Here is a 144,179-nt window from a genome sequence, read left to right as displayed (position 1 = left end):
CCCACCCACCCTTATGTTCTTATGTTGGATTGACATAATATGATTGATGGGCAGCAGACTAGACAAGGTTATAAAGTTGGTAATATTATGACATCAACAATATTATTAGGACAACAATTGAAATATAGACAGTATTTATTAGGCTGCCAATTCAAATGTAGACAGTATTATCCCTAACTCTAACCCTGTCCCTATCCCTAAACCTATCCCTAACCCTGTCCCTAGACCTGACCTTAACCATATCCCTAGCCCTATAATAATACTGTCCACATTTGAATAGTCTACCTAATCATACTGTCCACCATGTGAATTGGCGACCTAATAATACTGTTGACACCTGAATTGTCGACTGTTACACAAGGCCAAAATGTAAAACTGTGTAAGATGGAATTGTCCACAGATCTCCAAATTGACTTCTTTTCCTCACAGTATGTAAAAGGACTGTCTGACGTGTATATTTGTATGCTATTGTTAAAATCCTTCACCATTCTCTGGATGTTGATAGTAGGATCAGTTGGAGTTATGGCAGAGGTGTCATGTTTTTTTTATTACGGTAATAGTAAGCTGGATTTCAGCTTGCAGCTCCCTGAGCTGAAATCCAGTGAGAAAACTACCGTAGTAACGGTATTTACGCGCACTATTGCCGTAATAACGGTAATAGTGCGCGCGCCGTGAGATTTTTGGCGTTTTCGCCAACAATTGAATATGCCTCTTAGTGCTTAGATACATGAGCATTCTTTCCTTTTTTCCCTTACTGTCATCATCATCATCATCACCATTTATTCATATAAAGCCACCAATTCTGCAGCGTTGTATAAAGAATATTTGTCACTCACATGAGTCCCTGCTCCATTAACTCTTAAAGTCTAAATTCCCTAACAAACAAATACAGACACGTTAATTTTGTTAGTTCCCTGACATTTGAATTGTCCTCATTCCTGGAACCACCACTCTTCAGCTGCTATAGTTTGGAGACTGAACAGCATATACCAGCAAAGGAAAGTACATGGCTTATGGCAAGTTTATTAATTGAGGCAATTTTGGTGACTTTTCACCAGAGATGGCCACACCATTGCTACACTATTTGCACAACATTGATTTTGTTAGAAATGTTGTTATGCTGCTATCTGAACAAAATGTAGATATTTCTTAAACAGATAGCGCTTTCTTTTGGCATCATGGTTGAGTGTTCTCTTTGCTGTGTAATGCCTGCTCTGTCATTAGTCACACCTCCCAAAGACAGAATGTAGGATCACAGCATTATGACCCAGAGGGGACACAATTGAACAGTTGCTTAGCAACATAAGACTTCTATGAGCTGAGCATAAGTGTAGTGTGTGGTAGGCAGAAACTCAGAACAGAGGGAAAGAGGCCCTGGGATCTCCCCAGCAAATTTGGGAGCAGGTCTGTGGCCTGCTACCACAAGGGGTCAAAGTACATCATAACTGATAGACTATGAGTGAAATAGGACAGATTTGAAGGAGCAAGTACCTCAGAGCATGGCTGCATATAAAGAGGGGAATGAGTGCCCAAGTTCAGAGAGTCAGTAGAACTGTACATAACAAATAAGAAGATCTCGTGAGAGTAAAAAATGGAAGACCCCAATAAAGAAGGGGGGTTGCTGTCAAAGCAGCATGGAGCCAATTAATAGTGGCAGCATTGAGGATTTGCCATATAGAGTACCACACTTAGAGAGGGGAGAGCATGTAAAGAGACCCTATGGAGAGGGTTGCTGAAAGACGTAGTATTAATGTGACCCAGAGGGGTAGTCAGGACACCACAGAGGATGCTATAGCCCAAGGGGTTAGTGAAGAGGCTACAAAAGGACCCTAGTGTGAGAGTCAGGTCTACCAAATAAGGCTGAGAGTGCACCAGAGAGGTAGGGTGTCAAAATCGAATGAGTGTGAGAATCCCAGGATGGGCAGAGAGAGCACTGCAAGCATATGTTATAGCCTAAGGGATAAGGCCCCCACAGAGAAGGGGCAACTAACTGTACTGGAGTGAGAAAGGAGAAGTGAATATTTATTTTAGTGTTATTTGCAACTCAAATATTGTGCTGGAGTAAAGAGGATTGTAAAGAGTTTACTTTTATACAGTTTGGCACCCAAATCATTGAGACATCTGTTTGCACTACACCCTAAGTTACCAAGCTTGTGTCCCAACACTTTACAGAGATATTGCTGAAAATATGCATGTATGAGGACCCTCTGGTCATTTATGCCCTTGCCAGAGAGCTAGCAATGGCAGAATAAGAGGGCAGGTGAGGGGAGGAATTATTTACTATGAGGCCCCTTAGCCCACACATGGTGACAAGGGGTTGCAGCTACTTTAATTCAAACCATTAAATATTTCACAAATTGTATTCAGAAACTACAAACGTACATGAAAGCTCAAATTTGTGTACATTTTTAGAGGTTTGATCAAGGTTGATGGACCATAATAGCTGTTCTGGGTTTTATAGCACCTAGTGTTTCTTTCTCCACCAGGAAAAGCCTAGTGATAATGTTATGGTCATCACAGTGGTTTCAGACAACCCAGGAATTTGTACTTATGATACAGATGCAGAGTGGGACATATGGAAGCGTATCTTGCATGAAATCATGCTCAGATAGCAAGTGAACACAATGGCACCAATGCAGACCAATGAGTATTTGACACTTATGAACCATTACTACTGAAAAACAAAGCTACATATTCCTACCTCCCTGGTCCAGTGGGGATCTGTGCTCCACTGGCAGTTTTGAGATGCCCACTCCAGCTCCCATTCTTGGGCATCGGATCTCTGGGGAGCTGGAACTGGTGCAGGTCCCTGGTGATCCATTGGGCCCAGGAGCAGCCCAGGTCCAACGATGGCCAAAGGGACCATGCCCAAAGTTGATCCACCCCGGCAGCCAGCTTGCAGTGGCTGCCAGAGGATCTTGCAGTTCATCTTCCTGAAGGACCCAGCAGGCTGAGCTGCATATTAGAGCTCAGAGAACTTCAGGTAGCGGCAGCTGGGGACTCTGCCATAGGATCTAACACAGAACAACCAGCAGTAGCTAAGAAAACTGATGAACTGGCCAAGACTGCTGGGAGAGGCAGTCTTTTAAAGGCCAGAAACAGATGACAAGCATCCCGGAATAATAAGCTTAACTCCTGCAAGTAGGAGAATAGTTCAAAAAGAACAGTGACCCCTTTGGTGGTACAGAGGTACTGCAGGTGTCAGAGTCTATTATAGTCCCTTGCAGGCAGGTGCTGCAGAAGGCAAAGCAGCATCCCCATGAATGGTGCTGCAGTGCTGCCGAAGGCAGATTGAGACAGGAATCGCCTCATAAGGTTGGATTCCAGACACCAAAACACAAGGGGATTTAGGATTGGTCAAAAATATCATGGTCCAGAATTGGACATGTAGCTGAAAAGCATTTATCTAAAATGATTAAAATCCAAAGGGTGGAATTTGTACAAAAACTGCACCTGATGGAAGTTGAGACCCAGAAGACCCTCTTTTCTTCTTCTTACCTTTATTTTTATGTAACTTTTTGGGAATAAATGTGCAAATTGGATAGGACACAAAGGCAATTCCTGGATCGGGGTAACCGGACATAAAGATGATTACATAGGAGAAACGTTGGAGGTTGGTTTGGCAAGTAATGGAACAAATTCTTCAACCACAGCATCAGTAAAATATTGTATTACAATGCCTTCCCTCTAGAGTTGGTCAAAAAAAGAGTACTTGCTTACGTTGGTTATTGATGAGATCTGACACGGAGGGAGGTGGTAGGGCATCTGAAACAGGAAAGGAATCGGTAGTCTTGGCAACATTAGATGAAGGGGCAGCAGGAGGGTGGGAGTCGCCCACTGGGACAGCAGGGCAGAACAGATTGAACTTGAACAGAGTATATAGTTGAGGCTCAGACTGAGGATAAGTCTCTGGCGACTTGGACTGAGCATATTTGAGAGAAGGTCTGGATTGGCTACACTTGACTGAAGGCCCGGATTGGGAAATAACTCAGAAGATGGCCTGGACTGGGCACATCCCTTTGCAGATGGCCTGGATAGGGCACATGACTCGGAAGGCCCGGACTGGGCACACGGCTTTCGAAGGCTCAGGTTGAGCACCTAAATCAGTTGAGTACACATGGCAAAAGTCCTGGACTGGGCACACATGGCAGAAGGCCCGGACTGAGCACACTTGCAGAAGGCCTGGACTGGGCACACGACTTGAAAGGCTCAAGTTGAGCACATGACTTGGAAGGCTCGGGTTTCGGGTTCAGAACACGACTTGAAAGGCTCAGGTTGAGCACAAAGCTTTGTCACGAAATCTGAAGAATTTTAGTGAGTCCTGTATACCTGCAGATGACAGATGCTCGAACTGGGGCGCGGTGTCTAACAGTAGGTGTTTTTCACCATGACCCTAGGAGGGGCCGTGGGCTTAGACACACCTATTACTGCAGGTCGCGGTTCCCAGAACAATAATGCAGGAATATAGGTGGAGCCAGATATGGAAGGAATATGACAATAACAGGTAAAGTTCACTGAAGACAATAACAATGAGGAAGTTAGTTGAAATGTTGAGTAGAGCAATCCAATGGAAACGGTATCGATGAAGAAGCAGCAGAACCACTGATACAGTGACAGTTCAATAGAAACAAATGTGATGAAGAACAAGCTGATCCATTTAGATGGTAACTCAGAGCAACAGCAGATGAATTACTGATACAGCGGCAGTTCAATAGAAACAAATGTGATGAAGAACAAGCTGATCCTTTTAGATGGTAACCCAGAGCAACTGCAGATGAGTTACTGGTACAGCAGCAGTTCAATAGACACAAATATGTTGAAGAACTAGTTGATCCCGTTAAGTGATAACTCAGGTCTACGGTAGAATAGCTGATATGGCAACGGTTCAGTAGAAACGGAAATAATAACAGAGTTAGCTGATCCGTTTAAATGATAACTCAAACAACCACAGTTGAATTGCAGCAATAGTTCAGTAGAAACAGCAATAATGAAAGGCTTGGTTGATCCATTTAAGTGGTAACACAGGTGACAGCAATTGAGTACTGATACAGCCACAGTTCAGTGAAACAGCAATAATGTAGACTTAGCTAATCCGTTTAAACAGTAACTCAGGTAACAGTAGTTGATATACTGATACAACACAGTTCAGTAGAAACAGCAATAATGAAGACTTAGCTGATCTATTTAGCTGGTAGTTCAATGCAGCAGGTGAAAGAGGTTCCTAGTGAAGTTAGGAGTTGCAATAGTAAAACGGAGAAGTCCAATGAATGAAGCTGTAGATGAGACACTGAATGCAGCAGTAGAGACCTGATAAGGCGAGAGTTCCAATGAAGGCACCAAAGATTAAACACAGCAGATCTTGAAGCAATGATGCACAGCAACCATGGGTAAGTCACACGAGGAGAGCCCAATCCTGACAAGAGTAAGTAACTTGAAGAACAGGATCCAGAAAGCAGGAACTGGGAGGCTTAAATAGTGCTCCAAATGCATCAAGGCCAATAGGAGTGAGTGGGAGGTAATGAGAGAATAATGATTGACACATGTGTAGAATAGAATCAGATGGAAACTAAGACTAAAACACTGGATCCAATATACCGTGGTCACCGTTTATGAGACAGAGGTAACAACGCCGGTACTCGTCCATGGGGTCGGTGTGTGACAAACTTGAAAGGCTTGGGTTGAGCACGTATATCAAGCCTGGACTGGGCTGGGGACACTTGGAGTGGACTGGGCACACTTGGCAGCTGGCCCGGACTAGGCACATGACTTGGAAAGCTCGGGTTTAGAACATCACTTGGAGACTCGGGTTGAGCACATGCCTTGCAAAATGGCTTGGAGTGGGCAAACGACTCTGCAGAAAGCCCGGACTGGGCACACAACTTGGCAGAAGGCCTGGACTGGGCTGAAGGGGCAGCACTGTCTTTGGAGCAGGCTGGAGGAACGAAACTCTCTGTGGAGCAGTCTGGACAGACACATACCTCTCTGGAGCATGCTGGAGGGACAGAGCTGCTTTGGAGCAGGCTGGAGGGACAGGGTCCCCTCTGGTCCTAGCTGGAGGGACAGGTCTCCCTCTGGAGCTGACTGAATGGACAGGGCCCCAACTGGAGCTGGCTGGATGAACAGGGTCCCAACTGGAGCTGGCTGGGTGGACAGTGTCCCCACTGATGCTGGCTGGAGGGACAGGGCTCCCTCTGGAGCTGGATGGATGGACAGGGCCCCAACTGGAGCTGGATGGATGGACAGTGCCCCCACTGGAGCTGGAGGGAGTGACAGCCCCCCCTCTGCAGCTAGCTGAAGGAACATGGCTCCCTCTGTAGCTGGCTAGAGGGACAGGTGCCCCTCTGGAGTTGACTGGAGTGACAGGAACCTCTCTAGAGCTGGCTGGACTGGAGAGATGACTTAGAACGAGGTTTAGAAAGCAATCCCCACATGAATTTGTTTTCTGAGACCAGTGAGATCCTGGGACAGTTGGGAGATTCTTCGCAGTGGGCACTGCACCAAAAACTCGCTGAGCTAGCACAGTAAAGGCATAGATGGTTTACCCTTCTGTGTGTGTGTGCATTCCTCCTCAAACAAAGAGGATGTGAGTGGCCTGCTGGTTTGGGATCTTTAGTGGTAGAGACCCCAGGCATTGAAACAGGTGCAGCACAAATAGTCTCCTTATAACAAGGTACAGTCTCAGGAGGATGTACTGCAGTACTTCAGCAAGGACCACTTAGAAAGGAGACGGGAAGCTGTAGAATGTCCACCTGGAGCATTTGGATTTGTAGGCTTTCTGACATGGTTTTAGGAATATCAAACACAGTGTTCAAACCAACAAGCTAGGAATTCCCTGAACAAGACAGAAGACATGCAATGGCAGGCTCAATTTATGGCCAATATATACTGTCAGGATTCCTAGCAAGAATACCACGGAGACAGGTGATAAGCATCCCGGAGTAATGAGCTTAACTCCTGCAGGTAGGAGAATTGTCCAAATACAACAGTGGCCCCTTTGGTGATACAGAGGTACTGCAGGGGTCAGGTTCATATAATATATTCCCTTGCAGACAGGAGCTGCAGAAGGCAAAATTATCATCCCCATGGAGGGTGCTGCAGCGCATCCAGAGGCAGATTGTGACATTTTAGTATCGGATCATCTTGTAAGGTATTCTATGTTCTATGGTTCCAGTTCTAGCATCTGTTGGGACCCTGCTTATAAACTATGCTTAAGACTGACCCCAGGAGCCATAACCTGCGTGATGCACGTCGCAAGGACCATACCTCCTTAAGGGGGCCTCTGGTGAACACGCAATCATGTTAGACTCCACTCCCTGGGTGTGGGTAGTGCCAACTTAAGCTAGTTTCAGGAGCCCTTCTCCAGAGAGTCTTGATATTATGCTCTGGACCTATTGAGATCTACTGTAGCATTTGGTTGAATGAGATTCAAAAAATCTGTCCAGACTCAGTTAATACAATGTTTGAAAGACTTAGCTGCACGTCTGGATCAGTTTCAAAGCACTTTAGCTACTTTGGCTCCAGCAGCCTCTGCTGTACCTCCTGCTCCTGCACCTCAAGCACTGCCCTTCTGGAGGGTCCTCTAAATTACGCATTCCTACTCCAGATCAGTATAATAGTGACCCCAAGACTTGATGCAGTTTCCTAAATCAGTGTACAATTCAATTTGAATTATGCCCAGCAAATTTTCCTTCAGAAAAGCCAAAATGGCTTATATCATTTCACTTTTCACTGGGCAAGTGTAGGAACATAATGACCCTTTTTCTCATAACAGCATTCAGTTGTTAGAATATTTTTAGAATAATTTAGATAAACATTGACTGTTCTCTTTTGCAGCCCCCAGGCATTTTGTGCCCTAGTCAAGGGTCCCATATTTTTTGACAGTATTTGGTGCAGTTCCGCACTCTTGCATCAGAACTATAATGGAACAATGAGGTGTTAGTGTCTATTTTCTGGCAAGGTCTTTCTGACCAGTTTAAAGACAACTCGCCTCTCGTGAATTACTGTCCTTGGTTGAGAACTTAATCTCCCTGTGTAACAGAATCAACATCACCGTCAAACAGCATTTAAATTAGCTCCACTTTTCCATTCTCCTTTCCAGTTTTAAGAGTGTCATAGAAGGATCAAAAATAATTTGTGCTGATATTGCACAGAATCCAGCCATTTTATTGCTAGTTGTCCCAAGCATTTGTGAACCTTCAACTTATAACCAGTTCAGGGGTGGATAGGTTAAGCGTAATGAGTCTCTCTCCTACAGTTCCAAAAACAATCTTTCTATTTTGGTGACCATTTAGTATGCTTCAAGTTCTATATCTTTAATGGTGCTGTTTGACTCTTGTGCTGTGGGGAAATTCGTTGCTCATGACTTGGCTTCCAATTAGCGCTCCCTATGCATCCAATCCAATTTTTTTAGTTGCAATTAATGGCAATAGAATGCCTGGAGCTACTTTATTTCTGTACGGTTCCACTGACTCTGCAAGTGGGAGCATTACACATTTAGACCATCTCATTTCTTTTTTTTCCACTGGCTTCAGCTTCATTAATCCGTATTGTATTGGTGGTCACTGTTAAGACAACTGCTTAAGAAGAGTTTTCCCTCTTAGCTGCTCTTCCATGATGTATTCAACTATCCTTTCTCAGTATGCTGAATTCTGGGATGTTTTTAGTAAGGAACAATCTAAAGAACTTCTTCCTCACAAAGATTGGTCTCTCTCATCAATTTACTCCCCGGCAAACTGCCGCCACATGTTCGCGTTTATCCTCTTTCGGAGCCCGACACTCTAGCTATGACTAACTACATCCAAAAAAATCTTCAGAGGACTCATTTAGAAATCTTCTCCAGCAGGAGCATGCCTCTTAATAAAAAGAAAGGAACTTTCCAACAAAATTATTAAACCACTCCACACTCAAAACTGGCCTGAGCCAGTGGTCACATTATTTTCCTCAACTGACTGAAGCTGAGTTGCTCAAGAACCTAGCTTCCTCTATTCATCTCCTGTCAGCTGCCACATACGTTGAGATGTTTCTTAATATTTTCCATAGAGGTTACCTCTTACCCCACTGCAGATGTACTATAGGTATTTCCGAAGACACTACTTTCCCCAAGTGTGGAGAATCCCAGACAGACCTGTTTCACTGCTTTTGGACATGTCCTGTCATTCGGGGCTTCTGGAGATTAGCAATGGCAGAACTGGTAAACTATTTGCCGTTTACGACTGAATGGGTGATCCCCGCCCAGGCTTACGCTTTTTCATTCTACAAATGGATTGGCTGGAAGCATCCCTCCAAAAGGAAAAACAGACTGGCAAGTTTTTTGAGACATAGGAAAGCTACATTAATACCCGCTCTTCTTCCCTACAGGAGCAGCTCCAGGAGTGCTTCTGACAAACGCTATGGTAAGGAACTAGGGTGTTTCTACAGGATTTCCCAATTCATGTTTGAGGATCGTGACACCACTTTCTCTTTCTGGTCATCCTATGCCTTGGGGTCCTCCTTTTACATGCATTTTTCTTTGTTGACCTCAAACATGCATGAAATACACCATTGCTCCCTTATATGTTGTGATGTGTTTTTCCTGTCTGCTGCATACTGTGGCTCAGGGCCTTTGGGACTTTCTGATATCTAGACCATGGTGAATGGGAATCGATGGTGTATTATGATGTTGCTTCACTCAATGTTTTGATTTATTCCCATTATGATGTTTCTGTTCTCATCTCTCTGTACTAGTTCAACTTGTTTGTTATGCATTCTGAACTTCTTCAATAAAAAACTGAGCCCTCACAGCGTTTGAAACATGGTGTCTAGCAGATGGCTGTCTTCCCCACCTGCTCTCTAAAATCTACAAACTACTTGTAGAAAACCTGTTTAGCTCCTTACCCAAATTCACCACTGCTTGGCAGCAAAATCTGGGAGAGCAGGTCCGTGAAGCAGACTGGTTAGCCATTTTTGAGACCACACATGCTTGTTCTGCTAGTGTCTCTATAATAGAAACTCATTACAAGGTTCTAACAAGATGGTATAGGTGCCCAGTCCAACTAGCAAACTTTTACCAGGGTGTTTCTGACTCCTGTTGGAGATGCCAGAATTCCCGGGGCACTACTATGCATTTCTGGTGGTATTGTGAGACACTCAGACCTTTCTGGTCCAAGGTCATGGAGGTCTCTGCTGAAATATTAGATGTGGTTCCCGATAGTCCCGCCTTCTGGCTTCTCAACAAGATCGACGTCCCAATTTCCAGGTTTAAAAAAAACACCGTCCCGGAGTGGTTCCAGAGATTGGAGTTTTATAGAGTTATGGATGAGCTTTTACTCTCATCTGCTGATAAATGTACTGAATATTACTCCATTTGGAGCCCATGGCTCGAATTCCAGGACTCCGATAAATGTAATCATTTAAACAAACCAGTTCTCTCACCTACTCTCCTTACTAGGACTTGAATTGTTTATTTACACAATCTGTACTAGGAAACATTGCCCCCCCTTCCCTTCCTTTATCCCCATCTCTGCCTTTTCCTTTTTCTCTTTTCCTCCTTCTTCTATTATAACATTTATTTGAATGTGTTTATTACGGCATTTTGTATTAATGAGGTGGGTTTGTTACCCACTTATCTGTTCTCGTGAATCTCTGTTGAAACTGTCTTAAAAACTTCAATAAAGATAAATATTATAGAAAAAACTTTGATTAAAAAAAGAAGAAAGGATGGTGGTCTCAAATCATGTATCAAATATCTGGATTCAATTCCATAACCATTAAAAACTGCTATCTTCTTCCCAACATCACAGAATTGTTTAACTGCACTAAAAGAGCCTGCATATTTACTAAACTTGATCTTCACTATTTAATCTGCATCTGAAGAGGTGACGAATAGAAGGCCACTTATAACACACATTATGGCCACTATGAATATCTAGTGAAGCACTTTGTTTTCTGTAACGCTCCTGTGGTTTTTAAAAATTTCATTAGATTTTCCTGGAATTTTTTGTATCGCTGGTAGTATATCTGAGCAATATACTAATGTTCTCTGTGTTCACATAGTTCTCACATCCTGAGGTACTCCCATCGTCAGAAACATCAGTTCTTCTGCAAGCTTGAGAAAGGGAGTATGTCATTTTTATGGTACATTGTTTCTGGAACTGGTTTGCAGGTGGACTCAGTGAAGTTTCAGGCTATCATCAATTGGCCACAGTCCACAGGACTAACACTCATAGACCCGCGAGTTTTAGGCTTTGCAAATTATTATTGGTAATTTTCCCAAGGGCATTCCACTCCAGTGACAACACACTATATATTATCTGATTGATTTATATCAACAGGAATTTAATATTTAGAGAACAGTCAAAGGATATGAATAACTTACAGAATGACCTATAGCTATACTTGTAATTATAGAAGATGTTATGACTCGCCGGGCTCTCTGTCAGAGTAACTAAATAGATAGCTAGATAGATAGCTAGATAGATAGTTAGGGATAGGTAGGTAGGTAGTTAGATACATTTAGATAGCCACTGGATGTTTAGATAAGTAGTTAGTTTAGTTCTTGGATAGATTAGATAGATTGGTTTAGGTAGATTAGATAGGCAGATAGATTAACTAGATAGATTAGATAGGTATTAGATAGGGTCAGTTCTCTGTCAGAATCTGCCCTCAATTCATGCTGTCTTTTCTATGTAATGCCTCACCTGGCCAGTCTGTGTCTCTTAGCTCACTCACCTGGCTTCCTCATTATCACCTGCAGCCTATTAGTTCTGCTCTCCTTAAATAGCTGGCTAATACTCTGCATGATTGACGGTAATTGTTTACCTTAGTGCTCCTGATCCCTTGTGTTTTCCCTGTTACCTGTTCCTGTCGTTTTCTGCTGGCTTGTTGTATCCCCGTGTACCAGACCGTTTCCGTTCATGTCAACTCTTCATTGGATTTCCCTGTGTACCGACTCGGCTCTGCTTTTACTCCCCTCCTGTGTGATTACCCGTGTGCCAGACCTGTTTCAGTTCCTGACTATTCTCTGTTAGATTCCCCATGTATGGACCCTGCTATTCCCTTGATGATTCTACAATCTTCCTTTGGCTCTGGACTCAACCTTCCCACAGGTACTATTGACTGTTTACTAATATCGTGTGCCTATATTGTAGTTACCCCTGGCAACCGCCTAGGAACTGTTTTCCTCCAATCTCCGGACTCTCAACGGTACTGTGCGTTGTATTAACCCTTGGCTACTGCCTACGTTCAGTTTCTCATCTTTACCTATCAATGGAAGTTCCGTTCCTTTCCGGACAAGCACCGGTACAGAAGTCGCTGTGTATCAGGGGACTTCTCTATCAACTGTTCCTTCATTATTCCAGTGGCCACGAGTAATATATCAGTCTTGACACCATCCAATCGGTGTCTCACCGGACTCCCTCCTGCACTTCCTACTCTATGGCCTCGGTAACTCTACTCCTGGGTTCTCCCCAGCCAGTGCACGTCTCACGACCCTCTGTTTGTCTGCAGCCAAGTCTGTTCCCACCACTGGGGGCTACAGTGAATACCAGACGTTCGGCGCAGACTCCAGTTTTTGCTGTACTGGCTGAGGGGTTCCTAACATAAGAGCATACATATTGGTTACAAAACTATTGTTACAGAATATATATTTTAAGCCAAGTAATTAATACCAAAAGTATCGTTCTAAGAGTTATATCAATAAATCAGGATATAATTTAGCACATTCTTGCTCTCAATTATCAAATAGTACTTGCTAATGTCGTTGTACATTAAGATTTATAATTTTTAAACTGATCATAAGAATATAAATTAGGAGATGCCTAGACATTACTGCTGTACACAATTAGTAAATCAAGAGAAGGGGATATTTATTAAAATATCCTTTCTTCCGTTGATACTTTCACCCCAAAGAGGGGGTAAAATAACCACTGCAATCAGTATAGATTTTAATCCCTATTTTATTTCCTTTCACTATCTACGAGCTTTTAATTATTTTGTCTAGCATTGGATTTGTTAGTACATTCTTTTAATCAAATCTAGTAAAATTGATTTTTTAATTATCTCTTAACATCCAGTGTCCTTATTGAGAATATGCAATCGTTTTATTTTCCTCTTCTCTTACATACATAGCATTTTATGAATGCAAGGTAACAATTTCCCTGATATAATATAACAATATGAACAATATACAATACGAGGGACAGGAAAAGTGTCTGTGCAGTTGTATTTTCCTACCTTTCTATATTATGAAAAAATCCCATAATCAAGGCACCCGTCAGAAGGTGCCTCAACTCAGTGAGGGTCATAATGATGGCCAGCAACTCCCAGTTTCCCACGTTGAAGTTGACCTTGGTGGAGGTGACTATCTTTAAAAAGAAGATGCCGGGGTGAAAGGCAACCTTTACTTCAGTCTAGGAGAACATGGCTTCTGCTCCACTCTTGGATGTGTACAGGAATGAATGAGATCGGTATAGTAGAGGATGGGCGAAGACATAGAGAGGTATTTCAATGTATCAAAAAAATGTTGTAGTTCAGGAGTTCATATGTTCTTAGGAGTTCTCTGTTTAGTCAAGGCGGTAATAGAGCTAACAACTTTTGAGAAATTGCAGATAAAACATCTGCAGTAAATCCTAAACCCCACAAACCTCTGGATTGCCTCGATCCCTCGGGGCACTGGCCAATTGAGCCTAGCAGAGAGAGATCTTCTCTGGTTCCATTCCTATGCCCAGCAGAGGGCAGAGGGCTGATAATATGACCCAGGAAGTTCACATTTGACTGTGTGTAGGAACACTTCTCTGTTTTAGTAAATAGCCAGTTATCCAGGAGCCTCTGCAATAACACTCTCCTGTGGTCATGATGTCTCCAGATTTTCCCTAAAGAGGGAATTCACATATGCTTGAAAGATGGCTGGGGCATTGCACAGGCCAAATCGCGTGACCCAGTATTTGTAGTGCCCAGGCAGCAGGTCAATTGGGCAGTACAATTCTCTGTCTGTTTTTTGTCGAAGACCCTGCTAAAACTTGGTACTCCTCAGATAGTCATTCTGGTTTAGACTTAGTGTCAGACATTGCACTAGTTAAACCTGCATTATGGTCTGTTCTCACCTGTTTCCCTCTTTCTGCATTCTCTTGCTGGGCTGAACTGAGCATGCACACACCTGGGGGTAAATGTATCAAGCGGAGAGTTTTCCAGCGGGTTTGAAAAAACAATCAGATTCTAGCTATCATTTATTTAGTGCAGTCTACAAAATGAAAGCTATAATCTGATTGGTTGCTATAGGCAACATCTCCACTTTTCAAACCCGCCGGAAAACTCTCAGCTTGATACATTTACCCCCTGATCTGCTCATTACTTCTTGCACTCTCTTGATTGGCTAATTGCCTGCCAGCTCTGCCTATTTATAGCACCTGCTTTTTTACCAAGTTGCCAGATCTTCAGGTCTCTCCTGCAGGTTAGATGTGTCCCTGTACTGGCTCCTGTATCTCTGCTTTATTTTTTGTGTTCCTGACTCAAAGGCGCTTCCTAGTTCTACAGGATTCACCAGCAGCCACCGCTGCAGAACCTCTTTGCTCAAGTGTTCCTGGTACAAAGGCGCTACCAAGCACCACAGGATTTATCAGTAGCCGCCGCCGCAAAACCTCTTTGCTCGTGTTCCTGATACAAAGGCGCTTCCAAGCACCACAGGATTCATCAGCAACTGCCGTTGCAGAACCTGTTTCTACTGTATTCTGGCTTATAGGCTCTGCCTAGATCCACTGGACTTCTTCAGTAACGACTACTGCAGAACATCCTCTTTTGTCCCCCTGTTCCTCAATATTTTAGTCTCTCTTACAGGTTTCGACCCTTTGCCCTCTGAGAGGACCACGACCTGCGGTTAGGGAGCCGCCAAGACCATACTCCCTTGCGGGAGCCTCTGGTGAAACCCTCCCTCTCCGGTAGACTCCGCACCTCAAAGAGGGTAGTGCTAAACCGGGCAAACTATTCGAGCACTCCTAGACCTCCATATCGTGACACTTAGTTTCCTCTCTTTGGGTAGTAGCACATATCATGGCTGCTTTCACTGGTTGTAGGCAAGTGGTGTGGCATGTCTTCTCCCACTCCTGTATCTGTTTAGTCTTCCAAACGATCACTGGATTATGAGTGTAACCCAGGATGACTGGGATCTTCAGGGTCTGGATAATGCTAAATGACATCCTCTCCCAGTGGCTGGAAGCAACACACATTAACGATGCTGATGTTATGAGTCATCTATCCACAGCTTCCATAGCCACGGGCATAATCTTCAGAACCAAGAGTAGTTCCATCTTGAAGTTAAATACTGTCTGTTTTTCATGTAGCACACACATATCAACTTTAAATTTCAATGTACACATAAGCTATCAAGTATTTGTGTGCTACATGAAAAAACAGACAGTATTTAACTTATGTGCAAAATAGAAAACTAGTTTGCACCCCTTGCATTGTAACATGGTTTTGTCCAGGAGACTACTTACTCAATTTATTTACTTAACTTTCCTTAATGAATAAAGCCCTTAGTTCTTATCTATATATCACAGGATTACAGCAGATAATAGGCATTGTGCAGGGTCTTGTAGAAATAATGGTATTTATTGTAACCCTTTCCATGCCTGTTACATTTCATTCCATTGTGTAGAAGTAATGGTCACACAGGAGTTCACAATGGTAGACACTGAATACAGCAACATGTGCTATTTATATAGAGCTATAACCAGTCTCCACGCCTGATATGCATTCAAATAAGCACATAAAATACTGCACCAATCCTAGTGGATGTTTGAGCAGGGTGGTCAACCTGGGATAGAGAGTAGACAGCACTGAACCAACAAATCAGGACTCTATTTGACTGGGCCAATTGACACGGACTTTATGGTCATATCCAATTAATTTCTCTCCTGGCTTTGCAAGAAAACAGACCTCTTCCCATGTAATCCAGGAGAACTTTCAACACAGGTATATTACATTTAACATTTACCCTCAAGAGCATAGCTCTGGCCACATGGACCAATGCATTATCCACAATTAGGATTTAACCACAATTTAATGATGATTTAATAATGTTGTTCCCAAACAACTAAATTTTTCATAATTGGAACAGTTTCCCTATTATCTACCACCCACAAAATGATGCCCCCCTCCACCTCCCAACCGTGTTAGCAATGGAATGTGGTTGTCAAAGTGATACCTTGTCCCTGATCCTAGCTCAGGTCATATGGTAATTTTACATGGAATTTCCTGTTTCGGAATGTTACACAAACCAGATACCTCCAAAATGGCAGTACCTTCACATACTTACTGCATTACAATGCAAAAATATACACCAGGTGTGCTGCACCCATCATACAATAATTTACCTCTTACAATTTTGTGTGAGGGGAGGTGCATCCAGTCACAGTGATATGTATGCATTCATTTGAGGTACAAAGCAAAACAGCAGATTTGAGAACTTCAGATCAATTAACTGCAAATTTCAATCTGCATTGCAAGAAGCCACTCTAAACAAAAGCGATGAGATGAGAATTTCACAGAGCAAAATATTCATTTAGTTTGCAGTGCATAAACCGCTCACTACACGTAAGAATGCATATGTCTGAGTTCAGTGGTGCAGAGCACAGGCAATGGACTACTGAGCAGTGGAAGAAGGTTATATTGTCAGATGAATCAACTGTGGAATCACAAACTAATGGTTTCTACAGTCCTCTGTTCTTATTTCCAACAGTCAAGGGTTCTGGTTGTTCCATAATGTTGTGGCGTGCATTTTCCTTACATGTTGCAGTACTCAGTGACCATCTTCACCTAAAGTTGCAGAATTTCTTTCTTGAAGGGGGGTCACTGATGATGACATCCACAGAGTATGTGTGATTTTATCCTTAGGTAATGACCTTCTCAGTCACAGATCTGAACACAGTGGAGCATTTATAGAGTACTATTGTGGAAGAATTGTGCTGCATCCACCCTACACAAATCATGGACAAAAGGGCAGGTTCCATCCTCACATTCACAGGCATGGAGGCCCATGGTATGATAGCCGGTCGCCTCCATTGTAAGACAGTCATAGACATAGCTCTCCAAGGCTGCATTCAGGGAGGAGTGGACTCCATTATGCAGACCCGACTTACACTGGAATTTTTGTATTGCTTGATCTTTTACAGTCTCCTCTGCTGGAAAGACTTCTCCCCTTATCAGGACTTTGCTCATGACTAAAGAGACCATAAGGTAGCAGCCATTGAAGCATCTGCAGTTGCAGATGCTGATGTTGTGGCTCTCCTGTCCCATGCCTTATCAGCAAAGAATCCTAACAACAGCTTCTTTAAAGAGGTTTCCTACTGTTAATCTCCCCTCTCCGGGAAATACACTGCTTAGACACATGTTCACTCCTATGTCTGAGTAAAGCTGGGTATTCACTACAGGTTTTTCACCCGATTATCGTGCCAATCAAATGGTAAACGACCATTAAGTTCGATATTGCATTAGTGTGATGCTCCAAAGATCATGTTTTATCATTTCAAAGCACATTGTATCATTTGATATTATTTTATAAATAGACTAATAATTTCTATAAATAATGGAACGATGTCAAGCAAATTCTGAACTGCGTACCCACTCACGACCAGCAGCGTAGGAAGATCTGTATGGTGTTTTGTGATGAAACTAGTTTGTTAACACCTTAACCAGCCTGTCCCTCGTTTCCCTGGTTTTGTTCTCCAGCTCACCAGAGTACAACTGCAGTGTCTAATTACATGTGAATAAGGGGACATTGTTGCTCATTGTAAATATGTATATTGGTTATTGTATATTGTTTATATTGCAGTAAAGCTGTTATTCATTGTTCTAAAAGTGAAGACAGGTGGGTTATGGGTAAGGATGAGATTTCTGGATACAGGAGAGGGGACTGTAGCTACATTCATTCTCCCCTTCATTTCTCTATAGGAAGTAAGGAACAGCTGTGGACCCTGTGATATCACAAAGTGGTGGAAGGGGTTAATTTTAGGAAGGGCCGACTGATATCTTATACCTGAAGTTGGGGAAGGCCAATTAGTATCCATTGTCCTCCAAAGGACTAGTCCAAACATCTTGTCTGCAACCCAGCAGGGAAGCTTCTAAAGAAGCACAGCTCATCTCATCTCCCCCCTCCAACTGCCTGATCCAGCACCAACCAATTTTTAAGAGGGAGATAGACAGGGGTTTGCCCAGGGAGGGGAAAACACTCTGGAAATTTGACCCTGCATATACGGAACCACTCCAGGGGAGCGGGGGGGTTTATTCTGTGATTTGATTCCTGGAATGTGCAAGATCTGGTGTTGAGTTGCCAATCTCTACCAGTAAACAACATCTTCAGATCCTTTGGTCTTCATGTCAGGACAGCCAGGTGACTGTAACTCCTTAAGTTAGTGCACTAAGGGACAGATGATGTGGTAAACCTAGCTTGTATTTATTTACAGATTTTAAATAATATTCTAGTGTTGTTTTTATTACAATAAATGTACTATTGTACTTTTCTAACTGCATTTGTCTGAGTGACTATAAGAACCCTAGAAGGTATGGGATAGGCTTCCCAGGCATAGTAAGGCACCCGTGGGTGGACAGCTAGTGTGAAGTGAGTAGATTTGGGTCAGATAAACCTTTTATCTTCACACATTTACAGAGTCACACATTTTCAGCAGATGGTTACGACAGATAAAGAGCACATATCTGAAGGTAAATTTTGTAAAACATGTATAGTATGTACACATGAATCAGCATGCTGATCGGGACTTTCAGTCGTTGGTAGAATTTTCTGTAGTGTGTACTCAGCCTAATACTGGCTGGTCCCCAGTTGGTGATTTCCAGTCCTTGCAGTTGCTAGTGTTGATAGATGCTTAAGGCATATCCTAGTTTACAGACTATAATGACATCAGAATATTAAACAGTTGTTTGATGTTAGATTTATATAAGGGTCAAAATACCACTTAATATTCCTGGGCCATACTTAGCCTACAAAATTTTCATGTAAATCTAGAGGGATGAGGGGGTCAGGTTGGGAAATTCAGCGGTTTCAAAGTAGTAAAGTGATTTTGGGCACACTTGAGATTGAGAACAATGCCCCCAAAACTGTCAAGAGGAAGTCCAAAGCTGTCTTAGCCATAGTGATTTAATCAGTTTTTAAAGAGTAAATTTTAGTCAGAAAAATATTGACTGCAATATGACTGGCAAAGTGATAAGCAGAGTGACCTAGTAAGAGCTAGTTTTAGTAAAGGCTGAAATTATAGTTATTGCTGCAATAGAAAAGAGGTGAGCATAGAAGACTAGAGTGTGAACAGATACAGGAGTCACCAAACACAAAATTAAACTTTATCCCAGATCAGCATTTGTCTGGCCTAAGAGCTCAAAATCTGATATACCAACGGAAGCCATCTGAATGAGGACAAAGCCACAGACATGTCACATCCAACATCCACATATCTCTGAGTCAGGGTTGGTGGCACTCTCTCACTCTCTGAAAATAGGGACCCAATTGTCGTAATCTGTAACATCTTGCCTAGACATATATACTATAAATATCTTTAGTCAGTATCGGACTGGGGCATAAAATGCTCACGAAGGGAATCAACATCAACATTTATTTATATAGTGCCAGTTTCTTTACAACTGGGAACAAAGACAGTAATAAATCAATACTAGGTAAAACATACAGACAGAGACGTAAGAGGTTTTTTTTTTTTTTTTTAAACTCTTTATTTGTAGAGGAAACAACAGGAACAGTACAGATAACATTTTGGACAAGAAAAATCTTAATAATCAAAGTGTTTCCTCTGAGTTTTATACTTTTATATCGGTGGGGGAAAGAGAAGGGAAGGGAGGGTGGGGGGTAGAAAGGCACAAATATTGTCAACAATATAACTAATAAACCAATAGGCACGCAAACTTGGAACATTGCTAGGAAAAGCTAGGGCACACAGTTACAATGACTGCACGAGAGAGGGGTAGCATACAGACATTACTCACCATCCGCGCACCAATTCCAGCCTGGGGGGTCCAGAGGCGGCCCAAGAGCTATGTTCCATCTGCAGGAGGAGGAGCCGTACTGGAAAGGCAGCTACGGCTTTCTAGAAAGTACCACGGGGCCCACACCTTATCAAAGTTATATGATTTATCATGAAGGTAGCACGTTATACTTTCCATGCTTGCGACATGTCCTATGTACGACCGTAACTCCTGCATAGAGGGAGCCCTAGGGTCTTTCCAGTGCTTTGCTATTAGGGATTTAGCGGCTGCCAGAAAATGAGAGATAAGCTTGTTAGAGGGCGCGCTCTCATCAGGTATAGGGCGAGAGAGAAGGAATGACCAGGGATCCTTACTTATCTGTTGTTCTGACACAGAGTTTATGAGTGTAAGAACCATGTTCCAGAAAGGAACTATGCGAGGGCAGGTCCACCATATGTGTAGCATCGTACCTCTCTGGCCACATTCCCGCCAGCAGCTCGGAGTGGCCGTAGGAAACATTCGAGACAACTTATCAGGAGTATAGTACCACCTATAGTACACTTTATAGGCAGTTTCCTTAATTAATGTAGAGATCGAGCTCTTGGCAATCCCCTCCCTGACCTCCTCCCAGCATAAGTCGTCTGGAGGAGGACCCAAGTCATTTTCCCATTCCCGCTCATGACGGCCTGGAGTATCGAAGGTATAATCTATGAGCCAATTATTGATCTGGGAGATCATCCCCTTAGTGAGAGGTGAATGTAAACACATGTACTCGAAGGAGGTCGGGGCCCGAAGAGCCTCCTGGGGGGGCAAAGACATGGCGTAGTGTCGAACCTGGAAGTACTCAAAAAAGAGCGGACATAACGGTTCAAATTTATGATGAAGTTCAGACATAGAAGCCCAAGTTTGATTAACCACCAAGTCCGAGACCACCCGTAATCCCGCCTTTATCCAGTTTTTAAATTGTTGGGTTGAGTTGCCAGGGGGGAAGTGTGGGTTGCCCCAAAGGGGAGTCAGAGGTGAAATAGGGGAGGACAATTTATATTTGACCCGACATGAGTCCCAGAGGGATAAGCAGAATTTAAGAGATTGGAGAGAGGAAGCTGCTGGTGGCCTATCTATATTAGCCAAACCCCAGAGTGATGCCATGGAGGGGACCCAAACATAGTGGGTCTCCAGGTCCACCCAGGCTATGGACTGATAAGGCGCATAAGTTACCGCCACCTGGGTCAAGTGGGATGCCAAATAATAAAATTTAATGTCTGGAAATCCCCTGCCTCCTCGGGCCCTGGGCTTCTTAAGCACTGCTATCGAAATTCTAGGGGGCTTGGCACGCCATATAAACTTTAGAAAGGAGGAATGCAAATCCCTAAACACAGAGTCGGGAACCCTCACTGGAAGAGTCTGGAAAAGATACAGAAGCTTAGGGTCCAAGTTCATCTTAATAGCAATAATCCTCCCCAGCCACGATATGATGTAGCTCTTCCAAGTCTCTAAGTCCTGTTTGATTTTTGACAGAAGGGGGGGGAAATTTTCCAGATACAATTTCTCATAGGATGAGGTGATATAAACTCCAAGATATTTGATTTTATTGACCTGCCAGCGTAGTGCAAAATTAGTCTGTAAACTGGACCTAAGGGAAGGGGAAGCATGGAGGAGCATGGCCTCGGATTTAACAAAATTAATTTTATAGCCAGACAGGAGGCCATATTTATCCATAAGTTTATATAGGGCGGGTAAAGACTCCTGAGGATTTGTCAGAGAAAGAAGTATGTCATCCGCGAAGAGAGATACCTTGAATTCCCGCGGTCCCACTGTCACACCTGAGATTGACGTCGACTGTCTGATCATCGCCGCCAAGGGTTCTATCACTAGGGCAAAAATTAAGGGCGAAAGGGGGCAGCCCTGCCTCGTCCCGTTGGAGAGGGAAAGAGGGTCGGAAAGAGACCCATTAACCAGAACCCTAGCTGAGGGAGAGTTATAGAGGGCCGATACCCCGGTCAGGAATTCAGCTGTGAAGCCGTACGCCTTCAAAGCTAGGGTCATGAAATCCCAAGAGATTCGATCGAACGCCTTCTCGGCATCCAGTGAGAGCATTATGGCCGGGAGGCGCCTTTGATTGATGATTTGAACAAGGTCGATCGCGCGGCGAGTATTATCCCTCGCCTGGCGACCCGGGATGAAACCCACTTGATCATAATGGATTAGACCCGGAAGGACTCCATTCAGACGGGTAGCCAGGATCTTTGCATATAACTTAATGTCGACATTGAGAAGGGAAATGGGACGGTAGCTTGCACAGTCGCTAGGGTCTTTTCCCTCCTTATGTATAACTACAATACGCGCCTCTAACATTGATTTCGGGAAAGGTTCGCCATGTAAGACCGCATTGAACAGGGAGCGGAGGTGAGGAACCAAGGTCTGGGAGAATCTTTTATAGTAGGCTGCTGAAAAGCCATCAGGTCCTGGGGCCTTGGAGGTCTTTTGGGCCTTGATAACTGCCAGTATTTCCTCCGAAGTAATCTCCTCATTTAGTTGTTGGATTAGGCTGCTGGAAAGGGTAGGGAGGTTTGCTTGCCTCAAGAAAGCTGCTATTGTATCCGCAGGAGGGGCTCTCCCGGGATTCTGAGCATCCAGGTTATACAGTGAAGAATAAAATTTCTGAAACTCTCGCCCTATCTGGTCGGGACGGTAAATAGGTAAGCCGGAGGGAGACTTCACGGCCATGACGTTGTTTTGAGATCTCTGGGCCCTCAGGCGGGACGCTAGTATTCTGTCAGCTTTATCTCCCTTTTCGTAGAACGTCTGCCTCAGCCGTTTCAAGGCCGAGGCAGTGGATTCAGAGAGAAGGAGGTTCAGATCAGATCTCACCTTTAGAAGTTTGGTCAATACCTCTTCATTGGGGGAGAGTTTATGCTGTCTCTCCAGAGTCTGGAGTTGAATAGTTAATGACGCACGGTTAGAGGTGGCCAGCTTTTTACGGCGCGAGGCCATGCTGATAAGGTGGCCTCGAACCACTGCCTTATGGGCTTCCCAGAGGGTCATGGGGGAAGTATCAGGAAGGTCATTAAAGAGAAAATACTCATCAAGAAGGGTCCGGAGCTCTAGAATAAGTGACTGATCATGGAGAATGGAGTCATTAATACGCCACGAGGCGGGGCGAGGACGGGGTACTATGTCTGATAGGTCAGCTAATATAGGAGAGTGGTCAGACCAAACCATCGGGTGTATGTGAGCCGCCCTGAGTTTTAAAGACAAATCGTGGCTGAGGAAGACCATGTCTATTCGTGAGTAGGTACCATGAACCGGGGAGTAAAATGTGTAATCTCGGGATGAGGGTTCCCTGAGCCTCCAAGAGTCAAAGAGGAGATGATGGGAAAGAAGGGATACCAAAGCCTTAGATTTACGAGACTCCGAGCTGCTGACGGGGGGGAGCAAAGTGGACGATCTATCTATGGTATCATCTACTACAACATTAAAGTCCCCTGCCATAATCACTTCTCCCTGGCGTACCTGAGAGAGCAAAGAGTCTAGGGCAGCCAGGAATGAACGCTGGTTTTGATTTGGGCCATATACATTAACTAGGGTGCATATAGTATTATTGAGTTTGCCCACTAGGATTAGAAATCGACCTTCAGGGTCAGAATGAGATGACAAAAGCTCAAAGGTTACGTGGGATGCAATAAGTGTAGCTACTCCTCGCTTTTTTTGTCTGGGGTCACAAGCATGGAAAGCAGAAGGGTACCGTTTAGATTTCAGTTCTGGATGTAAGTGACGGGTAAAATGTGTTTCCTGAAGAAAAACTATATCTGCTCTATGTTGTTTAAGTGTAAGATAGAGTGTTGTACGCTTTTGTGGGCTGTTCAAACCTTTAACGTTCAATGAGAAGATCCTAAGAGCCATCGGGAGGTGAAGACAGGGCCGCCTCGGGTCCCCCAGCGAGGACCGGTTGCACTACAAAAGAAAAAAAGAACAGTCCCAAGTTAACACAAATGCAATAAAGACAAAAAGTATGTAGAAGTGCCTGAGGTAAAAAAGGAAAGGAAGGAAAGGTGGAGGAAAAGAGGGAGGAAGGGTAGTGGGCAGGGCCAGCGTGCGAGGGCACACCTGGTCCATGATGCCGGCCAGGAAAGATACGGGGCAGTGCCAGTGGCACAAAAGGGCCGGGCGAGGGCAGTATACCCATTATGGGAACGTGGCCAGGGATACGAACACCTACAGGGCCTGGGAAACCAGCCGTGAAGTGTGGACGCCCACATTACCTCCCAGCCAGGGTCATGGAAGCAATATAGCAAGCTAGGTGGAACGGGAATGTCGTGAGGGAAGGAGATCAAATTCACTACTCACAATCAGTGAAGCAGCCAAACATAGATAAGGAAAATGATCCTAGGGCAATAGATGAGTAGCATATTGAAACAGTTAGAGAACAAAACAATAAAGTAATCACACAGAAAGTTAGTAAGAAAACAGATTAACTCAACATCTGGAGCCAGTGGCCCCTACTTTCTTCTAGTCTACATGAGAGGGACCGAAAACCAGCGATCAGTCATGTAGAGAGAAGGAACATGAAACAGGATAGTTTCTGAAACAAATAGGAAAACAAGGAAATACAGTGAGCATTTATCAAGGCGGGGGGACAGCAACAGATGGTTTAGCGGTTTTCGTCACAGTCGTCCACTCTTTAGTTGGAAGCTTTCGGGAGGCCGATGTGGATCCCATAGAGCTGGGCTGCGATCCCGAAGCTACCGGATGGGAAAGAGAAGTCGGGGCCGGGAGACCCAGAGTCCCAAGGAGCTGGACCGCTTCCACCATTGAGCGAGCAGAATGAAGCTTGTTCTGATGCCAGACCAGGAGGCGGAAAGGGAAGCCCCATCGATAGCGAATGTTATTGTCCCTGAGAATAGATGTCACCGGCTTCAGTTCACGCCTCTTGAGGAGCGTAAGTGGAGCAATGTCCTGGAAAATTTGCAAGGAGGCATCCTCAAATGAAATTGAGTCAGTCTTACGAGATTCCCGCAGTATCGCTTCCTTAGTAGTATAATAGTGACAACGGAGGATGACATCCCGGGGTTGAGAGGACTCTTGAGAGCGAGGGCGAAGAGCTCTGTGGGCTCTGTCCAGGAGAAGCTGATCCTCTGGGGTAGCAGGAGCTAGGCCAGCAAAGAGTCTTTTAAGATATTGGTCTAGGAGGGATTGATCCACTTCCTCAGGGATACCTCTGATGCGTAGGTTGTTACGCCTGGCCCTGTTCTCTTGATCTTCTTGTTGTTCCTGCATGTGAAGCATGTCTTGCTTCAATTGTTGGATGTCAGTCACCGTGTCCCTGTGGGAAGAGGCAGCTTCATCCATTTTAGTTTCCAGGAGGTCTGTCCTATTCCCTAGATCCTGGACCTCCGCCCTTAGTGAGCCGATAGCTTTTTGAACTTCTGTTTGAACCGCCTGCACTGATTTCCTTGTCTCCTTAACCTCCCGAAACAAGGATTGTAGATCCTTGCGAGTCAATGGCGAGGAATCAGAGTCGTCAGAGTCGGAGTGAGCTTCACGATGTGGAGAAGAGGTGCTTGGGGTCTTTGTCTCTGAAAACCCAAATTTCTTGAGGCCCTGAGAGAGATCCGGACCACCCGCCTTCCTGCCACCCTTCGGCATTGTGTACTCAGGGGGTCAGTCGCCAATAGATCAACCAGAAAGGGCTGTTGTGAAAGTTTCTGTGTTTAGATTAGAGAAGAAGACATCCCCATGACTTTCCAAGCGAGAACCCTGGCACGGGGGCCATGCGGAGTGTCGTAGCTTACTCCATGTCGCGGTTTATATTAAAGCAGAACAATGTCCAGCCAGGTAGCAGTCCAGACCTCTTTGATTACGAATATGAGGAAAGATGACCGAGGAATGCTGCGACTTGAATGGAGCAATTACCCAGAGACAGGAAGAAAATGCTGTCCTGGAGATAGACCCTCTTTGCGAAGAATCTCCGGGGAGAATGTTGGGAGATAAAAGAGGGCTGATATTATGGCTTCTATTTAACTCCTGCAGCTTCAGAGCCACTGTATGTAGATAGAGATCTGCAGCTTTGGTAATAGAAATTGCAGTACCAGCAATCAGCCACTGGAGGGCAGCAGAGTAATATTGGACTCAGCTTGCGACCAGCTCTGTGTAAATGAGATTGGACCAAGATTGTAAGGCAGGTGCAACACACAGGGGAGCGTTCAGCACACTTCACAGGAGATCCAGAGCCCCTGCTGCCTGTCAGATGTGGAAGCCTGCTGAAGGGTGCTGCCTCCAACCAGGTAAGATCAGTTGCTCCCTGTAGAGCTTGGCCAGGGGGGAAATGCCAGGGAATCCGTGGGACTATTTCTGATGTTTAGGCACCAGGTCTGGGAGTCCACTTACCCCAGAGGAGGGATGGGTTGAATCTCCCTAGCGCCGCCTTGTCCTGTCCCCACCGGAAGTAGCGCGCCGACGGGGCAGCAGTCACCCAGTCCCGAGGCCTCCGGACCGGAAGTAGGCCCTTCCTCCTTCAGGCCACGTCGGGATCAGCTTCTGGGGTGTCTCCCAGGGTCCAGGAGCAGAGCGGGCAGTGGGACAGGTGGTAGCGGTCCTCCCCCAGGCAGCCTGAGATCGTCCGCAGCGGCAGTTCCCCCCACGGGGGTGAAAGACAGACCGGAGGTCCCTCCGGCAGCCACAGAGACTCCCCCGCCTCCCAGATGGAATAAGGGAGAGCGGGGATTTGAGTTTGGGGCAAAACCTGCCCGCATAGTATGGCGTCCTGGCCACGCCCCCGACGTAAGAGGTTTTAAGCTTAGAATTTATAGGAAAATGGGAGTTTGATACATGAGGTTAAGTGCTACATAATGCATATTGGTCCAACCAGATTGCAAAGGTTTCAATTTTCAGCTTAGTGCTTAGTGTGCTATATGATCCCAGTCACACAGATATGTTGGCCAGAAGGTCAGAGGATTGTCAGTTGTCTTGTGTGAACTGTGTAAAGGGTACCCTAGAGAAGTTAAGAGGGTGGTTGTTAAAGGATTTTTACCTCCTTTTATGGGTTTTAATCTCCTTAATATTCTGGAAAATGTATGTATGACCATTTAATACCGTTATATATGACTATTACCGTCAACCAACTCCTTGCAAAGGTACTTCTAAATTAACCTAAGGAACATCATTCTTATATTCCCTTATAGCCACAGGCTTCAAGAATAACCACAGCAAGATATAACTTCATTTAAAAGGGGCATATTCAATTACAATTCTGGTCCGCGGGATTGCGCCTGAACGGGCCACAAACTTAATCCACATTACCGCAATAAAGTGGATTTTCGTTCGCATCCCATAGGGTTGCGTACGAAAATCTGCGTTATTGCGGTACTGTAATACCGGCAATAACGTGCACTTTCCGCAGTAATGTGCGTTACTGCGGATCGGAACCCTAATTGAATATGCCCCAAAGTGTGTTGTATTATATTATAGAACAATAAACAGCGTAACAATATTTTACACAAAATATAGATTTTGGTGCCATATATCATTAATTTCCTGTTCTATAAATATATAAGTAATTGTGTGTGTGTGTGTGAGTGTATGTGTGTGAATATATTGTGTGTGAATGTATTGTGTGTGCTGCAGTGGGAGGAGGGGGAAAACCCATCTGACCTGGGGGTAGGGAGACCAAATACACACACTCCATTCATCTCACTCAACGTCAAACGGCCATTTTTATCACATGGTATTACAACCACATACTAGATCCATCTGCTCTACTTTCCCTTTAAACCAACAATCTAATAAAACGTTATATTTAACAATCTGATCACTTCCTGAATAATCCATCACGTTCTATACATATACACTAAACTGCATAAAGCAAACGATGTCCATTCAAAAACTCCATTACAGCATTAAACCAACACAGAATCACAGAACTATGTATAATACCAATGCTTCCATGACTCCGTTACAGCATTAAACCAACACAGAATCACACAGGACTATGTATAACACCAATGCTTCCATGACCAAAACTTAACCAACACAGAACCATGTATAACACAAACGTCTCCATTTATATCAACAATCTATCCCAAACACAACAGGAATTCCAAGAATTGTACAATTATTGCAAGTCATGAAACAAACACTGAACCACAGAACTATGTATAACATAAATGCTTTAATTTAAACCAACAATCTATCCCAACAAGGCATGCATTTATGTAACACTGTCCATACAAAACCAAAATCTTTCCAATCACATTTACCATCTGTATTCAAACTTTCATATCACTTACGACAAATGATCATTCATTCTCATGTATTAAGACTCACTCATTCACCTTTCATTCCATTCAAACTCCATTCTAGTCAGGGCCTATGTAGGGCTTGCTCAGGCTAGCAGCAGCTCCCCAAAATGTAAAATGTAAAAACCTTTCTTGTGGGTGGAGACTATCTTTTACAGCAACCAGGCTGCAGTCTTTCATATGTTAATTTGACCAACTGTTCAAAACCTGTTCAAGTATTTACAACCCATAGTCCCAGGTGGGGGGAGGATTTTTGTTCCCAATCAGTGTGCTAATTCAATTGTGGCTGAATCTGTTATATACTATAAAATGAAACATAAATAATAATTATTAATGTACGCTTCATCAGTGGTTGAAGAATTGTATAAGCTTGCCTGAAGAGGTAGGCTTAAACGATGTGAAAGGATGTTTTGTAGACTAGAGGAAAGTCTTATTTTGCAAGAGAGGGGATTCCAAAAAAAGTGGGTGCAGCCTGATAAAAGTCCTGTAACTGAGAATTGAAGCAGGTAATGAATGTGGATGAGATGCAGATCTTGTGGAGAATGGAGGTGGAGTTGGAAGATTGTTTGAGACAAGTTAAGAGATGTGGGTTTGTGAAATTTTGTTAATGGCCTTGCATCATAGTAGAAGTATTTTATATGAGATTCGGTAATAAACAGGCAAACAAGGTAGAGACTGACAGAGTGGATCAGCAGAGGAAGAACGATCTGCAAGGAAAATCAATCTAGCCGCTACATGCAAAATAGATTTTATGGATGAGAGTCTGATTCAGGGAAGACCAGTAAGGATGGTATTGCAATAGCCAATGTGGGTGATGATGAGCGCAAGCATTAAAGTTTTTGCAGTACCTTGTGTGAGGTATATGCATATTCTGGATATATATTTTATATATATATTTTAGATATATTTAACAGAATCTAGATATAAACTGGATGTGGGAAACAAAGGATAGTTCTGAGTCAAAGATCACACCTAGTCAAGAGCTTGTGGGGTAGGGTTTCTTGTCATGTTGTCAACAGAGATAGAAATGTCAGCTAGGTAGGTAACTTCTGTTGGCTGGTGGGAATTATGAAATGGCAGTCAGTAACGCAGGCCAACACAGATAGTGAGAGTTCAGAGAGGATAGAGATGAAAATGATATCCAAAGGAGCTTATTAGTTTTCCAAGAGTAGTGGTGTAGATAGAGAAGAGCAGAGTACATATGACTGAGCCTTATGGTACTCCAACTTATAAAGGAAGTTGGTAGGAAGTTGATCCAGAGAAACTACCACTGAAAGAATGATTAGATAGGTAGATTGGGAGCCAGGATAGAACAGTGTCCTGAAGACCTAGGGATTCTAGCATTTAAATGAGAAAAGAGTATCAAATGCTGCAGAGAGATCCAGGGGAATTAAAAGTGAGTAATGGCCCTTAGATTTAGCAGTGATCAAATCATTGACAACTTTTTCAGCACAGAATCTGTGGAGTGTTAGAAACCAAAGCCTGACTGAAGACGGTCTAATAGATTGTTTGAGAAAAGAGTGTGAGGCAAGTGTAGGCATTTCTTGAGAAGCTTGGAGGGGAATGGGAGTTGAGGGATGTTAGAGAGTTTGGGTCTGAATTTTGTTTTTTTCAGAATAGCAATCACTGCATGCCTGAATACTAACGGAAAGATACCAGTAGAAAGAGAAAGATAACAAACTTTAGTTAAGGTTGGGATGAGCACATGAGACAAGGATCAACTGATTTCTGATGGTACAGGATCAAGAGTACAGGTACTAGAGTAGGAAGATAAGAAGAGCGCAGAGACTTCATCTTCTTCATTTGTGGGAACAAATTAAGAGAAGGTGCCAGGAAGGAATCAAGATGTTTTTTGTTGAGGAATATACCATTTCAAGTCAGATCTTATCAATCTTGGAAGCAAGATCTTGGGCACTGATAGTAATAAGATGGTTTGGGGAGGGAGGGTTGATCAAAGATTTTAATGTAAATGTGGAGAGAAGGTGCTGGAGAGGTGAAAATCTGTTGAGTTAAGATTTCTGTGTGTATGAGGAGGCTTGGTAGAGTTTGACAGTAGAGTTAAAGTACTGGTGTAGAGCTTGTAGCTGATAATATGAGACAAGAGCAGAAAGGAGTACTGTGTAGGTTGGCCACGCTTCCTCCACTGGTTGTCTGTCGCCTCTTTAGAGAAATTAGGGTCTGGCTGGCAAATTGTAGTCTGGGGGGGCTAGCCTCAGCTAAGCAGTCTAATAGGAACATTTTAATGGAAAAAAAAATGCAGGTAGCCCAGTGGCCGAGCCCACAATGGGACAGGTCTGGGGGGGACAGACGCTCCCTTGCCCCTGAGAGACGTGCCATTGGTTAGTGGTGGCTCTTTCTTTTAAGAGGCAGATACTATTGGTTATTCTGGTGGCCTCTTTATGCCTCAGTTTGAAGTAGAAGAAAACACTGGTTAAACTAAAATTCTCCAAATGGTATTTTTGAGTTAACCACATGATAGTAATTCTGTTATTTGCCATGTAAAAATATATAGATGGAATGGGCTAAAATGGCTTCAAGCTAACATATCAAAGTAACCTCTATGGCAAAAGAACAGCATAAAATAAACAGGATGCTATAGGTACTGCAGACGAGTCCCTGGAAACGTTAGATAGAGGCTGCTATAGTTACAGGTAGTTCATGCCTGCGAGTTCAGGAGACACAAGACAAACGAAATGTAGTTGAACTCTGTAGTCTGACGTCTTCGACAGTGTGCAGCTTGGCTGCATGGTAAATTTAAATATTTTATCAGAAGGAGTGTCTAGAGGAGGCAGCGCTACACATTGGGTATACACTAAAAAGGAGGAGGCTCAGGAAACGAGCTTCACTACATTCAGTCTATGAGCAACTGGAAAGCTCAGAGCAATTCATTACTATAAATCAGCGGAGCAGTGTGCGGGGGTCCAGCCATATATTATAAATATACGAAACACTCCTATCTATCACTATTCATCCCGGCGAAAAGAAATATGGCGTTTGTAAGCGATGGTACAGAAAACGACGTGGATGAGGTATATTCTGAATGAGTGTGTGTATAATCCAACCTCTTGAAACAGCGCTTTTATCCAGAAAGGAAGGTCTGAGCAGTGAAGCTCCATATATGAATGTGTGGTCCTTTAATATATTTTGCATGAGATCCAACCTCTCGGAACAGTGCTTTTATGCAGAAAGGGAGGTCTGAGCAATGGAGCTAGATAGATATAGATATGTGTGGTCCATTAACACATATTTTTCCAGAGGGAGAGTTACATTTTATTGTTCACTGGCAGCATATAACTAACTTTGGAAGGTGTATTCAGATAATTGTGCAAGAGCTGTCATAATAAAACCTCACCGGACACTTCCTCCCACACCTCTCGGATATAGAGCCGGTCGGGGCAAAGTGTAGAGCTACACCTATTAAATTCACATTGTAGCTGTATGATTAACAGGTGGCTGTTCTCCATAGAGGAGCTTTATGAGCAAGGTGTGAGCGATTCAGGTTTATAAATGGAGGATGGAAAATACTCATCATTAGACGCTGGTTTTTATATAGAATCGCCATTTAGCATTTTGCAGTTTTTATAAAATTGAGGTGAAAGATCGTAGTTTACTAGAAAATTTTGAATTTTTTTTTATATATCTACTTACTGAGCATTAAGTGTAAAGGGGTAGACAAGATTGCTACTTTCTGTAATCTGGCAAATGATCGGCTACTTGTAGCTTATCTACAGTCTACTGCTGCCTGAGCCTCAGGTGCACAATGATACCTACTAGGTTTATGGAAATTTTTTCCATAAACCTAGAGGGAAGTCTATGATGTACATGTGTGTTCATTGCACAGCAACAGGAGGCACGTGATCCATGTTGTGTATTTAACGTCAGTTGCTTCGGAGGATATTTATATTTAGATCTGGGAAAGGAGCTGCTGCAAACCATTCAGTTAAAATAAAGTATTCACAAGGGACAGTGTCAAACAGCCCAGCATGTTGTTTTTATGTTTGGAGATAATGGTTCTTAAATATAATGTTTAATCATTTTGGAGCAGTCTATCTTTTTGTTCTCGCTTGACTGGACATATTGGAGATCTGATCATTTGAGGCCATTGCATACTGAGACCTTAGAGGGTAAATGTACCAAGATGAGAGTTTTTAGGCGGGTTTGAAAAGCCAATCAGATTCTAGCTATCATTTATTTAGTACATTCTACAAAATGATAGCTAGGATCTGATTGGTTGCTATAGGCAACATCTCCACTTTTCAAACCGCCAGAGAATTCTCAGCTTGATACATTTACCCCTAAACTGCTTTAGGTCCGCTAATGTATGTTCCCAATTTGCCATTACATTGTGGGTAACTATTTGTCTTGATTTGCAACTTAATCTGTGATATATTTTAAATATCCTTATGACACTTGCATGTACCAACATTTTTACCCCAACATAAAAACAACAAACTTAAGGTCAAATAAATGAATGTGTATAAAGAGCAGTGGTGCTCAACCTCCATTGTGGCTGATATCCTAAGTATTCATGGGGTATATTGATTAATGAACGCATTTTGAACAGAATCCCTTTCAATTGTTATCACAAAGATAAGGATTGAAATATCGTGTTCATTAAAAATCTTCAACAGAACGGCAATCACGAAAAACTGCTGTTCCTACGAAGTTGAAAACGTATCCTTTTCACTGCCTCTTCTCTACCGACTATGAGTGCGATCCCCAGCAGCCTTGAAACCCCATGAGTGCATGCGCCATCCGAAAGGCTCAGGCATGCGCACAAATAAATCTGAGGAAGCGATGCTGCATCATATGATCCCTCTACACATGTGCTGTTCAGCTCTGCTCTTTTTATCAGAGCTGAAAAATAACACTGTAATGTACGCCAGCCTGAGTTGGTGTACATTAACGTGAACAAGGTCAGATTTTCAGAACTTGTCTATGTGGACTGCTCTATTCCACAATTTAACATCTATGGGGACTGCTCTGCAGATCTGTAACAATTATGTAACGTGTACAACAATGCAGAATGTAGGTATAAATATGGAGTACTTGCCTTACTCTAGATCAGCGCCGGCCGGTGGTGCGGAGTCTAACGAACCCCCTGGTGTTCACCAAGAACCGTTGCAAGGCGGGATGGGCTTTGCTGCGGAGGATCGCAGGTCGCGGTCCACTGGTCTGCCTCTAGAGGTAAGGATAGGAGGTTGCCCACGATACACTGGAACTGGATGGTAGTATCAGGATAGACGAGGTCTGGTACACTGGATAAAGATAATGCGTGGTACAACAAGCCTGGGTCTGGTACACTGGAGTGGAGATATATACGTAGTCAGCAAGCCTGGGTCTGGTACACTTGGAGCGGCGATATATACGTAGTCCGCAAGCCTGGGTCTGGTACACTTTGAGCGGAGATATATACGTAGTCAGCAGGCCTGGATCTGGTACACTTGGAGCGAAGATAATCTGAGCAGTCAGCAAGGAGAACTGGTACACGGAGAATCACAAGGAATCACCAAGTCAGGGAACATAGGAAGATGCTCTGATGCTGCCCAGGCGTCAGAGCAGGTCTTTAGTAGTTTAGCAAGTTTGAATTCCCCGCCCCGACTGTCACGTGACAGCGCTGCCGCGACCCGGAAGAGAGAGAGGATCGCGGTGCTGGAGCGAGGACAGGTGAGTTGTAACAAGATCAAAGATAAATGCAAAACTGCAGGTAGTATAGATATCTCCTGCGTTGCACTGTTAATAAATGGGAATGATACTTAAAAGATTTCTTCTGCCATAACCTATTTAACATTTCTTAATGCAGACCCCATAGATTAATATGGGCACAGCTAAATTGTGCAATGTAGTTTTTCGCAGCAAGGTAATCCAAATCAGAATGGTGTTACCTGTCATTTTCTAAGGGATCCCGCTGAAGCATCTCTAGCTTTGCAGAATCCCTTACGGCATGCGTATAGCACTTTCTCCTTTCTGCCGGTAACTAGTTAAAACAGTTCGTGGAGGAGGGAGGACTTTTCCGGAGCTTCCAGAGCAGCCATGGCGTGGTACATTTCAGAGATTTGCAGCATGCATATTGATTGACACTGCATATTTTTAATACATAAACCCAATAGTAATTCCAGTATTCACTATGGATGCTGAGTGTACTCTTGATGTGTTCTGCTTAGGGATTTATAAGTCCTAATCAAAGCCATGGCAAAATGGAACACGGATACATAAAGAGCCATGTGTGTGCAGTCTTATTTGCTATATTTTCATCAGTTATATGTTCATCCAGTGTTTACTCTAGTATTAATGATCCCTAAACCTGATGATATGAATTCTGCATTTAAATAACATTCAGGCTTAAGGCTGCATTCCCAGATAGGGTGAAAAAATGACTGTATTATTATCTTTTATTTATAAAATGCTGTAAAAGCTCTGCAGCCCATACATGACATATACAGAAAGCAGTGATCCATAACAGATTACATGAAGAACAAAATGCATAGAACAGACATTATGGATAAACAAAAATACAGATAAGAAGTTAATGCAGATCAAATTATTTATGGGACAGTGAGTGTCAGTGATGGTACTGACCAGGATGCAGTAGGCCTGAGCTGAAGAAAACAGGGTTAGGTAAGCGGGCCAAAAGGGACATAGAGTGATGGAATAGTAGGAGAACACAAGGAGGGCTCTGCTCATGAGAGCTTAGCATCTAAAGAAAAGGGGGAGACACAAATAGTGAGGTATCAATTGGGGGAGTTGGGGTGAAAGCTGAGACCAGTGTTAGAAGAAAGACTGATAGGCTTGAATAAAGAAATTAACACTTGAAGCCTTTGAGAGTATAGGCTAACCTGATAGTGTGTGTGAGATTGTTACATAGCTGGGGAGCAGCCCGGGCAAAGTCCTGGAGGCAGGATTGAGAAGAGGTAATCAATGAAGTAGTGAGGTGGTGGCGGTCATTGGCAGAGCAGAGAGAATGGCAAGGACTGTAGGTAGAGGGCAGGTTGAAAATGTATGGTGGGAGATTTGACTGACAGCTGTGAGTGTGATGTGTTAAGATTCAATTTTGTAGGCCAGGGGAAGCCAGTGTAGCAACTGGCAGAGTGGGACAACAAAGAGAGCGGTGGGAGAGAAAAATAAGGTGGGTGGCAGCATTGAGGAGAATATATATATATATATATATATATATATATATATATATATATATATTGCCACTAATTCCGCAGCGCTATACAGAGAACGCACTCGCATCAGTCCCTGCCCCAATAGAGCTTACAGTCTAAATTCCCTAACACACACACACGGGTCAGTTATAGCTATAGCAGCCAATTAACCTACTAGTATGTTTTTGGATTGTGGGAGGAAATCGGAGCTCCTGGAGGAAACCCACGCAAACACAGGGAGATCATACAAACTCCACACAGATAAGGCCATGGTCAGGAATCAAACTCATGACCCCAGTGCTAACCATTAAACCACCGTGCTGCCCGTGTACACACACACACTGCCAGGCATATAACACTCCCAGCCCCTTGTACTTAACTGCTGCCATCGCTTCTCTCCAAGCTGATAGCTCCGCGCCTGCGCTCTTTAATGACAGACAACCTGGCAGCAGTCTGATTTGTTGCCTGTCTCCATTGGCGACAGAGCTGGTCCAATTAGCTCCAAAAATTAAAGGAAAAAAAAAGTTGGTGGTCTGCAGTGCGGACTCGGGGTGGGGGGCTTGGAATGCCTGGGGCAGGTAAATTAGTAGCTACTCCCCCACCCCTCTCAAGTGGTGTGTGTGTGTGTGTGTGTGTGTGTGTGTGTGTGTGTGTGTGTGTGTGTGTACATAGCTTTAATTGTGCTATGGCGGAGCTACATTTAAAATTTGATTCATATTTGATGTTTTTTTCTAAACTGATGCCTATTTAAAATGATTTGCAATTCTGCCCCTTTAAGAACCATTTGTCATCCCAGCGATGACATAAAAGAGTAATTTACTATTAAAGTCATGTCGAACAGCATGTCCGATAGGAGGCTGCCCTCCAATGACTCTGTAGTAGTAGTGAAAACTCTAAGGTGGCGCTTGTGCATGGGGGCAATTTCATTAATTAAAGAAGGAAGCATGCCGAAGACCCATCCGAGTGAAGCTCTGAAAAGCTAAACTTTCTGAGCAAGTTCCATACTTAAAATAAAAAAAGTTTGGATATGCTACAATGTTTTTCCATTGGGTAAGTGCCTGGCACAAATGAAAAACTTTATCTGAGGTCTAAATTGTCCCCAGATTTTATGATGTAACTGATTATAAATAAGTTACATTATCAATCCCTGTAACTTTTACAGCTATTTTACCACATTAACTACAATTAGATATTATGTGAACAAAGTAAGCATGGTTTTGCTCAAAGTACAATGAATGTGTTTTTCTGATCTTCCTGCTTATGTGATAGTTACAATTAAACACAAGAGGATATATAATATTCTGGGGACAGTTTTGGGAGGAATTTGTGACACCCAGGCCACAGAACAGTTAACACAATTGACTTCTCAGGGCTAATAACATGAAGCTGTTCAGTACGTGCTTTTTGGAGAATGCACAGTAAGGGGGGTATTCAAATGGTAGCGAGTTTTTTTGTTTCTTTTTTCTTTATTTGCATTAAGTCATTTTAACGCTGTTTTTTATATTCTTTCAATTCCATTTTTAACGCTACGTTTTTTTTCATGAAACGGTCCAGTAGAAGGCCTATTGAAAGTATAGGGTGTGCGAGAGGCAGCCGCATTAAAAGCTATTCATTTTTTTTTTTTTTAACGCAGTGGGTTAAACAGGAAAATATGCTGTTTTATCTTGCATCTCTTTGAGGTGTGTTAAAAATAAAAAACCTGTAAAAAGTATTTGAAATCATGTAGTAATATGGAAAAAAAAGTTAAACTTATGTTTATCACTAATGCCTAACCTGTGTAACTTGATTTTCTTGTGGAAAAATAATTAAACAAAATAAACAAAAAAATTAATAAAATCACTAATTAAGTTTAGGTATGGTTTTTGGTAAAAATATGAATGTAATAATGTATTTTGACATGGTATAGATGATTGCATATTAAAAAATACTGTAATGTAGAATTTATCAATGTGTAATGCAATCTAATGTATGGAAATGTATGCAAAACCTTTTTTTTTTTTTTTTGTGTTTTACATGACCGTGTTAAAACTCCCCTTTACTCCCCTAAAATCTCGCAACCACAATTTTTAACACGCGGAGGCAGCGTTCCCTCTTTTTCCATTGAACTGCACGAGTTTTCCGCTGCTTTTTTTTTTTTTTTTTTTTTTTTTTACGCTGCAGGGAAAAAAAACCTTTCTAACAATTGAATACCCCCCTAAGAAGGTAACATGCTGCCAATGTGTTATGCCCCGAAAAAAAGTCTACCACGGGTCTGCTCCTTGAGGAAAGGTTGAATTTATTTTAAAATCTTGATTTATATACAACGTTACCTTCTTTCTTCAGCTAAAACACAAGCCTTATTTGGTGTTCTAGATAGAATGACACAAAGAGGTTAACTTATAATTGAATTAATACATTTTGAATGCACACTTGTGCAGAGAAAATTATTAATAATAACATTTATTGATCTAACACAAGCATATCCATTAGTGCTTTAAATTGAGGATAAACGCAGTAATAAAAAAGGAGTTTGACACATAATTGCACTAATTGCATGTTGATTCTGCCGGATAGCAATGCAAAGAAAGTGGTTAGTGGGGCTCTGGGATATAGTCAGGAGTCAGACTGTTTATGACTATGGAAGTGTAAGTTTCAATGAATTGAGTGTGTAGAGTGGTGGTAATCTGGTAGAATTGCCTAAGAAATTTAAGAAGATGACTCTGGAATTTGAAAAATCTTGCTTAAAGTGGTGAGTTTTCATTTGAAGGTTAGGAGGCTAAATTTAGTCTAGCTGCTGCGTTCACGATAGATTGTTGGGGTGAAATTTTGGTATGGGGAAATGCTGTAAGAGAGGAATTGCAAAAGTCAACGCAGGATATTATGTCCTTGAAATAAAGGTTTTGTAGGCTCTTGTGTGACATGTATACGTGTTCTGAAAATGTTCTTTGATGTATAGAGCAGGATACACAGAATGTGGTTGAGAAAGCACAGTTCTTAGTCAAGGAAGATGCCTAATCAGTGAGCTTTAGGGGTAAGGTATATTTTCAGGTTGTGCAGTACAAAGATATCTGATAGGTAAGTTCTGTTGATTGGTGGGAATATTAACTTGTTGAAGTTTGAAGTGACAAGAGGACATCCAGTCTATGAAATGGCAAAGTGACATTTTGCAACAGGGGCCAACACAGATGGTAAGAAATCCATATAGGAAATGGGATATTGTGTATTCTCCTCATAGAGCTAAAACAGAAATTCAAAGGAGTTTATTATTTGATATGGATAGATTAGAGTGCATAGCCTTGTGCTACTCCAACGGATAGAAGAAGCAGAGAGGAGGTGAATCCAGAGAAAACTAACACTGAAGAAGCTGTTTGAGAAGTATGACAAGAGCCAGGATAGGACAAGGTCTTGAAGACCTAGGGAATGTAGCATTTGTATTGGAAGAGAGGTCAACAGTGTAAAATTATTATCATAGATTTGCAGTATCGTACAGTGGAGAAAACAGTACATACATCAAACAGGGACATACAAGGCAGACAAAATAAATACAGACACGAAAACAAACGGTATGGAGGACCCTGCTCATCAGAGAGCTTACATTCTAAATGGAAGAGGGCATAGCTGAAGCAAGAGGAGCAAATGTGGCTCAGATTGGAGATTGGGACAGTTGTGAGGATGCATTAGTGTTAATAGTGTTATTGATGCAGCAGAGAGGTCCAGAAGAATTATAAGTGCCTTGGTAGTGTTCAAATCATTGACCATCTTAGTCGGTGCAGTCTCTCTGAAGTGTTGGGAAAGAAAGCTTGAGTGAAGAAAGTCCAATAGGTTGTGTGAGTAAATTTAAATGTATGGGTAGCACGGTGGCTAAGTGGTTAGCACATTAGTGAGTTGAAGACAAGGATCACAGTGAACCCATTACCGATTATCAGAATTTGATGCATCATAAAGAACTGTAAACTGTAACAAGATAAAACCACTTGTACAAATTCTGCTGTGTAAAGGTTTCTTTTACAGAATGTGGGAAGGCAAATTCAAAAATTTATTAGACTTTGGGATAATATTATTGCTTGAGCTGTATTTGTGATTAGGATGTGTGCTAGGATTAGGGCTTGCACTGAGATTTTGTTGTAAATTAACACTTGTGGTTGTTTCACAATAAGATTTGATTGTTGGTTGGGCTGTAAAAGGGTTTAACTTTAGACCCATTTTAATTTAATAATTTTTTTTTATTATTTTTTGCTTTACTTTAACAAGGGAATTCTTAAATATTCTGTGTCAAGTTAGCAGTATAGGGGTGATTCAATTTTTAAAAAGGATGGGTTATTTGTCTTTTTAGGTCACCGGAGGGTTGAGAGAGAACCTGTCTTGTATACTCCTAGAAATTTATATTAAACTTGTATTTTAATCATGCCGAATAACAGGATGGGTCCAACTGCCGTTTTAATAACTGTAAAAATCTGTGTTACTTGTACACTTTGTGTCACCCCCTATAAGCATACTAACTGAATTCAGTACATTTCTCGTTCACTTATTTGATTGATATTTGTAATTAAGTCTTATCTCTTGTGAAGACATATCTAGTTTAAGGCTATGTGTCGATTGACAGATAAGCAATTTATTTCTTAAGTCTATATGATTAATGTAAAATGTATTAACATCACTTCTGTATTGCTTAATATTTAAACTATAATTTACTGGTATAAAACAAATGATCTTTTTAAACATGAGAAAACAAATTTATTCAAGGGTCACTAGCCCACAACATTGAAGAAATCAAAATTAATTTTATTCACATTGGTATGTAGAGAAGATAAGATGGCCCTACCTTTCATTTCTCTGCTTTTAGAGATTATGTAACAATGTTTCTCTGCGTATATAATATCTCTGTATATGTACTCGCCCCCACAGTCGTACAAAAGGGGTTTAAAACCATAATCTTATGATGACTTCTGTGGCAGTAAAAATTCCCTCCCCTTTTAAAAGTTCTGCACTGATACCTGTTCTTCTCTGTGGGGCCAATTCAATTCGACTGCGTTATTCGTAGAATAACGTTCCTATGGTAATAGTGCGCAGTATTACCGTTAGTATGGTAATTTTAACGCTGATTTTTGCTCGCAGCCCTCAGGACCACAAGCAAAAATCCAGGTTAAAATGACTGTATTAATGGTAATACTATTTGCGGCTCGCTATTCCTAGAATTAGTGGCCGAATCAAATTAACTCCATGGGGGGTATTCAATTAGTTTTCAGATTCGCGGTAACGTGCCGGAACAGCCGCGAAACGTAATACACGTTACCGCAATAACGTGGATTTTCGTTCGCAGCCCATAGGGTTGCGTACGGAAATCCGCGTTAATGCGGTACCGTAATACCCGCAAGAATGCGCACTTTTCACGGTAACGCGCGTTACCGCGAATCCGAAAGCTAATTGAATATGCCACCATGAGTGTTATCATAATGATGGTAGTATGTCCTTGGTAATTGCTGTTGTATTCACGTGAGAGAAAAAGCTAGTGTGTGTGTGTGGATATTTATCTCATAAAAAATATATAAATTTATTATTGTTAGCATGTGCAAATAAGGAAATGCACCTATCTTTGAAACTTTGACAGCCACTCTTTAATCAGCAGTTACAATGTAGCTGGTTTGGAGGCCCCTTCTTAGAGCAGCTTAAAGTCCTAATATTAATCAGCAGCTTATAAAGCACATGACTATAATCATAGATAATGTGAGGCTAACCCTGTTACATATGTGGTTGTAAAGTTTGAGAAACCACTTCTAACTGATCCAGAAAACAGATGAATTTCTTTCTTGAATAGTTTGACACAACATGCTTACTGTGGTTTGTTGTGCTGGAACAACACAAAAGCCTGTTTTGTGTATTGGAATTAAAGAGATGCTGATTTATGTTTTTTCTTGGTTTTTAAATCCCCAAAATGTGTATTAAGCTTCAGAGCACGTTTTCAAATATCAATTGTTTTTCAGTGTGTGTGTGTGTGTGTGTGTGTGTGTGTGTGTGTGTGTGTGTGTGTGTGTGTGTGTGTGGTACGGGGGAGGATATACTGTCTGTGTCATCACACATACTTTGACAAGACCATTACCCTTTCCATACATGCCCTTTTTCCTGCAGAAAATTGTGACCATTCTGAGAAAATATGGACTTTTCGCAGATATGTTTTCACCGTGTCAGTCAGTGTGTAACTAATAGAGTGAGAGGGTTGGCAGGGGGATAAAATTGCTGTTTGGCGGCAGGATGTAGTGGAACAGTTCTGCACAAGAGGATACAGGTTTATTCATTATTGGCAGTAACATATAATGTAAAGAAGAGGGCAAGTAAAATGTATCTAATACATTTGCAGGAAAGTAAATGTATATTAGAAATCACTGTTTAGGAATATATTTAGTAAAATGTGTACACAGAGTAACAGCCCCTTTTTCTACGTGGACAAGTATGAAGCCAAATTTCACATCAGTCAGTTAGTGTGTAAACTAGGGGTGGGATGGGACTGTAAAGTGGCAGTGGGAATTTTTTTTTGAAAGTAGCCTCATTTAGGCAGGGCCAAATCAACTGTAGGTGAGGCCAACATAATGGTCTGCTTGCCCTGCCTACTTTTATCTCTAGCCACAAAGATGGCAGTGCTGGTTACACACTGCAGAATTTTACAACCAATGTGTTATCTACAACGATTGTACCTACAATTAAAGGTCCGATCGGTTGGTCAATTCATGCGTAAACACATTTAAAAGACTTTTGCACGACCAACCGACCGGGCAGCGATTTTTGGCAGGTATAATGTCATCCCAAAGATTGTGATTTTGTACACACTGAAAAAATATATGGCCTCCCTGCAGTGATACGCCAAATAAACTTAAATAAAGGGCTGAACATCACTGGCAAAAAAAAAAAACTCCCATGTCACTTCAGGAAGTACATAATACTGTAAAGAGAATATGTATTTTCACATGTAAGAATACATGCTGTATACACTTGCATAGAGCAACACACAAATGTCATATGGAGCGTGTAAAACAGGTTTACTGCCACTTTTCCATTAAAAGCACATTATTTCCGTTTCACTGACGTCTTGACATCGCACCATGTGGGAGAGGTAGAGACATCCCTTTACATACACATGCCCAGAAAGAGTCGCTGTTTGAGGAACTATCGGCAGTTGGTCGAGCAATTGGTCATGATTTCCTACACACTACACGAACCGAAGGCAGTTGGGACAAGATTTTTATTTCTACCAACCAATCAAATGAAATGATGATCGGTACTTTGCAATGACTCTCGTTCATCGTGTAAGTATGCACACTAATTCAATATCTGGATGAACGGTTGTTTATCAGGTGATTGGCCCGATATTGGACTAAATACACTGTAGTGTGTACCCAGCCTTGGAGAGGCCAATAAAACACGGTAGGCGAAGTCACAGCAACTGCAGGCAGAACTTGTCACAGTAAGTGGAGATAACTCACAAGTAGGCAAAGCATTGCACTGGTAGGTGGAGCAAATAAATAGGGAGCACACACACTGGTCATGCGTCCTAGGGATGACCATGCAATGCAGAGGGCCACCTAGGGAAGACCATTTTATTATTATTATTAATAACGTAGATTTGTACGGCGCCACAGTGCTCTGCAGCGCCGTACAGTAGGGAGGACCTACATAAAACAGCCCATGTGTAAAACAAGCGCAGACAAAATTAATGGAGACATGAAAAAAAAAGGGTATGGAGGACCGTACCCAATCAATTTCCATATCGTGCAAATTGCTTGTGAATATAGATTGCAAGCGCTTATGACACTATATACAACCGGTGTATGTAAGGAAATAAGCATAAATACAGATTATTTTTTACCATGATTGTGAATATATATTGTCATTAACCAATGAGATGATGGTGGTGTCCCAGGCTTGTCAGGAGCTCTCCAGCTGTGGAGTTACTACAAGTCTGTTGGTAGCATTCTAGTCATGAGCAGAGCTGGGAACCCTTTTGAGGACGCCAGTCTTTCAGCAAGAATGACAGCTGTCTCTGTAAGAGCTACCAATTTAACAGGAAGAGCTATCTGGTTACTAAAGAGAGCTGGCAGAATCTCAGAGGGAACTCCAAATCCAGAGGGGAGGCTTCCATTAACAGAGAGTAAGCTGTCAGTTGATGTGCAAGCTGCCAGAGTTCTAGAGGACACCTGGAACTGTTTCAGGTGCCTGTTGTTACTACTACTTCTATATTGGGGCCTATCAATGCATTTGAGCCATATCTCAAGTTCAAGTGTGTGTAATGCACTTTATACTGTTACCAGTAATGCAGCCTGTCTGAGCTAGAGGTCTGGTCTTGAACTGCCCTAGGATGCAGGGACAACACCCCCCCTCATCTATTGCTGTGTCTTTAAACTACTTGTTACAAAGGGGTACTACCCTTATCATAGACTTCTTATTTATCATAAGCACTATTATAGGGATTACAACCCACATCATTGCATCATCTTCGAGAGAGTCCTATTCCTCATTGTTCGAACTTTTTTTTTTTTAAAACCTGTTTTTCTTCATTATTGTCATAAATATAGTTGTTGTACTGACCACTATGTGCTGATACCTCATATTTTTCTAAATCTGAGAGCGAATTTATGCTCAAATTTTAATTCGTTCTTATTGTGACAGGATGTACCTCCCATGCCACCCTGTCCATTTTTGCTGGGGACTGGCTGAGCTTGCCTTGCCACCATCCCTTTTCTATATACCAAATTGAGTCCCTCTAAACGCAGTAGGAGGGGCTTACTGCTGCCACCACTAGGCTCCTTCGACGACTAGAACTGGTTCCTTCTGGGTAACTTTAGCTGGTGGTGTACCCCCTCGATTGGGCCCCTAGGCTGGTACCCCTGACCTCTTTATTTAGTTCAGGATTGCTGTGGATGGTTCCCCGTGGCTTATCACACTGGCCAGAGCTGCATGAAAGGAAGGTAGCGACCTCCTGTGGTGCATTCAGGCTAAAGCAAGTGTTTGTCACTTCACATGGAAAAGGTCTAATTAGCCTTAATGAGGATTTCCTCTCAAAGCTACATAACAGATTTCCTCAAACAGATGCCTACTGCATCAGAAATCAATACTTCATAAATCAGTACAGTTGTAATACATAGTATCAAAAATCTGTACATTTGCAATGATATACAATGGAGCATTGCACTCCTAATTAAAACAAATATCTACAATAAATTATAAGTGATCCAGCCACACACAATTTTTTTTCCATTCCACCCTTGTCTCTTTAAAAAAAACATTCGGCAGATAAGTGTGTGTGCTAGTAGGTTTAAACGCGAGTGCTGTCAACTTTAATCCCAAGCCAAGTCGAGTGTTTTATGCAAATATTGAAACATTTGACATAACATTGCTACTAGCCTCGTAGTAAAGAGCTTTAATTGTTTATTACATTTACTGCTGATTTAAGTAATTGTAAATACTGGAGTTGCTGATTCTTTCATTTTCAGAAATGTTATTGCTAATTTTCCTACCGCATGTTACTATGAAATGTCATTATTACTATGTTGGTGTTCAAATAGCATTTTTGCAGTAAAATAGTACTATTGTCGTCTTACATGCTATCTACATTTCATGGTTACAGTTATCTCAGCCACTTAGTCCTTGTCATTACTTGCTCTTTGTCACTGGCCTTTTAGTTACCTGGCCATTTAATAGGTGTGTGTGTTTTGTAAATGTATGACCAGCCAGAGCACGAAGAGAGGTCATGGGCTATGCTTGCTGGGAATTTCCTCTTCTCTATTTTGCATTCTAGTTATGTATGTTATGCTGAGTGAACACTTTGGGCCCTACCCCAAATATAAATCTGCCATCACATTTTAAATTTATCTCCCTCTCAAATGCAACATGGTTTTGCCAAGGTTCAAAGTTACTATTTTTTTTGCTTTACTTTCCTTAATGAATCATATAGTTTGTTTTACTCTCGGGAGTTGTCGCTCCACTCTTCCTACACCCACATCTTCAAGGTGTCAGAAGTGGGCAGACATGGTTCATTTGTCTCCACCGCATTAACCCTCTCATATTTGATGCAAACATCGCTGAGACCTGACTCCAGTTCAGAAAGGAATGGACAGTATACTCAGTGGTGGGAGTCAGCCGGTTCTCACCGGTTCGCCAGAACTGATACTTAATTTTAGGCTCTGTTCGGTGAGCCGGTGACTACAGGCGGAGTCCACCCTCTTCGCTGGTGGGGGGAGCAGGCTCTTTTTTTTTTTTTTTTTTTTTAACTCCCCTGCTTGCGCCATCTGCACTCCTCCTCCTCCCTGCTCCGTCCGCACTGAATGTCAGGCGCGACGTCATCACGCCTGATGTTCAGTGAAGAGGGGAGTCTGCAAGCAAGAAAAGAGAAGATAGAAAGGTAAGTGAAGGAACGGAAGGTCATTAGGGCAGAGAACCGGTTGTTAATTTATTTGAATCCCACTACTGAGTGTACCGCATCGATGGGCTATCTGAGAAGTCAAAAAAAGTGGTGGTAGTCCTAATCATGGCTTACTAAAAAAATGACAATACTTGCCACGACTCGAGGATCCCGAAACTCTGATGCCAGACATGCTGACATTGACGACTGTTAGAAAAACTGAAGTGCAACCGTTTAGACGCATGAAGATCCTGGCACCCAGAATGATGTCCGTTTCCACGGTGACAGTGTGATTGCGACTGTTAAAGGGGCGATGCAAGGACGCGCTTGCTGTACAATGTCCTTGACTTCGTAAAAAGCACAGGCACGAATTCAGTAAACCTTGTGGCGTATGGCGGTCAAATCTTTAAAACTATGGGCACAACCACACTAGAGTTCATGTGTGCACCATTACAGTTTCACATCGTGATCGTGACATCAGACCACTATGAGGACTGCCTGTTGGAGTTAAACTGGGCTTGATACACCTGGGAGCAGAAGCCCACATGGTACAGCCAATAATTCCAGAACTCAAGGCATTCAGAGATCTGTTTGACTGTGATACCATTGGTAAACTCCCTGTCATTCACCACATGCAACTGGATGAGTCAATTGTCCCCACAGTCTGTGCACTCCAATGCATCCCCTTTGCCATGAAGGACAAAGTACTTGCTGAACTAGACTGCATGACAAGGTTCTGTATAATTACCCCAATAGAGCAAGCAACACAGTGGGTCTCAGCCATGGTAGCTGCAGTAAAAAAGACAGGTCAGACTATGTGTAGACCCGATGCACTTAAACAAAGCACTGGTGTCCTCGACACCCATTGAGAGCAGTTGAACAAGTTACTGCTGACATGCCGAAGGCAAAAATCTTTAGCACTCTGGATGCTAAATGCGGATTTTGGCAAATTCCTCTGGACAAATAGGTGTTAATGACACCTGATGGTCAATATGCTCTTTTGCATATGGCTTGATCAACGGTAGTGAAGTATTCCAACGATGCATGGAACAGCTGTTTGCAGGATACCTGTGTGAAATTATTGTCGATGATATCCTCATCTGGGGTCGCAACATGCAAGAACACGATGAGCGCCTCAGTCAGGTTTTTGAAAGGATCCGTGCCATAAACCTAAAGCTCAACCCAGATAAATGGAATCTGTTTCGTTTTACTATATATACATTGCCATGGAATTTATGACACACCCAGGCTGGCTTAGTGGTACCCTTGGAGGGGAGAATTGCTGTTATAATGGATTGTTTGGTTTTCTAGTGAATTCCTTTTATTTAAAATGCTGTTTCAAAAATACATGTTGTCTTGGTTACTCTACATGAAATCACCATGGTTTTATTGACCGAAGGTCTGCTGAAACAACTATTCAAAGTTAAATACTGCTATTGGCTAGTTCCTCATCTGGAAGCCCAGAATTTGAGTCTAAGAAAAGTTTTGCAACACTGAGGTCCAATGATGATATTGATCTCTTTGAGCAGGCACTAAAAAGGGCATTGAGAAATGAGAGAGTAAGATCTGGTACAGTGTTGGTTAACCTGTCACACTACAGGTGTTGTGAAACTACAAGTCCCAGCATACCGTTCCAGCAATAAGCTGCTATATATTGGCAAAGCATGCTGGGACTTGTAGTTTCATAAACACCTGGAGTGTCACAGGTTAGCCAACACTGATCTAGTAGATAGCTGGTTTACCCTTAGACCAATGGGAATATTGTCATGGAGCTTCATTCTGATCTGGCAAACCCCAATAAATTATGCCAGCGGAATAATTGCTACACACCTGTTTTCATCTTTGTAGGAGCAAAGGCCAGTCAAGGGATGGGGCTGAGGGAATTATTCAGAGACCTGATTGTGTGACCTGTTGCCAGGTCCATGAATGCTGGGCAGTTTACTGTTTCCGGTAGTTGGAATTCTAGCATATAGTGGACCAGGTTAATTGTTGGAAGAGGCCGAGGAGAATGTAGGTGTCAAGCTATTTATTGTGACTAATCACAGGGGTAGATGGATTATATTTCATGGAATTGGGCTGTAAACTTAAAGCAAGGGATTCCAAGGTAGTTTTTCTGAAACTCTTCCTGTGCCACGTGTTGCACCCGAAAGACAGTGCGAGTTTAGGAAGGTAAATAAGTGACTGAAGTTGATGTAGTAACTTTTTTTTTTTTTTTTTTTTTTTTTCTATTTCAAAAATAGGGCTGGTTTCTCTCTTTATTCTTCCAGAACTTCACAAAAATTTCACATGCTGAAAATCTCATTTGTGCAAAAGTGGAATTGATAATTTTATAAAGAGAGATTGGAAAAACTAGGTTAGTTTACTTTGGGGGAGCGAAGGAGGCATCTATCTCTACGGCAACAGATGATAGAATTGTGTTTCTAAACAGCCTGTTGTATTGCCCTGATTGATTAACTAAATGCTTTATAATGAAATGTAGAGCTGTGACATTCTGAAAGGTCAGTCAAATATAAACTAGCAATCTAATCACTCTGTTTAAATGTTTTTCCATACTGTATTTTTTACCCCCGTTCACCAAATAAACAAATATGGGTTTATAATTTAACTGCTCTCATTCATTGCACTCACACTATACCCACGGGCAGGATAAACACTTTATCAAATCACCCAACTATGAAAGCAACTAGGGAATACACAATCAGTATATATGAGGGTGAATTTTAGTTTATTAATGGGCTATCAATCGAAACCACCCTCTCCACCCCTCAAATGTGTAGGGGCGTATTTTATTCTAGTACATTAATTTGGGAAATCCATTTCTTTCTAGTAGGTGGATTTGGTGCTTCATACTATGTACAATATTCTTGCTGGTGTAAAGTAGAACGTGTGTGTGTGTGTGTGTGTGTGTGTGTGTGTGTGTGTTAGTTAAAACAGAAAACGAATGCAATTTGATCTCATCGGCCCTTGTGTAGATTACAGTTTGGGGATAAATCTTCAGCAATTTGGTAAATCTCTTCTATATTATTTCGCTCTACAGTTTCCTAAAGTACTTCAAGGTATGGCTGGCTACTGGGACAGCTATTGGGAGATGACTGACATTGGGTTTGAAAACCTCTCTGCTAAGCTCGGTATACACCAATGCAATTTCTGTAACTATTTCACCAAAAATTGAAGGTCCCAATGAGCATGTCAATTAATATGTACACACTTTTACCTTTTTAGATCTGTGATCTTCATCTTGTAACCATCTACTGAAAAGACTCTGTACACACTCTACAGTTATCTGCCTACACTGCTGGTCGAGAGTCCATAAAATTTAGTGTGACTATTTTACAAAAAATTATTAATTGGTTTCAGTAATGATATATTTGTTTATTGAAACCAGTTAAGCTAATGTCTACACCACTGTTTCCCAAACCCAGTCCTCAGGGACCCATAACTGTCCATGTTTTCCATATCTCTTTGCAGGAGCAGAGATGTATTCATTACTGACTGATACATTGTAACATATCTACAGGTGGTGCTAATTATTTCACTTGTCACCCAGGTAACCTGCACTGTTAGGGGTCTGTGCGGACTGGGTTTTTGAAACACTGGTCTACACCTTCTTCCCTTAACAAAAGTGCAAGAAACATTATTTGTATTATCCATTTCAGATGGAGCTTACTTCTGCAAAAATGTTTTATTTATTTTAGTTTGACTCTCAGTGCCCTACTGAGAGTCAAATTAAAATAAATAATCGCTCTGAGTGCAAGGCCTGTTGTGAGGCTAAGTAGGTAGTGTTGGAGTATATAATAGTGTTTTGCCGGGGCAACATCTGTTTCCTCTTGATCAAGCTTGATTGACAAACTTTAATTTATAATCCTTTACTTCAGTGGTGGGCAACAGCTGAGCCTTCACCTGCGGTTCCCCAGCTGGCTGCTCCCAATCGTATTCTGTGCGTTGTTAAAGCAGAGAATAAGGCAGTTGCGATACATGACTTTAAAATTCCCTCTGCTTCATCAGGTACAAATGGGTAGAAAACGTTTTTACGGCTCTAATAATGCAGACAAAACTTAGACAGAAGTAAAAATTCAGATTAATATAAGACAGTCAAAGAGGAAATAGTGTCATACCATATAACAGACATACCACATTCCCCACACACTGAATTCCCAGCAGATGTGAATTGCGACGTTCTAAAATGTCTCCAGCACGAATTCAGTTACAGTAGCCAGAGTGAGATTGCCAGTTTTAGAGCAGAAATTTACATTATACAGGCTGCGGGTCTGCCCATTGCCGCTTTAAAACCAGATCCTTTCCCATAATTCTACAATTAACAGGCAAAAACTTCTAAGGGGAGCTGAAAGTATTTATGGTCAACCTTTCACCTGCACACCATGTTGGAGTCCGTTTTGTGGATGAAGTATTTTGTGTAGCCTAGCTATTTACTAGGACTCGGTACCATATGAGTATACACTTATATGGTACAGAGTCCTAGTAAATAGTATGTAATGGTAATAGTATATAGTATGCAAAACTTCATTTGGTCAAACTGCATCTTCCATTGAATCTGGAAAGACATAAACTCTTCTTACACATTAATATTTATGCACAATTACTATTTATTTGCTGAAGAAAACTGACTTTTTCTGAAGACCTGAAAACTTCACTTATTAAGCCCTTGCTTAGGCAGCTGACTGAGGAACTTGGGGGGGGGCAAGATCTGGAAGACCCAGAAAAATATATTTTGACTGCTTGTTAACTGGTGACACATGCAAAGCAGAACCTATATTTTGCTGCAAAGCACCTGGAGAAAGATTTAGTTGGCTACAGTACACCATTTCTAAGGCTGAGGACACACTACAGAATTTTCCGACCAATGTGTTCTCTACAGTGATTGTACAGACTAAAATTAATTTAAAAAAAAAAGTCACGCTAGCATGCCGATTCATGTGTACACACTATACATGTTTTATAAGATTTACCCACAGATCAGTGCTCTTCTGCTGTCATAACCATCTGCTGAAAAGATGACTCTGTAAACTCTATGGAGATTCTGATCGTGAGTGCATACACCCTGCAGGATTGGAACGAGATTTATAGTTCTCCTGAACAATCATGTAAAATGACAATCTGTACTTTGGAACTACTATCGTTCATCGTTCAAGTATACACACTGATGCGATATTGGCCCAAATGATCGTTTAACGCTCGTTCGACCTAATAGTCGGCTGAAAAACTTGTAGTGTATACCAAGCCTAAAACATGGTCTGTATGGAAGCGTTGTTTGAAGGAAACCTTCCCTATGACCTTATCACAAGAGTCAACATTTAAAGTATGCTAAACAACCCTTCAATAAGACGGCAGCCTTTAGAATAGAGTTTTGTGGAATGTAATGTAATAAAAATTGAACTTTGGTCGAAATCACAAAAGACTTTGCTAACATTTACGCATGGGCATACTTGTATTATGCATTGGAGTTTGTTGCAGCCAGTAATGCAAGAACTATTCTAGGTGAAAGGAGAAATAAATTCAACTAAAGATCAAAAAGCCCTAGAATCTAATGTCTAAGAATTAGTAAAAAAAATAAAGCTGAAAAGAAGTCATATATTTCAGGAAGAACATACCTCAAAACCAACCATAAAGTACTTACAGGAATGAAAGATTTAAGTTTTGGAATTTTTTTCACAGTTCCCAGACTCTGGGGAGATCTCAAACATGCAGTGTGTGGAAGAATGCATCTATTTCTAAGCCAAAACAATTCTGCAATGAGGAGTGAGAAATTCCTAAAGCAAGAATAGAACGACTAGCTAAATATGTTTAAATTCTGTGTTTGATGCCAAAGTAGCATTATTAAGTACTCACTAATACGGTGCCCAAACTTTTGCACATGTCCCCCTCATGGTTGGTGATCTGCAGTGGTTTTATTACATTAGATGATATAATACCAGACATTCTGTGAAACATGCAATTTGACTAGGTGTGCCTGCATATTACAGTGCTGATCCTAGCAAATTGATAGTGGTGCAGTCCATAAAATGGAAATGGATGCCTCCATTTTGTGTAGGTGACAGCTCCTCCTCTAACTTATAAAACAGGTAAAACTTCCACCCAATCAAAGACTAAATCAATTCTGGGTAGTGGTTGATGGGATCAAGTGACAGGAAAACGTTTCTGAATTTTCATTGCCATAATTCATTATGGTGAAAAATAACTTTGTCCAGGTTTCAAGATCTGACATGCCTCTAACAGAGGTGGATAATCTTTTGTGCATGATTTAGTACCATCGTCATCATTGTTTGTTTATTTTTAAGGCGCCACAAAACTCTGCAGAGCAAGACAGATTTACAAATCCTGCAAAATACAAATCTCACATAAAACAAAACAAGTACAGACGAGGTTGACGAAGGAGGTGGAGACATGAGACAGAGTAGAGAGGACCCTGCACGTGAGGTCTTACAGTCTAGAGGGAGTGGGCAATGCTGAGACAATAGGAGCCATGGTGAAATGTCTTTCTGGTCCAATGTAGCTATTTGACCAGTTTATTGAATAAGTATTGGAGGGAAGGTTGGGTATACACTTCTACTTGTTTGAAGAATTATTGACAGTTGCATTTAATATTGCAAAATGCATTAATTCTTTTCACTAATATAATCCCTTTATCAGAGTTGGAGTTAGTTGCATGATAATGCATAGCCTTCTGAGATATGTTTCAGGAAAATAGATCCTAATAAGGGAAATAGATTATAATAAGTGTGTCTTGAATTAACAGAAAATACGGGTATCCCTTTTGTTTATATTAAACCTGAAGGATCTCTTTTTATCAGTTATTCAAACTCTTTTCTTTTGTGAATAAGATGTCAAACATTTTGGCATCTGACAGTGAACACCTTGTTTGTAGGAAATGGTTTCAGAAATGCACACATCTATGACACACCTGCACCCCAACATGAAGAAGTTAGATTCCAATTATCTATTTCTGTAGGAAACCTTTTATGTTATCGGCTTTCTTTTGTGGTACTGTTTGTATGCAATTGGAGAATCTTCAAAGACTTCTGATGACTAAAATGCGTTGCCAGAAGGACATATATAAACTTCTTTATTTAGGTGGTCATTGAACCATAAATTACATAAGTTAATAATTTTAACCATTTTTTACCAGGAGGCAAATGTTGTAGCCAGTCGGCCACCTCTGCAGAGATGGGAAATAGCTGCTTCTGTTACTCATAAGGAACACCAGGCGCGGGCTGGCAAATTTCAGCCTGGGGGGCAGCACAGGCGGCCGCATCACATGACACGCGATGCGGTCGCATCACGTGTCATGTGATGCGGGTGCCTGTGCACCGCTGGTAATCAGGTAAAATTGCATCCACGGCCGGCCCAAACAGCGGTTACACTGAGCGGTCTGGGGGGCGCTGCCCCTTGGCCCAGCCCGCCCCTGATGAACACGAAGGGGCAGATTCAATATGGAGCAAGGTGACACGATTGTTTGTAATGTAAATCCTGAAATTAAGATAAATTCGACCTTTGTCCACCCTTTAATATGACTTTGCAACCAACAAAATTCAAGTGCAAAATAGAGGTTTTCTTTTTTTTTTTTTTTTTTTAGGAAAAAGTGAAAATAAACCTATAATACCCTGGTTGCATAAGTGTCCACACCCTTTTATAATGGAGATGTAGCAGTGTGCAGAGGTAACAAATGCAATTCAAAATCAGGTTCAAAGAAACATGGCAAACACCTGCCAGTCATGAAAGTGGTTATGATTAACCAAAAAAATAAAAACTGTTGCTGTAGAATTTCCTTTGTTACTGGGATAGCCAGGTCCTCAATAAGTCCTCAGTACATTTCTGCAAGAGATCACAGGTGTATTAATCAGGAGAAGGGTAGAAAAGTATTTCAAAGGCATTAAATATGCCATTGGAAACTATGGAGACTGTTATCAATAAGTTGAGAAATGTGGCACAGAGACGTTTGCAAGGTCAGGACAACCCTTCAAAGTAAAGACCGGACAAGAAGTAAGCAGGACAGGGAGGCTACCAAAAGGTCTACAGCAACAATAATTGAGCTGCAGCTTTTTCTATCAGGAACTGATCACTTCTGGGATGTGACCACGATCTCCCATATTCTGAACATGTCTGGGGTATGATGACAAGACAGAAGTCATTTGCCCCAAAAGGACATTCACGCCTGTCGTGTTTTTTGTAAAACATAATGAGCCTAAACCATGTGGGGAAATGGCCTGTGATCTGATGAGAAATATGTTGAAATGTTTGGCCTTATTTTTAAAAGACGGTGACATAATCATTATTTGGGACTGCTCGCCACCTCCCTAGGTCTTTCCACAAATGTAGGCATTATTGTAATAGTGATGTGGCTTTCATATCCTAATTGAAGCCTAAAGCATGTGGTTGTTATAACACTAAAGGTGTGTGAGACAATATACATTCTATATAATAGCCCCAGGTGTATGACTTGTAGAGTCAGAGACTGACAAGCTGTCTATTGCTGAATTGTGTTTAATATGAGAGTAGATTGCTAACTTTCACAGTTCTGTTTCCTAGAAAATATGAGTACTTGATTGAGCCCTGCAGCAATAAAAACATGTTTTGCAATGAAAGTATTTTTATTAGTGTTTTATTAGATAAGGTCCTTAAGGAAAAATTGTACTTCAAAAAATTATTTTACATCTAACCTTTTATGGCATGCTTTATATGAAGGACTTTTTTGCTAGTGGTGCAAGACTGGATAGGGCTGGATAATTTTTGATCTGACCTATTCAAACGCTGGATATTACGGCATGACATTTGTGGAGTATGCCTGTCCGCTTCTCTTGTACTGTATGCAAATGCTACTGGCTGTTACATGGTGCTTAACTTGTATGAAAAGTAGAAATTCACAGCACATCAAGCCAGGTGTTTAAGTTTCAGAACACCAGGGCAAGCATGCTTTTTTTTTTTTTTTTTTTAAATACAAGGTGGGGGGTGGGGGGACAAAACAAGCAATTCAAATATATAATCAAGGTATAGCAGATTTAAAGGACTTGAATAGTGTAACACTATCACACAAGCTACATCTAAAAGTAATCGATTACATTGCATTTGAATCTTGAAATAAAACAGATCGTATCCTAAGTGTTATTATGTCAAGTCTGAGGGAAGTAGTGGTAGAAAATGTAACTAGAATGAATGAGATGTGGCAAGATCACATTGAAACAAATATCTACAATAAGTTATTTCTATTAGCTGTGCAGTGCGCCGCTGTATATAATTGCAATTGTACTGATTTTTTTTTTTTGTATTTTTATTTTGGAAATGTAGTGAGATGCCCTGTTGGAAGATGTTTGTTTGTTTGTTTGTTTGTTTGTTTGTTTGTTTATGTAACTTCTGAAAGCGGGTTATCCCCATGTTAATCTCATGCAAATTAGGCCTTTTCATTGACAGTGACCAAGACCTCTGAGTCTGAATGCACAGAAGGGGGTCATTACATTAATTATCATGTCTTGCTAGAAAATAAACAAACTACATGAATAATGCAGCCAGCAAGTAATTTAGGAAATTGCAGATTGATGTAAATTCTGTTGCAGTTTTTAAGATTGCATTTTCTCAAGTCTAGAGAATATTGCATCCTGGGAACTGGGATACATTTTGCCAACGTGTGTCAGAATCTGTATGACAAGAGCCCTGTTATGTTATTAATATACCATCTGAGCTTCTGAAACTAGCATGTAACTGTCCTTGTCAGGACTATTGAGCAATAAAACATCACTGCTTGAAATTCTGACTGAGACGATTACCTGCTGTAGGCTCAGACCAACAGATAAGAGCTTACACTCTAATTCATTCCCTGGCTCTCCTGTGTTGAACCCAGCAACTGTGTCTACCCACTGCCTGCTACCCAGCTGTCCTGATCCATTGTAAGCGGTCATGAGGTACCAGTCAGCCCACAGCAAAGAGGTGCTGCAGCAGCTATACCAGCTAGCCAGAAGTAAACAATTCCAGGTGCCGGTGAAGGAGTCTGGTGGTGGCAGTTGAATCCTCTTGCTTAGGTTTTAGCCATTGCTTTAGGTTTTCTCTGTGGTCCTTGATGCACTTTATTATGCTTTTGTTTCTCTTCTGCCAATGACATCTACTCAAGTATATGACCAAATCCTATATTTCAAAGAGTAGCCTCCATTTTTTTTTTCTTTTCTTTTCTTTTTAATGCAATTACATAGGGCAAGAACAAGTTGCAGCACAGAAGATTTTCAGTGACCGTAATTGCTGCACTCCCCTTTCCAGTGTCCATCAGGGGGGGAAATGTGACACCAGTACATAAATCTAGGATTGCGTTCTTGTACCTTGCTAGACTAGTTTTGTTAGAGTAAAAGTGATTTATTTCCTTGCACACATTACCCAATCTAAGCACCTCTGCTTTGAATATATTTACAAATATATATATATATATATATATATATATATATATATAATGTGTTAACCCGTGCATGATACTCATGCATTCTAGTCAAATCAAGCTACTTAAGGTGTTAAAAAGGTTCTTGTCATGCATTTGGGCCATAGCCCAGGCCTCCTCAGGGGAAGAGCGTTACTTTCCGACGTAAGCGCCCTTTTTTAACGTGGTTTTGTCCACATGTCACCACCTCATCATTTTTCTCCATCACCTCATCCTTCATCTTTATCGCCACATCTATCCAGATGTCTATCCAGACACAGGGATTTCTCTCAGCGATCCTGAGTATCACACTCCTCTCGCTCTGTCACCCCCGGCAACCACAACCACTCCCCACTGTCACCCCCGGCAACCACCAACCACTCCCAACTGTCACTTCTCCTTCAAGAAATATATATATATATATTTTTTTAAATCTTTATAAACACTTTTAACAATTAACAAATTAAATTAACAAATTAAAAACATCTTAGTATACCAAATTTCAGCCCTTTCTGAATTTTTTTTTCCCACACACACTAAGAATTTAGTAGGTCAGTGTATAACTCCGCCCAGCAGGTGGCGCTGCAGCTTGGTTTTATTTTTTCCACACACGCTCTAGGCATTTATATTATAGATATATATAGTATATGTAATATATTTCCCTTGCAAAACTGTTCAGACCTGTGTTCACCAATTCTCTAATTCTACTGAATAACAAATCCTATACTTAAATCCTGTTCTCTGTGACATATATTTTCAAAGTACGGACACTCTGTCTGTAAGTTGCAAAAACAAGGAAAAAATGATATTAAGTCTTAATACAGGCACATCGATATTTGGTAGTGTCATCTTTTACAGCAAAAAATAACTTTACATTTCTTGGGGTATGTATGTACCAGCTTTACATACTGTTCAGGAGTTATTTTGGCTTACACATCCATGCATTGCCAAGACGCACAGTCCCCCCAAAAAGTGGCCACACGGCATAATGCTGCTACCACCACCATACTTAACTGTAAGTATAATGTATTTTTGATTTGTGGGCAGTGATGTGAAAAACAATATGTGCCGCAAATATTATTTTGATCTTGGGCCAAAAAAACTCTACCTTGGTCTCATCTGACCATTTCTTTTCACACTTGTGCTTTTACATAGTGCTTTTTAAATAATAGTTTCTTTTGCGCCACCCTCCCATACAGGCCAATGTTGTGTAAAGTTCTTGATATAATTGACTTGTGTCCCTTTACTTCAGTTTCAGCTACTGAACTCTGTATTTCCTTCAAAGTAATTGTTGCCCTATCTGTGTCTTCCCTCACAAGTTTTCTTGTTTGAGCAGAGTCCTCAGGGACAAACTTTTTTATTTTATGAATAGGCCGCGTCTAGGTGGTTTCACTACCTGATAATTGAACCAACAGCGCCCACTGGGACATCTAATATTTTGGGCTTTGTTTTGTACCATTTTCCCAATTTGTAATAATTTGTGTTTCTGTATCTCTAACTTCTTTGTGATGCTGTTTAGTCTTCTTGTAGCACTTCCACCACATGGGGATTGAATACATATGCAAACATCATATTTCAGGCTTTTTTTTTTTTTATTAAGATGTTTTTGGAACATAAACATGTCACATAAAAAAAAAAATGTTTGTGTTTTGACATATTCTCTGTGGTATTAATATTTCAGTGTAGGACTTCTTGTACTGCATAGTTGCCTACGCTCCCACAGTGTCCAGAAGGCTCCAGAATTTTGTGGACTTCTTTTGGACTCCCGGGAGAGTATTCCATCCTCCTGGATCCTACCTGTTTCCCTATTGAATTGGGGGAGGCCTTGGTGCTTACGCCCAAAAGTAAGCAAATATGTTTAGTAAAATGAGAATTTGTCAAGGACCTGAATCATTTTTCAGGTTGTGTGTTCATTTGTGGTCTCCTGAGGTCAAACTAGTCTCTCAATACATTTTATCCTCCCTTTAAAACTCTGTACAGTAGTAATTCCATTCTAATACCTTGGTCACATTTACAGTTTACTTTTTCCACTATGGAACTTCTAAACTTAATTTACTTGGTTAGAAATGTGTATTCATCTGATCAGTGCCCGTATTTTGATATATTTGGAAAAATGGTTTTAGTTGCCAGATACCTATTATGTGTTCCTAACCACAAATTTTAAACCTGAAACAATTACCTTGTTTAGAAAACAAACAATAGAACACTTTGTGTAGAGAAAATATTCATAAAGAAGATTCATCTGCTGTGGTTTAATGGTTAAGGCAGACAGAAGTGAAACATACCAAGATATTGAGTCGGCCTTCCAGTTTGGATTAACATTCCTCAGGATATTACGTCTACAATGTTGGGTCTGTGCTTGATAATAAAAAATTGTGTGTAAACTTTAAAGGAGTTTGGATTTTATTTTTGCTTAACATAATGTCTCGAATCTAGTGCTGTGTGTGTTTGCACAGATTTATAAAGCAGCACTGTACACTTAGAGATTGGTCCTGTGGATAGATATGTGAATAAGTGCAGAAGTGGCATCATGGGGCAATGAAATTTAAATTATAGCACCACATTCATACTTATATGGGCGCTTTACCTGTACTTTTCAATGGAAAGGTTACATTTATTAAATACATGTATAAGAACTGCACTATATTTTTTTAAGTGTTCAGATTTAAATAATTTTAGAAATGTATTTGAACAACCTTTTCCCAATTCAATGATTTTGAAAGACAGTAGTGTCATCTGAACCTACTTCCCCCTTCTTTAGAATGATAAGAAGTGAAAGCTTGGTTGTTTTTTTTTGGGGGGGGGGGAGGGGGGGGAGATATATGTCAAATTTCTGTGTTTTTGTTTTTTGTTTTTTTCCCCGCTTCTTAGTTTTCACTCCTTTTTTAGATCTTTCTTTATTTCATTCCTTATCACTCTCTTATTTTCTCTTCAATATTTTATATATCCTTTATTTAAGGTCTGACTAGACTGCGGTGTATAAAATTGGTCCTGTGGATGGAAAAATGAGGCAGGGCAGGTTTCGGGGGACAGAGAGAATGGTAGTGCTCTGCTGTGCTCTTGTAAACAAACACTCGCCAGATTCAAACAATCAGGCCATGTTCCCGTAGTCCATCAGTCATACATAGTCTCATGCACTGGGATTCTGAATGTGTCACAAAGAACAAAGGGATTATTACCCATTTATGACTCATCACTTACGTTGCATGGAAATTGACGACCACTCATTCTTCTTTGAATCATGTGAGAGGTCTACAGGAGTGCAGCATAGTGATTGTTGGAGACTTGGATTTTGCAAATAGCAGATCACATGTACATAATAAATTCCATATAATTAACTTCAGTTTAGGATGGAGTTCTTTAAAGGAGTGTTTGGAAGGATGCAGGGATGATAATCTGATGGGGGTAAGCCGTTCCAAACAAATTAAGTTTTGGATGGGTGAGTGAAAAGGTTGTAGGAGGAGGGATTTTACTACAGTGCATGTGTAATGCACTGTGCAATAGAGTATCGTACAGTTTGAGCTGCACAATATCATTGTGATCTGGACCTAATCTGGAAAGGTAATGTGTTGCCCCTTTACGGGACTAGTGGTCACCTGTGAGGCACCTCAGTCCTAGATTTTAATATGCTGTAACAAGAAATATGCAGTCAGGTTTCTGTTTTTTAGCCTTCCTCTTTCCTCAACAGTTTGGGCACATCTGGCATAAACTGCACATTCATGCATACCATTTGAAGTACTACACTTGCAGTTTGTACCATACAATACCTCAGTGCTTCACAAGGTTGCACTTACAAGCCCACATAATCTTCTTACCCAGCAAATCATTGGATGATACACGCATCAATTTTTTCATGTTAGAAAGCTGGTACAGTTCTAGGCACTAATAGATCACATGTCTATAAAACGTGACACTGCTAGCCAGTCGGCTTGGACAAAATTGGCACCAGATGCCTGAGGTTTTAAAAACTCTGACTAACCCAAACAAACACCTTTCTGGCTCACCAATGCAAAGAAGACGTGGAAAAACCATTCTTGCATATTTTTCCAGAATGTCTGGAATGCTCCCGAATTCAGGGAGAGGCGGGATTTATTGATCTGTTTCACATTGTTAAGCCCTGCGAATCGCAGTTGGGGGCAGGCTAAGGTGACTCTATGGTATCACCATGCCCCGTCCCACACTTGCCTGCTGACATCCCCTGTGGGCAAAACACATTTGTGCCTATTGCAGAGCAACACTCTTCTGCATTTTTTTTTTCTTTCCTTATTCTATTTATAGTTGCTTGTGCATACAATTTACTGTCTGTTTGTTTTTTTTTTTTTTTGTTTTTATATTTTATAAATATTTTATTTTTTTCATTTTATTTTCTATTTTATTCATCATTTATCTCTTATTTTTATTTTATTCTTTTATATTTTTTAAAAGGAGGGCGGGCAAGGCACTGTTTGAACCACAGACTGACTGTACCTTGAGTTGAATATCTGTATTGCACGGGGCGCCCCATGCAGCTGCATGTATCCATCGTGCCTTAAGCAAGCACTGTGTGGGCACTATAGATACTCCCTTCCCCCCAACTCCTTGGGTAGCCCCTCTCTCGGGCACTACTTCGCCACCTGTTTTCTTACCTTGTGTCCAGCTGGGGAGGAGATGGCATCTTCTGCTCATCTATTAGGCTCTAGACTGACATCATAGCCCAGCATCAGTCACAGCGTATCATTGACCTGGAGGAGCAACATCCGCCAGATTCATAGCGAAGAAGCTGCCGGCTAATACACCATGTCTGCAGCCAGCTCTCAGTGTGGAGTCATTGCAGAGAAAATAAAACTACTTTTCACATGTCACTCATTCCTTGTTTTAGACGCCCCCTAAACTGATCACCTAGGTTTGCATAGTTGTAACGCCAGCCCTACAAATCAGGCTCTCCTTTTATAGGACTTTTAACTACGGAGACCATATTAACACCAAACTTTACCTATTACACATATTTACATGTTAAGAAGGTACCTCACTATTTGTTTTCCCTATGTCTATTATGTTTTTGACACTGAGAGACAACACTTATGGGAGGACATTACTTTGAGGACGGACTGAATACAAACCCAATTCGATTTAAAGTGATCATAGATGTTTTTTAGGTGGCTAAGTGATTAGCACTTCTGCCTTACAGCACTGGGGTCATGAGTTCAATTCCTGTCCATGGCCTTATCTGTGAGGAGTTTGTATGTTCTCCCCGTGTTTGCGTGGGTTTCCTCCGGGTGCTTCGGTTTCCTCCCACACTCCAAAAACATTCTAGTAGGTTAATTGGCCGCTAACAAATTGACCCTGGTCTGTGTGTGTGTGTGTGTTAGGGAATTTAGACTGTAAGCCCCAATGGAGCAGGGACTGATGTGAATGAGTTCTCTGTACAGCGCTGCGGAATTAGTGGCGCTATATAAATAAATGGTGATGTTGATGATCTTATAGTCCGCTGTCTATGGACAACAACCTCTGGTTGTTGTCCATGGACAGCGGACTATAAGGAGCCAACATATTGATTCATCACCCCCACCATACACTATGAGAACATATTAAGGAGGATCCACGCTGGAGAGACATTGCTCAGCCAATATACACGTTTAGTACATAATTTGCAATTTGTATCAGATTACATGTGGTTCTTTTATCATATTCTGAGATTCGCCTATTCCCATATTATACCGAAGTGACTGTAGCGCTTGATAAGTATATACGTATACTTTATTTTCACTACAAGTTTCCTTAAGAGTGTGGGTTTTTTTTGTCCTTTATCGTGCCTTGTTCTCACTCTAGGAAAAAAATAAATTCTTCTGCTTTGTGGAAGTAAAGAGCTGTGAACGCAGGCAACAAACCCCCATGGTTCTGGAAGTTGGATGGGGTGTTTTCTTTAAAGTCTCTTTATTTCTAAATGTGTAACAAAATGCAAAATGATGCAAGCAGCATAAAACATGGATGCACACAGATCCTGAAGCAGCTGGCTGCTTAAATACACCATTTAAGGCAGTCTGAGAACGCTAGTCTAACAGAATGACACCCTATTTTTCCTTTCGATAAGCAAGGTCCATAAGTTTTGAATACAGAAACATAAGAAACATCCATATTTGTCCACTGTGCAGCTATGCCCCACCTTGTGACAACCATGATAGGAGAAAATAAAAACTTTGATATTGAAATCATCCACTTGTACATTGACACAATAAGCTTATCGGTGGTCACATGAAATCATTAAGTTATTAATTTTAAATAAATTTGAAGACACTTGCTTTCAAATTATGTGAATGATTCATTATACACTGGAATATGCTGCATAATATGCTGGTGTTCATATAACAGAGATAATAGGCCTGAACTGGGTGGCCTCTGTCTGCATAAGTGTCCAATAAAGATACTCTCCAGCAGAGGAGTACCCCACGATAGAAATTTAAGAAAATCTAATGTTTGGAAACTATGGTACAATTCTCTATTTATGAATGCTATAGCTACTTTTAAAATTTTTTGCCAAATGTTGGATGGTATGCATAAATCAATTTGTTTTTACCAACCAGTCGTTCCCTGCGAAAACTGGGTGTGCCAAAATAATATGGAACTGCATGTTGACTTCATGCCATATTTCTTATTACAATGGTCCAAATACAACAATGCAAATATTACAATGTTGTCTGGTTGGGTTGTTATACAATATTATCACTGTGACAAAATATTGGCCTTTGATTCTGACATGTAGAAGCAATGACTCCAGTGTGACTTGTCGATTTGCTTTTTTTTTCTTTTTTTTTTTTTTTTTTAAGGGCTAGGGTTAATACCACCAACAAAATGTCCCATGTCCTGGAGCTGTCTGTGAAATCAATGAAGCGCTTAATGTTCTCTGAGGTCTGATGCCCTACCATGAAATCACTTTTAATCTGGGTAAACAAGCTTCAGAAGGGGACTCGTCTGGGCTGATGTAATTCATAAAAATAAAGTCTATGTTTTTTATGATTATTTTTTGTGTTAAAGTTTTGTGCTAGTCAATGAACGATCCTTCCTGAATGATGATGTAGGCTCTCTAGTAAGTGCAAGGGCACTTTCTTTAAAGTATAAAACCATTGATACATGTGTGTCTTAAAATGTTGACTGTTCCTGAAGTCAGATACACATTTGGCACACTGGTCGCTTTTAGGTTACATTTCACATTAAACACTTGAAACCCCTTGTTTGGAGCCTAGGGGGTATATTTACTAAACTGTGTAGTTTGAAAAAGTGGAGATGTTGCCTATAGCAACCAATCGGATTCTAGCTGTCATTTTGTAGAATGTACTAAATAAATGACAGCTAGAATCTGATTTGTTGCTATAGGAAACATCTCTACTTTTTCAAACCCACAGTTTAGTAAATATATCTCTAAATTTTAATCCATGGAGGAATTGTTTTCCTGTAAGGAATCCTTACATTCAGTGGTGGTAAAATGTTGATTTGTCTAATCGGCTGTAAAATCTAAACTGGCTCTCATGACCAACTTACATCATAAACAGCCTTTGTGATGTCTCTCAGCTTTGAAAGAACATTCACTGATTTTGTATAGAACAGTCATTTGTCAGCTGAGTGTGAGCTGTACACACTGTGTATTGCTTTGACTTGTATGCTGACATGACATCTCAGTCTAAGGAAAGATTATTTTGGCCTAAATGTGCTATAAAAAGGTTACAATTTGTTACATATTTTTGATATGTATGAAAATATATATCAACACCTTCATCTGAAGGGAAATCTCCCAAATTAATAGATTTAAATAGTCCCTTTAAATATTTTGAAAAAAAATGTTAGTGGTTGAGAGATGCAGGAAATGTGTTTGAGACTGGCCAGGGGTATGTGTGGCAGAGGGAGCGTATGGTTTGCTCCCCATGCTCTGTGCCGGTGCACGCACTTCTGTACCCATAAGGACTTTTGACAATGTTGAGAGGTTCCTCCTTTTTTTTTTTTTTCTGTTCTGTAGTAAATTCTGGATTGAGTAAGGCATAAGTGATTGGCAAAATGAGGCCATCTTCTTGAGAGAAGACGCCACCATACTTGTAAACCATTTACTGACATGGGAACCCCCATCTATAATGGAGCCCTGTATCCATGAGCTTCTTGGTGATGTACGGTCTATATTGAAGCTTATCGGGCGTGAAATCCGCAAATTTTTGTATGTGAAACGCATCCACTTCGCTTCATGTTCTTGGGCTCCTTTGAACGCTTCCTTTTGTAGTATAATAGTGAAATAGGATAATAACATCGTGTTGTTTCTCATCTGAAGATGGCTTTCATTTGAGAGCATAATGTGCATGCTAGACTAAAAAAAAAGTAAAGATTAGGGTCCAGGTTGGGCAACAAATATTTCTTTAGGTGCAGGAAATGCCTCTGAAGATGGGTTATATGTTTTGGTATGTTATATATGTGTATGCTATTCCTTCTTGCTTTATTGCCAGTGTCTTCTAAATGCAACTGCACTTAATGTTGTTGCACCTGCTCCAGCTTTTTTACCCTTAATGGTATTGTCCAAGTCTGTCCGATCAGTTGGCTTGTTTCTAGAGAGTCTATCCTGGTGCTTTGCTGTGCAATTTGGTGTTATGTTGGTGATGAATGATGGCGGATCAGCCTGAAATGTAATCTGCATTTTTGTTAAATGCTTGTCCAGGCAGACATGGTAAAGATACTGATATTCAGGGTTTTCTCTGGAAACTTCCAAAGCACCACTGATTTGAAAAGCCTTGAAAAGCTATGTCCGCTTGAGAGAGCCTGCCATGTTGCAGTGCTTCTAAACATGATGCAAATCTGTGGGTGTTTAATGAATCAGGTGGGGGAAAAAAAAAAAAGCTATTTGGTGCCAAATCTGTCAAGAACCAGAGCTTATAACAAGACCGTGCATACATCCCTGTTACAGTAAATTCTAGTTCTGGATAGAGGTTTCTAAAACGTTAAGGCAAAGAAGTTCTCAGCAGTTACATCTCCTTATAGCTTTCTTATTGCTGGTATAGCATAAAGACTCTTCTTGTTAGCGAAGAGGATAACAAAAATGAATAAAACTAAACAAAAATACTGATTTGCAGTGTATTCTCAGAACTGACAAAGGCTGTAAAGGGGGATGCTCAGCTGTTGCACCAAAAGTACTAAAGACAAGTCCCACTCAACCCAGACTGTACTGAATGGGAAACTATTGAAATCAGCACATAAAATGATTTTAGGAATTGTTTGAACTACAGGTGTCTTGAGTTCATCCACTGCAGCCAAACAATTATAAACATATACCGGGTTAATTAAAAACACACTGTTCTACCATCTCAGAATTTGATGGCTATGATCTGGCATGCCTCAAATTGGGACTGTACTGTACATACTGGCAGCAAAAATATAAAAAAGAATGATAATGCTAGATACCTAATTAAAACGTTTAGATGTAACTTGGTGTATAAAAACATCCAGTTGTAAATTAGGTGATGTTTTTAAATTTAAAAACAAACAAAATTTGGTGTCACTTTTGACCAGGAGGTGCTTTTTTTAATCCCATTATTGTAACCTTCCGCCATCTTCAATCTCCCTTGTTAACTACTCTATTTTTATGTTTTGTGTGTTTGCCATGTATCGGACTGTGTTTAGAATTATGTATGTCTGTTTTATGGGAATATGACATGGCAGCTTTTGTTTGAAAACAAATGTGTTGTAGAGTCTATACTGCAATTACCATCTCAAATGAAAACAATCCTCTGATTCCTCTCTTCTGCAGTTATTTATACAGTAGAACCAGGCTTTTTGTGAAGGTTGGTTTCTGTTAGTGCAAGATATTGCCTATGGTGAAATCTGTTCTTTGGTAGATCTGTAACAGTACATTTGCCAGACATGGAAAACAACCGTGGCTGCTTTATAACTACTAGAAAGCAGAAATGCTCTGTTTGTGTGTCAATGTTTTAAACACAGAAATAAAATATAATACATTTTGGTGTTGATATAAGTAATTATGAGCAGAGAAATTACAGTGCATCAGTGTCAGAGCTACCGCTGCTGCAGGGGGCCCAGCGGTGAGTGGGGCCCATAGCCACCTTACACACCTTGCAACGGCTGTAGGTCTGACACTGCCTGTATCTACTATCATCTCAGAGCCTGTGCAGTTAGGACCGGCACAGGGTTTCACTGGAAAAGACCCCGCTTATGTTCAAAAGAGCAATGTTGAGGTTGTGGAAGGATGGACTGCATCGTCCAGCGTTCCTGATAGTCCACATTTTGCTATGGGGCTCATCGATCGCGTACCAAACACGCAGTACCATGTGACGATACCGGGCTTAATGTGTCGCTCTGTGCCGCAGAGATGGCCTGGCCGATACATATACTAGGTTCAATATCGCCCAAGCAAATATCAGGAATAAAAAAAGAAGTTTATTTAGCAAAATGGTAGCACCAAACAGCAATAATAATATTTAAATTATAACATGCAACACACAGCACTACAGTCTGATACAGAAAACATACAAGGTATATAAACTAAAAACATCTCACCAGTTCCCTAGCCAATCTCGGGGGGGGGGGGGGGGGGGGGTGCTGTCAATCCAAAATGTTCCTGGGACACAGAACCTCTCCCTTTTAAGACTACCAGCAAGGCAGCGGTCCTGGGTCACTGTCACTCCACTTTTGTTGAACCTACAGCTCCCAAAGGCCTGGAGTAAAAGGTCATGACAAAGGCAGTACTCCAGGGACAGTTTGTCTCTTCTCTGTCACCTGACAGAGACTAAAGCCTCAACGCCAGCCTGACTTCAGCTATCACTGGGTAGTGAATGCCAATTTTCTGTTTTTATGAGCTATCTTTTAAAGGCAGGAGTAACTTTTTGTGGCGTCCCAGGACCTGTCTAATTGGTCCTTTTCTGTGTTTAACATTTCACAGATAGCAGATGATTCTCTCTTGATACATTTAGGGACTGATATTGCTCTATGGCTACAAAGCAGAGTTTGTTTAAACAGGAGAGATCACATTACATTTTAAATCATACTTACCAACTTTCTTCAGCTCTCTTCCGGGAGCCTGCCAGTGGAGGTGGGCGTGAGGGGGCGCCCCCCCCCCCCAAAAAAAATAAAATAAATAAATTGCGGCATTTTGGCCCTGCCCCCTGTGAAGTAATGACGCAAACGCGTCATTTGACAGTGGGGGGCGGGGCCAAACACAGCGATTCAGCGGGAATCGCGGCGTTTGGGACCTAATTCTTCCTAGTGAAGTGGGCAGAATCCGGGAGATTGACACACTCTCCCGGGAGTCCGGGAGACTCTCGCAAAATGCGGGAGTGTCCGGGAGAGTTGGCAAGTATGTTTTAAATACAAAATGTAGTCCTCTGTAATTAAACAAATAACTCTATCTGTGGACCTTTCCTCTAACTTAACACATGATAGGGAAAAGGTGTGATGTCCAACATTCATGTATGAATGTACAACAATCCTTTTGCCTATGCTGAAACAATAGACTAGTCTCTCAAAATAAGAAAGCCATGCTGCCTGACATATTACCTTTTTAAAAAATACAATATATACAAGTGTAAATACGATTGACAAATATGGGGAACCAGAGGGCTAGAAAAAGTATGTTTTTATAGTCCACACTTTAAGATACCAGGTGCAGACTGTTACTTTTAATACCTTGTTTCCTCACAAGTGCCTACTTGTTTTATGTGAATGTTTTACAATGTTGCCCATGCTACTAATTTAATTTCTGGTGAATTGCTATGTCTCTATTGTAAGGACCCATTAATAGCTAAAGCCATGTAAAGAAGATACGTGATTATCTTCCAGTAGTCCAAGTGTGAAATAGTCTTATTTTCTGCCCTCAGTGGTTTATTTTACCTATAAATTGCTCCTCCATATTAACTACGCTGTTAAACATTGTAGAGTGTTTTTTTTGTTTTTGTTTTTTTTCTAATACAGGTTTTAGTCCCTACTATATTTGTAAGAAAAATATCTAGTTGCATTAAACAATAACTGCTTCTCGTATTCTTTTATATGATCACAAAGATCTACGCTTGCCAGGGCTACACAATTCACACATTTTTATGCATTGATTGAACACATCTTTCAAGAAACATTGTTTCTTTTATTTCTTTCAGGAAAATTTTGAAGATGCATATGAAAGTATACCAGTGTAAGTAATCAACAGTTGTTTTTTTTTTATATCATATTAAACAAAAACATTGTTATAACCATCCTCCTACTCCGTTGTGTGACACTACAATAGATACACTTTTGAAATTTATTATGTGGTGTTTCTCAAGTATTGGGGCATATGCTTAAATTAAATGCAATTATTTTGGACTTTCTCCTAAAAAACTAAAACAAAAACACACCCTGATATCGCACTGTGATATGCGTAATCTACCGATTTGTACCCGTAAATGGTAGCTGCCTTGAAAATTAGTAATGGCTAACAAAGTATTGCATAAAGTAATTTTTTCTGTTTCCTTTACATCATTTGTACTTTATGTGCCAGTTCTCTAGACTATGTTCTCTGCATTGTTGGCTATAACCTTGAGCGTATGTTGAAAACTGTGTGGAATAGCGTCACTATAGACAAGTGTTGTGTAGTGAAGCTGGCAGAACAAATGTGAACACTTTGCAATACTAGAGACGTTTTAGGCAAAGAAATTTGGCACACTTGATAGTATTTACATTGTCTGTGCTCTCGTTTGACAAGTATTACACTCGTACTCCCTGCTATTTTAGGTAAGCCAGTGCTGAGTTCTTGCGTAGACAAATGCAGGTACAGGAGGCATGTGACTGTAACTTTAAGGGTTGGTTCCTTTTTGTTTTTTGTTTTTTTATAGGCGAGTTTTGAAGTTTGTTTTTCAAATAAAAAGGCAGATAAGTAGAAGATAATGGATAATTCCACACAAAGCTGAAAGTTGAGTTAAGTTTTGAGTGGAGTATTCAGCTCGCTCCTGGCTGCTCCCACTTCACCAATGAAATGCTACCTGTTAGAAAAAAGACTAGATCAGAAGGAGCAAGGTGATTTGCAGCAGTATCTGCCGCATTCTTCTTTCTCCTGCCTGGTTTTTGTTTTGGCCTTTTTAATAATTATAAAAAGGAGCGAGCAGAGCAGCAGTGGGCATGTGCAAAATGTCAGGGAACGCACCTGAAGTACAGACCACCAGGTGAGTATTCTTTTGGAACCAGGTTTTAATTGGAAGCTTTTGCTGCTGCTCCTAGGACACAGTGCTTAGGCGTATGATGGGATAAGTAGTTCCACATATACAGTATATTAGTAATAATACAGTATATTAGTATGATCTGCCTGTTTTGGCTCTATGCACAGCCATGATGTTCCTGGATGGGCAGGGAACTCTTGCATTTTACACACGTGTACAGCAAGCTATGCACATAATAATAGATTTATGGCATAGTGTATATAAAAAATTGTATTATCACTTGACCCAAAAAGTCCCAGTCAGTCTTTTGAAGCAAAATTGTAAAAACTGTACAACATAATAAATAAGTAGATTTAACTAGTTTATATGCATTTATTAGATATGATGAACCTTGATTTTCCTGTCTTCTATTCTCCTTGGTATGATGTTAAAACAATCTATGATCTCCGATAAATAATTGTTGAGTCTCATGAGAAATGGTTAGAATGCCATTTCTAAACCATTTGAATGACACCATTGTACAATGAGAGATATTTATAAATTGAGACTATTTGAGGCCTTTTCAGATCTGCCCAGGAGTGGGTGTCCCAGCAAATTCACTGTAAGATTACGTTGTATGATGCTCAGAGATATTGCAAGGAACCCAAAAACTGCATCCAGGGTTCTAAAAGCCCCTGTTAACATGGAAAATGTTAAAGCTCATAACTCTACTATCAAAAAAAGATTGAACAAGTGTGAATTTCCTGGAAAGGTAGCCAGGTGATAGCCCCTTCTATCCCACAAAATCATTGCAGTACAGGATAGGATGCATCAGAATGAAACCCTAAACTTTAAAAATGTACTCTATTTATTATAATTCACGAACATTTATTTATATAGCACCAGCATATTCCATAGTGCATTACAATTGGGAACTAACCTATTAATAAAAAGAGACTGGGTATTACAGACAGAGGGATAAGAGACCCGGCTTGCAAGCTTAAAATCTATAGGACAATACGAGTTTGACACATGAGGGTAAGTGCTACATGTTTAATATTTGCCCAGCCAGATTGCAAACGTAAAAAGTTCTTGGTGGGCTATATCATCCAGTCACACATCAATGTTGGTCAGTCTTGTGTGAACTGTGGAAAAGGGTGGGTACCCTTGGGAAGTTAATAGGATTGTTGCAGAAATGAATAAGCCTTGTCTGAAGAGGGGGGTTTTTAGAGAACACTTGAAGCTTGAAGACTAGCGTATTGAGGAAATTCCACCCAGTGGAAGCACATCCTACTGAATTATAGGGTGTACCAACTTTTTCACATATAGCTTCTTTATGTTGGTTTATTGAATGAATTGTGATAAATAACCCATATCAGATTTTACTCTATCATTAAAGATATTTATCACACTTTAGGACTTTGTGAAAGAGGGAGCACTTTTTTACATGACTCTTCTTCTTTCTTTTTCTTTCTTCCACACTTTCTCACACTTTCACTTTTTCTGTCTGGCTTTATTTTTCCCCTCCCGTCTGTTTGTTTTTCTCTTTCTCTTTTTTTTTTTTCTTCTTCTTTCGTTGTGTCTGTGTATTGTCTCTTTTATTGCATCCTCTCCCTCTCAATCAGTCATCACAGTGCATGTTGTGTATCAAAACAAACTCTACAACCAGTTTGTTCATATGCTTCTTGTTTCATCATATGAGATGACAAGCCTGGGACCTTTCACATTGATTATTTCCTGCTCATTAACATACAGCTTCATAACATATGGATACAATCTGCTTTCGTCACATCACTCACAGAGTGAATGGATTAACCTACATTATCCCTTTTGGTATCTCAGTGTACGAGTACTGCAGATATCTAGGCACCAATATATTGTGTGTGCGCGCTCAGTTTGCCCTGTAGTTGGAGTGATGGATTAGAATTAGGCTGCATCACAGACTGGTGAAATCTCCCAGCATCCCTCCTGAGCAAAGACGAAAGAGCATCATCCAGTGTACCAGCATCGACCTGCTGCTATTTCAGTTGACATTTGTTTCAAATGCTGTGATGGGGATCCCCTGCCAAGCCAGCTGCTACCCTGTGAATTTTACTTATTCATTTCTTCTTCATGACTAATTTATAACTGCCCAATTCGTACCTGGGCATACAAGTATATGGATTTATATATGTATATTTACATAATATACATATCCTGGTGTCAGTGGTTTATATCCCTTTTGGTACAGAGGGAGACCTGAGCAAGCAGGATTCAGCTGCATTGTGAAATCGCTTTTCTTCTTGTAAGTATAGTACTGGATTCTGCATTGCCACAATTGTCATAAATTGAAAATAACTCCTATAATGTACATCTGCCTCTTCACCTTCACATTTCACCTTGGAAATGCCTGGAATGAAATGAATGTAATTACGTTCTAGAAAACCATTGCAGAATGACATGGCTGTTTTTATTTTATTTATTTTTATACTTATGTTTGTCTCTGCTACTCAGGTTACTTGCAGCCTCTCACCCAACACTACATTTCTCATGCTCTGTAATCCTTGACAAAACCTGCCTATGTTATGTGTCATTACATTGTTCTGCTTCTAAAAGAAGTCAGGATGCATCATGCTTTACAAAATTATTTTCACACTACTGTGACTGGGAGGTCATGCAGAGCATCTGCGTCTCCTCCATATACCCTCCCTCTGCTTGCAGCCTCACCAGGGACCTCTTATTATTGTGCATGCATCAACTTGCATAGACTTGCTTACTAGGGGTGGGAGGAAAAATGTGATTTCAATCTGACGTAGCAGAAATCTTCTCTGTAAAAACAGCTGCTGGTTTTTGGTGTCCACCAAAAGGGAATGGAAGATTAGCATCTTTACTAAGAAAAGTAATTATTAAAGAAAGTAAAATTGGCGAATTGCAAAACATTGGTTGATGCAAACTGTCCAGCGTTAACGTTATGCAGTGTTGGGGAGAGGAATATGCCTGGTTTTCTATGTACTGAGTCAGCAGCAGCCACATCTTCACATTCAATATCGTATCTCAGATGTGCCTTTTCTGAATGTGTCTTAATCCTTTTGCTTAATTATATTTGCATTATTTTTCACTTAACCATATTATAAATAAGGATGGATAACATTCATTGTGAGGGAGATGTGATGTGGAGAAGTTACTTGATAATACAGAGAGCATGCGCTGTGGGGAAAGCGGCATGATCTGTGTATGCTGTATCAGATTGCTAGGAGCAGGTAACAGCAGGATAAAACTCAGTGCTCACCAAATTAACCCTTTCCTATGCAGGGGAGGTTTACACCTCACATAGGTGCTCAATTTATTAAATGGCGAAAAATACATATCTCCAGCAAAAATGTATACAAGACACTGGCACGGTAAAGTGGTAAGTTAAGTATCGCTACTCCCAGCCAGTGTCGCCGGGACAGCTGACAGTCTCGGCTGCCTATGTGACTATTTTGTTAAGTGACGGCGATAACACATTAGCGATTTCCCCCCCCCCCAGCCAATCACAGGCAATATATACATGTGTGACCGGGCTATGATCACACAGGTGAACTGAATGCGCAGACTTACACTTGTTCAAAAACTATAAAAAAAATATTAAATGTATATTTATATTAGCCTTGTACCAAATGTGTACAACATAAATCAGGCTTATCTGACTATATCTGGAGAATATTCCCAGTTTCTTTCTGAAGAGAACTCCAAACTTTAAAGCAGAATTAGGCACTCTGTGAAATGTTAAATTTTCATTCAAAATTGAGGATTGGAAACTTAGGACACATATGCTGCAAAAATTTCCTATTTCAAACCCAGGCACCAAAATCAACTTCTGTCACTGCAGTGATATATTTTGAGAATGAAGTAGGGCACCCTGTGTTCAAATCAGAGTTTGGGCGTAAAGGAAAGTACATATGCTGCAAACACATTCAATTCCTCTTTCAGATCCTGGACATTGGTGGTTTTTAATTGTGGTTTGGTGTTATGGCCGCATTAGGCACCTTCTGTTTCTTTTTTATACTCTTCTAGATACTACCTTGATCCACATAGGACCAATAGAATTTGATTGTAATTAGCTGAAGTACCTGGCATTGCTCAGGTTTAAATCTTTAAATTATTAAGTTATCAATGAGTTTGATGTAGCGGTTAATATTTTAAAAATAATTAGCAGCTAAGATGTCATCCAAATCCATTCAGTGGAAGGCGCAGAATAGGCTCCCTGTGTCAAAGTTCTGCCCAACGTACCCCAGCGGGAGAGCCAACCGGGACCCCAAACCCCTAGTATGTTTTCTGGGATCTTTGTGAAGTGTCTGTCCAAATCCATCCAGTGGAAGCCTCAGAACAGGCTATCCGGGTCAAAGTTCTGCCCAACATACAGCAACGTGAGGTCCAACCGAGACCCTACCCCACTAAAACCTGGCCAGGATCCAACTATGCGTTGGTTTCATTCCAATGCATGCAAGGGTGTCCGAATGCATAACCGGACAAACATATCTATTTCATATATAAAAATCATTGGTCTATTTCCTGCTTTTGCCATCCAGAGGTTGCAATATCAGAAGGATTACTGCCACAATCCCTGTTAAATAGGTTTTGCATTGTTTCGCTGGTAATGACCCTTAGATTGGAAGCACCCTATCTCCACCCGAATCACCTTTTCCTTTCAGAGATAGGGCTTTTCTCCATTTGATAAATAGAGCCCTATGAGTGCTAGTTGCAAAAAAGCCAAAGGTCTTATTGCATTTTGCACACTTTATGAAATACAGATTTTTAAATGTAACTCTGTGGCATTAAGCTGCCCTGATTTTATTTATTGTAGTTTGGACTATTTTGATGAACCAGATGTGGGATTAATTGCTGATCTCTTAGCAGTGTATTAACTGCTAGGATAAACCGGGAAACACGAACATAAATCACCAATCATGAAATGTAAATCTGTTACAGCTTCTCTCCTTAAAGAACTCTCTAGTTTAAAGAAATAGTTAGAATTCAGGATTTTGTAAAGGTTCAGTATTAAAATCCTTGAATTTAGTTAAATTTCTAAAACTCTACATCTAAGATATCTTGAAATTATTACTGTTTTAGGAGTGCATTGGACTGTTCAACATATCCTCTGCTTCCCAACATGTGCATTACCCAAGTAACAATCCCTTCAGAATGGGGCATTACTGGCCAATAATGCCCTGGCTGGATGGGTTGCTTTAACCCAGTCAGGTCATTATTGTGTTCTAAAAGGATTATTAATATAATATAAAAAAAAGGAATAAAAAGATTAGTAATTTAGCTTATAATTATTGGCATGCATTTTGTTATATTGATGATTTAACACAATGGCCTATTAAAAGCGTCCAAAAATTTTTTTTCTTTAATCTGTCACTGCCACAATTTACCAATAAAATCTTGCCGAGGCAGCTGAGTGATAATCAGCTGCTGCAATGATACTGGCCCAGAGCAGTAAGGGTTAACTCGCCACTTCACCAGGACAATCTGTCAATACGCGTATGGGCGAGCAGCCTGGCCAGTTCGCACATGTTCAGTGGAATTCTACTCTTAGACTTTTGCTTTCAGGTCCACTTAGTGAAAAGAAATACTGTAGTTTTAAAGAGATTAAAATAATAATAATAATCATTGTAAAACTATTGGGGGGGAAAAAGTTTATTAAAAAGCATTTTTCATTAATTTGCTTTTGTGTTTGCCACCCTGAGATGGAAATAGCAGAACAGTTATTGTGTAACATTTACTGCGGAGTTCCTTGTGGAACAGGCTTCACAAAGCTGTCACCTGGGAAAGAGAGCGAAATGCTGCCAGGGTCTACAGCCAGCAATAGCTGTTCTTTCACCCTCTGATAAATATATATATTGAATAGTAATAATGAACTGTTAACATTACATTTTAGAACTGCTGTTACTATTCTCATTTTTTATTCATCTAGAGTTGTCTGGATGAGGTGGTTTAGAAGATGTGTGTCTGTGCAAAGAGTCATACGTTGACCTTGAGGTCAAATGGCAAGTGTCACTTTGGCATAAGTTGTGCTGTACCTATGGTTGTATCCTCCTATGGTCTAATGGAAAGACAGTATAAGTCTTTATTACATTGTAAACTAATAAGCATTATCATAACTTGTATTTTATCTTGAAACTAATTTGGGAAATATGATCCTTCAGAAGTGGCATTGATGACATGGATGACCTTTATGGTCTTTCAGAATTCCTTCCTCCCTGTAACGTAATGATTTCCTTCTTTTGTGTAACACAACATCAGCATGAAAACGAACAAACACCGATCAAATATCTACTGTACATACAACCTAAGAGCCAAGTGATGACACAGATTTTATGTGTTTGCAAATTATTTTCATAGAACTACAACGTTGCAGAATGGCAGGCAATCAAACTTCTAAACAAAGTACTTATTGAAAACCATTTAGAAGGCTCCACAGCCTATTAGAGCCTGGTAAATAACTCAATTTGCTAAATACATGTCAGTCTCCAAGTGCCTGGAACTTCATCATGTTATTTTAAAGTGTATTTTAAATAGTGTTGGAAATAAGATTACCTTGCTTTATCAACAAGTTGCTTGGTTGACCCAAACGTCAGGTCCTTCATTCAAAAAGGCTTCCCAGATCTTGTATTCTCCCTGCCTCTGCCCCTCATGCTTTTCATATATGTACCCAGTGAATATATCTTGCATTTTCTATCTCCACTCACTTGTTTTAAAGTCACTGTTTGATGCAGTGATACATATGGAGGAGCCAATTACATATTTATAACAAATTGAAAACACTGTATGATTTTAATGTCCCCTTTATAATGTACATATACTCTAAATGAATATACTATTCTAGATTTAATTATTCTATGTGCATCAAGCAGAGATGCAGGATAAACTACTCAATTAAAGTAATATTTACACGGAAACTTATGCAGTTCTGTTTATTGTAAGGTAACAAAAGTACTGTAGCTGTTAGATTTCTATTGGGGTTATTGTAGGCTTTGCAATTTTACCCTAGGGTGTTCCAGCTAGTGATGTAAAGTTTGTTAGACTGACACCATGAGTCTGTGAGTGTCTCACATAATGTATAGCAGACTCAGGCAGTGAAAGTGAAAGATAATCCATACAATAATTAAATTACTTGACTCCATACCAAAATGTTGAAGGACACCCCCTTCAAATGCCTAAAAGAATGACCCAAAATCTCTTCCAATCAGGACACCCATTGCTCAAGAAGGAGCAGTCTTCTTCTAATTCAATACCACTCCAAGAGACAATCAACAACTCCAATTATTGCAGGCTTTTGTAACAGAATGGGAAACCATGGAGCCTGTGTTGATCCTTTTAAGAGACCTTTTTATGCCTCCTGGTTACATAGCAACTGGATATAGGATTTTTCATAAGAGAAGAAAAAAATGAAAATAAACTCCAAATAGAATAGTTGCTTCCAAATGCCAGAGCTGACGGCTTTTAACCTGGGGCAAATACAAGTGGTCTGTGGTATGTCCCCTCTACACTTGTACAATAACATTCTACTGCAGAAACTATGAAAAGGGACTGTAGCAATCCAAGATGAGCAGTCCACAATTCTATTTGGATATTTCCTCTACTGAAGGCATGTGGGCCAATGAACTTCAGTAAACTGCCACACATTTGATATATACAGAGGCTGCACATTGCTGAGGCACTCATTACAACACTGAAGGAAGTCTATCCTTTTCTTAGTACTTACCCTCAGCTATTTAATAATGTTCCTACTCCTCCCTCCCCATTGCAGTATTTGTCTCAGCTGCTCGGCAGGAATAGGTGTCTCATGGTACTGCAAAATTGGTCAGATATTTAAAATTGGTTGTTCTGTAGTGGACAGGGCCACCAAGAGAAATTTTGGGCCCCGGTACAGCAACTTCATGGGGCACCCTATAGTCGACTAGAAAGAAAAGCTATTTGCCAGCGCTTAGCTGCGGCGCACCGCCTAAGGGCTGTGGCCATACCATTGGGGCTGTATATCATTGGGGGTTGCCTAGGAGGTGAAAAGCGCAAGGCAAGGAATAATTTAATATATCCTCATTTGATGATACAATTATTTGGTGCTACAGGGCTCCCGTAGTCTAGGGATACAGCCCTGTAGCACTGTCATTACAGAAATGCCCAGCAGCTTTATTCACATATTCCCCATGTGCCCAGCAACTTTACTCACATGTGCCCCCCCTCTGCCCACATGCTTTAACCACACATGTCCCCTCCCCATCACATCACCCCTTCTTACCTTTTTCTCCACTACACAGGGATGGGAAGATATCCAGCAAGCTCGCTTGTTCTGTGTACCATGCGACTGCAGCAGTCGCATGACCTGCTGATGTCACAGGGACTCTGACCAGGATCCAGCCACTGCATTACGGAGATGGATGCAGACAGGCTGTGCGGTCCCTGCATAGACTGTCAAAGCGCATAGTACTCACTGCGGGGGCATCATTCATTCATAGAATATTGTACTACAAGACTAGACAGCCTATGCAGGTATATGAATGAATGACTCTGCCGCATAGACTGCATTCCTGACAACCCCCACCCCTCCCAGGAAACGAAAAAAAAAAAGCGCAGTAGAAAAAAAAAAATTAGCGAAAGGGAAAAAAGCAAACCAACAAAAAAAAAACATTGGTAATGTGCAATGGGGGCCTGGGCCCCCTGGCACGACCGGGCTCTGGTAATCCGTACCCCTCCCTTATCTCAGCACCCCTGGTGGTGGAATTTAAAGGTAGCAAATCAAATGCTAGCAAAGGTACTTCTAAAGAATACTATATTTGCTCTTGAAGTGTTACAGGACTGTTGGTTTGGAAAAATGACTCTATAAATAGAAGCTATATGGTTATTTACTTACTGATTGCAATCATTGTAGCAAAGAAGGAAGTCAATTAGTTTCTATGCTGACACACTTCTCGAAAAACTGGAGGACTAGAGGGCAAGTGAGTTTCTTGCCAATCCCCCCTGCTTGTTAGACTTCTCCTGCCAGATGATGCGGTATTATTCTCTGTGGCTGAATTTCAGGGGAAAAATTGCATTCTGCCAAAATTCATATTGCATGTCTGTTAAATAGCTCAATATTTTTACATTGCCATTGTATTTTTTGTTTCTTATTTTGTCATGCTGTTTTTTGCTTGTTCTAACCAGATAATCATCTGTTTTTCAACTGAAATGTATGTACTTGACTACATTTTTTTTAATTTAAGTGAGGATTTTGCTTTATTCAAGTACATGGTTGGCATGTCCTAAAAGGTCATTGCTGTAGACTATAACATTTCTTCACTAATCTGCATGAATTGTTCCTTAGGGCCTCCAAGATGGATCTCCGAAATGCACTGAAGGAATGCACAATGGCTCTTAACTTATTTCTAAATAATAAGTTTTCAGAAGCTCTTGAATTATTACGCCCATGGTAAGGTTTTCTGTTTTTTGTTTTGTTTTGGTTTTTTTAAAAAAAAAACGAATGATTTTTCAATTTGTTTTTTTTGCCTTTTGTATCATGCAGGTCATAATAGCTTTGTAATCTCTAAATGAAATGTTTTATTTTGAACTGACACAGATACAAAGGTTTACAAAGTCCAAGTTATTACCACTGACAAAATATAACAGTGATAATGTTTTAGTATCCAAAGTAATAACATTCTATATGTATATAGATAATCATACTTTCAACCAGTAAAATTAATATATATATATATATATATATATATATTTTATTGCCTGAATAATATAGGGAAAGCAAACTCTTAAAGATTGCCATTGGTAAAAACACGGACTTTTCTACTGAATACTAAAACACATGAGCCTTAGGGGTCTATTTAACAAAAAGCTTGTTGGGGTGATTGAAAATCTTCCATCACTGCTATTTATCATTACAAGGTCACTAGGGCTGCTGAGCAATGCTAAGCCCCCAATCAACACTGGCTGGCAGCGGTAAGCAGAGACTTACCTCTTCTCTGGCCAGTAAGGGTCACTTCTATGCATGTGTGACTTGGTATTACTGGGTCATAAACTGATCTGGAAGGTAAATTTTAAAAAAATGCTTTATTAAACATGAATTTATTTCTTAAATAGCTTTCCCATGCAAAACACGGGAAACCTATCACAGGAGGCAGCCTGGCAAATGCAATCATCAGCAATAGCTATTCGGGGCTTGGAAAATGGAGAGAAGCCCTATCTCTGGTGAAAACGCTTATTTTCACCGGATTTAGGGGTCTTCTCCCTATGATAAATAGACCTCTTAGTATTTACACATAAATGTATGTGCTGGGGAAAAAAAATAGGTTGATTTTGGTAAATCCTTATCTGTGCAAATATAACATGTATGGGGTAGTAGGAATTTTCTTTGAAGGAATCGTGCTACTAAGCTTTGATTTGTGCTACATGTATGTTGGGTCTGCCCTGAAAGCATGTAGTAAGCTGCTAATGTGAGGCTACGTAGATAACGGAGAGGCTAGGGAAGTTGTGTGAGGCACAGCAATGGACACTTCTGTCTAAATTCCATTTGACAGGCATAGATTTTTCAAAACACTAATGGCTACGTTTTCCTCAGAAGCCAAACAAAATATGATCTCTTTCAAGCCTTTATAATATGATGATGATGATGATGTTGGTGGATTATTTTTAAATATTAACACTATTTCATAGCAGATTAGCACAAATGTAAATATTTTTTCTTCCCTCCACAGGGCTAGAGATAGCATGTATCATGCTCTTGGATATAGCACCATCTTGGTTATGCAGTCAGCAATGACATTTGAGCCACAAGATATCCAGATGGGAATTGGCACAATGAAAGAGGCTTTACAGACGTGTCAAAGGTACGGTGTTTTGTATTTTTTTGTATTTTTTTTATTTTTTTAAGCTAAAACAATGTATTTAAAAAATATTTGCTGCTGTGGAAATATTGAATGATATGAATATTTTGCTCAGAGTGAAGGTAGACCTTCTTACAATGGTCTTTGTCAATTTAAAATATTGGATCTATGTTTAATAAAACTTAAAGCTAGCATGGCTACATTGTTATATTATAATGTATATACATCAAACATTAGTTAATATAGCTCTAGATTTCAAAAATAAATAACTGCATATTAACTCAGCTTACATCAAATCTAACGGTGGTCACCACTGGACTGGCTTTAATAGCTTTGTTCCAACCAGGGGTGTAGGAACTGAGTGGGCAGTTGCCCCCCCCCGCCCCATGAACTTCTATACAAGAAGCCTTCATGCTACTTTCTGAAATCATGCTATCTGTTCTAAACTTGTGAAACTTTTTTAAATTATAGATGGTCTTAGCATAACAACCAAATGTTCTTTAATATTGATTGCCCTAGTGTAAATTTAATACAGATTGATTTGTTTATTTAAAAAACTCTAAGTGTTCCGTTCATAAACATTTAATAACTAACCTGTATTGATGATGAACAATTGGCTATTCACTTTACGTTTACCCTGAATTTCGTGTGGTGTGTGCAGTAACGAACATGAGATGTAGCATTTTAAATTTATAGCACATACCATAACCAGTGAGGCATAGATTATAGATTTAAAAATATTCCCTATCAAATGAATTAGACTGCCAATGAAATCTGAATGAAAACTAGGTTAATGGCTATGAAAAATGTAAATTTTTTAAGATGAACTACTGAATTTATCTATCTCTCTAACAGCTATTGTAGTAATTGGTAATTAATATTAAAAATATTTACTTAATGTATACATAGCATTTTTGCCAACCCCTGAAACACTAACAAAAATTAATATAGTAATGGGAGTCTTTGTAATATCTACAGTCACTGTTACAACTGTTGTAAGTTGAGATAAATAGCACTATAGTAGCCCTAGGCCTTTTGACCATTCTCCCCCCCCCCCCCCCCCATAGAATTTTTTTTGTTCCTACAGCCCCTGACTCCAGCTTACAGCTGGCTCCAGAGTCAAGACAAACTCCCTCTCCTCCTGCTTCTCGAACCCCTGTTTCAGCTCCAGAGCTTCTGAATAGCAGCAAAATAGCTCTGGAGCCATTATTAGTTTTTAATTAAAAATATGGTTTTTAGGTTTAGCGACCATTATTAAATGTTGTATATTTGATACGATTGTATAACTATTGTTATCTGAATATAAATATTAATATAATTTTTCATTTCACATCCAAATTTTAAACTCGCAGTAAGAGTTGCGTAGCTACAGAAGCTCCAAGCTCTGGAGTTTTGCTCCATTCTCATTTAGGGCCTATTTATTAACATACAGCGTTAAGGCTGATCTTCTATTTATGCTTATTGAAGCCATAGAAAATCAATCATCAATGAAATTAATTTAACACTGTTGAAGCTGAGTGATACTCTGCTGTCTGGCGATACTCTCTGGGATAAATGAAGCTTACCTTATCTTACCAATTTGCTAGGGCAGTGTCCGGGAATAGACAGCTCACGTATGCGCAGTGGAATTGAGAGCCCAGAAAACAGGGGGGAAAAAGGTATTCCTTAAAATAATCCCAATGATTTTATTTAAATAATAAAAAAAAATTAATTGAATTTCTCATGCTACCATCCATCTTTTTTAAAATAGGCTTTCAAGGAAGCTTTCACTGGAGAGACCCTTAGATAGGCATTCTCCCTATCTCCTGCAAAAAGTGATGTGCACTCCCTTCCTTCTCCTCCGTATATTCTGCGTAAGCTCCCTGCTCTGTGCACTGGAGGTCACGTGACACAGAAGTCAGCCATTCCCTCTCGAGAGCAGTCAGCGGGTAGTGGGGAGGGGTACAGTTGCAGGCTCGGAGAGCTGCCTGTTGCCCATCACCTCTGTAATCAGAGTTTTATTTTATTTTTTGCTGCTTTGCGTTACAACACGGCCCACTGCATTGGATACAGTTGTATTCAGAGAGTATGTCTACTTACACCTATATTAATTGAGGTATGCAGCCAGTTTTCACCACATTGGTGGCTTTAAACAAAAGTTTACTATGGTCATAAACTATATGGTGCGCAGCTAAAATACTTCAGACCACCTCCATTTCACCTGCACCTCTAAGAGTCCACTCACCTCTCAGAAGATGGGAGGATTTTTGCAGAGCCAATCCGTCTGCACTTTTTTCTCTCCAGACATGATAGATGTTTTCCATGCTTTTCTGTATGGAGAAGGCTTTTAGATGTCTAAATTGTGCCTTAGTTGCATATAAGCTTCAAACAATGATGTGCAAAACATTCTATTTATTTTTTATCATTAAGAATGTTTTTTGTGATTTTGCTAGGTTCAGGAAGAGAAATTCTGTGGTGGAGTCTTTATCTAATCTAGTGTCAAAACATACAGGGGAACAACTATCTGAAGGTAATGATTCAATTAAATGTCTTTATTGATTTAAAAAATAAAAAAAAGGGTAAATTTCCACAATTTCCTTGCTTTATTCTAATGATTAAACTTGTTATTCTTCCACAAAAAAAATAGTAGTTTTAGCTTAAAAGACTGTAAGAGGCAGGTCCGTTGCAACCCCCTTGCTGCTTCTGCTGCCTACACTAATTCGGAAAAGTAGGTGAAACTCATTTTTGCGGAAATCTATTAATAGTACCCTCCTGCATTTCCTGGCGTCTGAAAGTGGAAGTACTAGGTAGCGAGCATTGCCTGCAATGAGGGAGGAGCAGAGATGTAGTAAAGGTTGAGTCCAGGACAACCACTGGTGCAGCTGTTTTGAGATTATATGGGCTAGATCCACAATGACGAGGGAGACGCAGGTTGCATCTGTCCTATACAGAACTGCCTGGGTTTTTTTTGGTTTTTTTTCCCCCTCAAAATTGTACTTTTTAGTCTCAGTTCAATGTTTTTGACCTCTCCCCTTCTCTCCTAATAGGCACCAGCCCTGCACTGGAAGCCAGAAATTATTTTAATAAAGGAACCTCACATATTCCCCGTTTTAGGGATAATCAGCCTAGGCTGCCTAGTTCTGGGGCTACTAGGTAAATTAAAAGTGGAATAGATGGTTCACTGTGTTTTTGTATTTTTATATAAAAAAGGTTTTTTTTTGTCTTTATAAGCATGGTTGGTCCTGCATTAGTTGGGAAACCTAATATTGAAGACCCACTAATCATTTTATTGAGACAGGACCAATGCTGCCAAGTAAAACAAATGCAAGAATAATAAAAATAAACACCCAAAACCAGGACACCTTGTCATCCCTTACAAAACCAGCCCCAGAGCTTAAGCAGCCTGAGATGGTTATCACTATAATGGGAACCAGCATTGTGGTTTCGACCTGTTACAATGATTAGCTCCAGGCTTGGCACCGTCTCTAATAGATGGGGGGTAGTAGCTCCTATATGTTACCAGTCCTTGTGTAATGAATTAATGTGACCCCCCCCCCCACCCACCCCCGCCCCCCAGGGTTGCAAAAATGCCATCCCTGCGGACTCTTGCTCAATACTAGAAAAGAGGTCTCTTATGCCCCTGTCCACTAAATCCTAAAATGAGGTTGACAGAAACACACCAGTATCTTCATGCCTCTTGTTCAAAGAGCCTTTCTAGAAAATAAATTCTGCTCTTGATTGACAGTCTAGCACAGACTCCCCAAGACCAAGGGGAAAAATAATTACAAAAAACAAGACTAGCACCGGCCATTAGGGTAGAAGGGGGTGGGGCTGCAAATGAGAGGGCCTGCACCTCTATTGTAAATAGCCCAATTAGCCCCGGTGCAGGGACTCTGGCTATGATGGTAAAGGGTCCATTACTTGTATCTGTCACATCCATGTTCCTGGTTTCATAAATAACGGCAAATAACTTAATGACTTTACAATCACTGATTGAAAGAGATGTTGCACCCTCTCAGGTCCCTGTATATTATGCAGACCTTGTTATAAACCCAATAAAAACATTTTGTTTTAGGATTTTATTAGTTGAAATAAGGAGAAGCATATCTAGCTAGAATAACATAGCAACATCATGAGGAGTCTCGATCAGTGATAATACCAAAAAGGAGGGCTGTGTTTATTTAGCTGTTGTATATGCACAAATCAGAACAGTAATCTTAAAAAGAAAAATGTATCCATCCCTCTTCAAATGATCCTCTGGCTGCAGTGCTCAGAAACTAATTTCAGCTAATGTGTTTGTGTGTTTGGTAGCAGATGTTGGATCACATGTTCTTCACATTTTCTGACCCTGTCCTTTGCTGCTCTCCATTTGTTTCTCAGAGGAAATGCACGCTGAGATCTGCTATGCAGAGTGCCTCCTGCAGAAGGCTGCCTTGACGTTTGTGCAGGTAAAGAACAAATGTTAGTCTTCTCTGAATGGACCTAGTCCATTCTTCAGTAAGCACAAGATGGGAAGAATTTGCATCTGTGAAATATATATTTTGGGGTTTTTTTCTGAAAGAATTCCTGCCACACATTTATAGCAATACTGAGCAGAACTGTTATGACTAAAAATAATTTAAAAATCCTAGCATTTAGAATATGTAAAAAATGTATAATTTTGAAATAACGGCCATTAAGCAAAATTACGTTTTTACACTACATTAATATTACAGTGCACACACTAGTTAATTTTAAAATGGTTAAGCATGGACTATCTTTATAGGCCATGTATTTTTGTATTATATGCATTGTGATAACTTTTCTTTGGTAGGATTGCTGGTTATTATCTTTTAATATGATATGTTAATCTGTACTGTTATAATGTACTAGCACTAGGCAGATTTAGAAATGGATTCTGGAATACACAGGATAACCAGTTTCTGTGTCTGATGAATGAGGTCAATGTGTGTTCATGGTTCCTAGTTCAGAAAGTGTCCTTTGTTTGTCTGACATGAAGGAAATAGTATCAGGTATCTATCTGTATCTTGCTGGCAAGGATTCTCCCTGTTTTGTAATAGGGCCGTCAGACAGTGGTGCTCTGAACTATGACACTAATTACTTACTGTACACGTGTATTATTTAAAGATAATGAGATCATGGAGGTTGTCGGACTAGGTGAGTAACGGAATGAATTACTTTGAATAGCCACCAGGTTCAGAATATTGGACATGCCATTATGTTCTATGACCGTACTGTCTCAATGTGGCTGATACAAATTGCAGAAATTATAGTGTTTTATTTCTTGCAGTTAAATATGTTCTGTATATGTAGATCCCTTTTTTAAAATGAATTGTATTTATGAAAAATGAAGGTTTGTTGACAAAAGATCCTACATTAGGTGTTTGGCCTATAATAATTGTAGAAACGGCCTTCATGTTTTTATGTTGGTGAAAAATAATGCAATGGGTTTATTTGCAGGATGAAAACCTGATCAACTTTATCAAAGGTGGGCTCAAAATCAGGACAAGTTACCAAATCTACAAGTATGTATGTTTTGCAAAAAGTAAATTTATTTTTCTCCTTTTCTATTCTCCAAAACTAACTATTGTTGCTCAAACCATGTGTCTTGTTTAGTATATTAACATCAGTTACTTTTTTTGTTTTTGTTGGCAATAGGGAATGCCACCAAGTTCTATTAGGGATGACCCAAGATGACAAGAACTCAAGTGACAATCACAACCAGTTTGAAGGAGGTGTTAAACTAGGCATTGGAGCCTTCAATCTGGTAAGGATAAATAGATCCCTAAATAAGACCCTGCGTTATACAAGATTATCTTGCCTGTTTCAGCCATAGGAAATCTTATATTGGACAATATTTACAATTAATGGTTGTGGGTTCAGCTGAGTGGCGCTCAACTCCCTGGTGATACTGGCTTTGTATGTGGAAGCTTTGCCGAAGGCCACCAGTGATTGCTGTTACCAGCCATAGTCTGGGGGCTTTGATAAATAGGAAAAAAAAAATCACCAGTTCTGGCAAAAACATGAATTTTTGTTGAATATAGTGATTTGCCTATTGACCAATACACCCCTTAGTCTATAATATTTCCTTTGCAAAACTTGTTCATTGCCTAATAATTTTCTGCTCTCTATAACCATGGTGCTGTTCAACATGTTCTGGGACTGTTGGTATATCAAATAGCTTTGCATGTTGGTGATCAGCACTAGATGGGTCCTACAATTACCCACTTGATGGAATAATTATTCTAAAGATAAATTTAAAATGTTATTAACTTTGTTAAAAACTAGTAAAATGTACCAATATGTATAGTTGCAGCATACATCATATTGTCTTTCTACACTGGGCAATTCTGCTGCCACTGCATAACCCTTGCAGTATGATTTCTCCACATGCAATCTTAACCTTAAACCCCAAAACATTGATAAAGTGTACTTGCAATAACATCGCTAACTACATAGCATGCTGTTGAATCATTGTAAATAATGAAGTTTTAGTGAGAACTGCAGTTTATACTAGATGTCATATGGAAGCTAATTACTAGTCCTTTAACACTGCAAATATGTGTTTAATTTAATTTATAATATTCGCTTGGTGTGGCTCAGCAGAACTGTGTCCAACCATGGGTTTAAACCTGGAAGGGTGATGTCTCTTTTAATGGTCTCTAAATTCTTCTACTCTAACAATGAGGTATTTATGGGTAGATATCCAGAGGTGTAGCTACAGATGAGTGCCCAAAACGTATTTATGGCAACGGTCGTAAAAGCTAAAAACCTCTTGGAACCTTTCTTCAAGGTTACATTAAGGTTCTCAATAATATCCAAAAACACACCTATCACAATATTTGTGGTTCTGTGATACATCAGGACATCTCAACTGGGTGACAAGACTGAGCAGCTGGGATAAGTTTGAATGAAGGGAAATAAGGACACAGGAAATATTCTCTCAAATATCATACTTAGAAGAGTCATTCCTGGTATGTACAGTATATGAAGGGAAACTTTTATGACCTGTTGTGTAGAGGTAAACTCATATTTCACAAGAAACTATTGTATTCTATCTCTGTATGTAATTTTGTTTTTTTTAATCTTAAGCATTGTAGATTTATTTTCTATATTAGATTACACTTAATAAGTTCAGGTCTTTGTGTTTGTACAAATTCACATGTCAGACTTGGCTTGGTATTCGAACACTACATAGCTAAAACAGAGGAGAGATCATTTGGTTTATGATAACTCTGATTAAAGCAAGATGTGAGAGATTCGTCTAGATAAAGGGAGAACTGAAAGCTTCTTGACTGAGTGTTAGCTCCTCCCATTTAACCTTGGTGGTGGCATAAATAGTAAGCTAATTTAATGTGTGGGGATGGAAAGGGGGTGTTAATAAAAATCCAACTGGTCTGTTTAAATATGATTAACTGTTTTTCACATACGATTTAGCACTCACCTTGGCCTCTTGACACGTGACACTAGAGATAAGAGGTTCAGATTTGGTATAATCCAACACACTTAATCTGATGCTTGACTCTGATACGAAAAGTTTGAGTAGGAATTGCCCATGCTCCAATGATCTGAAAGTGAGGCAAAATTACTTTGTCATGTGGTCAGACCTTATGAGATTTAGTTGCTGCTAGACGGGATACCCTCTTTGTGGGAGTTGTAGCCAATCTATGCATTATGTTTGACCACTTCTGGGAGTTATATTTGTGCTTTCGATCTGAGATATGCAGTGAACATCGTCGAGCAGTAGAGCAATACCACAGGCTGCAGCAGGTTCTAAAGGGGCGGGCTTCTTTTGGGTCTGCACTTGCACGTTAATACCCTTGGTCCTCCTCTAAGGACAAAGACCACAAATGAAAGATACATGTGACTCTAAATCAAGCCCTGATTTAGAGTCGTCTACCATACTTCTATGTACCACCCACTCTAGAGCAATTTTGACCACAACAATAACAGCAGCAGTGCCCTGGTCCTAACAACACTCGGTGACCAGTATGCTGCACAACATTAACCTCTAACACTAGGCGTAGTGTACTAGCCTAACTGAAATGGCCCAATTCCAAACAGCCAATCAAAATAGCAGCAGACCAGACTGGAGCGGTCTCTCAATGACAGGGCTAACGTCCTACCTGATGCCAGGCTTAATGCCTAATTTGCCCCCACAGGCCTAGTGGCTGAAATTATATTGGTCACAGGCTATGCCTGAGCCTGCTGTGTCCCACAGGCTTCTAAGCCTGAATAATAAATGCACCCAAAGACAGGGAATAAGGGCCCTACAATGAACTAGCAGGTCCAGCGCCCTTGTGCCCAGTAAATGCTACACAGGTCTTGTGCCCAAAAGTGTCAGAAAACAGAGTGCAAGCCTGTAAGAGGTTCTGGCTTGCCCCAGAGTCTTCTATCTTGAGCTCTGCACCACTGCTTCACTGCAAGTATTCTAACTTGATCTCATTGACTTGTCTAATGAACTCCTCTCAGGTCTCTCTCCGCCGTCTGACTTACTGTGCCACACGCAACGGCTGTAAATAAGCTGTGGTGAGGGCAATGGCGTGGAGAACACAGACTGGCTCGACACCAGAATTCAATTGACAGGAGGTGAGCCCTGATTGGCTCGTTGTCCTGTCAACTGATTGGCCGACAGCGAATCTGTTCAAATTCGCTATCAATCAATGCCTGGGGAGGCTGTAAGGAAGAACACAGACTTGCCTGTGCTGGCTTGCTGGTCTGGTAAGTTAATTCTTCTTTTCTTCAACCTCTACACGGGCTCTGCTACAGGGGAAGACTCTGGAACACTAAGTTGAGTAACTGTTGCAAAGTCCTTTCCCATCTGTTTTTCCCCATTATATTCCACTTAAAGTGTTAGTGGCATAGTTATTATAATCCTACATTTATCTACATTAATTTTCATCTGCAATTTCACAACCCAGTTGGCCATTTGTTATCAAAAAATTTTCTGCAATATATTTCACAATATCTTCAAAATAATATATCGACAACTGAAGTCAGGCTCTCAGGTCTAGAATTTATTTCCTGGTTCCGATTTTCCTTTTAAAGAAAGACACTGAACCAATTGTGACAAATTTTAAGAAATGGTGATTTATTAATGACTGAACTTGGTTCCTACATCCTCCAATATTAGCCAACTTAGCATATTTATTGCAGAGTGTCTAATTGGGAAATACCTTTTCCTCTACTCTTTATTTTAACTCTACCCCTTATTCTAATTGTAGCCCAGCTACAGAGACGGAACTAGCAAGCTGTGGGCAGGAGGGAACCCGAGCCCACAGCTTGTGAGTTCCCTGTGCAGTGGGCCCATTATCGCCATGGGCCCCGGTGCACCGCACCTGTTGCACCAATTGTAGTTCTGCCACTGCCCACCTACCTACCTCAGGATCCTGCTCTCCCATGACTCTGTCCCTTTCAACACAGGCCACCACCATTGCCTGGTTAGTGAGCAGCAAACCCTTCTCACATCTTTCTCCCATCTTGCATGTATTCTCTCTCCTGAACAATTTTTCCAGAAGTGCATACATAGCACAAGATGTACACTCGGTAGCATTACCGATCATGGAACACAAGCAGACTGTAAATTCATTACACTAAATCGAGATACTTTCTCTAAAATTAAAACTATTACTATTACTCAGCACTAACTTAGGTTTCTGGTCCGCGGTAATGCGCCGAAAATGGGCTGCAAAGGTGTACCGCAATAACGTGGCTTTTTCGTGTGTACCCTATAGGGTTGCGAAGGAAAATCTGTGTTATTGTGGTATCGTATTACCGTCAATACTGCGCACTTTTCACGATAATGCGCATTACTATGGACCGAAAATCTAATTGTTAATACTCTCTACTGTTGCAACAGTTCGGGGAGTATTCAGAGTGTTGTTAGAGATCTTATAAACTACTTACAACTATAAGGGAATGTTTTAAAATAGAAACCACAACATTTTATAGAAACCTACCACAAAGAAATAAAAATGTAAACGTACTTTGCTGTGTTACTTCCTTGTTTTGAACGATGTCCTTGTGTTAACCTATGCGTGATTGAGAACAAGTTTGCTTCTCAGACAGTCTCCAGGAAAATTTAAAAAAACCTTGTACAGCTCAGAAATCCTTGCTGATCTTGTACTTAAGATGTTGCCTCATTTAGAAGAGGAAAGGTTTTTTTCTATGCAAACCATGTTTCCTGTGTACAAGTTTGAGATTCCCTGCAAAACGAATGGTGAATTTGTGAAATATGGTAGAGCCTCCTAAAGTACAATTTTTGTACAGATACCAGGCAACAAAGGGGTTAATGGGTCTAATTAGCAGTGGACCACAATTTTGCTTTTTTGCTGTATATGTTTTGTGATCTCTCACCACCACAGATAACAACTGCCTTTTTTGTTTCTGCAGATGCTTTCTCTCTTACCGTCAAAGATTCTCAGGCTGCTGGAATTCATTGGATTTTCCGGAAACAGGGTAACCGATTTCATATTTGTTTACTACATTGCAGAACCATACATAGGAAACTAGAACATAATGGATGTATTTTATTAGCCCATTATAGTTCATCCATAAATACTGTGGCCTTAGCTACAAGGTAGGGGAATATTTATAAAAGCCTTAGCCAGGGGTGTTCTCCACCCCCCTTCTAGACTGTGTGAGGAAACACTTGTACACCGACATCTCTCCCTCATCGCTATAATCATGGGCACTCACACCAGGAGCAACTGTGGTGTATTAAATCCTGAGAGGATTAGGTACAGGAGAGGGAGAGTACTTCCAATCTGTACTCTTCTCACGCCCATCGGTCAAAGCACGGTATTGACAGCAGTAAGGCTTGTGGTTTGAAACTGTTACCCTGCACCATTGCAGAGTGGGCTAGTGACTAGTGCCTGGGGAAGTCTCTCATGCCCCTAGAATGTTGCTACCTGAGACAAGGTTCTCGTGTTATGGGAGGAACAGCTCTGACCATATTGCAGGAAGCCGTATATAAACAGCATAGTTTTCATGAAGCATAATTACATGATCCTTATTTATACTTGGTCCAACCTGGCATAGGAAAGCTGTTCAGACATAGCCATTTATTTGGACCCATGGTACTAAGTCACCTCATTTAGTTTCAAGGATAACCTTGAAACAAAAAGTGAATGCTAATGCAAAATGCATTAGCATTCACAGTAATATAAAATGAAAACCCATATTTATAATTGTTTCCATCAAGGCTAAATAAGGTTAGAGATTGTGCTACTGTAAGTCTTTATGAATGAACATAAAGAGAATGCCCTATAATTCTGAATGCCACATATGCACACGTGCAGATGCTATGCATGGCTCTACTAAATAAGTGAATGTAGAAATATTTCTATTCTATTGCTGTCCTCTAAGCCGTGCTTTTCCATAGTTACATGGTAAATACCAGCCTGGTAACAGTTCTTTACTGTGTGTGACAGGAAGTGGGCCTTTTCCAGCTGCAAGAAGGAGCTTCTGGAGCTAGTTTGAGAGCCATCTTGTGTGCCCTCACCCTCCTTTTTTATCATACTTACATCTCGCTGATACTTGGTAAGTGCAAGACTACATGCCAACACTGGGATGACCACCAAGCCACTTCTTTTGGGTTATATGCACATAACTGAACATTGGGCTTTAAAATTATTATTATTATTATTATTACTACTTTTCTGCTCCTAAACCTAAATTCTTGATACATCTTCTACATTTTAAATTAGATTAATGTTAATCTTGTACAATAGATGAAATAGTAGTACTAAACAAAGCACCTGGAACTGTAGTATAAAACCTATAAAGGGATGTATTGCGGACTGCTGCATTGAGAGAAGTTTAAAATGGGAGGGGTGCTTGGTGCCACAGACGACAACCAGTCGTATGCCGACCTCCTATGATACTGAACATTCCGCCCTCATTATAAATGAGGGAGGAATGTAATCCGCATTAGATGAGGGGGAGGGGGGGTACAAGGGTTTGTTTTACTATAAACATTGCATGAAAACGTATATCTTTGTACTAATAGCAGTGTCAGACTGAGTAAATCCATTTATCAAGGATCCACTGTACAGTTGAAAATTATATTTTATACAGCACACATATTGTATATAATAAAGACACATCTACAACATGGAGTTATTTAATTATTTTGTGATGTTCGAGGGCGGTAAAGTTTCCCTTTTCTTGTATTAAACATGATATGCGCCCCCTTCCCGCTATCTGCTGTTGTTTTTCTGCAATGTCAACTCTCCTTCAGTTATTGATTATTGGACATCAAATAAATCGGTAAAGAATATATCATTAAAATGATTTTAACTCCAACCAACTTTTTTTGTGTAGCTACAAAATATTGCTGGTTGTTTGAAGGGAACAATTGCTTTAAAACATCTATATTAGCATAGCATAGGTTCCCCACAATCCTTCTCATAAACTGACCAGAGCTGCTATTGGCTATCTTCGGATCTTTCATATGCTCATAAAGTTAATCATGACTATGCAATTCTATTTCTAGGTACTGGAGAAGGTAATCTACAAGAAGCAGATGCACTTATTGAACCCTACCTCGAGAAATTTCCAAATGTAGGTGGTCTTTTAATGTACTTGGATACATTTGGATATTGTATATAAATAAAATAAACTTTTTTTCATGTGAATACTTCCCTCTTCTCAGGGCGCTCTAATTCTGTTCTATGCCGCTCGGATAGATGTACTTAAAGGAAACTTTGAACAGGTAATACTTCTGTCATTCAACCAACATTACAGTGTGTTTTGCCCCTACAACATTGTCAAAATATACAAGATAGTAACTGCTAATTTTCTTAACTGATTTTAGCAAGTAAAGAGCAGATTTCATAATTAGAACATCTATAGCAAAGCAACCAAATGATAACTCTGGGTTCAAAGCTGAGCTGGGATTTTCACTCTTCACAACCCAAAGGTTTATCAGGCTATGGGTTTGCAACTTTGCCCTTTTTGAAGACTAAATAATTGCCCCCCTCCCTGAAGAAGTCCAGAAATGCTGCCACCCATATGTTTTGGAACACTAGTCTTGGCAGTAAAGGTATGATTGTGTATTACATACCTCCCAACATTTGAGTACCTGGCATCAGGAGGGGCATGGCCATGTTATGAAAGGGGCATGACCACTCCCAGAGGGCTGGCTAGCACTGTGAAGCACTAGGCTGCCCCTCAGAAATCACACTTCTTCTCCAAACACTGCAGCACGGCACCAGTTATGCAGAGTAGCTGCGAACAGAAGACCCGTTCCCACCCACAGGACATACATGTTCCCGGGGTGGGACAGAGCCCTAAAATCATGATTGTCCAATGAAATCGGGACAGTTGGGAGATATGTTAGTATGATACCATTTCCTACACAACATATACAGGTAGACTTTAGTGGACATAATTAATCCTATTATCCCTACCTACTAATAGCTTTTATAGATGCAAAAAATGAAGTGATGACCAGATCTTTCCTATTTTCAATCTGTCCTCTTATTTATTGTGCAGGCGCAGGCAACCTTCCAGCAATGCATTGTTGCTCAGCAAGAATGGAAGCAGATTCACCACCTCTGTTACTGGGAGATGATGTGGTGCTATTCTTTTCAGCAAGACTGGCTGCAGGCATACCGCTACGCTGACCTGCTGTGCAAGGAAAGCAAGTGGTCAAAGGTATGTAAGCTTGTTCTGTATCTTATTGCACAGATGATTTTGTTTTATTGCATACGTGTACTTTCACTATTCAGGGATCTGTACTTTAATCAAAGATTAGAGAGAGGGCAGTTTAACTTTTGTTTTTTCTTTTTCTTTTTTTACTTCATTACCACATTTACCACATTTCCTGTGTGCAGTTTACACCCTCTGCTTTCTTTTATACTGCCTTTCAACATTCTTTTCCAATATAATGCACTGGATATACCTGCATGACCCCTGTCGATATGTTCTTGTTAACAATGTTTCAAATGACACTGACATGTTTATTTGTATGGGAGCTAAAACTGAACTTACACAAGCAGAACTGGTACTTCTATACCCATCTAATGTCCCAGAAAGCTCTGTCAATAATTATAACATCACTACTACAACATGCTCATTACCTAGAGAACACCGTTATCCCAGGACCTGTTGTTAAACAACTCTTGTCTCACATATATGTAAGAATTCTCTGGAGCTACAACTCATTTTTAGCTTATCCCATGACTCTCACCCAGTCTCGCAACCCTTATGCTTTTCAGAAAAGCTTGTTCCTACTCCTCTTCGTTTCCTGTCTTCTACATCATCAAAGATTTTTATAACTAGCAAATTTTCAGTCAGCCTGCAGCTCCACAGTTCATGCCTTGTTTTGTCTCTCTATGGTCTTTTTTTAATTTGTTTGGAATATAACTATTTTATGGACAGAACATTGTTAATGCTTTGTTTGTGGTTTGTAAAATGTTTAGACCACAAATAAAATTGCTAAGTATATTCATGTACAGGGAGCCACAAAAAGCACAGACAGTCGGATATTAACTATAATGTTGTAGGTTTGTTTGTGGTATGGTGTTTAATATATATGGCCTGATACATGTCCGAACGCAACTTGCACTTAAGTTGTGTTTTTAAAAAGAACACTGAACTTCGTTCTGACCATATTCATATCCAAGCATATCCCAAAATAAGTTTCGATTTTGAATCTTGGTGGCATGTACTTCCTAAACAGTGCTTGCCTTACATAGCCACACAGAACAGACTACAGTATACGCACATGTGTATGTACAATAGATGGTTACATCAGAACATGTAAAACTTTTATTTGATCATGAAATAAAATAACAACTCTTAATAGTATAATCCTTTATAAATATTTTCAAATAATATACAATTTGTTTACATTAATATAAATATGCTTTCAAAGTGTACTGTCCATAGTTTCTTGGTTGCATGCACATGTGCTGTGAGAGCTACTGGCCCGAATACATGTAATTTTTAATTCAAAGACTATACTGTGTCAGTCAGTCATCACTATCAGTCAGTATTTACACCTGCCCTGTAGTGGGTGCAAAAGCTACGGATGGAAACAAGCGTACTTGCAACACAGATCATGAAACATCTGTCTCGTCACGCCTTTAATGTATATGACCTACATTAGTCCGTCCCTTCTCTTCCCCCGATCCGCCTCTTAAGGCGTAGGGAGTCATTTCATTTGCGTTCAGACATGAATTACGTGGGAAATTCAGATTTTGTAGAACAGTTCTGAAAATGTTGGTCTACCAACATCTATAGCTCCATATTGGATTTTTTTTTTAGATTTAAAGGAAGCCTTACTGACTTTGACGTATGTGTAAGTTGTGAGAATTTTTCTTTTTGTTTTTGTTTTGTTTTTGTTTTTTACAAGGTTGGGAACGGGGATGACAAGTGATCAGTTATATTTGTATTATTATAAAGCGTGTGCCTCTAATATCAGTCCTTTTTTTTTTTTTTTTCACACCTATTATTATACAGTACATCAATGAATTGTGAGTAATTAGCAAAAGACAAATCCAAATGATAGTTTTTGTTTTATAATATGTTGCAAAAATTAGAATTTGTTTTGCTGTGAATGTTAATAAAGAGTATCTTGTAGTGCATAGAACAATAAAACTGACTTTTTTGTGTGCCATAGAAGATACATGGTTTATAGAATACTGTACATTCAACTGAGATGTTGTCATTATTGTGGGTAGTGAGTGCACAACTGGTTACGTAACACCTACATTTATAGTCCCTTTGCAAGATAAACTGGTTTGAATTTCATTGCACCAAAACCACCAAAGTCAATAATGCTGACCAGTAATTCTTGTGAATCACTGCCACTTTCAGAACAAGTCAGTTGCTATAACGATATGTCTTTTGATATAACTTTGTAGGAGCTGTCCCTTCTAAAACTTTCAGCAATCAGAGCTACATATCTTTCAAATTGTTATTACACCAGAGTGTACTGAAATTAGTTCTCTCCTAAACACACATCCTTCAAATGACAAAGGATGCACTGTACATTTACTATGATTTATACGTTTGCTGTGCATTTATATGAAATAAATTGGCTATGGCAGACCACCAAAACCAGTACACTGTGGTTCTGTTGACGAATTGATCTACTAAAATGTCACGCAGAAAAAAAAAATTGCTGCAAACGAGCTACATCTCTTCCTGGTTGTTTAACTGTGTTTTGTAAACTTTATTTTAAAATAGTTTACGTGTTTTGTTGTTACAACTTGTTTTGTTTAAAATACTAAAATATAAAGGAAAGTAAAAATAAGTTCTGGGTTTTCTGATTGTTGTAGGAAATAAAAATTCTCTTGTACTGTTTAAGAATCTATATTTCTGATTTTAGGCAACCTATGTATTCCAAAAAGCAGCAATTCTCAGCATGCTTCCAGAGGACGCTGTGAAAACCACAGGAGAAGATATAGTTGCATTATTCAGGTGAGAGTTGGTTTCTTTATGTCTTGGCATCTTTTTGGAAATACGATGATCTATACATTTTTTATTCTGCAACAAAGTTTGCTTTTAATAGAACTGGTCTCGGCCATCAAATTATTCACAGTCCAGTCATCCTTCGTACGTAATGCTGAAACCGTATATCAGAAATATCATGGCACATTGTCAGACAAAAATAAATGGTAGAAATCAATAATCATTTTTCAGATGCAGAGCCAAGGACATTGTAGTCTGGCAACTATAATATGTCAGATGTAATTGTTAGGCTGTACTTCGATCGGAGTAAAAGGTTTTGTTATGTAAGAACAGTGTTAAAAAAAAATAAAAAAAAATACAATTACAGTCACCAAGTAGGGTTCAGTATTTAGTTTCTAGAAATTTTGATTGGAGAAATATTTTCTACAAATTGTTCATATTCAATTTTGATTTGAGATAGTTTTATACTGATACTGTAGAACTCCTCCTTGCTCTACACTACACTGTTCATATCGGAGTTCCGATCTCTGGCTGACAGCTGTTTCGGTTCTCACCCTACACGGAACTTGAATTGCGTTTCAAAGTTCAGTCCTGTACAGGAAACAGCACCATTAGCCAATTAACTGAAGCTGCTGTAAGGATAAAGCTTTAACTTATGAGTATCTACTATATAAATGCCTAGTGGCGTGTGTGAAAAAAAAAAAAAACCAAGCTGCAGCGCCACCTGCTGGGAAGAGTTATACACTGACCTATATATTTCTTGAAGGAGAAGTGACAGTTGGGAGTGGTTGGTGGTTGCCGGGGGTGACAGTGGGGCGTTTTTAACACCTTAAGTAGCTTGATGAAGGATGTGGCGATGAAGATGAAGGATGAGGTGATGGAAAAAAATGATGAGGTGGTGACATGTGGACAAAACCATGTTAAAAATCGGCGCTTGCGTCGGGAAGTAACGCTCTTCCCCTGAGGAGGCCTGGGATAGACCCAAATGCATGACAAGAACCTTTTTAACACCTTAAGTAGCTTGATTTGACTAGAATGCATGAGTATCATGCACGGGTTAACTTGTAGTTTATAAATGGCACTAGATCTTGTTCTGCTTTATTAGAATTGGACATTCTTTCCATTTTACATGTCTTTTCAGCACTGACCAGATCCATTCAGAGGGCTTGATTTATCAAGGGACGTAAATGGTGATTTTCTGCATATCATCCACAAAATCACTCTGTATGCCCAAAACTAGACCATACACCACAGCTTGCAGCCACGTTCCATTCATATTTGAACGCCATGGACACTTATTACAGCCTAAAATTTCAGGGAGGGAACTGGGTGGGGAAGGGGAGTTTCCCTGTAGTCAGTGGCCGGGCCGGACTGGGACTAATAATCAGCCCTGGCATTTAAAGCATGCAGGCCCACCTCTGTTCCAGATGATGATGATGATGATGATGATATTAATAATAATGACAGTACTTTTTGGAAAGCTTATTGTATCTTAATAAAAGAATCTATGAAAACATGCTGCTGTGAAACGGAAGTATGCTTGAGGAACAGCCCCCTTACACCTTCTGTGGCTCTCCAGTTTATGTGGAATAACAGTCCCAGCATGCCCCACAATAGATTGGAAGGTATTCAGAGACATCTAGTTCCATAGCAGCTGGATAGCTACAGAGTGTTGGGGTATGTTACTATAGTCCTCTGTGGATTAGCTGGTTGCTGTCTGTTACCCGCCCTGTGCTGACCTTTTCCTGGTATTGCCACCATGGTGACTATGGGAAAGAAGGTTGTTATATGGTGTCTTGTGAGATACAAATGTATTACGCACAGCTTGACTCTCTATTTGCAGCATAGTATCCGACAATTGTATGTACAGGACCACCAAGAGAGATTTGGGGCCCGGGTGCTGTGAACTTTTGAGGCCCTCACCCATAAATGCGTAGGAAACAAACTGTGCAAAAAGTGCATGACTACATTGTGTTGGGGACGTGATCAACATGCGGCGTTGATACATACATTATAATAAAACATTACATTTAATATGCCCTCCCCAGCCATCATGCCAACCCCAACCTCAGGCACATTATGACACCCCAAGCCCACTGTGCTCATCTATGCTTTTGGTGCTGCTGACATCCATCTGGGTGGGAATTTCCTGTAATGTGAACAGGGAAGCTCTTAGTCTCACAACATTTCTTGTGAGACTTAGAGCGCTTCGGCTTGCTCTGCAGGCTGTGTCAGGTCTGGTGGGGGGGCTTTGCTGGCAAATTTTGACCCGGGGAGCAAGACTCGTCGACTCAGCAGCCTATTTCAAAGGGGAAAAAAAGCAGGTGACCCAGCCCATGGTAGCCCACTATGGGACCGACCCAGCCTGCCCCTATTATGTAACATGGTTATCACTTTAGAGAAATGTTAGATAAATACACAGGCAATACTGTATGCACTACTGTTAGGTGCAGCAGTTCTGCCTTCACGAGCAGTACAATGTGAAGCAGGATATACCTTCCAACTATCCTTCCAGTTGGACCAAATCCTGACTAAGCGAGACAGTCACCCAAATTCTTGACTGCTCTATCAGATTCAGGAGAGTTGGCAGACTGTTCTGCTCTCTCCTACCTGTTCTTGTCACTTTCACCACCCGTGGCTGCTGGTCTTTAGTTGCTGCTTGTTTGGATCATGGAATGTTGTGGGCCCTATTTGGAAGAAAATGAGTTTATTAAATTCGGAAAACTCCAACCACTCCTGGCATTAAATTAATAGCACCAACGTTTAATAATTAGGCCTTCCTCCAGCCCCAGAATTAAAATAGTATTCACATTTGACAAATATATCCATTGCCCTCCAAAAAGCCCCAACATTAAATTAATAGGTTTATTTATTATATATATCGAAATACTATTTCCCTCCCTTCAAACGTACCCAACAATAAATTTAAATATCATTTACATTTAATAAATATAATCATTTCCCACAACCACTAAATAATTCATATTCACATTTACAGCACTGGGGTCATGAGTTATCTGTGTGGAGTTTGTATGTTCTCCCCGTGTTTGCGTGGGTTTCCTCCGGGTGCTCCGGTTCCCTCCCACACTCCAAAAACATACTGGTAGGTTAATTGGCTGCTATTAAATTGCCCTTAGTCTCTTTCGGTCTGTGTTTGTGTGTGTGTTTGTGTGTGTGTTTGTGTGTGTGTTTGTGTGTGTTTGTGTGTGTGTGTGTGTGTGTGTGTGTTGGGGGATTTAGACTGTAAGCTCCAATGAGGCAGGGACTGATGTGAGCGAGTTCTCTATACAGCGCTGCGGAATTAGTGGAGCTATATAAATAGATGATGATGATGAAACTCACACCCATATTCAATTACTAGCCCCAAACCACCCCAGCATTAAATTAAAGGTCCAATCACCCCTTCCTAAATTGATAGGCCCCTCCAGTAAATTAAATTGCCCCATCACCTCACAAATAAAATAGCACCCATTAAATAATTAGCCCCGACCTATACTCCGCCATTAAAGTAATAGCCTACCTCCCATATTATATTAAGACCTCCCCCTTTCCTCACGTCTGAGTGCGTGCCCTCCATTGATATTAAGTGCCCCCAAATCATATTATGCCATACAATAAGGCCCCTAAATCGTATTATGCCATACAATAGGGCCCCCAAATCGTATTATGTCACACAATAGGGACCCCAAATTGTATTAAGCCACAAAGTAGGGCCCCAAAATTGTGTTATGCCACACAGTAGGGCCCCCATATTATATTATGCCACACAGTAGAAAATATATGAACATACTTGATTATGGCGTCTAACTTATGTTAGGAGGGAACCGCAGCTGTCAGCCTTTAGAAATGTCGCACCAATCGATACCCGATTCACGTGCGTTTTAAAACAAATCTGGCCCAGAGAGATTTTAAGAGCCCTTCTGGCGCGCACAGCCACTTTGAGGCGATATGTGGCTGGATCACTTATAAATAAATTATTGTATAAATATATTTAAATTATTAGTGGGCAGCACGGTGGCTAAGTGGTTAGCACTTCTGCCTCACAGCACTGAGGTCATGAGTTCGATTCCCGACCATGGCTTTATCTGTGTGGAGTTTGTATGTTCTCCCCGTGTTTGCGTGGGTTTCCTCCAGGTGCTCCGGTTTCCTCCCACACTCCAAAAAACATACTAGTAGGTTAATTGGCTGCTATCAAAATTGGCCCTAGACTCTCTCTCTGTCGTCTGTGTGTGTGTATGTTAGGGAATTTAGACTGTAAGCTCCAATCAGGCAGGGACTGATGTGAATGAGTTCTCTGTACAGCGCTGCGGAATCAGTGGCGCTATATAAATAAATGGTGATGATGATGATGATGATTAGTGCAGTGTGCCAATTTATATCATTTCAAATGTACTGATTTTGATACTGTTATATTTGTGTATTGGGAATGTACTGTAGCTATGGTAGAGGAAATGAGTTTGTCACTTCTGAGATGAAAATAATTAACTTAAATTAGGATTTCCTTTCCTCCTTTCTTACACAAACGCCTGCTTTGGCCTGAAGGCCCGGCAGGGGGTTGTTACCTGTTAGCATGTCTTTCAAGCGAGACAGGAAACCTCCGAACCATATAGTCAGCAAATTTGAGGAAATCAGGTTTGTGTGAAAGTTAAACTTTGCTAGATGCAAGATTAGATTATATCCTGATGTTAAATTATCTAATATGATATGAGACGTTTCGGTGCCTGGATGGATCAGGGTTCTGGGCTGTCCTCTGACAACGTGTGTAAATCTGTATAACAGGAGGACTGTTTGACCATGTAATGTATTATTATACCATCTGTAACTTCTGGAAAGATCGCTAGTACAACGAACTGGTGTGTGTAACTGTCCTTTTTAGGACTTCCTGAGCTAATAAACATCACTGCTTAAGGAACCTGCTTTAACACCTATTTACCTGCTGTAATTCCTGTGACCTACAGATTAGACCCAATCAAATCTGCCACTAGCCTGCAGCTCTGGCAAGTGTGATAGGCCAGGGGGAACCATCCACAGCAACACAGCAACTCTGAACTGAAGGCAAGAGATCAGGTGTACCAGCAAGGGATTACACTAGCATCAAGAGTTACAAAGAAGGACGCGGTTCTAGGTGCTGCTAAGGAGTCTAGTGGTGGCAGAGCATAAGGCCCCTCCTACTGCATTTAGAGGGCACATTTGGGATAAAGAAAAGGGGACGGTGGCAAGGCAAGCCCAGCCGGTCCCCAGCAATACAACAGACAGAGAGACATAGGAGGTCCATCCTGTCACACGATATTGACTCTTCCACCAATATGCCAGTGTTCCCTCTTGTCCACTCTCCTAGTTGAAACTCAAAAGAGAATCTATTTAAAGGACTCCTCTGTTATGCCCATGCTCTCCAGGCAGGACAGGGTGGGTGGTTGGCTTAACTTATGAATAAAAAAAAAAGAATAGATTTGCTTTTTAGGTGACAATGGTATGAAAGTATAAGGGATTCTTTGTCTTCTTCACTGAACAGAAAGCACTTGTATTGTTGCTGACAAAAGAAACATGTGTAATTATGTCTCCATGATTTGTTATTGTGGCTTTGAGTGGCCTATATGAATGGCTTCTTATTTTCAGAGTGTTCTCTCTCTATTCTTTTTTTTTTTTTTTTTTTTTTTATAGGCAAGTAGAAGGTTTGAAACAAAGAATTGCTGGGAAGTCAATCCCAACAGAAAAATTTGCTGTTAGGAAGTCTCGAAGATATGCAGCTGCTAACCCTGTCAAACTGACTCTGCCACTTTTGGTAAGAGTTATACTGTACATGACATATGTTCACTTGTGTGAATTAAGTGGTAACTTGTTCCATTGTATGGCTATTTTATCTGTCAAACAGTAGGCAAAATAATTTAAATTTTCCTGACAGCATGCTAATTCCAGAGGCCCTGAGAAGGAAATCGGGCTAAGGATACTCGCTCCAGTCATTCAAGCCACCCTATCAGCAGAAACCATTGTGCTATTGCACAGACTTATCTGCCCCTGCATTTCATTGCTGCGTTTGTGTTACAATCTAGGGCTGGCTGGGCTGGGGACAAAGGGGCATCTGCCCATATTGGGCTACCTTGGGGTGGGTCACTTGGCTATCTTCATTTTTTGTTTCCATATAAAATGTTCCTAGTAGGCTGCTGAACTGAGTCAGCCAGCCCCTGTTCACATGCTATAAACTAATGCTAAAACTGACTTAGAATGAAAATGCCATAATTGAAGAATTATTTTTATGTCCTGGGTTTCCACGCAGTGCTTTATTTTGTCACTGGGAATCTTCAACCCAGATACCTTATTTCCCTATAATTCAAACCTACTAATGCACTTATAGATTATCAGAGTCTGTTGGACTAAACCGCTACACTTTTTTTTAATGTAGACTGGGAAACTCTAATGGTGGTTAGTGTATTTGAAAGTGTGCAATAATAATTAGCAAACACTAAGACATTTGCCACCTTGATTGTCTAACTTGCACAAGATTGCTTCAAACAAATTGCTGATTTGTTGGTATGAGTGCCTGCAGTTTTATACTTGCTTTGTTTTATCCATACTTGCCTACTTTTGAAGGCAGCTGTCCGGGAGGGGGTCCGTTGAGGGGGTGTGGCCACTCGTGGTGCACCGTTATGCTCTGCCCGCTGTCAATCTTAGGCAATTTTGCCCAATCGCAGCAGGGGGCGGGGCCACAATGTCACATTTAGCCCTGCCCTCAACTACGGAGACAGCTGGATCCGGGATTTTTGCCTGCTCTCTCGGGAGTCTGGGAGAACTCCCAAAAATTCGGGAGTCTCCCGGACATTCCTGGAGAGTAGGCAACTATGGTTTTATCATTATTCCCCACCTAGTGCTGCCTCTTGGTCAGGGATTTGTGCCTCCCACCAGGTGCATGGGTAAAGGCCCGGAGTGCTCTCAGTAGTTGCCCTGGTTGCTTCTCCCTTAATATACAGGGAATTACATCCAGGACTCTGAGATTTCATAGTGTTTGTTTCTCAATCTTCTTATGTTATAGGAAATGATGTATGTATGGAATGGCTTCACAATAGCTGGGAGAAGGTCTGACCTCACAGAAAGTCTGCTGGTTACGATTGAAAAAGCTGAAACTGCTTTGCAAAATGAAAAAAGTAAGTGTAAAGGGTCGTGTTATATTGAAATAACCTAAAGCAGTAGATTTACTCTTGCTGATTGTACACATACACATTTTTCTGTGACGCTTGTCAGTCTCAAGTGTAATTTTGCTCTTAAAATGGAAATAAGTGGCCTGTGCATGTGTATAACTGTGTTTATCATGGATACATAGCCTATTGAGAGAGAGAGAGATGAATTAAATCATTTATATTGACCCTTTCAGGAATCTTACTTGTCTTCTTCTCTAACTGCCATTGTTGGATCACAAATTTGCATTTCTGTGGTTTAGCAGTTCTCTGAGTTCACCTTTAAGTGTATTCTTATTTTACTATAAAAAAAGGTGAATGGATAATGGAAGCTGCATTGATATTATGTACCCACTTCCATAGCCATAGGCTGTACTGCCGTTGGGGTCCTGTCGGTGTAATAAATATATATTGTGTGTGTATATAATGTAATGTTATCTTCTTAATTATGAGACTAGTGGCCAGTTCATTGTGTCACATGTATTGACTGCCACCTTTTTTTTTTTCCCCCCCCCTCTTAATTTTCAGATCCAACTGAATATTTTGGAGATGACCAGTGCCTTGTCCAGTTGCTGAAAGGTCTTTGTTTAAAACATCTGGGTAGATTATTGCAGGCTGAGCTTTGTTTCAATCAAGTAATACAGAGGTATGGCGAGTTACGAAGTGCACTTCCAACATTTTATTTTTATACAACATCTACATTCTGAATTGTCACTGTATAAAGTATAGCATTGGTTCCCAAAAGTTTTGGTGTTCACACCACTAATGTTATGCCTTCCTTATGATAATAAATTATTTTTGTGTTTGACCACCGATATTAAAATATAAACTGTAATCTTTGACAAATGGGAGCACTCTCGTGCTCTCCCACAGTGTCTATTTATGTACGGCAAATGTCTTTTCAAATGACTATTACACTCTTTTGTCTGACATTTCAGCGAAAAGAGGCTTAAATATGACCACTATTTACTCCCGTTTACCTACTATGAGCTGGGACTTCTATACAAAGATCAAGGTTATACAGATAAAGCTATACGGTTCATTGAAACTGCAAAGTAAGTACTATTTTACATACTTTATCCTCTATATGTTTGCCATTAGAAGTAGTAAATGGAGATCTGTCAATATATTTGATTGCAATGGCTAGAAACTTAGCCATTTATATGAAGTTCTATACAAGCCATCTTCAGAACTGTGGGGTAAGGAGGCCTGGGCACTGGGACAGTGCACACACTGGGGGCACTCTAGATGGCTCCTTCTCTCTCAGAAGTGCCCCCTTACATTGCACCCACACTCACTACTTACATTTGCAGGTGGAAAGGTTGAGGCGGCATTCTCTTCTCCAAGGACTGGAAGTGTGGCGCTTAGCTGTAACTTCATAGCCAAGCACCACACTCCCAGTGTAACATTGATATGGAGGAGTAGTAGCCAGTAGTTTAACGTGTAAGAAACTGCTTGGCTGCTTTTTCTCCACTTCAGATTTCAGTGGCCGGTACTCTGTGTGGGTGCATTAAAAACACTGGATGGTTGACATTATGCCGCCTAATGCCTGCACTGTTAAAATATCTGACTAATTCAATCATTCACAAAGAAGAGTTTGATTTGCAAATGGACAACAGGGAAATACCTACATAGCTCTCCACGATCATCATCCTGATTTAGGCTACCAACATCTCAAGTCCCTGTACAAAACATTATGTTATGAGCTCACCTACACGAATGCATAAAGCAATCGATATCACAAACTGACACCTTGCTGCTGTTTTAAGGTTCTTCTGGAAACAGAGTGGATTATTGTGTTTCCAAATCAATAAATACAGAGCCAAAAAATCTGAACTTTACATTTTATTTCTGTAAGACTTATGACCAGACATAGTTTAAAATGGGACAAATTAAGCCACACCGACTGTATAAAACATTTGGATGCGGCCATTCCTATTTGGACCATGCCCTTTTTGAGTACTAAAAAGCAAATTGTTGGTAAGTGTGGTTATTACTAGAAGTGCAGTTTGTCATTGATTCACGTCTGTGACAGGAGGGCATCTTGCTAATAATTTTTTTTCGGTCATTTACAGAAGCAATTATAAAGATTACTCCATGGAATCCAGGTTGCACTTCCGGATTCACGCAGCTCTCAGCAACCTTAAAGGCTCACCACCGACAACCCCTTAGTGACCAAGTAACACTGGACTATTTTTGTAAATGAGCGTTTCAGCTGCTGGAACTTCAGAACAGAATCATGCCATCTGAAGAGGTGGAGATTAAACTAGTTGAATTATAAATTAATTGACTGTTATCCTGTGTGATTTGACCTGTTGTCCGATGTAGCTATTATTTTCTATGGTAATTGTACTATAAAAAAAAAAAATATATATATATATATATACATATTCTACATTCTATACTTTAAAGAAAGCAATTCAGGAAAAACTTATATTTTGCTCCATGAAAGAAAAGATGTGTCCCTTTTTGACTTGAATGAAAATAATTTAAAAACCACAGTAAAGTCTATTACAAACAATATGCCTCTTGCCTGTGTGTTTCTTATATTTAATTGCCATATTCAAATGTTTGCTACTAGATTGTACTTGACAATGTGGAAATATTATGAAGTATGAATTTCAATAAAGTTGCATGTTTTCTAAATGAGCATGGCCAGTGCCCGATTAAGCACTCTGGGGCCTTGGCAAGATACTAATTTGGGCTCCATGGAAGGGGCCCAAAACTAAAAGAAAAACTAAAACAAACAAAACCTAAAAATGGGTAGGAGTAATTCAGGTCCCACTGGCCCCTGAGCTGGAGTTGTGGTTGCCTATTGGATGATGCGGCTCTGAATGGCTACATTTGATCTAAACTTTGCTTCCATGTTGGCAGATATAGGTTTCCACTTTAGAAGATCTGACTTAAGAAGGGCAGTAGTCAAAAATCTGGGGAAAGCATATTGGGGGACATTTCTAAAAATGTACGGTTTATTTGGGTTTCTTTGTTTTTGTTTCTTTTAATAATTCCTTATTCGCTACCTCTACGGATTTCACAAATGTACACCTTTTCTTTGCTATACTTCAATTCAACGTGTGCCACATAATAAAATGAAGATTTTCATTGACAAAAACATGAATGCCCTGAGTGACCGGATCATTTGATTGTTTTGTTGAAATAGAGTTGTTTTAAGCCTATTAGTAATACACTGGAGTTGACTCTAGACTTAAACTAGGTTCAAAATGTAAATCTGTTTAAACATCTTGTCCCTAACATAAATTAAAACTAGCATTATAAATACAGAGAAAATACTTTAAGCGGAACTGAACATAGAAATCACCAGTTTTACAATCTGCAGCAAGTGCTGGCTGACTGGAGACTGCCATGACTATATCTGCAGCATATGTGAAGAGCTAAAGAAATGCCTGTAATAATGAAACTAGGTTCCTATTCTCTTAAAAACAAAAATGATTAATATATTCCACAGCAGAAATATTTAACACATTTTACGTGTTATCAGAGTTAGAAATGTGTTTTGGGCAGGGATAGCTTTTACTGTGAGTCATCAACATCAAAGTAATTCATGGAAACATGATTTCTCTGGATTCAATGTTAGTTCAATATTGTTAGAACTTGGAAAAACTCAGCCTTTTCTTTTTTTTTTTTATTATTAATGGGTTAGGCCTAACACTAGCTTATCTGTTTAAGCTTTTGCTATGTGCACTCTATAGTGTAGTATGTATAGCACTTGCCTTTCCTGAAACTCCAGCCATCTGTGGTAGGCTAGCTACAATGTTAAGGTCGTCCCCCTTCACAGTGTCATCTTGTTGGCATCACTGGATTTGAATAGAGGTGCACAGAGACCTATTTGTGCTACTCTGTTCAAGCCAACAGGTTAGTCAACAAATTGGCCCTTCACTATGTGACAGAGAGTTTACTGCAATATTTTTGTGCGTCAGCTGTAGTATTTTCCGGAGAGATAAGTGCTTGAGATATAGCAAATGCTTATATGTAGTATAGTAGTTTTGTACACTTAAATTCTAAAAATACAAAAGCCCTAAAAAAAACAAACCCACAAAAGTTGAATTTGCTCTTATTATATATATTTATTTTTATTTTTTTTAACTCAAAATTTTATTGCATACAAAAAAAGAACATGAGTGACAAAAACAGAGAACAAAAAGAAGTTTGAGCAGAACATTCAAAATACATGTATCCAGCAATGTCACTCTCATAACAGAAATATGCATTACAATATAACAGGTTAGTGGTGGGCAAGGGAGGGGGAGATAAGTAATTGGACATTAAAGTGGTGTGGGATAGGGGTGGGGGAAAAGGACATGGTCGTCGAATGAGTTAAACTAAGAGAAACGTGCTCTCTCTCAAGAGGGAGCGCTATCAGGTCTGTAAGGTGGCATTTTTAGAAAAGCAATGGGCTAAATTTTATGTGGGGTGGTGTAAAGGGGAGATTATTTTGAGGAAGACAGACTACGAGACTCTAGACATAGAGCCAGGGGGCCCAAACCTGATGGAAATTGTCTTCTTTGTCCCATAGGGATGAGGTGATCTTTTCCATGTTGGCTATAAACCATATATATGATCTTAAAGAAGAGACGTGAGGAGGCTCCACCCGCTTCCATGATTTAGCTATCAGGCATTTTTCGGCCGCCAACACGTGTGAAGCTAGCTTCGCAGAGTGGGTATCAAGGTCCCGTATAGGATAACAGAGGAAGAAGGACCACGGGTTCTTCCTAATAGGGCATTGGAGAAGGGAGGAGAGAAGTCTCGCAACCCTGTCCCAGAAGGAGGAAATGACAGGGCACGACCACCAAATATGTACAAGGGTGCCTCGGTGACCACAGTTTCTCCAGCAGTTGGGAGAAGCTGACTGCTACATCTTTTCGAGCCTATCAGGTGTAAGATACCACCTATAAAATACTTTATACGCATTTTCCTTGATTAATGTGGAGATGGAACTAGAGGCCACATTCAGTCTAATGGTCTCCCAGCAGTCCTCCTCCGGGGGTGGGCCCAGATCCCTCTCCCACTCCCTCTCATGTATATTCCCGGCCGTCACCAATTTCTCTAATAGGAGACTATACAGGGAGGAGATCATACCTCTTCGCCGGGGGGAAGAGAGACAAAGAGATTCAAATTGGGGGGGGGGGCGTACTGTCCGACAGGAGTGACAGGAGGAAATGCCGAACCTGCAAATATTGGTAGAAAGGCAGATGAAAGTTAGGAACTCTAGAGCAGAGAACATCATAGGGTATAGGCCTGCCTCGCTCAAGAAGGCTTCCTGCAAATCTAAATCCCGCCCTGGTCCACAACCTGGAAAAAGATCGGGACATACCCGGGGGGAAGGTGGGGCTATGCCAGAGGGGTATAATATGTAGAAGGTTAGGAAAGACGGAGAGATGGCTCTTGCAGGTCTCCCAGATCCGGGTAGCAAATTCCAGAGTTGGAAAACGTTTAGTTAGAGGCTACAGAATATCAGAAGAAATTCCCCAAAGCCCAGATAGACCAGGTATGGAGAGATAGGCAGCCTCCAAGTCTGCCCATAAGTGAGATGCAGGAGGAGCAAATGAGGAAACAATTGAGCTAAGCTGGGCTGCCCAGTAATAGGCATTACTGAGTTACAACCCCTGAGTTTTTTGAGTGATGCCAAACGGAGCCTGGGAGATCTCTTATTATATATTTTATCTCATCATTGCACCCTACAACCTGCCACCTCCACATCTCTAACCAAACCCCCCCCCCCCCCCCCCAACCCCCTGCTGCATACCCACATCTTCAAACGGTGCTTCTCCACTGGCACATTCCCAACCTCCTTTAAACATGTACCTATATTACCATCATCATCATCATTTATATAGCGCCACTAATTCCGCAGCGCTGTACAGAGAACTCATTCACATCAGTCCCTGCCCCATTGGAGCTTACAGTCTAAATTCCCTAATATAGATACACATTCACACACATAGACATATACATACAGACAGATAGGTAGAGACTAGAGTCAATGTTTGATAGCAGCCAATTAACCTACCAGTATGTTTTTGGAGTGTGGGAGGAAACCGGAGCACCTGGAGGAAACCGACGCAAACACAGGGAGAATATACAAACTCCACACAGATAAGGCCATGGTTTGGAATTCAACTCATGACCCCAGTGCTGCGAAGCACAAGTGCTAACCACTAGGCCACCAGTCCTTAAGAATCTCTGGACCCAGCCCCTCTCTCCAACAACTGCCCCATTTCTGTTTTTCCCTTTGCTTCCAAACTACCTGTGACTTGTGTACAACTACCAATGTCACTTTCCCTTCTCTCGATCCATTCTCTGCTTCTGCTCTCAACATTCCACTGAGAGTTCAGTCACAAAAGTGATCAATGGTCAACTTACAGCAAAGTTGTAGGGCACTTCTATCTACACATGCTCCCGGAACTCTCTGCTTTCTACACTGTTGATCACCATCTTCTACACACCCATCAATCCACTGAACCTTCTGACAGGTCTTTCCTGCTTCACTTCCTACCAATCGAACTGCTCCTTTAGTGTGCACATCCATGCCTCGACTCCCACTATATGTTGGGGGTCCCACAAGGTACTCTTCTTGGCTCTCTGCTTTTTCTCACTATATACCTCTTCTCTTGGGGAACCAATTAGTTCATTCATCCCCCAGTATCGCCTCTATTTTGAGGACACCCAAATCTACCTCATCCACTGACCTCTCACCTTCTGTACTATCCTGTGTAACCTACTATCTCCAAATGGATGTACAAACTCGACTGAAAGCTCAATATGTCCAAAACAGAGGATATCCTCTTCCCTCCTTCGAATATGTCACCATATCTACTCAAATCTCCCTCACGTCGGTGACATCACAAGTTTCTTAGTCTCCCAAACCTGCTGCCTTGGTGTCACATAGACTCTGCCCTTATACCTCGCATCCAATGTCTCTCCCAATCATATCGACTCCACCTTAGAAATATTGCCACAATGTACCCTTTTCTTACCCAATGCTACCTAATCTCTTATCCACTATGTCATCCCCTGCCTTTGCTACTGCAACCTCCTGATATCTAGCATTTCCATCACCAATCTATTCCAGCTTCAATCCATCTTAAATGTTGCAGCATGATTTTCTACACTGACTCCCGGTGTCTTCTAGAATCAAATTCAAATTACTCATCCTTACCTACAAATCCTTCAGCAACACCAAACCTTCATAGGTCTCAAATCTCATCTCAAAATACTCTCCCTCTTACCCTCTTAGATTTACCTCTGACCTCATGTCTTAGGAAAAAAATATTGTTACAGGTAGTGAGAGGTTGTTACCAATGACCATGCCCACTTACGGAATTCCATATCACACGTATAACCTTCAAATCTTTAAACACTTTCTAAAACCCATCACTTAGGTAGGTGTGATGCCTTAAGAGGGCTGCCAGGGAGTCGCAAAAATAAATTAGTTGCTAACGCCAAATTGGTACATTACTTCCCAAAGATGCATACACTCTTTAGATTCAAAGTCCAGGACCCTACCACCACTTCATACTCCTCAACATGTGTCATCTACAGACATGTGAAGAAACACCTATGATTAGCTGTTGTAGATTCACCTGGCATAAAACCAGTCTGGTCTGGGTGAGCAACAGGATATGACTGTCAGGGCACAAAAAGCGTTAACTTTAGCTAGTATATTAACATTAGCAGCTAGCAGGGATGTCAGTCAGGATACAGCAAACCTTTGCAGGCTTTGAGCGTACAATTTAACAGCTCCTCTGACATAGATTGGGGAGCACCTCCTTGGTCAACAGTTGATTAAACGTTTCAAGGAGCTTTGGGCTGTAGAATTATGATTTTTGTACAGCTCTATAGGGAGGCAATAAAGTCATTGGGCTTTACCATTGGGAACAGATGATTGCCAGATCCACCTCCTCTAAAATTATGGGGGTCAAGAAAATCCCTGGAGTCGGAGGCAAAGTTAGCAGGCCAATCTCACCCACATAGGAAGGCAATCTGTCTGAGGTATAATCCACATGTAAAGTATACAGATTTTTATAATGGTTACGGAAGACAGATGCAGTGTCTGCCCTCGCCAAGTAAGCCAGAAAACTGCATACCTTATCACCCTGTGTGAAGAGCATTTTATGCTTAGAGTCTGTCACGAGCCGCGGCGGTACTCACAGCCACCACGGCTCGCTTGCTGTGCCTTCTGGCGTCCCGGCCGTCACCTTGACGACCGAGATGTCACTTCTGGATCCTGGCCAGGGCAACGGTCGGAAGCTTCTTGTCCTGCGCTGTGTCCCGGCAGCGGAGGAGGCCGGGCGCGCATGCGCAGCGGGGTGGAACCTCTGGCTTGATTGGGTAAGCCTTGTACTAGCCTGTGGGCTTATTTATGTGCTGCTACAAATTAATTAGGCAGGCGGCTGTGAGTTATTCAGAGCTAGGCTCTGATTGGTGGGCACTAGTATTTACGGCAGTGAGGTCTGCAGCCTCACTGCCGGTTATAGCTTCTGTTACCAGTCTGCTGACCTGCTCTGCTCCTTGCTCCTGTCCCTTGGATATTATGTTGGATTGCCTGTCTATGACCCCTTGCCTGGATTTGGACCCTGCCTGTGTTTCTTGTGACCCCGACCTCTGGCGTGTTTACCGACCTTCCTGTTTGCTCGTGACCCTTGACCTCGGCTTGTGTATTGGATTCCCTGTCTGCTGCTGGCCCTTGACCCTTGCCTGGACTTCACTCCGCTTTCCTGGGTTCTCCCTAGTCGGTACGCACTTCACGACCCTCTGCTAGTCTGCAGCCCAGTCTGTCCCCACCACTAGGGGCTCCAGTGAACACCTGACTGACAGAGTAGACTCCAGGTTGTGCTGTACCGGCTAGAGAGGTTCCTAACATTATAACCGGCCAAAACAGACATTCCGGATGTCACGAGCCGCGGCGGTACTCACAGCCGACGTGGCTCGCTTCTCGTGCGCCCCAGCGTCCCGGCCGTCACTTTGACGACCGGGACATCATTTCCTCTTCCTGTCCGGCCATCACCAGGGCAACGGCCGGATGCTAGTTCACTAGCGCTGTGTCCCGGCGGTGCTGGTAGCCGGGCGCATGCGCATAGCAGTCAGTCTATAAGGCTGATTAACAGGCATTAGCCTGCAACTGTGTAGGTCAGGGACAAGCCCTGATTGGCCCTACTGGATACTTGTAATTCGTCTGCAGGAGTGTGTTCAACTGCTGATTGGTCTGTGTCTGTATTTAAGGCAATGAGGTCTGCTGCCTCATTGCCGGTTATAGCTTCTGTGCTCCAGTCTGCTGACCTGCTTGTTCCTGTTCTAGTCTTCTGAGACCGCTACTGATTTCCCGTGTATGACCCTTGGCTTTGAATTGGACTTCGCTTGTGTATCCTGTGACCCTGTTTACCGTTTCTGCTATCCGCCTGTGACCCCTGACCTCAGCTTGTTTACTGATACTGTTGTCTGCTGCCGGCCCTTGACCTCTGCGTGGACCTCACCCTGCTTGCCTGGGTTCTCCCCAGCCAGTACACACTTCACGACCCTCTGTCAGTCTGCGGCCCAGTCTGTCCCCACCATCAGGGGCTCCAGTGAACACTTGACTGGCAGAGTAGATTCCGGGTTGTGTTGTGCCGGCTGGAGGTGTTCCTAACACCGGAGACGAAGTTGGGATGGAAGAAAGCGGAACCAAATTGTCTCCTTTCCAAGCCCTAGCGGGTCATGTTGAGACTCTGTACAACATGGTCCGGGGTTTGTCCCAGCGGTTGTCCTCTCAAGAGGAGGACTCCCGGACTACACTGCCCATTTCCAGTTCTGTTGATGAACCCAAGTTAAATTTGCCGGACCGGTTTTCCGGAAATAGAGCCCTGTTCTGGAATTTTAAAGAAAGCTTCAAACTCTATTTTCGGCTGAAACTTCGGTCTTCTGGTTCAGAACAACAGAGAGTTGGAATTGTCATCTCCCTCCTGCAGGGTGACCCCCAGTCCTGGGCTTTCACCCTACCGCAGTCGAGTCTTATCATGCATTAGTTGGAAGCTTTCTTTAACGCATTGGGTCTCCTCTACGATGACTCAGATCGAGTTGCCTCCGCTGAGGCTCATCTGCGGGCCTTAAAGCAAGGCCGGCGTTCGGCAGAAGAATACTGCACTGAATTCCACAGATGGTCGCCTGACAGTGAATGGAATGATCCAGCGTTACGCAGCCAGTTTCGCCTAGGACTGTCAGAGGAGTATAAGGATTCACTTGTGCAGTATCATTCCCCCACCTCATTGGAGAGCCTTATGCAACTCGCTATTAAAATTGACAGGAGAATCAAGGAGAGGAGGACAGAGAAAGAGGCATCTTCTTGTTCATCTGCGTTTATTCCAGCTTCCACGGATGTTGAGAAGCCTACTCAGTCAGGGGCGGTCCGCCTCCCTCCTGAGGAGAGAGATAAGAGATGGTCACAAGGCTTATGTCTGTCACACGCCGCACTCCCACTGTCCCTCGCGGGAGCCGGCGTGTGTAACCGTGGCCTCCCGCTGCTCCCCCGCCTGACCTCTCTGTTTTGTTTCACTTACCTGGGTCCACGCTGCAGCTCTCCTCCAGCGCTGACTCTCTGCTTCCATGTTCGGCGATTACTGTTCTGGGCATGCGCAGAACGTCCTAACCCTTTTCTGTGTTTCTACTGCCCTCTATTGGCTGCCTAATTGGAACTACACTATATAATACCTTCTGACCTGAAATCTGTGCTGGTTCTTTCAGTCAGTCTCTGACAACCGTATTGAATACAGCTCCTGCATCGATTCTAGTTCCCGGGGATTCCTCCTCTGCCTTTCCGAGTTCCCGCACCTCCGGGCTCCTATGCCACAGTATATTCCGCTGTTTCCTCCTGGTGCCTACATTCCTTCATCATCACTTCCACCTCCAGTGGTATCGCGACAGGCTATCCGGTAGATCCGCTCCTAGCAACATCCCTCGGCTCATCTTCTCGCCAGTTGCCAGTAGCAACGCATACTACCTACATCTGTCTACGCTCCCTCTCTCTCGTGGTTCGCTGGGAACTTCCTGGGGGGCCGCGACCTGCAAGTGGAAGTCGAAAAGTCCATATTTCCTTTGCTGAATCACTGGTGAACACCTTTCGCTTGTTAGACTCCGCGCCCCTAGCTGAAGTCACGTCAATTCCAGTGAACTACCAGGATCCAGTTGTCCCTCGTTGGAACGGTGACGATGTCTTTATTGTGGTGATAAAGGCCACTTCTCCTGCTCTTGTCCATACAAACCTGAAAAAGGAGCATGTCTGGGAAAGGTCCACTTAGGTTTGCAAATTGTTTCCCAAAAGAATGCTGTCCTGATTCCCGCACAAGTCACTTTCGGTGCCAGTTCTGTGGCCCTGTCGGCCTTCATTGATAGTGGAGCTGCAGGCAACTTCCTTGTCATCGGGTTTGCCCGTTTTGCCGGGATTCTTATGGTGAAGCTTCGTTCTGCAGTTACAGTTTGTGGCCTAAATGGGAGACCTTTGCCTGGAGGCAAATTGTTTGGGAGACTCCATCACTACAACTGAACATAGGAGCTCTCCATTCAGAGTCCATAACCCTCCTCCTTATTGACTGTCCATCAGTTCCGCTGATTCTGGGTCATCCGTGGCTTTCCCATCATAACCCTGTCGTGGATTGGGCGAAAGGAGAAATTTCCCAGTGGAGCTCTTATTGTACTCAGTCTTGCTTGACTCTGCCTCTGCGAATGATTCAGTCTATTCCGGAGCAACTTCCCTCACAATATCATGAGTACTTGGATGTGTTCTCCAAAAAGGCTGCTGACACTTTACCACCTCATCGAGACTTTGACTGTGCTATCGAGCTTATTCCTGGTTCCAAATTGCCCAAGGGACGCTTGTACTCTCTCTCTGGTCCAGAGACCAAATCCATGCAGGAATATATTGATGAGAATTTGAAGAAAGTTTTTATCAGGCCATCTAAATCTCCAGTGGGTGCTGGATGCTTTTTTGTATCCAAAAAAGATGGAGGACTAAGACCTTGTATTGACTACAGAGGATTAAATCTTATCACAGTCCAGAACACCTATCCCCTTCCTCTCATCTCCATATTATTCAATCAATTAAGAGGTGCTACAGTCTTCACCAAAATCGATCTTCGTGGTGCATACAACCTCATCCGTATCAGAGAAGGAGATGAATGGAAGACGGCGTTCAAGACGCATTCTGGCCACTACAAGTATCTGGTCATGCCGTTTGGTCTTAGTAACGTGCCTGCGGTGTTCCAAGATCTGATTAATGAGGTGCTATGGGAGTTCCTTGATCATTTCGTGGTCGTCTATTTGGATGATATCCTAATATATTCTAGATCATTGTCTTTCCATCGGGGACATTTCAGACAAGTTCTACAGAAATTGCAAGAACACCACTTCTACCCTAAATTAGAAAAATGTGAGTTTGAGGTGCAGAAGGTATCTTTCCTGGGTTATGTAATCTCTTCTGAGGGATTCTCCATGGATCCAACCAAGGTCCAAGCTATCCTGGATTGGGTACAACCGAATAATCTCAAGGCGGTACAGAAATTCCTGGGCTTTGCCAATTATTATAGGAGATTCATTCGCGGCTTTGCTGATATTGTGGCTCCTATTGTCAGCCTGACTCGCAAAGGAATGGTTCCAACTAACTGGTCACCCCAGGCAGTAACCGCATTTGAGACCTTAAAGAAAGCGTTTGTATCGGCTCAGGTCCTTAGACACCCAGATCCTGAAGTACCATTTGTTTGTGAAGTTGATGCCTCCGACATCGGTGCTGGTGCCATCTTATCTTAAAAGGATCCCCATACTCGCCGCCTTCACCCATGTGCCTACTTTTCCCATCAGTTCTCCTCAGCAGAAGCCAACTATGATGTGGGTAACTGGAAACTATTGGCAATCAAATGGGTCTTTGAGGAGTGGCGACATTGGCTAGAAGGCGCTACACATCTGATCTCTGTCATAACTGATAGCAAGAATTTACAATACATACAGTCGGCCAAACGCCTGAACTCCAGACAGGCCCGTTGGTCGCTATTCTTCACCCGTTTCAACTTTGTGATCACCTACCGTCCAGGTTCTAAAAATGTCCGAGGAGATGCTCTGTCCAGAAGCTTCTTGGCACATCATTTTTTCAGTTACTAGTCCTGAGCCTATCGTTCCCTCTTCCATGATCCATGCTGGGCTAACCCAACCACCTGAGCAGCATGTTGCAAAGGTTTCAGAAATTAGCTCTTGACAATACTCTCTTGTGAGGGTTGTGCCAGGAGTAAGGTCCCCAGGAGTCGTCCTGTAGGCCAGTTGCTTCCATTGCCCATTCCTGCAAAACCCTGGACACAGTTGTCTATGGACTTTATAGTTAACCTAACACTCTCTGCAGGACACAACACATTCTGGGTGGTAGTTGACCGCTTCAGCAAGATGTCACACTTCATACCACTACCCAGGCTCCCTTGTGCTCGAGATCTGGCCATTCTGTTCATCCAGCATATATTCCGGCTCCATGGACTTCCTACTGACATCGTTTCCGATCGTGGTTCCCAATTCATAGCACAATTCTGGAAATCTTTTTGTACCCTTCTTGGGATCAAGATTAGCCTCTCGTCTGCATACCACCCTCAGTCGAATGGGCAAACCGAAAGGGTTAACCAGTCCTTAGAACAATTCTTACGATGTTAAACTTCGGAATTTCATGATAACTGGTCCTCCCTGTTGCCCTTGGCAGAATTTGCGTATAATAATTCATGTCACTCATCTACCAAAACCTCTCCATTTTACTGCAATTTTGGTTTTCACCCCAGATCTAATTCCTTGTACTCTCTCAAGTCCGCTGGTATTCCGGAAATTCGTTCCTTGGCCAAGGATCTCAAAGTCATTTGGAAAAAAGTGCAGTCATCATTGAGACAAGCCTCATTTTTTGCAAAAAAAAATTCGGACCGCCACCATACCACCTGCTCCCTCAAAGTGGGGCAGAAAGTGTGGCTGTCTACACGCAATATTAGGTTCAGACAGCCTTGCAAAAAACTGGGGCCTAAATTCATCAGTCCTTTTCTCATTATCAAGAAGATTAATGCTGTAGCCTTCAGATTGAAAATCCCTGGTTCCTTGAGGATCCCCAACACATTCCATTGTTCTCTGCTTAAGCCTGTGTTATACCCGAATCAATTCCAGTCTTCGAGTTCTTCTGTACGGAACACACACAAGTACATCATTCATAAGATCCTAAAAGAGTGCAGGGGGAAGGTGCACTTCCTAGTTCAATGGAGGAATCGTGGTTTAGAGGAGCGGTCCTGGGTCCCACGAAGACGACTTCATGCTTCAAGACATTTGAAGGAATTTTTCAAAAAATTTCCTAGGAAACCTGGGTGTCGGGTTCCTTAACCCCTCCTCAAGAGGGGGGTACTGTCATGAGCCTCGGCGGTACTCACAGCTGCCGCGGTTCGCTTGCTGTGCCTTCACTTCCGCATCCTGGCCGACTGTTGCCAGGGCAACGGTCGGAAACTTCTTGTCCTGCGCTGCGTCCTGGCAGCGGAGGAGGCTGGGTGCGCACACGCAGCAGGGTGGAACCTCTGGCTTGATTGGGTAAGCCTTGTACTAGCCTGTGGGCTAATTTATGTGCTGTTACAAATTAATTAGGCAGGCGGCTCTGAGTGATTCAGAGCTAGGCTCTGATTGGTGGGCACTAGTATTTAAGGCAGTGAGGTCGGCAGCCTCACTGCCGGTTATAGCTTCTGTTACCAGTCTGCTGACCTGCTCTGCTCCTTGCTCCTGTCCCTTGGATATGGTGTTGGATTGCCCGTGTATGACCCATTGCCTGGATTTGGACCCTGCCTGTGTTTCTTGTGATCCCGACCTCTGGCGTGTTTACCGACCCTACTGTTTGCTCGTGACCCTTGACCTTGGCTTGTGTATTGGATTCCCTGTCTGCTGTCGGCCCTTGACCCTTGCCTGGACTTCACTCCGCTTTCCTGGGTTCTCCCTAGTCGGTATGCACTTCACGACCCTCTGCTTGTCTGCAGCCTAGTCTGTTCCCACCACTAGGGGCTCCAGTGAACACCTGACTGGCAGAGTAGACTCCGGGTTGTGCTGCACCGGCTAGAGGGGTTCCTAACAGAGTCATCCATGAAGAAATCCACCTTTTTATTTTTGGGACACAGCCAAAGAATCATATGTGTGGGACAAAATATAAAAGTGATTATAATCTTGGCAATTTTACTAAGTGTCAGATGATCATATAAATCAATAAAGCATATTACCAGCATTCTGCTCACAAGCAAATAATGAAGAGTAGGAATGTTTGCATACATTAAATGTGATCAGAGCAATCTCTATATATCCTCAAAGAAATTGAGAAGAACGGACCAGCTATCTTCTTACTTGCAAGAATACAACAAGAGCATTCACCTCTTGATTATACCCTCATGAGGTGAACATACAGGCATAATGAATGGTCACAAAGTGCCTAAACTTTTAAGGGTATATTCATCAAGATCGGTGACAACCTCGTGAGCTCGAAGAGTGCAAGTCTTGTCAAGTTAAATTTGTAAAGGACAGGGTGTTTGTTAAAGATAGGGGGTTGATGCCTTAATTGTGCATGCTATCTCTGTATTCTGTTTCACGAATGATCTCACTAGTTAATTTACAAAACATTATATGCCAGATGTTACAGCAGTGAATGAGGTTCAGTTTGGGAGGAAGTTCATTGAGCCTCAAAATCAAAAATGATTTTCTGTTTTGCAATCAATATGGTTTCACTAGTTATTTGACCCACCATATGCGATTGGTTGGTGTGACAGGATGAACCGCCTATGCCACCCTGTCTGTTGTGTTACTAGGAACCGGCTGGGTTTACCTTGCCACCATCCCCTTTTCTTTATCCCAAATGTGCTTAAGCTGCTGCCACCACTGGACTCCTTAGCGGTATCAATACTGTGTCCTTCTAGGTAACTGTGGCTGCTAGTGTACCCCCTCACAGGGCACCTGGGCTAGTACCGTTGTTCTCTTCCTGTAGATCAGGGTTGCTGTGGATGGTTTCCCCCCTGGCTTATCACACTGGCCAGAGCTACTGGGTAGCGGGCAAAGCTGTGGTACTAGACACTGGGTTCAAACCTCAGAACAGCGGGAGAACAGCTTAAAGTTGAGTGTAATCTGCAGGTCAAAGGAATTACAGCGGGGAAGTAGTCGTTAAGCAGATTCTTGAAGCAAATTATGTTTATTAGCGCAAGTATCCTAATGAGGACAGGTCACACTGGTGTGTGGTACCAGTGATCAGAAGGTCTGATGGAACAATAATACATGGTCAAACAGAGCTCTTTTTTTATACAGATTCTGACACAATTGTTAGCAGGGGTTAACACCGCACCCTGATCCTAGATGGCTCCGCAAAGTCTGAAAAATCACATTCAATAATTTAACATCAGGATATAATCTAATCTTGCATATAACACAGTTTAACTCTCACACCAACCTGATTTACACAAATGTGCTGTCTATATTTTTAGGAGGCTTCCTGTCTCTCTAACAAGATATGCACATAGGTAACGACCCCCTGCCGGGCTTTCAGGCCAAAGCAGGTGTTTGTCACTTCTGAGATGAAAAGACTTACTTAGCATCTCCTGCTATCAGCAAAACAGACTTCCTCTGACCTGACACAATACATTACAAAATAAATACATTCCCTATACCGAAATACACACAATATAAAAAATATCAGTACATTTCCAATACACAGTATCAAAATTCAGTACATTTGCAATGCTAAAAATTGGCACACTGCGCTAATAATTTAAATATATTATTACAATAAGTTATTTATATATTTCTCTAACCTCATCTCCATACGTACTTCCTGCTGTCCTCTCTGGTCGGCCCATGACCGAAGTCTTACCTGCCTTCTAGTAGCCACATCTCACTCCTGCATCCAAGATTTCTCTTGTGCTGCTCCCACCTCTGGAACAACCTTCCTCACTCTATCAGACTATATGCTAGCCTGTAAAGCTTCAAACATTCCTTGAAAACCAACCTGTTTATCAAACCCTACCATTCCTCCCCTCTTTATTTTCCCTTCACTTATGAGGTATTGCTCACCCTCATTTATCCTCCTCTCATCATGTCACCCACTCTTGTTTCAACCCCACCTGTCTGGTTTCTAGAGCCCTTTACAGTGACCCACCTAGATGTGTCACCCATCTGTCTGTCCCTTTCCCTCTAGTTTGTAAACTTTCAGGGTGGGCCATCTTCTCTCCTGTTCTCTTTTCATTACATATGCCTTCTGCACACTAGCTATGTTTTGCACCTCCTCCCTTGGCTCTGTGCTCCTGGACTCTACACCTCCCTTGTCTATGCACCTCAATCAGTGGTCAGAAGCTGTTTGAGCCACTCATGCACATGGGCACAGGTTTCAGATTGCGCCGAATATACCTCTTGCACCTAGTATGGCTATTCATAACTGTGTCGTGATCTATCACCCCACTGGAGCGCACCAACAATTTCTTGAGAATTTCTTTGCATGGCTCCCTCACTTATCTTCTGATATCCCCACCACCATCCTGGGCAATTTCAACATTCCCATTGCTAATCCATGATCCAGTGCTGCTTCCAAACTACTCTCTCTAACCTTCTCCCTCGATCTCTCCCAGTGGTTTGAATCCTCTACTCATCAGGATGGACATTGCCTTGATCTTGTTTTCTCTAGACTGTGCTTAGTTTCTGATTTCCTTAACATGCCTTTTCCCCTCTGGGATCATCACCTTACCAGATACATGCTCACCCCCACTACTTTAATCTTTATCCTGTCAAACTCTACGAATCCTTCTCATAACGGCAGAAGTCTTAACTCTATTAATCTTCAACAGCTTTCCACCTCTCTCCAACACCTTCTCTCCCCAATCACTATATTCTCCTACCTTATTTTCACTATATCCTAGCAGCCGCTCGCGATCAAGTGGCTCCAGCAAAAATTTGTACTACACGTCGACTTCAATGTCAGCCGTGGCACACTAAAGAAACACAAAATCTTAAAATACTTTCCTGTAAAGCAGAACGTCACTGGCGTAAATCTTGGGGCCCCCCTTATAGTGGAGCACACTAAAAAAAATTTGCGCCACCAGTATCTGTAGGTGTCTTCATACAATTGGGGGCGTGGCAAAGCATCATTAGTGTGTGCCTCACAGGTCAAAATCACTAGGCCCTGAATTTGTTGGAGCGTGACATATGTCCAAGCACTCCTGACTTTTAGGACATCTAGTACCACAGTGTAGTATAAAAAGAATGCAGTCTGTACAGAAAAAGTTCAGTCTTGGCCTGCACCTTACATTGGGCAGAACACTCACCAAAATTTGGCATTGTCCCACTAGAATCACAACATTTCACACACTCCTCTCTCCTACCTGTTCTTCTCACTTTGACTACCTGTGGTTGCAGGTTTCTTTATTTGCGTCTTGTCTGGATCCTGGAATGCTGGGGGCCCTATTTGGAAAATGGGTACATATAGATAATTCCAAGCAGCCCTGGCGTTTAATCAATACCACCCACGATTAATAATTAGGCCTTCCTCCAGCTCCTACATTAAAATAATAGTATTTCCATTTAATAAATAAACCTATTTCCCTCCCCACAAACCGCTCCAGCAATAAATTAATGATATTTACATTTCAGAAATATACCTATTTCCTGCAACCATCACTGCCATTAAATAATTCATTGTCACATTTAATAAAGAGACCTCATCCTCCCCAAACTCACCCTCACCTTCAATAGCCCCCAAACTACCCCATCTTAAATTAATAGTCCCTACTATTACATTGCCCCACCATCACCCCACAAGAAAAATAGCACTCATTATTTAGCCACCACCTACCTCACACACACACACTACATTGCCAAAAGCTCCCTGTGCCATCACACACACATTATTGCTGTGCCTCCTTATGATCACACTGTGTCCCTTCATGATCACACTGCACCCTCCATGCTGCTTTTCTCCCCTTTACCTGGCCCCCATCCATCACCCTGTGCCATGCTGGTTTTGCTCCCCCTTCACACTCTGCCATGCTGCTTTTGCCCCTCTTCACACTCTGCCATGCTGCTTTTGCACCCTTCACACTCTGCCATGCTGCTTTTGCACCCTTCACACTCTGCCATGCTGCTTTTGATCCTCTTCACACTCTCTTATGCTGTCCCCCCCTTCATCACTCAGTGCAATACTGTACCCCCCTCTTTTTCATCACCACACTGTGCCATGGTGCTCCCCCACTCTTTTTCATCACCACACTGTGCCTTTCTCTCTCTCCCCCCTCTTCTTCATCACCAAACTGACTTTCTCTCTCCCCCCCTCTTCTTCATCCCCAAGCTGTGCCTTTCTCTCTCCCCCACCCCTCTTTTTCATCACCAAACTGTGCCTTTTTCTCTCCCCCCTCTTCTTCATCACCAAACTGTTAGGAACTCCCAAGTCAGTACAGTGAAACTCGGGGACTACTCTGAAGGCCAGGTGTTCGCTGGAGCCCCTAGTGGTGGGGACAGACTGGGCTGCAGGCCAACCGAGGGTCGAGTAACGTATACTGACTTAAAGGAGTTCCCAGAAGTGGAGTGATTGGTGGACTGTAGTATAAGAAGAATCCTAGGTCAAAAGGTCACAGGCACAGATGCAATATCCAAGGGCAAGTGAAGGGTCAAACTCAAAGGCAGAGAAGCAAAATCCGAATTCCAGGCAAAAGGTCAAGGTCAGAAGAGAAGGGTCACAGGTCCAATAACAAGCAGGGGTCAAAACACGGGTAGTCAAATCCAAGGTAGCAGGAACCAAAACAGATAGCACAAGCAGGCAGCAGGACTGAGGACAGAACGCTATAACTGGCAGTGAGGCTGCAGACCTCACTGCCTTAAATACCAGTAGTGGCCAATCAGAGCCTAGCTCTGAAATCACATGGGCAGGCTCAATCCTGCCATATTAATCAGCCCACAGGCTTGTGGGCGCTTCTGCGCATGCGCCCGGCTGTTCCCAGCTGCCGGGACGCAGCGCCTCTGTAATTAGCGTCCGGCCGTTGCCCTGGCAACGGTTGGGTAAAGGCAGGAAGTGACGTCCCGGTTGCCATAGCGACGACCGGGACGCCTGCAGGAACTAGGTGAGAGTCGCGACGGTGCCCGCGGCCGCCGCGACTGCTAACAGTACCCCCCCTTGAGGAGGAGTCAAGGAACCCCGACATCCAGGTTTTGTGGGAAACTTATTAAAAAACTCTTTAATGAGCCTTTCAGCATGGAGACGCCTCTGTGGTATCCAACATCTCTCTTCTGGGCCGTAACCCTTCCAGTGGACTAGGAATTGAACTTGGCCTTGAACCGTCCTAGAGTCGAGGATCCTTTCGATGATGTATTCCTGGTCTCCGTTCACAATCAAAGGCCGGGGCCTGTTAGAGGTAGGCTAACTGAATTTGCTGGGAGCCGCAGCTTTCTTTAGAAGAGAACAATGGAATGTTGAGGGTATTTTTAAGGAAGGTGGTAGTCTCAGCCTGAACGCCACTGGATTTATCTTTCTCTCGATTGAAAAGACACCCCTCAACCTGGCAGTAAAAGCAGGTGTTCCGGAATCCCCACAGGAAACAGCAGTAGAGAATTGGATTTCCGATGGAACCCGAAGTTGCAGAAGAACGGGGATGTGTGTATAGTGGAATGGCAAGAATTATTATACGCAAATTCCGCCCAGGGTAAGAGAGAGGACCAGTTATCGTGGAATTTAGACACATACATGCGTAAGAACTGTTCCAAGGCCTGATTGGTTCTTTCTGTCTGACCATTCGACTGAGGGTGATATGTCGAGGACAGACTGATAGTGATCCCAATGGATTTACAAAAAGATCTCCAAAAGTGTGCAATAAACTGGGATCCTCGGTCCGATACAATGTCTTCGGGAAGCCCATGGAGACGAAAGATATGTGTGAGAAACAAGGTGGCCAAGGTCCTGGCATCAGGTTATTTGGGTAAGGATATAAAATGTGCCATCTTACTGAATCGGTCCACCACTACCCAAATGGTGTTATGACCTGTAGATACTGTCAGGTCAACAATAAAATCCATCGAAAGATGAGTCCAAGGCCTGGTTGGAGCAGGTAAGGGTAACAGTAGACCAGAAGGACGATTTCTAGCAGATTTATTTCTGGCACATTCAGGACAGGCACGGACATAAGTCTCCACGTCATCCGATAAGGTAGGCCACCAAAGCCAGCGAGAAAGAATTTCGATAGTCCTACGAATTCCTAGATGACCAGCAGAGCGGTTATTGTGACCTTCTACGAGAACCGATTTCCTAAGGTGCACCGGAACAAATAATTTGTTGGCAGGTGTCTGCACCGGAGCGATTTTCTGGAAGTGACGGATAGTGGCTCCTAAATCCTGGGTGAGTCCGAGATAAATCGTGGTTGAAGGAACAATAGGCAACGGGTCAGGTGACTGAGGATGATGGGCCAAAAAACTTCGGGACAACGAATCGGCTTTAGAATTTTTGGAACCCGGACGAAATGTGATGATGAACCTAAATCTGGTGAAGAATAGGGCCCAGCAAGCCTGCCTGGGATTCAGAGTTTTTGCGGTCTGAATATATTGGAGGTTTTTATGGTCTGTGAAGATGGTAATGGTATGTGCAGCTCCCTCCAACCAATGTCGCCATTCTTCCAATGCCAACTTAATGGCCAATAATTCACAGTTTCCAACTTCATAATTACATTCCGCAGGCAAAAACTTTCTCGAGAAAAATGCACAAGGATGTAACTTTTTACTCTGTGGGTCTTTCTGAGAGAGAATGGCACCAGCACCGACATCCGAAGCGTCCACCTCCACAATAAACGGAAGTCCTGGGTCAGGGTGTCTAAGGACTGGAGCGGAAATGAAGGCATCTTTGAGAGCTGAGAAACTTGCCAGTGCTTCTGCGGACCACTCCACTGGGTTAGCTCCTTTTCGAGTGAGGGCAGTGATAGGAGCCACTAACGAGGAGAATGAGCCAATAAACCTTCGGTAATAATTGGCGAAGCCAAGGAATCTTTGGATCGCCTTCAAGTTAGTAGGTAGGACCCAATCTTGAATTGCCTGCACCTTGGCGGGATCCATAGCGAATCCTGATGAGGAGATGATATAACCCAGGAATGCCACTGTGGACACCTCAAATTCGCATTTCTCCCGTTTTGCGTACAGATGATGTTCTCGTAATCTCAATAAAACCTGGCGGACGTGCTGACGATGCTGAGATAAGGATTCGGAATAAATTAAGATGTCATCCAAATAAACAACAACTGTTTTTCCCAAGAACTCACGTAATACATCGTTAATCAGGTCCTGAAAGACTGCCGGAGCGTTGCACAAACCGAATGGCGTTACGAGATATTCGTAATGTCCCGAGTGGGTATTAAAGGCAGTCTTCCACTCATCCCCTTTCTTGATTCAGATAAGATTGTAGGCCCCTCGGAGGTCAATCTTAGAGAATACAGTAGCTGTTTTTAATTGATCGAACAGAACAGAGATCAAGGGTAACGGATACATGTTCTTAATCGTGATGCTATTTAGTCCACGGAAATCGATGCAAGGCCTCAGGCTGCCATCTTTTTTAGAAACAAAAAAACAACCTGCGCCTACTGGAGACTTAGAAGGGCGGATGAACCCTTTCTCCAGGTTTTCTTTTACGTATAATTCCATGGCCTGTGTTTCAGGAAGGGATAGTGAATATAAACGCCCTTTGGGCAACTTAGAACCGGGTACCAATTCAATTGCGCAGTCGTATTCCCGGTGTGGTGGAAGTGAATCAGCTTTCTTCTTGCAAAAGACATCACTGAAGTCCTGGTAGGGTACCGGCAACAATTCTGGACTAGGCTGTATAACTCTAAGAGGCAGGGTCAAGCAGGACGTAGAGCACCCGGGACTCCAACGGACAATCTCCCCTGTTTTCCAATCAATAAGGGGGTTATGACTGCGAAGTCAGGGATACCCCAATATCAAAGGAGCAGAGGGACAAGAGATAAGATAGAAGGAGAGCTCCTCCTTATGGAGGACTCCTACAGACAACCGAACCATTGGAGTCCTGGCGAGAATCCTTCCCCCAGGCAAGGGGTTACCATCCAAACCACATGTGGTGATGCTTGATCCTAACCTGATATGTGGAATATCAAGTGTCTGAGCCAAATGTATACCCAGAAAATTACCAGCCGCACCACTGTCAAGAAAAGCTTTCAGGTCCATGGATCTCTCACGGGAAGTTAGACGTCCAGGGACTAATAAAGAATTGTCTGAAGAGGTAATCTGAAGACCCAAGCGCACCTCTTCACCTGCACTTAGGAGTTTCCCGGCTTGCTGGGATATGAACAAACTAAGTGGCCTGGTTGACCACAATACATACACAAGCCTAGTGAGCGTCTTCTGGAGCGTTCCTCCGGAGGCAAACGATAAGCGCCCAACTGCATGGGTTCAGAGGAATCGGGCAAAGTGTTATCAAGTTTAGCGAAAACGTCCATAGGAGCAGAGGACTCCCGTTCAGCCTTCCTCTCTCTGATCCGACGATCAATTTTTATAACGAGTTGCATCAAATTCTCCAACGTGTCGGATATCGTATACTGGACCAAAGAATCCTTTATCTGCTCAGTGAGTCCTAAGCGAAATTGACTTCGCAATGCTGGATCGTTCCAGGCGCTATCAGTGGACCATCGTCGAAATTCCGCACAATACTCTTCCGCTGAGCGACGTCCTTGCCTCAGCGTACGGAGATGAGACTCAGCTGAGGCTACCCTATCCGGGTCATCATACAATAGCCCCAGAGCTTGGAAAAAGGCATCCACTGACTGTAAGGCTGGACTTGTGGAAGGCAAGGAGAAGGCCCAAGACTGAGGGTCGCCCTGGAGTAAAGAGATGATGATCCCTACCCTCTGTTGTTCGGAACCAGAGGAACGTGGTTTCAGACGAAAGTACAACTTGCAGCTCTCTTTGAAATTACGGAAGGCTGGCCTGCTTCCAGAGAATCGGTCAGGCAAATTCATCTTAGGCTCCGGTGTGTCACCAGCGGGAACTTGCTGGAGCTGCCGGTCTCTGGAAGCCCCTTCTTGGACTGCCAGGCACTGGGATAAACTCTGCACCACTTGGGAAACCGCTTGTATCTGGTTGGCCAGAATCTGGGCTGGGGACAGATTCGACTCCTCTCCGTCCATGGCCGTATGATACCAATCTTCCTTGGCCGGTTATAATGTTAGGAACTCCCAAGTCAGTACAGTGAAACTCGGGAACTACTCTGAAGGCCAGATGTTCGCTGGAGCCCCTAGTGGTGGGGACAGACTGGGCTGCGGGCCGACCGAGGGTCGAGTAACGTATACTGACTTAAAGGAGTTCCCAGAAGTGGAGTGATTGGTGGACTGTAGTATAAGAAGAATCCTAGGTCAAAAGGTCACAGGCACAGATGCAATATCCAAGGGCAAGCGAAGGGTCAAACTCACAGACAGAGAAGTAAAATCCGAATTCCAGGCAAAAGGTCAAGGTCAGAAGAGAAGGGTCACAGGTCCAATAACAAGCAGGGGTCAAAACACGGGTAGTCAAATCCAAGGTAGCAGGAACCAAAACGGATAGCACAAGCAGGCAGTAGGACTGAGGACAGAACGCTATAACCGGCAGTGAGGCAGCAGACCTCACTGCCTTAAATACCAGTAGTGGCCAATCAGAGCCTAGCTCTGAAATCACATGGGCAGGCTCAATCCTGCCATATTAATCAGCCCACAGGCTTGTGGGCGCTTCTGCGCATGCGCCCGGCTGTTCCCAGCTGCCGGGACGCAGCGCCCCTGTAATTAGCGTCCGACCGTTGCCCTGGCAACGGTCGGGTAAAGGCAGGAAGTGATGTCCCGGTTGCCATAGCGACGACCGGGACACCTGCAGGAACTAGATGAGAGTCGCGGCGGTGCCCGCGGCCACCGCGACTGTTAACACAAACTATGCCTTTCTCTCTCTCCCCCCCCTCTTCTTCATCACCAAACTGTACCTTTCTTTCTCTCCCCCCTCTTCTTCGTCACCAAACTGTGCCTTTCTCGTTCCTTTACTTGCCTTTGTATTGTATTTTTTCATCTTTCTTTTCTTCTCTTCTGTCTTCTGTTCTCTGTTCTCTTCTGTCTTCTATCTTCTGTGCGACACTTCTCTCTCTCCCCCCTATTCTTCATCACCAAACTGTGCCTTTCTCTCTCCCCCTGCCCTCTTCTTCATCACCAAACTGTGCCTTTCTCTCTCCCCCCCTCTTCTTCATCACCAAACTGCCTTTCTCTCCCCCTCTTCTTCATCACCAAACTGTGCCTTTCTCTCTCCCCCTTCTTCTTCATCACCAAACTGTGCCTTTCTCTCTCCCCCACCCTCTTCTTCACCACCAAACTGTGCCTTTCTCTCTCCCCCCTCTTCTTCACCACCAAACTGTGCCTTCCCCCTCCTCCCTTTCATCACACTGTGCCTTTCCTCCATTCCTTTACTTGCCTTTGTATTGCCTTCTTTCATCTTTCTTTTCTTTTCTCTTCTTCTCTTCTGTCTTCTGTTCTCTTCTGTCTTCTTTCTTCTGTGCGGCGCTCCTCACTGAATGTCGGGATTGACGTCACTCCCGACATTCAGTGCAAACGGAGAAGCGAAGATGCCAGCGCCACGGTCATGTGAGTATTTGTATACTCACATGATCGCAGGGCCAGCGTCTACCCCCGCCCCCCCCCCCCCCACCCCCCACCCGTGCAAAAAATGAAAATAAAATAAAAGAAAAGACAAACAGATTAAAAAAATAAAGTTAAAAGAAAAAAAACAAAAAAAAAACAAACCCCATTGGCAGTGAGGGCCCGGGCCGGGCCCCCTGGCATGCTTGGGCACGGGTAAATAGTACCCCCCCTCCTCTCGGTGGCCCTGAAAATGATTTCTTCACATATACTTCTATCTATCACTCCTATTGAAATGCTCTGGACACTGCTAAACAAGCATACTTCCAATCTCTCATCTATGCTCAGGCTTCTAACCCCAAATGCCAGTTTAACACATTTAAATCTCTTCTCAATCCTCCCACCCCAAACCCTCCGTCTACTATCAGTGCCCAGGATCTTGCTTCCTAGATTTATAAGATCAGACTAAAAATGGTATCATCCTCCTCAACAAACAATCAACTAAATTGGATCCCAGCACCCTCTGGTACCCTCTCTTCATTTGATCCCACAAATAAAAAGGAGTTTTCTACACTCTTCTTACCTTCTTACTCTACCTCCTGTCCTCTTGATCTTATACCCTCACAAATTGGTAGATCCCTGTCTCCTGTGCTCATTCCTCCTCTAAATAAAATCTGTAATCTCTCTCTGTACTGGTATCTTCAGGGCCGCCGAGAATAGGGGGGAGCGGGTATATTTTACCTGGGCCCGGGCTTGCCAGGGGGCCCGGGCCAGGCCCTAGGTTCTAATTTTTATTTTTTCCTTTTTTTTTCTATCTTGTGTTTTTTTACGGTTTTTTTTTTTTTTTTCGCGGCTGGGGGGGGGTCGGATCGTTGGTGGGGGGAGCTGGACCAATAAAAAAAAAAAATACTCACGTGACCGCGGCGCCGCGTCCCTCCTCTCCTCTTCTCTATTCACACTAACTGCCGGGCGTGACGTCATCAAGTCACGCCCGTCAGTCAGTGAGGAGCGCCGGACAAGACAAAGCTAGAAGAAAGAAGAGAAGACAGAAGAGAAGAAGAGAAAAAGAAAGAAGCTGACAGGAGGTAAGTAAAGAAACAGAGAGGCAAGGGGAGGAAAGGGACAGTGCTAATAAGAAGGAGGAGTAAAACAACGGGGGAGAGAGGCTGAGAATAAATAAAAAAGGGGAGAGAAACAATAAATAAAAAAGGGGAGAGAAGCACAGAGTTAAAATAAAAAGGGAAGAGAAACAGAATAAATTAAAAAGTGGAGAGAAGCACAGAATAAATAAAAAAAGGGGAGAGAAACAGTATAAATAAAAAAGGGGAGAGAAACATAGAATAAATAAAAAAGTGGAGAGAAGCACAGAATAAATAAAAAAGGGGAGAGAAACAGTATAAATAAAAAAGGGGAGAGAAACATAGAATAAATAAAAAAGTGGAGAGAAGCACAGAATAAATAAAAAAGGGGAGAGAAACAGTATAAATAAAAAAGGGGAGAGAAACATAGAATAAATAAAAAAGTGGAGAGAAGCACAGAATAAATAAAAAAGGGGAGAGAAACAGTATAAATAAAAAAGGGGAGAGAAACATAGAATAAATAAAAAAGTGGAGAGAAGCACAGAATAAATAAAAAAGGGGAGAGAAACAGTATAAATGAAAAAGGGGAGAGAAACATAGAATAAATAAAAAAGTGGAGAGAAGCACAGAATAAATAAAAAAGGGGAGAGAAACAGTATAAATAAAAAAGGGGAGAGAAACATAGAATAAATAAAAAAGTGGAGAGAAGCACAGAATAAATAAAAAAGGGGAGAGAAACAGTATAAATAAAAAAGGGGAGAGAAACATAGAATAAATAAAATAGTGGAGAGAAGCACAGAATAAATAAAAAAGGGGAGAGAAACAGTATAAATAAAAAAGGGGAGAGAAACATAGAATAAATAAAAAAGTGGAGAGAAGCACAGAATAAATAAAAAAGGGGAGAGAAACAGTATAAATAGAAAAGGGGAGAGAAACATAGAATAAATAAAAAAGGGGAGAGAAGCACAGAGTTAAAAAAAAAAGGGGGAGAGGCACATTTATTAGTGGGGACTATTAATTTAAGATGGGGTGGTTTGGGGGCTATTGAATATGGGGGTGAGCTTAGGGAGAATGAGGTCTATTTATTAAATGTGACTATGAATTTATTAATGGCAGTGATGGTTGCGGGAAATAGGTATTGCTGGGGCTGTTTGCAGGAAGGGAAATAGGTTTATTTATTAAATGTGAATACTATTATTTTAATGTTGGGGCTGGAGGAAGGCCTAATTATTAATCGTGGGTGCTATTGATTTAACGCCGGGTCTGTGTTAGGGACTCCCAAGTCAGTACAGTGAAACTTGGGAACTACTCAGAAGGCCAGGTGTTCGCTGGAGCCCCTAGTGGTTGGGACAGATTGGGCTGCGGGCCGACCGAGGGTCGAGTAACGTATATTGACTTAAAGGAGTTCCCAGGAGGGGAGTGATTGGTGGACTGTAGTATAAGAAGAATCCTAGGTCAAAAGGTCACAGGCACAGATGCAATATCCAAGGGCAAGTGAAGGGTCAAACTCACAGGCAGAGAAGCAAAATCCGATTTCCAGGCAAAAGGTCAAGGTCAGAAGAGAAGGGTCACAGGTCCAATAACAAGCAGGGGTCAAAACACGGGTGATCAAATCTAAGGTAGCAGGAACCAAAATGGATAGCACAAGCAGGCAGCAGAACTGAGGACAGAACGCTATAACCGGCAATGAGGCAGCAGGCCTCATTGCACTAAATACTGAAGCAGACCAATGAGAGCCTAGCTCTCTAATTGCCCACAAGCTGTTCTAATTAGCCTTCAGGCTTGCCCCGCTGTTGCGCACGAGCCTGGCTGCTCTGTAATGCTGGGACGCGGCGCTGAACGAGAGAGCTTCTTACCATTGCCATGGCAACGTCTGACGAGCCCCCGAAAGTGACGTCCTGGTCGCCATAGTGACGGCCGGGACGGAGACAGGGGAGTCGCGGCGGCTGGGCACCGCCGCGGCTCGTAACAGGCTGGCTGTAATTTTCTAAATGTAGTCATTTTTTTTCCCAAATAGGTCCTCCAACATTTCAGGATCCGGACAAACCACAACTAAAGAAAGCAGCAGTCACAGGTGGTGAAAGTGAGAAGAACAGGTAGGAGAGAGCAGCACAGTGTGTGAAATGTTGTGATTCTAGTAGGGACAATGGGAATTTTTGGTGAGTGTCGTGCCCAATGTAAGGTGCAGGCCAAGACTGAACTCTTTGTGTACACACTGCATTCTTTGTATACTACACTGTGGTGCTAGATGTCTTAAAAGTCAGGAGTGCTGGGACATATGTGACGCTCTGGTGAATTCAGGATCTAGTGCTAGCCACGCCCCAACGGCGCATTGCCACGCCCCAAATGTATGACCACACCCCCCAAAAATTTTGCACCGGCGTTAGGCTAGCCACGCCCCCAACGGTGCATTGCCACGCCCCTGAATGTATGAGCAAAGGCTAAAAAGGCGGCGCAAAAAAATTTCAGGGCTTACTCGACTATGAGGGGGGCCCCATGAATTTGTTGTTCCCGGGCCCTGAATTCCTCTTGGCAGCCCTGGGTATCTTCCTGTCATTATACAAGCACGCAGTGATTACTTGTGTTCTGAAAAAAACTAAATTCTGACCCAAGCGCTCACTCAAATTACCACTCCATCTCTCAGCTCCCATGCCTCTCCAAGCTTCTAGAGACAATTGCCTACACTCGCCTCACACACTCCCTTTCCACAAACAAGCTGTTGGATCCTTTCCACAAACAACCTATTGGATCCTCTTCAGTCAGTCTTTCGTTCTCAACACTCCACAGAGACTGCATTGACTATGCAGGGGCGCACGCAGGGGGGGTTTCTGGAGACCCAGAAACTCCTCCCCTCCGCTAAAAAATAGCCCTACATAGCGGCACTGTACTATACAGCAGCCGTGGCGCTGTCAAAGAAGCGTCCGCAGCGGACGCTTCTTTGTCAGCGCCACGGCTGCTGTATAGTACAGTGATGCCGAAATGGAGCTGCTGCGCATGCGCGGCAGCTCTCTCGCTTTTTTTTTGGGGGGTGGAGGGGAACCCCCCCTTAAAAATCCTCTGTGCGCCCCTGCTATGGTTGTCAATGATCTGATCACTTGTAAAACTGAAGGCCATTAGTCTCTTCTAATTCTCCTGGATCTCTCTGCTGCATTTCACACCATTGACCACTCTCTTCTCATACAAATGCTACAAATCCTTAGGTCTTCAAGACCCTATCCTATCCTATCCTGGTTCCTACCTTTCTAATTGCTCTTTCACTGTTAATTTCTTTATTATTTCTTTATTATTTAAAGTCCTACTACAGTTATTTATTACTTCATATAATATGTCCCTACAGCTGACTATTGCCAGCATGATGGGTTTTAAAATGTAACCTCCCAAAAATTTTCAGATTCTGCCCCTTTCCACCTTTTTCTCACATCTAGAGATGAGACATTATGAAAACTATTCCACCGCTTATTTGCCCTCATTTGGCTGTGACATTTTGCACGTTTTTGTTGTGGAATTTTGTCCCATCAGTTTTGCTCTATCTGGCTTATCATACCCCAATCACACCACAGAAGAGAATGGCCCAACATCATAGTCACTCCAGCTCTTTTCATACACTATGGGGCATATTCAATTGTTAGCGAGTTTCGAAGTTCGAGCGCGTTAAGTCATTTTTTTGCTATTTTTCCTTATTTTCGAGCGCGGAAACTTCTCCCGCAATTCTAATCTTTTTTTTTTTTTTTTTACCGAAACGGTGTTATCGCGCTCCAACCGTTTGTCAATGTTAAAGTATAGGCTGGATGCGAACCCTCAGCGGAAAAGCTATTCAATTGTTTTTTTAACGCTGAGTGTGAAACAGGCAAATCTGCTGTTTCATCTCGCACCTCCTTGGTCTGCTGAAAGAAATTTTTTTTTTATTAAGTTAAGAAAAATATACATTAAACTGAAAAAATAGGTGTAAAAGTTCATAAAAATAACCTAAAAACTGAGAAGTACTTAAAAAAGTGTAATAATAATTAATAATTTTTGGAAAGTTCCCCCTTTAGAAAATACCATTATTGGTGCATGTATTTAGACTTTTTTTATATCATTATTTTTAAGGGGGTTGGTTGTGCCTGACCTCAGTCAGCTCTCGGTGAAAAGTAGCATGTTATTTTTTTTTTTTCTTAAAACCAAAATAGTTTGCTCCACACTCTATTTAGTCTTAGCCCTAGTGCTGGCAGGCTATTGATGTGTGAGTTAAAATCTTTGAAAAATTTGGCGTAGGGTTCCCCCTAATTTAATTGAACCAGCACTAGGCAAACCAGCCGGGGTGATAGGCACTATATCAGGTGGGGGGAAACGCAGTTTGGGTCCCACGGCCATAATGACTAAACACCCACAGACTGTTCAGCGCTGGCCTGGATTCCCTAGGGAGTGTGGTCCGCTGAAAAATGTAAGCGGGCCACCCCCCTAGGGACACCCAGCCCAGTGCCGATAGCACTAGGGCTCTTCCTACTACCCCTGGGCTGTGGGTAGTAGGGTAATAAATGGGGATTTTGTATGCAAAAAATAAAAATAAATAATAATTTTGATTTGTCGAACTACATGTCCCAGCCAGCCATGTTGGCCTAAATAGTGTGGGCATGCTGCTACTTGTCTAAGTACAAGCACCAGCGTACCCATGGCACCCAGGGCATGTTTGCACTTGTAGAACCACAAGTGCCAACATGCTCTTACACCCACGGCTGGCTGTGATCTGTAGTTCCACAAAGTAAAATGTTAAATAAAAGCACAACACCCTCATTCCAACCACAAATCTATATTAAAAAATAATAAAACCCCAAGAAATACAGTAAACACCCTCATGTACACCATAGATTTTTATTGAAAAAAACCCAAAACAAAATACTCAGTTTTATGATGCTTTACCTACACACACTCATTTACGCAAAGTCCCAAAAATTATTTGTACCTTCGAAGAAATGTCCGGCTTGCCCACTGTGCCACAAATATTTGTACCTTACAAATGTCCATGCTTGGCCAGTGTTCAAGAAATGTTTGTAAATGGCAAAAAAATTACCTCCTTGTAAAATCTTTTAATCTGCTCTCCAGGGAGGGGGGAGGGGGGGGGGCATTGTTGCTTGCAGTGCTGGGGCCCTTCTTGATTGCAGTGTGGGGGCCCATTCTCTTGTGCAGTGCTGGGGCCCTTCTTGATTGCAGTGTGGGGGCCCATTCTCTTGTGCAGTGCTGGGGCCCTTCTTGATTGCAGTGTGGGGGCCCTTATTGATTGCAGTGTGGGGGCCCATTCTCTTGTGCAGTGCTGGGGCCATTCTTGATTGAATTAATTTGCATTAATTTTTTATACTAAAATGACTGCCTTAACCACTCCTCATTTCAAACTCGCTAGGACCAATAATAGAGCGCGAGAGGGTGGATGCAATGTTAACAATTGAATTGAGCGGTTTTATTTTTAAAACGAGCGCTCGAACAGGAAAAAACAAGTGCGGGTTGTTTTTTTTTCCGAGCGCAGGATTTTCACCCATCTAACAATTAAATATGCCCCTATAAATGTCACAAAATGTGCAGTGCAGAGTAGACAAATAATAATTTTCCGGTCTTTGCTTAGGATTCTTCTTGGTGCTCTGCTTTCCTCCCACATTTCAAAAACATGGGTTTATTGGGTTTTGACTAAGTTAGCCTGTATTTGTGTGCTAGGGAATATACAGTGTAAGATAAAATGTGGCAGGACTGATGTGAATGGTTAAATATTCTTTTAAATCGTGCGTGGTAGGTGCTTTATTGATAAAAGTCTATAAACAATAAATAATATAGTAGAATGGTATTCCACGTAACGGTGAAGCAAAAGCATCAACGTAACCAGGCGCCTCTGTGAAACGACCATTTCTACCGTGAAACATGATTAGCACCAAATTTTGTCACAATTCTGCTCATCTCTACTCAAATCCATAATGTTGCATTATTTTGTTCATGTTAATAAAAACATTGGCCACTGGGTGGCACACATGCCATGCAAATCGGTGAAAGGTAAGCAGCCATGAAAACAGCGTTTACTTAATAGGATTTATTCTATTTCTCACAAGCGTGACATTATCTAAGAATATTGAATGTCATGGGAATGGATTCATTTCAAAATACAGACTAGTATATCTCAGCTGTTGTTTTTATAAGGATTGTGGGGAATTTTTAGTGGGAATACATGACATCGCACTGACATTTTCTAGGTATTTCCTCCTTTGCATTGTGCTTATAAAAACATGTTCTGGAGGAGTTATTGACTTTAGCAATGTCTTTCTGCAAATCATTACTGCATTTCCAGGAATCAAGGAATTTAGTACAACATTTTCCACTCAATTAACCAAGTAGGAAGCTGAACTCAGCATTTTCACTGATGTTGGAAATGTAAACAATAGTCTGCTGTGATGTTCTCTAATGAATCACTGATTAAGACCACCTGTCATGCACTATAACAAGAAGAATACACCCACTAGCCTATGGAATTTATTTGAAAGCAGGCAGTTCTTGTGCTTCCCTGTTGCATCTACCAGTCCATGATCACATTGATCTCTAGAATATCCCATACTTGCCCACTCACCTGTAATTTTGCATCCCCAACATTTTTGGAAGAAGAAGATGTCGTTTCAGAAATTTCAAGAGACTTCCGCAACGACAGGCTAATCTTTTTCAAAAAATTGTGGGGATGCAAAATTGTGACAGGGAGAAGCATAAAATGAAATTATTTTTTTTAAAATATTAGAGAATAGTTGTTCTCCAATGTTAAAAGAAAACATGAAAGAAAAATGTAGTAAGGTTTTAATCTTTACATATTCCCATATAAAGGCTATAGATAATGAATCGACCTTGGGAAGGCACTTGAGGATAAGCGAGTGGGAGACACAAGGACGGTGACAGGTACAAGTGCTAAGGCTCCCCCCTTCACAACCTCACCATCAGTAGCACTCGTTCATGTCTCTGTTCTGCTGTGTAGTTCTGATTTTAAGAAAACAAAATTAGTGACAAAGATGTTTGTGACCCTTTTAAATAGCAAAGTGGAGCTGAATTTCGAAAACAGAAATGTAAACACTGATGGTGTGTGTGGAGAAGGGGAGGGGGGTGAAGGAAGTCAGGTTTTAAATTAAAACAATTTCTTCTTTACTTACTGTGTATTAGCATGGCATGGGACATGAGAGGGTGCTGTGAGTGTATTAGCATACTTTCCAACTGTCCCACAAAATGGGAGAGGTTTAACAAAAAGTGGGTGCCATTTTGCCAAAATTTGCCCATTTGATTTGTCCTGATTTTGTGATTTTAAATGTTGGGAGGTATTGCATTAGCCTAGGGCGGCTTATACACTTAATCAGACCCTGGGTGTTGGGGGTAGGTAGAGATGCTTAGCCTCGGTTTTCTGAAAACCGAGCCCACCTGAACTTAAGGGATACAAGTAGGCTTGTGAGCCGGCTCGGTACATTTGCGCGTCCTCCGATCTGAATCGAGGCAAAATGTCATTGTCGTGTTGTCAGATCTCGCGGGTTTTGGATTCCATAAGTATCTCCCTCCCCAGGAGAGCCAGCGCCATTGCTCACACAGAAACAGGGGTAGCAGTGTTCTTGTCACTCTCCAGTTTCAAGCGCCATTGCTCAGTGCCATTGCTCATACAGAAACAGAAGGGGTAGCAGTCACTTGACAAAATTGACTGGAAATGACTGGAAATTAATGTTATTGAGGTAAATAATAATGTAGGAACAAAAAAAAGAGCCAAATTATATGATTTTAGAACAAAAATCGGGATTTTAGAAAAGAAAATAGGGATCCAAAACCCAAAACACACGAGGGTGGTTTTGCAAAACCAAAACACGAAGTTGATCTAGATCCAAAACCAAAACACGGGGGTCAGTGAACATCTCTAGTTATAGGTGTCCAAAACTCTCACTCAATACCAGATGAAGGGGTATTTATCAAATAGAAAAAAATCCCTAAATCCCCCAAAAAGGGTGTTTTCAATGGATTTTGGACATCTCCCTACTTAACAAGTCCACCCTTGCCAGATCTGTGCAGCGATACTTCCGCAGCCTATCTAACATGTCCTCCTATAATAATCTCTATCTCAAGATAGCGATAACAGAGGCTCCCTACAGGAAAAAATACTTTAATAAAGTAAATGGACCACATTGGCTTTGTACACATTGGCGTTTTAAAGCATTTAACTTTTCAAAGCACATTACAGGAACTTTGGCTTTGATAGTCTAAACAATAATGGATCTATAAGCGTACACTTTCTGATATATGTTCCTCTTGCTTTCTGTCAATTTCAATGGTTATGATTCAAAAGTATTAATGCTCAGCAAAATGCAATGGAGTTCTATGGAAACTCTCATTAAATGCACAGTACAATATACTGCAGGAAAGCATTGAGATATATTAATAAACATGCTCTAATCAAAAGCGAGAACAAAGTATAAAATTTTGTCACCATTATCATCATATTAAACTAGAGTTGTTTTTCAATATAAAAACTGTACACTAACATTTCTAACACTGCACAAGTGCTAGCCCTGATTGATTTTCCAAGCAGGCTTTAACTGACAGGACGCATATATAATTATTGTATATATAATATAAGTAGTTTCTCTTCGTAATAGAGGAAGAATAGTTTACGGAAAGGCAAAGTTGGAATCCACCATATCAAAATCGTGTGCTCAATCTTTCTGCTATATTTTTTTTGTTGCCCTGTAATCCAGTAACCTTTTTGACTACTGTGCAGCAATAGTGAGCATACAAATTCTATGCGGAGATGTGACATTCACATTCATATATGAGAAAGCGGTGACATCAGACTACAAGAGGTGGAGATCCAAGATCATTATCACCTTGTTATGAGTTCAGTTTTAACTGAATATTAACTTATAGTGAAGTGGCCCATAAGGTAAAATAGATCTGTCAATCCAGGAACTAAGATGAAGATTGCCATGAGTGCAATTAATATTACTAATTATTATATATTAAGGATAAAAGACAGAATGTATTTACTGGTACAACTGGCCTTAGGCAGTTTCATTAAGCAGAAAAAAAAAAGGAAACTTCAAAAGCAACACCTTGCCTATCCGGCACTAACTAAACACATCATTCTTGACTATCAAAATAAGTAAAAACATAAGAAGTTCCAGCATATATAGTTTATGCACAACAGATATCAGGCTATCTCCTATAGAGACGCTGCAGTCCCTTTCCCCAGGCAGAGCAGAGACCCAGACTGATCACACTGACATCCTTTTTAAACACACTTTACAGGTGCAATCATTAATCAGTCTGCTGTCAGACTGGAAGGTCAGAAGACCCGGACTGGACCTGATAAATGGAGCCCATCCTTCTCTTTCCATTTATACCACAAGGACCCTTACCAGCTTTTCCCTAAAGCTGAACACACTCTTTTAGGAATTTCCTTACCACACAAAACAATCTCCCAGGGTTTTTTAAAATATGTGGGTCAGAAACCTGAGTCAAACATACCTGCCTAAAAACACTATTTCAGTGTTTTTTTGTCACAGTATATATATATGTCAGTCTCCTCTACATAGTATTGGCCATAGTATATCGCACATCCCCCCAAATATGTAGTTGTGCCTCCCCATAATCCCATATTCACCAGCTCCTGCAAAACATTTCCAGACTAGCACACTGCAGAGATGCAAAATGGACTGCCACTTGTATTTACCATTCCAGCCCTGGCAAATCCACCATCCTAAGCAAACAAAAAACTCCTTCACTGCCATAGCCTAACTCTGCCGGTGAAAGGGAGGAAGGGACCACTGTGTAGCTATTGCGCATAGTGATGGGACCCACCTAAAGACTCTATTAAAATGGTAAGCTAACGCCATCTTTTAAGGCTGGCGGTGAAAAGAGAATTTTTTATCGCTTGTTAAATGGAGTCAGATTGCAGTCCCCACAGAGGTCTATGGGGGCTGCAGTCCAACGTAAAATGGGTTAAGGCAGGAGAACTCTCTTGAGCAGTTTTTAAAATGTTGTTTGGACAACTGTCCAAGGCACTCCAAAAAAAACGCTCACCAATTGAAATACATTGGAGTTGAGCAGACCCTATCACACAGAGCTTCTTAAGTGTTCATAGTAAGTTTTCAAGATTAAAAATACTGTACTTTTCCAGCTGCAATAAAAACAATCTAAAAGTTAGGCATGAGTGCTTCTGAAGCTGGAAAGCACTAGCCTGAGAAGCACTCCACAATATAGTCTTTTAGCCCTCAAGTGCCCGTAAAAAGTAGGATCCAATAATCTGTAACTTTATGAAAGGCAACAGGAGGGTAACTAAGGAAGAGATATCACAGCCTAGACTGGGTGATGTAAATAATGGTTGCCAGTGGCCATCTTCTGGAGATACACTGAGCTGAGGACTGATGTTCCAGAAAACAAGAAGGACAAATATATGTCCCTGTTTCCTCCTCTCACTATAAAAATAGCATCCTGTTTTCACCTGTTGACTCTCCTAAAATCTCATTGTTCAAGCACCACTTATGCTTGACTAAGACGTATCCATCCATCAATCTCTACTAAAATTCAAAATTTACTTTATTAATTAGTTCATTCAAAGCCTGACAGAAACACAAGAGAGTAGTAAAATTAATAATTGTATGTGGTCATAAAAATGTAGTACACAGTGCAGTTAAAGTAGTTACTGAATCACACACAAATCTGCATGTTATATCTGTATTTATTAAACATGTGTCCATCTTTTCGATAATAGCAAAAACAATTTTCCTTTTTACACCTCAAAAAATATACTCAATATATATATATATATATATATATATATATATATATATATATATATATATATATATAAATAGGACAAGATATCTAGATGGCGCTTAACCCAATGTTGTATTGTTATCCATAAGGTATAAAGACAATTAAGAAGACAAATACACCTCCACAGGTATGTGTGTGGCAGCCAGTCTTCAAAAACGGATGGTAAGTCCGAAAACAAATAGTACAATGGGTAAAGAAGGACGGTGCCTTCAGGTGTATATAGAATATAAATGACAAATAGGTGTACAATGCACAATAAGCACAGAACAGTCCAGACAATATATCCAATAAATGTCTATATAGAACACCGCAAAGGTCTTCATATACCAATAGGCCGAAAATCGGTACTTAATCAGCGTGTAACAACTGAAACATCATACAGTAAGTATTAAGATGGTGTGCGTACCAGATAGAAATATAAAAACCGCTTATCTGTATCGTGGCTCTTAGGTCATCCCGACATATGATGCTCCATCATGTCTCCCTCAGCCGCAGTAATATGGAAATATATATAGTATGTTCTAATAATAAACACAGCCGCAACACCAATCTCATCCGCTTGTCATTAGGAGAGAATATATGAAAAAGCCATATGGTGTAGTATTTTATAGAAAATTTAATAAACAGATAAATTTATAAAATGCAAACTCACAATGCAGATAAAATATAAAAGCTTATCTGTAATATATAGGCAGGATTGCTGGTAAATTGTCACATCTCCTGTTGGTACTTATAGACGTTCCTCCATAGGCTCCATACAAAAGCTCAGTGTAGGATAGGGTCTATAGCTCCCAGAGTGTGGTGGTGTATACCAGGATAGTGTAGTAATAAAGGCCTTTATTACTACACTATCCTGGCATACAGGGCCGGATTAACCATAGGGCTAACTGGGCTACAGCCCAGGGGCCTATGGCATCCAGGGGGCCCTTGAAAGTGCTCAGCAGCAGTATTGATCGGTCGGGGGTGGGGGCGCCCCAGCGCGATCAGTGCTGCTGAGCACTTTCACTGCGGTCCTTCTCCGGCGCGCTATAGTCTCCTTACTGAGGAGATCTCGTGAGTCTCACTCTGACGAGATCTTCTCAGTAAAGAGCGTACAGCGCGCCGGAGAAGGAGGTAATATAAATATATATATATATATATATAATGATTATTTTAGCGATGCAATATTTTTTCAAAGATCAATTTTTAGATATCATACTGATTCATCAGGCTAAAATGATGATTGCAGAACATGGCAAACTTTTTAAAACTCCCCTTCAGTACATTGCAGTTAGTCAGCTAGTGGGCTATGGTGCATAATTGGCCTGTGCACATCTTAACAATTATATCACATCCTAGAGAATGAGTCTATGAATATAAAATAGAAAAATAAATTTTTCTAATTAGGTTATTTCTTCCTGTAAATAATTTCAGGTATAAAATTGTAGTTTTACTAAGGTGTTTATTAGTTTTCCTTATGGTCTTTGTAAAGATACTGTGAACATTATCGTTTTTTTTTATTTCTTTGCTATGTTTTGGCGTCCTCCCACATCCAGTCTAAATATTTCCTTGACAGCTTCCTTTGATTTAAACTATGTGCTATAACCCTAGTACCAGATTTGTTATTTAAAGTCATCTAAACAAAAGTGTGCCTTTTAATTACTGCTTAGAAGGGACATGTGGTTTATGTTTATGGTTCAGCTAAATTCCTCAATTTGGATGAAACTTAAAAGCAGCACAATACTGGGAATGATGCCTGATTAAAACGATTGCAGCACTGATGATTTGGCCAATGAGCCCCCGGCTCCTCCTAATTGTTTATGCTTTATTATATTTATCAGCTATAATTTTAAATGCTTTTCCTAATATAGTTTTATGTGTACAGTGATAGCAGCCCAGTTAGTTACAGAATTTATGACTGCTGATCAGTGAGGGAAAAAATCAGCTCAGAATTGATATTGTAGTTGATAGAAGGCTAGGCAGCCTACCATTGTGAGGTCATAAATAGTACAAATACAGACAGAGGGGTTGACCAAGGATTTCTGTGTTTCTAGGGCAATGCAAATCGTATTCAAGAATATTTTTTTGAAGGCCTGCTGAATAATTTGTAACAATCTGGTAACATTCATTAAGTGTAAACATTCTGATACTTTACAGGCCTGACTCATTGAAGAACGTAAATGCCGACAATCAGGAAAAGGAATTTAGGGCCCGGTACAACAACTTCATGGGGTCCCCCTTAGAGTTGAGCATGGTAAAAACTTTTGCGCTGCCAGTATCTGTGGGTGTGGTCATATGATTGGGGGCGTGGCTATGCATCATTGGGGCATGGCTAGCAGGGGAAAAACACTAGGCCACCCTCCTACAGAAAAAAACCTGCATTGTTGTGCACTCCTGACTTTCAGGACATCTAGGACCATAGTGTAGTAAGGGCCGCCATCAGATATCATGGGACCCAGTACAAATGATGCGGGAATCACTCCCCCCCCTGATGAGCGCCCCCTCCCTGATGAGCACCCCCCCAAACAGAAAAACCTGAAAAGAAAACCTTTAAAATATACTTACAGTTTGAGATGTTGCAGCTGCTGCTCACTGCTCCCTCTTCTTCTGCGGCGGCGGGAACACAATCAGTGAGAAAGGAACATCACATCATCGCAGGGGCAGGGCAATGATTCCCCTGCGATCATGATTGGCAGCTGCCTGTCTATCACAGGCAGATCCCATGATCGCAGGGAAGGATTCCTCCACCCCTGCGATCGCATTCTGCTGCCTGACTGTCACGCTGACAGCCAGGCTGAAGACAGCAACAGACACCAAGGCAGATCAGCGGAGACGCAGTGGAGACCAACGGAGACTGGAAGACAGCGGGCCCCGTGGTAAGTATGTGTTGTGCCGCCGCCGGGCCCCCTGGTGAGCCCGGGCCCGGTACACCAGTAACCCCCTGTGACAGGATGGACCGCCTATGCCACCCTGT

The 144,179-nt window shown here is 41.6% G+C and overlaps 1 protein-coding gene across 2 annotated transcripts; it reads left to right on the top strand.

Moving 5' to 3' along the window:
• The first annotated feature begins 31,078 nt into the window (after nucleotides 1-31,078).
• TTC39B (tetratricopeptide repeat domain 39B) lies at nucleotides 31,079-106,233 on the top strand. 2 transcript variants are annotated; one of them, XM_075209844.1, is made up of 19 exons: nucleotides 31,079-31,279; nucleotides 68,292-68,326; nucleotides 78,631-78,735; nucleotides 80,012-80,143; nucleotides 82,573-82,649; nucleotides 84,500-84,567; nucleotides 85,580-85,644; nucleotides 85,778-85,886; nucleotides 90,512-90,577; nucleotides 91,552-91,660; nucleotides 92,616-92,683; nucleotides 92,775-92,834; nucleotides 93,617-93,778; nucleotides 96,459-96,550; nucleotides 102,203-102,323; nucleotides 103,569-103,680; nucleotides 104,239-104,356; nucleotides 104,649-104,765; nucleotides 105,786-106,233. In XM_075209844.1, the coding sequence occupies exons 1-19, from the start codon at nucleotides 31,238-31,240 to the stop codon at nucleotides 105,880-105,882; spliced, it is 1,755 nt and encodes a 584-aa protein (XP_075065945.1). In that variant the 5' UTR covers nucleotides 31,079-31,237; the 3' UTR covers nucleotides 105,883-106,233. The 2 variants fall into 2 exon arrangements, with proteins under 2 accessions (XP_075065945.1, XP_075065949.1); XM_075209848.1 differs by lacking the exons at nucleotides 31,079-31,279; nucleotides 68,292-68,326 and adding an exon at nucleotides 71,090-71,589.
• Nucleotides 106,234-144,179: the final 37,946 nt, after the last annotated feature.

The sequence above is a fragment of the Mixophyes fleayi genome, chromosome 1 (genome assembly GCF_038048845.1).
Source record: "Mixophyes fleayi isolate aMixFle1 chromosome 1, aMixFle1.hap1, whole genome shotgun sequence".
Taxonomy (NCBI): Eukaryota; Metazoa; Chordata; class Amphibia; order Anura; family Limnodynastidae; genus Mixophyes; species Mixophyes fleayi.
This window is presented reverse-complemented; position numbering and strand designations above follow the sequence as displayed.

Bases quoted from the DNA above. Each gene is read 5' to 3' on its own strand.
- TTC39B (XM_075209844.1), top strand. From the start codon at position 31,238: ATGGCGTTTGTAAGCGATGGTACAGAAAACGACGTGGATGAG. The intron at 96,551-102,202 runs GTGAGAGTTGGT...TTTTTTTTATAG, and splicing joins GATATAGTTGCATTATTCAG to GCAAGTAGAAGGTTTGAAAC. The intron at 102,324-103,568 runs GTAAGAGTTATA...CTTATGTTATAG, and splicing joins AACTGACTCTGCCACTTTTG to GAAATGATGTATGTATGGAA.